Raw genomic sequence first — 144,179 nt, forward strand, 5'->3', positions numbered from 1 at the left:
GAGACTCTATAAATATATGTATACGTGTATGTATGTATGTGTGTGCGCGCGCGCGCATGCACGTATACGTATGTGTGATTATTTTTCTTCAATAGGAATTTCATAGAAAAATTCTATCAACGTTAGCACAATTTCCACGAAAAGATTTCTCTCCCTCTTTCTCGTAACGTTTTATGGAAGAGAATGAGGGAGAGGTAGAGGGGAAGAGAGAGGAGAGAGAGAGAGAGAGGGAAAAAGAGAAAAAGAGAAAGAAAGAAGGAGAGAGGTATTACAAAGAGGAAAAGAGGAGAGCAAAGCAGAACGAGGCGACGAGCGAGGTCTCCAGGTATTGATCGAGTACGAGCTCAAACGCTGCTGTGCCTGCCTTGATTTTACTCCGCTCGGAGGAGGACCAATACTAGATGTTATAGTAGTGGTAAACCTAGCTATATCGATGTATATACAGATTTCACACATTTCAATAATACACACATAACCATGCACAACGAATACACAAACATACATACACGTAATAAAGGATCTAAGTTGTGTGAACTAGACTCCCGACCGGAGGATACGATGTAAGTATAGTTTTCGTAGCTTAGCAACCTGGATTAGTTCCAGCTGTAACCACACCCTCGATTGACCAATTTATTATTCATCTAACAGCGGTTTCTACTCGTTGGACTACTCACTCCCTCTTGCTACTGCAAATAACTATCACTCTTACTTACGAGAATTCTAGCTTCGATGAGAGGCCAAATTATTTTAGATGTTATTTTCCTAGAAAGCGACCTATATTCAAACGCGAATAACATTGTTGCTGTTAAAGTATCATAGAATATTCCGTCATTAAGTCAAATTCAATTTTTATTGAATCATCATTCGATTATCTCAATTGTAATAATTTCATAAGATTCAACTATGATTAATAAACAAATATATATATATAAAGAAAGAAAGAGATAAAGATGAATGTATGTATTAAAATAAGATAGATCTCGTGATATCTAAGAGAGGAAGTAGAAAGGCGAGAAGTCGCGAGGAAGCCTTAATGATCGAACGCTTCTTCCCCGAACACGGGGAATCTGATTCACGGGGTGGCGGTGGCAGAGAGGGTCGGGGCCGAACGGTAGCGGGGGTTGGTCTGTAGGCTAAAGTCAGATCTCCAAGGTTTCATAGGTGTGTTGGCTACAAACGGTTACCAAGTAACGGCTAGGGAAGCAACCGGTCAATACCTCGCTTCTGCTGCTGGCTTACCTCCGCATGAGCTAAAACGTCACCGGTGGAGAGTTGCTCTCCACCTGTCCCTCCCTTCCTCTACTTCAAACCACTCTCTCTCTCTCTCTCTCTCTCTCTCTATCTAATCTTCCCTCTTTCACCCTCACCATCTCTCCCTCTCTCACCCTCCTTAGCTTTCAACGACACACCAGCAGCAGCAGCCCACCGACATCAACCATCCTCTTTCCTATCATCGACCACCGAAGTCCAACGCAACGACGACTCCTACTCGCCAGCGTCCCTAACATGTCCCTGATTCTATCTACGATGAGAACGTATGTTCACCTAATATCAAACTCTATCCACGTGATAATATTATATCTATATACGTCTATATATATATATATATTGATGTTATATCTTCGATTCTAACCCAAAGTTACAATACCTAAACACATATTCCATCAATCCTACAAATGGTACGTACGTACATTAGATATGACAAATTTTCATCGGGAGATGTGGCTAATGTGAAAGCTTATCTCTGATCGGTGACCTACTTAATAAAGAGAGATAGAGAGAGAAAGAAGAAAAGAAAGAAAAAGAAGAAAACAAGAATAAAGAAACATTAACGCGTTGAACGTTCACCGTATATCGCGTTTGTTTCCTGCGAGGCCCAAATTATCAAGACCCAATTCAAAGTCCGTTGAACTTCTCAAAATACTTAACATTCGTTTAATGTAACTATTAAAAATATCATACCCGTTTTAATTAATATAAATCAAGAGAAAAAAAGCAAGTGCAAAAGAAAAGAAAAGAAAAAATAAGGAAGGAACAAAAATTTAATGCAAAGTTTTCATTTAGAAACCCCGCACGTGTACAAAGATTATATACGTACGTCCTCTCATAAGCAAAAAAAAGAAAAAAAAAACACAAAAAGGGGGAAAATACTGAAATAAAAAGAGGAAAAAAAGGAAAAGAGCATTATCGTTCTAAAATTTATCTTACTCGACGGCGGGAGTACACACCCAATATATCCACCCGTCCATCTTCCTGTGCGCTCCACCTACGTACATCGACACATATACGTAAGCATGAACTTGTCATGTGTTAGTGTTCCTATCGGTGGCGACAGTCCAGCCACCGAGCTCGTTTCCCGGAACCGCAGCAGTCACGGGACACCCCGTAAAGAGGGGAAGCCCTTGGGACAAGCAAAAGGGGTTGCTCTTCTCTCTCTCTTTCTCTTTCTCTCTCTCTCTCTTCCTCTCTGGTTATTCGTCGCTTCTCCCACCACCATCACCATCCCTTCTGTCTTTCTCCAGGCTCTCCCTCCTCTACTCTTGCTTTCACAGCACCACCCACGCTCACACTGCCACGCGAGAGTACCGCCGTCTATCCGGAGCCATCCTCCCCCTCCGTCCCTCCACCACCACCTCCCACCCACTGCTGAACGCAATTCATGCCCCCTCCCTCAAAACCCCTCCCTCACCCTCACCCTAACCAACCTCTTCCTCCTACTCCTCTCATCCTCCTATCCACGTCTTTCGTTAGGGAGACGAACGTTCGCTAACGTGCACGCTTACACCGCTGTCTACGGCAGCTACCGCGTTTTCCTTCCTTCTCTTTCTTTCTTTCTTTCTTTCTTTCTTGTTTTTTTTCTCTACTTTTTGACTCACGATGACTCTGCAGACTCGCTATCTTTCTTTCTCTCTTTCTCTCATTCTCTCTTTTAACGGCACAGGAAACACCGACGTTAAAACGCCAAAGCTATTATCAGCCGACCTGGAGCCGACCCTAAACGTATTTTACGAAAGAAAATACAAGTCCTTAAACTTTCCTAAAATCTGATTCTATAATTTTGTCGACGATTAGAGATCCCGACCGTATAATTTAATTCTTTATTTATTTATTTATTTATTTATTTATTTGTTTGTTTGTTTGCTTGTTTGGAAAAAATTGATTGAAATATTAAATTAACTTTGATTATAATTGATAAGAGACAAAACGTTTCGTGTAATTATGTATTTATGTATTTATGATATGTACACTTTCATCTTATTCATCGATGATATTCATCTTCTCAAACTTTAGTATAATATAAACGCGTGAAACGGATTAAGTGACTGAGAAAATTCAGTGTCTAGGGAAGACTGCGTGCTAATTCGAAAGAGTTTTCTATCAAATGGAAAACGTATCTCACGCGAATCCCTCGTCAACGGTCGCAGGTTATCCACCACAACAAGAGAAACAGAAGGAGAAGTAGAAGAAGAAAAAGAAAAGGCCAGGTTGTTCGGTGTTCTCTCGTTCCAGTATACTCTCTACTTGCACTACATCCTTCGTTCTTCACCTGCGTTCACCTGTCTTCCGTTCACTCTCTTCACCCCACTGGCTTTTCAATGCTACCAACGACGATCTGACGCTTGGTCCACTTTTATCTCTTTTTTCTTTTTTGTACATTTTTTTTTATTCGTTTCTTTTACAATCTGTTTTTGTGATATTTAAAAGAAAAAAAAATATATACATATCGTGTATTTTTTTTTTCGAACGACTAAATATCGTTGAACTTGGGAAAAATTGTGCATTATCAGACATTTTGTTCCAGATTAATAAGAGAATTCGATTATTTTCTTTCCCGTTTACGACAACGAGACATCACCTGTCTCGTTAACCTCTAATATTTTATCCCTTCCATCTTTTTCCGTTTCCTTTTTCTTCTTCTTCTTCTTCTTCTTCTTCTTCTTCACCTTGGTATAGTATATGCGTACACCTACATACTAAACACGTGTGCCCGCACAAAAAGACAACGTACGCACATATTTTCCCTCATCTTCGAATTCCTGCTTAGCTACGCGAAATGAGTCTATTTTCGAAATGAACGATTCGAATTCATCTGTGTTAATTTAAAAAAAAAAAAAAAAAAAAAGAACAGAAAGATAAAAAGAAAGAAAAAATAAACAAGTCTTTAATTTTTTTCGATTAAATATTATACAATATTATAGTTTCGCGGTCACTATAACGTGTTAGATTACAAAATAATAATAATAATAATAATAATAATAATGAAATATAAATAACTGTTGTTTCTTGTTCATAATATGAAACGTTATTAATACCCACATAATTTGTACAATAATAATAAGCATTACAATAATTAGGGAAAAATGAACAAAAAGAAGAAGTAGAAAAAATATCATGCGAAAGAAAGGCCGAACAACAATTGGATCGTTTATTATTTTTTACTATGATAAACGAGTTGATAAAGAAAGGAAAAAAAAATGGATGCTGCTGATCCGCCAACGATATTCTCTCATTGTCAATGATTCATACGAGAGCCTGATGACCTACATTTACGTCAGCAAAGAGTCTACACATAGAACACGACTAATTATCGTCGTAGAAGGAGAAAGGAATATTCTTGACTATGCATACGAGGGCGTAAGCGTACGAGTTCGCTCGCGATCCGGTAAAAACATGCGCAGTGAAAATGCAAAGAGAAAAGAAAATTATTCTTCCTCGTAGGCACACGATATTTCCCGCTAGAAAAGAAAACAAAAATAAATGAAGAATTCTCTATCAAATGACGCCAGTTGGAACATTAATATGCGATCAGTATAATAAACAATGCATCGTCTGGCAGTGTTTTATTTTTAATAGCAACTCGTAGTGAAATAATCGAGCAAGCTCATTAACTTATTATTAGATGCAAGTGCTAGTCACTTTATTTTATTAACTCTATTTAATCTTATAATTATAAATATTTATATTGAATAAAATGTAGGAATACAATGTTCAAATAATTATGAATTAAATGAACAATTATTTTTTTACACAAATTTCAAATGTTAACGTGAAAACGTTGAAGTAAACATTTTTATAATAATAATAATCATTGAAATATTTATTGGTTTTTACTTATTAATAAATCTAACGTTAATATACTTTCTCTCCGAGAATGTCCTTCAATAATTCTAAATTATTGATATAATGTCTTGCGTACTTCAAACAGACTAATTCTTCTTTCTAGAAAGTTGTCTACAAACTTCAATCTAGAAGACGAGCCATCGTCTCAGAAGATATATTCGTTCGTTGAGGTCCAAGCACATCGATCGATCCCAAGAACCAAAATTGGCTTCTTCTTCTCTCTTTTTCTCTCTTTCTCGCGAAAGACACGCGAAGTTACATCGATCGTAGTATTCTATATAGTAACGTTTTATAAATTAACCAAATTTTTTCATGACATCTTTATACAAACAAATATAAATATATAATTATCTGATATATATATATTTTTTTAAATAAAAAAAAGTGTTTCTTTTGTATTTTCCTACAAAATTGGCACAAACTTCCGGGGAAAAACCCGATATCAACAATTAAATGACATGTAGAAGAAAAAAAGATAAAATGCTAAAATATTTATTATTGCTTCCGATTGTAGCGAGTGAAAAATTTGTTGGGTTAACAAGAGAGAAAGAGATAGTGTTCAATACAGAAACATTTTGTATATTTTTCCTAAATTTCGCAAAATCTTCCAACATATCTGCATCGATGAAATAAAATTTAAAAAAAAAAAGAGAAAAGAAAGATCGATTGGAGATATTTATTTTTTCTTCCAAATGTAACACAAGTATGTAAAAACTTGTCGATTGAGAAAAAAGAGAAAGGGTCAAAGAAAGGAAGAAATAATTTTCAGTATAAATTCTTAACGAACACTTCTTACATATCTGCGACACAGTCGTTAAATGAGATTTAATAAAAATAAAGAAGATAAGGAGATACATATATATATAGTGCAGATGTTTATTTTTGCTTCCGAATGTAGCAAGTGAAAAAATGTTTGGTGAAAAAGAGAGGGATAAGAAGGGAAAGAGAGAATAAGAGAGAAAGAGATAGGAACGCATTAACGTGCATATAACACGACTCGCAGCCGTGTGTGGGTCCACCTGAGCGAGCAGACGAGTGAGTGAGCACGCCGGAGAAGGTGTCTCACATGGGTGCCTCTGTTCCCTGCAACACGAGTCCCACAGATGGGGGAGACATCCGGGCAGCTGACGTTCAAATGAAACTGACTGACTGACTTCGGCTTAACCGACTCCACATCCTCCTTCGATTAAGGAGAACTACGTCCGGAGAAGTCGTACCAGAGAAATAGAGAAAGAGAGAGAATACTAAAGATCGGACTGGGAGGAAGAGGGAGGGGGAGGGGAGGGGGAAGGGAGATTTTTATATGTCCTTCCGATCATTCTTTTAATTCTTCTCATCTTATATCTTTTCTAATCTCGTTCGATGTTTCGTTACGTTCTATATCTGATCCTTCTAAAATATAACTTCGAATTTTTATATGAACTTCGATGTTATTATTATACTTTCCTTATCATTTTACTTTATGCTCTACTTAACGATGATAGTTCATTACTTTTATTGTTTTTATTTTATCTCATATCGTATCTTAATTTCAATTGAATTTTTAACTGTGTACTCGGATATGCTTTTTGATTCATAATTTACATTTTTTATTTTTTATCTATATTCTATATCTACATTTTAACAAAATTTTAAATTTATATTGCTCGAGTATATGTTATAATTAACCTTTTTTTTTCTTTTTTTAGGTTTTTTATTATTAGAAATATATTTCACGTATCGTGGCACTGATTATAGTCGAACTCACTTTATTCTTAACATATATCAAACAATTCTTATTGATCACATCCGGTACAAGTGAATTCTATGTATATTTTTTGTTGGCCCGTTTGTTTTCGTCCTTTAATAAGATTTCTAAGTTTTCGAGAGCGAGAGTTAGCTTATGTGATCGAAGTGAAGTATTATAGATATGATCGTCGAAAGAAAACTTTCTTCGAGTCCTGCTGAATTTAAAAGGATCATCTTGCGGCTCGTATATTACTTTACACTGACGTTTGAAATACCAACGAAAATCTTCGTAATAGGACCGTTGTTGCATCGTCTTACGATCATACTAATGTAAAACGAATATATATATCGATTTCTCATGAAGAAGAAGAAGAAGACAAAAATTACAAAAAAAATTTCGATATATTTCCTCGAATCGACCAATCTCGATGGAGAATTAAATTCCGCTAGAACAATTGCAATTAATTTTCGTAATCATGTGATAAAAAGTAAACGTTTCTTACCAAAGCAACATTGCAAATACTTCTTCTATTTATTTTTTTCTCTCTTTAAAAGGCTATTGTTTGATTAGCCCACGCAAAAGAAACCCGATAGAAACCGACTAATCGGTACGAGTGGGTCATCTCAATTGCTACATGTATGGTTCGTGAGATTTCTAATTCTCTAATCTCAGCATCGAGAATTTATCAAATAAGCGGCTGAATCTAAAAAAAGACAAAATACAATAAAAATAATTCAAACACCGAGATTAAGAAAATGAAATAAAAATAAATGTATCCTTGATAAACTATCTTAATTCGTAATCCAAATAAAAGACGTTGACATTTTAAAAAGAAACAGGAAAAGAAAGAAAGAAAGAAAGAAAAAAAGAAAGAGAGAGAGAGAAAGAGAGAGAGATAGAGAACCACTTAACCGATTAAAATGTACAATTTCACGGTTTCGCGATTATTCCAAAGGCGTATACCAGGTTGAAAAGAGGAAGAAATAAAGATAGAAGGATGGAAAGAAAGAAAAAGAGAAAGATAGAGAGAGATAGAGAGAGAGAGAGAGAGAGAGATAGGAGGAGTAAGGAACGACGGTTTCAGGAGAACATTTTGCTACGGGCGCAGGATACCGAAGTGGTGTGTGAGAGATGGAGTGCGCCATTTGCGAGAGGGGAGAAAAGAGAGGAAGGTGCGCGCGTGCACGCTCCAACACGACAGAGAAAGAAAAAGAGAAAGAGAGAACGGGAAGGGAAAGGGGGAAGATAGAAAGAAAGAAAGAAAGAGAAAGAGAGAGAGAGAGAGAGAGAGAAAGATGATAGGTAAAGAACAAAAGTAGTGGGGGAGTGATCCGAGAAGGATCAGAGACTGAGTGAGAGGGCCGAGGAACGGCAGGAGATGCGTACTAAAAGAGTAAAAGAGAGAGAGAGAGAGAGAAGGAGAGAGAGAGAAAGAAAGAAAGAGATAGAGATAGAGATAGGTGGAGAGAGGAAAAAGAGGGTCAGAAGGGGAGGGAACGGATAAGAGGAAACGTGGGCACTCAGGTGTGACTCTCCCGCGGGTTCTCCTGCCTCTCCTTGCCAGCAGCAACAGATACGCGGACCTTGGTCTCCCCGTGCTCGCCCGGAAGTGCTCTTTATCTCTGTCGGTCTTTCTGTCTCCACAACCGCCCGCACGTAGTACTCGCACGAGAACCCTTCTTTCTCTCTTACTAACTCGTTCACTAACTCGTTCACCAACTCTTTCGCACTGCATCACATATAGGTATACGTAGCTACTACATATCTCTTTCTTTCTCATTCTCTTTCTATCTCTTTCTATTTGTCTCTTGTCATGTCAACGCATAATATCCTAACGTACCAACTCATGAAAGCTGCTTACTTACCTCCCTCTTTTCCTTTCTTTTTTTTACCTGCTTTCTCGTTATTTTTATCAAAAATATATAAATATTTACGTAAAACTCATTTACACTTTACTCTATTTCTATATATTTTCTTTTAGATTCTACGCACATACTTCTCTCTCTCTCTCTCTCTCTCTCTTACTTATTTTTTTAAATCACAAATAAATATACGTATATAATTTCTTAATTTGTTTCTCTATTTTACTTTTCCATTAATATTGAACATTCTCACACACACACACATATATATATACATGCATAAGACTTCTTATTTTTCTCTATCTCTCTCTCTCTCTTTCCTTTTCATTCTTTCTTTTAGATCACAAAGATATAAAAGTAAAACTCTTTGCTTCTATTTCTCTTCATCAATTCGATAGATCTATACATCTATTTTTTACGCTTCAATTATATCTCTATCTATCTCTTATCTCTTTTACTTCATTTTCCAACGTTTCTCTTTCTCTCTCTATCTCTCTCTCTCTCTCTCTCTCTTTCTCAGTATTACTCTATATTGGCAACCCTTATGGCCTGCACCTTTATCATAACTACACGCAATAATTGCAATATACATACACACATATACGACGTATCTATATCGCACGCATCCTCTCGTCTTTAATGCACACACGTAAATATATACATACATAGAAAAACGTATACGCGTCTACACCACCTGCTATAAGCGTCTAATCGTTCTCGATCATACATACTACACGTATATATACCTATACATATATAATACGTTCAGGTATACGCGGGAAAACGGTCGTTATCTCGCGTGCGCTCCTTTCTAAAGAATAATTTATTGTAACGATACAAACTTTAAAAAAAAAAAAAAAAGAAAAAATAAAATAAAAGAAAGAAAGGAACGAAGGAAACTAGAAAAATAAAAGTAAGATAGATACGGTGAAAGAGAAAAAGATAGATAAAGATTAGAAGAAGAAAAAAAAGAAATATATATAATTATTATAAATATATTATTATATATAGTGTATACGAATAATATGTCGGAATATATGTAGTCATAATAGTTAAGATCCGTCGATGGTCTCGCAAGATTCAAAGATTCCCTCGCGATTCTTTCTTTCTTTCTTTCTCTCTGGTGCCAAGGGCACGAGGAGAACTCCCTCTTGTGCTTGGCACACACGCGTGTGAGACCCAACGAGAAAAGTTATTCAAGAAGAAGGCGTAGGTAAGAGAAAGAAACGGTGGATGAGGTGAAGGTGGAGAAGAAGAAGGACAAGGGAGAGAAGGAGGAGGAGGAGAAGGAGGAAAACAGGAGAAGAAGAAGAGAAAGAAGAAGAAGAAGAAGAAGAAGAAGGGAAGTGAAGGGCGAATTGAGAGACAAGGAGTACACGTACCTATCGCGTAATTACGAGAAACTGAGTTTTAGTGAAAAGAACATAAGGAGGAAAGGAAGCGAAAAATAAGAAGAGAGAAAGGGAGAAGAGAGAATGGAGTAAGATGGTAGAACGGAGAGAGGAAGGGAGTAAGAGAGAGAAAGAAAGAAATACAGAGAAAGGAAAGAGAGGGGCAGAGGGGAAGAGACAAGAGAAAAGAGATGCCGGAGAAGCAATGCTAATTCCTAACTCCGAGTTGGGAGACTCAGAGAGGTTTCCCACCTTCTACGGTTTCCCTCCTCCTCCTCCTCTTCCTCCTCCACCTCCTCCTCCTCCTACTGTAGTTGAAACGACGACGACGACGACGGTCACTCGTCCGTCGTCGACTGTACTTAACTATCTCAGGATATGATGGATTTGTTGTTCCGTATAAACTGTCTGAAGAGTTCATTTTGATGTTTTTCTTTTTATTATTTTATTTGTAGATTTTGTTCTCTAAATGTTTCTTTTTTTTTTATTTTCTATCATTCATAATTTTGTGCGTACTAATATTTAATATGAATTTTAATCAAAAAGAGAAAGAGGTAATCTCTTGTAATAAAAGTTCAATCGATTCGTCAATTAATTTATGGACTTTTGTAATCCTCGATAAAGAAAATATTTCTGCCAAGCAGCATCCAAAATGAACTATTGCATTATATAATCTAAATGACATATTTATCTTACGATTACTTACTTAAATGTGTTTTGAAACATTTAAACGACTATAATTACTTAATGTAGCATCCAAGATAAAAGTTAAATTGCGATCGTTAAAAGTTTCATTGCATGATCGGAAAATTTTATATTGTTGAATTGTTGAATTCTAAAATATTATATAATGAATAATTAATATCGAAATATCTTAGCATGTTTAGAACATCTATACAACTGTAATTATTTAAATTTCATCTTACGATCGCGCGTAACGCGATATATGTTAAATTCTTTGATTATAAAATATAATTAATGAACTGGTGTATAAAATATTTAATAATAAGCATATTTCTTCAGGTATCACAATTATAATTTCTTAAAGCTTAAAAGCATTTAAATTGAAACGCGTTTATAGGTACATATCTGTAGATAAGAGAAGCAAGATCGATAATATCTCGAACCAGGAATCAGAATATGTTTTTATACCTACATACATATGTATATATGTATATGTACATCGACGAGCCACGCTCCACTACGGATAACGCAATTGATAATTTTCTCCGTTCTTCTTTCTCGATGAGAAATCTATAATTTTGTTGGATACTCTGATCGACGTTACGCCCATTACTACTTACTCATACGTTGCGAGCTATCTCCGTTCATTCCTGGATTGTCTCTGCGTGTTTCGTACAGAGGTTCTCCATACAAAAAAAAATTCGTTTAAATATTTTTTTAATATTACATTAAAATCAATTTTTCGACCAAAACAAAAAATTATTTAAAAAGAAAAAAAAATATATATATATATATATAATTACAAATAAATGAATAAATTTAAAACTGAACGAATAATAAAATAATTAATTAGATTCAGTTATGCAGAAAATTATCAACTCCCAACGATCTAAAATTTAAACTGAATTAAGTTTGAAAATTTTAATTGTAAAAAAAAGAAATAGCTTTCTTTTTATTTCTATTAAATAAATATTTAATTATATTTTATATCTAATGTTACAATATTACAATGCTAATAATAATTGTACTTTTAATAATGAGTACTATATTCAATCTTTTTTTAAAATAATCCTAAAACTATAACTCGATAATTTGAATAATCGTATAATCTAGAGTTTAATGAGTCACTAATTTTTTTATAAATAAAAATCACAAAATTATATGTGATCCATAATATATATAATTTATTTCTTTTTCTCATTATAAGAGTTAATAGATTTCTTTATAACATGACCCAATTGATATACCTATAATAACGAGAGAAAGTATGATTGTTGTTCAAAGTATAAACTTCTAGTTCATTATTCGAAACTTTGGAGAACCCCTGTGGTACTCTTATAGTGATTATCGTTTAGCGGATAGTCGCGAGTTACGATGGCAATACGGGAAATGCTACACTCATCCACCCTGGCCAGGCAGAACGACCGTTACATACATACATCGTAAGTTCTCGCTAGTTATTCTCTCTCCATTCTGCATCAATAGCCGATATCGAAAAATAGAGAACGGGAAAAAGCTTTAAACATGATCAACACATCCTTCTTATTAATAATCAAACTTATTAGCAATCACTTGACACATGAACTTTAAATTCATTCATATTCTCTACTTTCACGTTCCATAATAATCTTCGTATTATCTTTGATTGAGAGATTACTCGAATGATTTCTAATTTAAAAAAAAAAAGGAACAACATGTATTGACCGGAAGTAAATGATACCGTAATGTTCAAGTTTTGAGGAAGTGGAGGTAAATTCAAACGCGTACTTACGCGTGCAATTGGGTTGTTACGTGTAAAAAGGAATGGGATAAAGATAGAAAGAGAGAAGTAAGGGAGAGCACCTTGTACTTTCTTAACAAGCAATTTAATAAATCGATCACGTAAAAGAAACGGTGCCGCGAGGATTTTGCATATTCAGCGATTACTTATTAACCCAGGAATATATTCCTTAAAAAATGTTCATTTCGTAAGGCAATTGTCGTATCATCGATGCCGACCGGATAACTATGATTGCATGCTACCAACAAGAATCTTAGAAAGTCATTTAAATCTCGAATATTGCAAATCACGATAATGATGATGATGATAAGTTAACTCGAATAAATCTTATAAACAATTGTCTAATTTTTGACTATGTTACAGTACACAAAATAAAGAAGTATCTAAAAGTTAAATAAATAACTATTGGATCTTCTCGATGACCGTATCGATCGTTAGCTTTCTCGATCATTTCACCTTTCCCAAATAAGAAAGCTCCGGTAAAGCTCTCGAAGGGGGCGCCGATCACGATCTCACCGCATCGAAAATCACTCGGCGGTCCTGGTGATTGTATTAATTCACTTGACAGAATACAGAATACGGGACGCAGAGTGTATACAGATGCCTGGACTCTCCAGTGTGTAGATGTGTAGTATTGTCTTCTCGGCTCCTTTCTCGCATTAGCATAAGAATTCAGCGTGTACCTGATGCGCCTATCAATCGGCTCACGATGAATCAAGAACTTAAATCTTGCACCATGATCAAGCCGACGCTCGAATGTTGAAATATCGTCATGATCGATCGAAATTTTACCCACGTTGATGCGTAAAAAATAAATATAAAATGTACAAAAAACAAACAAAGCGTACACACCTTTACACCTACGCGAAAGAAAAAAGAACAACTTACTTTCTAACAATATAAGGAAAGATGATTACGGTTTGGGTTAGTCCTACCTTTTTCTTTATCTCCCAAGCTACCTAGTTTAGAATGTAAGATATCGAAATAGCGAGATATGATATCGATTCTAATCGTATCTAATATAATTTAATAAGAATTTTAGCTTAAATAAGTAATAAATATATATACTTTTAAGTGTCGCAGCATCCAAAAGAGAAATTTTCAAAAAGAGAATATATAAATGAATAATACTTTTCGGAAAAAGAATTGAATAAGTAATTTTTGAAAAAAAAAAAGTACGATTGAGATTATTACGATTTTGTTTTATCATAATGATATAACGACCAACAATTTATATAATACTTCACTCTAAAGCAAAAGATTGATCTATTGATTTAACTAACATAATAAGTAATGTTCAAATTTGTATTTTATCAAGAAATAAGAAAACCCGCTAATTAATCGATCAATTAAAATCCAAAATAATACAAATTCCAACAAAATACTTATTGACCAATCTATCATAAGATATCTTGACCGACATCCTTTCACATCTTTTCGGCTTTAGTTAAGAAGAGCTTAATAACTAAAACACGCACAGGATAGGAGAACCAGAAGAAGAAGAAGAAGAAGAAGACGAAGAAGAAAAGGTAAAAGGAGGAGCAGGAGGAGGAGGAGGAGAAAGAACGTGTACGGGGACATGGCTTGGTACGTGTTCTGTGTGAGTGAGAGAGGTTAACCGGAGAGGATAGATGCTCTTCCGCGTGCGGATAACTACTACCACTACTACTACTACTACAACTACAAAAACGATGAAGAAGAAGAAGAAGAAGAAGAGAAGAAGACGAATACTTGGGACAATCGCCTTTAACGTTAGCGTCCTCCTCTCGTGTCAACCACCGAAGAAAGCTCTCTCTCTGCGCTTGAGCAACGCCACGGAACTCCCTCCCTCCCACCCTCCTCCCACCTCCTCCTCCTTCTTCTTCTCTTCCTCCTCCTTCTCATCGTTCTCTCTGCTTATGTTAGTACTGCTGCTGTTCAATCTCCTCTTCAACTGACTGGATGACCGCTCGCGATCGCTCGCGATCGCATGAACATTCAAATCACGAGGGCCTTGCGAGCACGTAACAATTTCTGTTCTCGGGACTGGAGCCACTGGATCGTCCCTCAGCCTCATCCCCCTTCCTCACTCTCTCTCTCTCTCTTTCTCTTTTTATTCTTATTATTTCTTATTCTTTCCTATCGCGACTTTCTTGATATTGTCAACCTCTGTAATCTTGCCTATCTTATTTCCTACCATTGATTTTTTACAATATAAATATCTACTTGTTATTATTAACCACTGTTGATTAATTGTTGGAATGTATTAAAGACATTTATATAATGTTTGCGTGTCAAATATTTAAATGATATTTAAATTGATAAGTTTCTCTTGTAAATTTGTTACTACTTTAGAAATTTGTTTAAAGATTCTCTCGCACCGATGTGTTGGAATATTTTATGAGAAATTATATAATGTTTATGATTATCCTTACACTGTAGCTACTTTTATGAACATTCAACCGATGCTTTTACTTTTTTTTAGAATATCTTACAAGTAGACAAATTTGTACAACTTCTGTATTTCTAATATATCAAAGATATTAAATTAATCAATAAAATTAATTGACAATAGAGTAAGTTTCTTCAAATTTGCAAGTGCAATATTATTAGCCTATGATATCCAGAAGATATTTAAGCAATCCAAACCCTCTAAACTATATTATATAAATAACTAAAGAACCTTGAAGGAGCATAAAGAACTACGTTTAATTGCGTAAAAGACGATCTCGTCATCCGAAATGAACATTGAAAGTTTCATCGATAGAATAGTCGACAAAAGATAAGTACCCAATGTTGGTAGTACGCATATTGGTCTTTAATTCGATTTGATCACCAAACAGGTAGAGGTTAGCTTTTACGAATGCGACTGGCATTGTCTCTTGGATAGGTGGGAGGGCCGAATATGGTGCTCAGTTTCAAAGATGAGTACGAGCGATGAGACGACTGTTTAACGAATAAGGACGTGACGTGGCCATATATCCTTGCATATAAGGGAAACATATTTTGCTGTTAATAGTCAATATGCATTATAGAGAGAAAGACAATGAGCGGATCTTCGATGCCCGCACACGACGATGACGACCGAAGATGACGTCTGCTTTGTCTCCAGATGATGATCATGAGACACGATCATTGATCTTTAAAATACTTTTAAAACATCGTCAAGTATTTATATTCGTACCAAAAGAAAATAATTACAATAAAATTGATAATAATATAAAATAAAAAATGATTATTAATCTTCATATCTTTTCAAAAATATCGTTGAAAGAAAAAGTAATGGTAAATGTATATAATGCAACAATTTTGAAAATAATATATTTGTTAATTAAAAAAATAAAAATATATATAAGTGTATGTGTATATCTACATAGTAGAGAGAGAGAGAGAGAGAGAGAGAGAGAAAGAGAGAAAAATTAATGCGAGACTCGTCTGCGTTAAAGGAATGCTATAAAAGATTTAACGACGTGTTGAGATAGTGGGTCAACGAATTCGATCGAGAGATTCGAAAACGCGTCCGAATAGAAGCCGAAGCCACCTCGATTGGCACCGGTGTCGTGCGTGTGCACGCGCTACTGTAAGAGGAAGAGAGAGAGAGAGACAGACAGACAGACAGACATAGAGAGAGAGAGAGACAGACAGAAAAAAAAGATAGAGTAAGAGAAAGAGAGGAGTCGAGGAAGAATGGTACGATGAAACAGGAGAAAGAGAGGAAAAAAGAGAGAGAGAGAGAGACGGAAAGAAAACTTTGGATGCGTTGCACGATTCGCTACGAAATCTCGGATTCTATTAGCGGAGAAATTATAACGGATTGACGGACGCAGGAATGGATGCACGATTGGACGGATGAACGTAGCCGACGACGAGGAGACAACGACGACGAAGACGAAGACCAAGACGATAAACGCAACAGTTCGTCGGGAAAAGGATTTCTCCTGAATTGTAAATACCGATCAGACGGCAGCACGATACCCGTCTCCGTTCCTCCTTTTCCTCAAACTTTTCTTTCCTTCTTTCTCTATTCTCTCTCTCTCTCTTTCTTTCACTCCATATGCAGCATCGCATGTTAAAGTACTTCCCGGTGCACTTGTGAATCGTTGCAACAAGAAAATCTGTAATCTCTTGATTCGACCCAATCCATTTCGATTACGCTACCGTATTTAAATTTGATTTTATAAGCCAGTGCATTGGAAATATGTTTTTGTTATATTTCGAATTTTGAAAAATAATATTGCACGTTGCAACGAGAAAATTTGTTAACTCTTTTTTTCTTCCAGTATATCTCGATTACGTGCCAATTCGTAATTGAATTTATATATCAAGTTGCACTTTTTGTTGAAAACATTTGACAACATTTTTCGAATTTTTCGAAATTATTTTGTTATTGATGTGGTATATTTAATAATTTAAAAAAAAAATTAATTGAGTAAAATATTTTCTTTTTTTAATAATTTGAATTTTTGAATATTATATTAAGTATTATAATTGACAATTGACATGATTAATTATGCATTTTATAAGATAATAATAATTAAAAATGTTTACACACGATGTATGGTATCTTAAGAGTATGAGATTGTTGTGACATCTATTAATGCTCATTCATACTACTTTACCTTTTCACAACCCAACTACACTTATTTTCTTTTCCTTCTATCGATAACATTTTTTACTGCAAAAATGCACAATCGATTTATATGTATGTTGATGATTTTATATAATATTCTTACTTTTATTTCTCATATATTCTCTCTATTCGATAGTAAAATTAAAAAAACGAAATCATGCATATATACTTTCTATACTTTTCAATACAAAAAAATAAAAAAATAAAATAAAAAAAGAAGAATATAATTTAAATCATATAATTAATAAAAATAATTCACTCTAACAGAAACCAAAAAATTAAATTGACATTAAAAATTACTTGAAAGAACTGATGTAAGAAATTAGTTATTGACATTTCTTATTTTTTATATTTGAATTGCAAAAAAATTAAAAAATAATAATCTTTTAATGAAAACGAACAAAATAGAAAAAACTTTTATACCCGCTACTAATTTTAATATAAAGATTTAATTTTGTTAATTTAAAAATTTACTAACAAATATTTTTTGGTATATTTCACAAATATATTTCAAGAGAGTTATATTATAGAATTTTAAATAATTATATTTTATATTTAGTGTTTATATATGTATGTGTGTGTGTGCCTTCAGAAATGAATTTATAAATATATATTTTAAAAAGCAGCCATTTAAGGCGCTCAAGTAGGAGTAAAGCAAAAAGGTTTGATGTTAAATCCAACGATGATCACCTGTAACAAAAAGAAAACTATATTAATCATACAATTAAGTGATACAATGGCCTGAAATATAAATCGTCCAATTCGCAGATGCACTTTTCTCAATTAAATTCTCTATTTACTTTTATCAAATCTCTATTTCACGATGCATAAAATAAAATTTAAACGCGTGATTTTACATTTACATAAAATATATAAAAAAAAAAGGGAAAGGTACAAATATTAAAAGTTACTACAAAAAATAATATCTATTAATTATTATGAAATACTTTTAAACTGCATTATATAAAAAAGAAAAATTGCAAATTTAATAAAATACGATCACAAAGAAAAATATTAAAAACGAAATAAGAAAAGAGAAATAACTGTAATATTTACCGAACGTTATTTAAGCTTCAAAATTTAATAATACGAAAATTTTCAAATTTTTGACTCGAACTAACTAACCACATATGCATCTTTCTGACGATTTAGACACGAAATTGGTGTCCCAAGGAGATGGAATGGTTCATCATCTCCACTTACAACTACAAATTAATGACGAGCAAGAAAGTAATATAATAAAATATAAAATATGACTAAAGAGCTTATTCTCGAAAAGTTCGAACTAGCTGTTGAACCTTTGAAAATAACTCAATAGTCTGTATAGTTGCCCTCTTCAGCCACATTTAAGTGGGGGCCTCTTCGGCATTAGCCTCTTCTTTCTTCATTCCCTGAAAACTGCATTGGACATTTTCTACGTGCAAGAAAGATAAGATCTTTCATACTACTTTAAGCAAATTACCTCATATTTTTTTATGATTTAAATCATTAATTATTAAAAAATTAATTGACGTTCACTGTTCATTAGTAAAGCTCGTGGACCATCAATGAACTTAGAGTTCATTGACATATACACGAGCACAATTAAACGAATGTCCAAGCAGTCAATAATCGATGACCTAATAACACAACGCACTTTTAATATCAAAAAATAAAATAGAATTGAAATAAATAAAGCAATAAATGTTATGCATTTTCTTGTAATATTTTCATTTCATTCATTCGTTATATTGAATTATATTAAATATTTCTAATTGAGAAAATCGCGACTGTGCGAAGTGCTAATATCATAATACTTAAAATTAAGTATCAAATGGATCAAAGTATTTGCTAATTTGTTCGACTCTATCTCGTTCGAGATAGAATCGAAATAGAACTAAATCTTTCAAATCGTTGCAAATTCCTTTGAATCTCATGATACATAATAAAAATTACAGAAGAGTTACAAAATAAATTTACAAAGGAAGCATAATGGAATGAATAAAAAAAATAAATTTTTGTAACAATTCTGTATAAACCAGGCGGCGAAATTTCCACTCCGGAGTGGAAGCGAACCTCGTGCCTTTCCTGGATCCTACCTACTTAAAATTAAAGTTTTCACATTCGCTCAAAGAAGTATGCTACCTGCCTGCCAATTACCCGTATTTAAAAAGAACAAATACACATACGTACCCACCCACCCACTCCACGATTCTCTCACATACCACCAGGGTGCAAAAGCCTAAACTAGAGAGCATGCCCCGGGGCACCTCCGACACCCTAGTTCAAACGCGTTTTCTAAACTTATGGGAGTACGTACCAATGCTGTAATCGTCTGCCAAGGCTAGTGATTATTGCATAAAAAACTACAGCAAAAATACAAGTATACACTAGTATATATGCATACTAGTAATATACGAGTATATCAAAGTTTCCACAAATAAATGCGGTAACTCTACTATGCAAAACGATTGTTAAAAAAAAAAAGTTCGTATCGTACGCGTGACTCTACAAGTTATTTTTATTCAATAACTTTAAAAAATAATAAGCGCGGTATTACGTGTCGCGAAACGATGTACAATGCACACACCTAAACGCACACACAGGTGCAACGTACACCGTGCAATCACTAGCACAATGACAGCCGCCAATAGGGGGAAAAACTTAAAACTAAACCTATACTAATTGTTTCTCACCTATACGAGTAGCACTGGGCACAGGTATAGATGAGAACGCAGAAAGTATAGGGGGGAGAAACGGGAGATTAGTATATTAGAAGCTGAAAATCCTGATCTAAAAAATATGATTAAAGACACATAAATACATTTTTATAGAAATTTATCTAAGCGGCTAAGGACTCTACAATTTATTTGATAAAAAATAGCTTTTAATATCTTTTAATATATTTTAAAACCTCGGACGACTCCTTTCATTAAGTTGGCTGTTCTAATAAAAGAACTGAGCTTTGAGCCACCACTTAACTGCTAGAATCTATCCGTCGCGAATGAGTTTGTCTTCTTGCTCATTTATTTAATAATATCGACGTATCGATATATCAAATTAATCGCGATTAGATAAACTAAGTCGAAGCAATGCATGTAAGACATTTATTACATGCTTTTCTGGACGAAATCGAGTAAATTAATGCTCGGTTTCACCACTACTAACCACGAACAAAACACGTAATAAAAAAGAAAGTGCATTAATAATTGCACTTCTAATTAAATGAATTTAACCGGTGAGACAAGAAAACCTATCCTGAACTAATATAAAATATACAATACAATATACAATACAATATGCAATTTTATGAGTAATTCCAAAAGAAGAATTACTCATGTGCTCGTCACTAATTTATTGAATAATTACAACCAGTAACTCGTACCGATTAGGACCTTTCATCCTCGGCATGATTGAGCACGGAGGGACTTTAAATTTTTGACTCACTGCGTAAGAAGTTCTACGATGGCTCCAAAACACTCCTACTTCGCAGCAAGTATTGTAGAATGCAAGTATCAAAGATCCACCAAATATCCATCGAAGATCCATCGAAGATCCATCGAAGATCCATCGAAGATCCACCGAAGATCCACCGAAGATCCATCGATGATCCATCGAAGAATTCATCCCACATCTTTGATGAGGTAGAAAGTCCGTCGTTATATCTGTAAAATAAAATAGAACAAGATGATAAGTTATCTGTAATATAATCCAAAATCATATTAAAATAAAGTCGAATAAAATAAATAAAAATAGATACTTACAATGCATCCAATGGGATGAAATTCAATTGCACCTTGGCGATGCACCTCGCGTGAATCTAAAAACGCGGTATAAACGAAAATAAGAAACTATAGATGAGTTTCTTATCGCGAAACCGAAATTAATTATACGGCGAACAACACTGACTTTAATTCGCGTTTGATTTTAATTTGTTTTACGCCCGTTCACTGATTCTACAACTAATTCAAAGACTGCTTTGCACACAGTCAATGCAAGTAGAAAAATCTTCATTGATGCACTGACTTTAATACGCGAACAGTCTGTGCGACTGTTTAAAGTTAAAAATACAACTTTACTCGAACAAACTCTAATGCAATTACTGCCTTGGTCGCAGTTAATTTAATATATAAATTGCAAAAATAGTTCACGAACGCGACGGAATTGAAATTAACGAACGAACGTGCTTCTAATCCGTGATTTTAATTTTATTTAACGATACAACACTCCCGTATATTGCTTCGCGCACGATTGCAATGTACGAACACTTGCAACACTTCACAACACAATTCACAAACTCTTCCAACACTACAATATTCCCATGATGATCTGAAACAGAAATAAAAACAAAATTATAAATATCATTGTTGTAAGTAAAAAAATTATTATAATTATTGAGAAAGTGTTTAAAATAAAAATTGACTTACGTTTATTCTTCATTGATGAATGCACGATGGGTATCCTACCCTTAGGATGACGATGAGTACACGTTTAAACCGAATAAAAGAAACTTACGGAGTTTCTTACCGAGCAAACGAAACTTTAACATGCGACGATCAACACTGACTTTATTTCCGATTCTTTTGTATTTTATTTTTACGATGCAACACACGAGTACCTCATTGCCTACGCGCTCGATTGCAATGATGTTCTGAAACAGAAAAGAAAAAGAACAATTAATATCATCGTTATAATAAAAAACCATTAAAGTTACATAGAAACGTTTAACAGGAAAATATACTTACTATTAGTCTTCATTGATGACTGCAGGATGGGTATCCTACCCTTAGGATGACGATGAATAAAATAAAATTAAATAAAACTCTGAAAAGCTGAAACATACTAAAAAGATTATAGAACAATATATCCTGTGAATCATTCCTGAAGGCATTGCACACTTTTAAAGATATTTTATCATAAAGAATCAATATAAATTCAAGCAATATTAATTGCCTTTATCTCACTACTTGTATAAAATTACATATAAAGTATTTAATATCAGTAAAAATTGTTAATAAAAATCGATAACGTTATATATATATATAGTTTAATACGTCACGTTCGTTAGATCTTAGCTCGTTGAAGGACTGATCAGGAATGAATACGTAATCGCGTCCTTCATGTCGAACATTCGGCTGTCTTCGTTTTTTTCGGCTGTCTTCGTTTCTTCTGTTCTCACTTCGAGAAATTCCTGGAATATACGTACACATTCGTTATTGCCTGTAGATAGAATATTTTGTTTTCTTATTTTCTCTCTCTCTCTCTCTCTCACTTTCGTTCTCACTCTTTGTATACATTTCTGTATGGTTTAAAAAAAAAATAACGCTTACCTCGATGAAGAGAAGATAAAAAAGAGTAAACACAATTGTTAGACTGAGTATATGTATTCCTGCTGGCTCTCCTAATGCTCGGTACCTAAAAAAGGAAAAAAAAAAGATTACATTAGTATAATATTAAGAAAATCAAATACATGAGTGTATGTGTACGAGCTACCTATACTTATGTATATATGCCTGTATGTGTGTGTATGTGACAGGAATCGAATTTAATACGTAATACGATCTTTGAATACATAATTATGAAAAATAATTAATTAGAGCATCATTAGAGATGGTAGTAAGTATCTATACCATGAAAAAAGCTGGAAATTAGAAGAAATATTGTTAAGTAACATTGGTGAGATTTGGCGGGATATCGAGATATATCGATGTTATATTCTCACAGATTTCTTACGAACTTTTTAATATTTCGTTTTGAAAACATTCACGTATGAAAATCTTATGTGTAGCTATCGTTTGATATATAATAGAAAGGTGTAAAATACTTTTTAATTACCTGAATTAAACGAGATGACGCAGTACGCTGGAACATATACAGCTGACAGAAAATGGCGTTTCCTCTACCTTTCCCCTGCGGCCCCTTCCGTTGCCACTGCGTTGCCTCTGCTGCGCATCTGCTGCGCGCGGTAGTATGCGCGGTAGTCCACTTTCAAAAAAAGTAGCGAAATCCGTTGACCAATGGCTACTTGAGATTTTGCATTTTTTCCATCTATTATAGAAAAATATCGAATAGTTAAAAATAGGATGTAGGAACATAACAATTGTCGAAATATATACTTTATTAATCCAAACAATCAAAATTAATCATTATAAGTCGATATCTATAGAAATGATGCCGTAAAACAAGATATATATGATTGCGTAGAAAAATGCATACCAATGTACATGGAATTTTTTTCTACGTAAATATTCTTTATCCTCGACATTATCGTAATCTTTCGATTATATCATTTGAAAGTCATTTGCTAGAAGAATCGATTAGTATATAGGAAAATTATTTACATTAGAAAATATTTTTTAATTACCTGAGATTAACGGGACGACGTAGCATCCGTCCGATCTCCAGCACCGACGCCGCGGAAAAGAAAGAAGAATGATCAGCAAAGAGCCCTGATTAGCTGATAATTATTGCAGAGATAAGTGACCAATCAAAAATTCCCAATTACCATATAGAAATTTCACGCACACAAGCTTGCCCCGTCACGTACGTAACTCGGTTTTCTTCATGACGACGCTAGTCAAGCTTGATATGATAATTTATTTTTAAATAAATAAAAAATTTATTCTATTTTTCTATTTAAGGTACACTTATCTTGTTAATATTTAAAAAATAACGAAAAGAATAAAGACAATATGCACTATAAACCTTATCACATTGCACAGAAAAACACAATCGTATAGAAAAGAAACCTCGTTGCAGATATTTTTGAAACAAATGACAGAAATCACTATAGCCATCCTTAAAGAATTAAAGTAAATTGAAACAAAACAATTGATATTTCTAATGCCAACTATGAAAGTATAAATTCCCATATTCTGTATCAATATAAAAAATTCTTATTATCTTAATTCTGTAAAGATGGCTATAATGCCTAAAGTCATTTGTTTTAAAAATATCTGCAACGAGGTTTCTTTTCTATACGATTGTGTTTTTCTGTGCGGTTTTTAGTGTATAACCTCTTTATTTTATTCCTTATTTCTTAAATATTATAGAGGAACGTATACACCTAATAAGAAAATAAAATTATTTTTGATTTATTAAATAAATGAATTTTGTGTGTTTTTCTGTGCAGTGTGATAAAGTTTTTAGTGTATAATGTCTTTATTCTACACATAAGTTTTTAAATATTAACAACAAATTAACATAACTTGATACTTTACTAATACAATCTTATGATTTTCAGGTTTGCAAGTATTTGAAGATTTGGAAAAGCACAGCATCTATTAGGCTTTCTTATTGTTTTATGTATCAAGTACATACATAAAAAAAGAACTTACAAGATTGTAAAATGAAAATGGGAAATTTTTTTATAGTTTTTAAACGAACAAACACCTCAGCTTTCTTCTATTATAATGGTAAATTTCAAAAATTCACATTTTCCATTAGTATATTATTAATACATTGTTTCAATATATTGATTGTATAATTGTTTAGAGAAATGTACTTTCTTTTTTTATTTACATATACGTTAATAAATGCCAGAAAAAGTAATTTAATTTTTACATGTTACTGTATTAGTTAGAATTCATTCAATATTAACAATTGTATAACTATAATTTATGTATAATAATTACAGCTTTATAGTGTAGTCTTATTTAAACAATTGCATAAAAATTGCATAGATACTATCATCAAATGCATTAATACACTTTTCTTATGTTATAGCTAAATTTTATCCTCGAAGTCTTCACTGCGCAGGAACATTAAAATAATTACATAAAAAATAAAAGAATACTAAAATGAGAACATTATAATCTTAAATTTTATTGATTAGGTGGATTATTCAATTTATACACATGCGCAATGTTCAGAAAGTCATATAAACAACATTTAATAAAAGTAATTTCATAGAGGACAACGTCTCATTTCAACGGTGGATTTCGAAGGGGAAGGTACATAGATCATATATTCCGATCTTTTAGACAACAATAAACACTTGCAACGATTAATTAACAATTATTATAATGCATTAATGCACTCTCTTTATGTTACAGCAGAATTTTACCCTCGAAGTCCTCACTGCGCAGGAGCGTTAAAATAATTACATAGAATAGATAAAAATACGAAAATCATAACGTTTTAATCTTAAATTTTATTGATTAAATAGATTATTATTCTTTTTATACACATGCTCAACGTTCGGAAGGTCCTGTAAACAACTTTCACCAAAAGAACTTTAACAGAGGATAATTACTCAGATCAACGGTGAATTTCGAGGAGGAGGGATCACAGAACATATACTCCGAGTTTTTAAGCAACAATAGACACTTGCACCGATTAATTAACAATTATTTTAATATTTTAATGAATTCTTATTATAATTAAGATTGTTTAAACGCATATATATTTATTTAAATATTACCTAACTTTTGACGTACTTTGAATATTAATTAATTGCGATTTTATGTTTAATAGATGAAAATTTTACCCCTTCCTACCGAAGTCATCACTGCGCAAAAATATTACAACAAATGTACATTTGTTTAAACAATTACATAAAAAATAAAAGAATATTAAAATGAGAGCGTTATAATATTAAATTTTATTGATTAATTTTATTGATTTTCTTTTACACATGCGCAATTTTCGGAAAGTCACATAAACAACTTTCACCAAAAAAACTTTAACAGAGGATAATTACTCAGATCAACGGTGAATTTCGAGGAGGAGGGATCACAGAACAAATACTCCGAGCTTTTACACAACAATAGACGCTTGCATTGATTAATTAATAATTATTTTAATATTTTAATGAATTCTTATTATAATTAAGATTGTTTAAACGCGTATATATTAATTTAAATATTATTTAATTTTTGACGACAAGAACATTACAACAAATGTACATTTGTTTAAACAATTACATAAAAATTAAAAGAATATTAAAATGAGAGCGTTATAATATTAAATTTTATTGATTAATTTTATTGATTTTCTTTTATACACATGCGCAATTTTGGGAAAGTCACATAAACAACTTTCACCAAAAAAACTTTAACAGAGGATAATTACTCAGATCAACGGTGAATTTCGAGGAGGAGGGATCACAGAACAAATACTCCGAGCTTTTACACAACAATAGACACTTGCACCGATTAATTAACAATTATTTAATATGTATAGAACAAAGTATTGTTCACTGCTATTATATATAATTGCTTAAACATATACATACATTACTTTTAATGTTACATACTCTTCTATTAACGTATTTTGAATAAAAAATAAATTTAATATGAATTTGTTTTTATGATTTTAGATGACTGTTTCTTCAGCTTGGTTTCTTTCTTGGGTTGAAACATAATTATAAAATTCTCCGATTACTTAGATTGTTTGACAATCATTGTTACTGGCTAAATAAAATTTAATATTAAATGTTTATTAAAATTTTATTATTCTTTTAGAAGCAATTCAATGGGTAGCGGGTGAATTTCTTCTTCGCAAAGGGCGCCATTTGTTAAGAAGGAATTTACTTCAGGGATGCGACCCTGCCCACGCGAGCCTTGATTCTATCTTTCCCCCAAGGATAGAATCATGTCCTTCCCTTAGCTTTTTAAAGTGAAACGCCCTATCCTTTTTTTTTTATTCTTTTTTTATTTTACTTTGCTTTTTTTAACTCGCGATTTTGCAAGCATAGATGTGCACGTAGCATAGGAACTGAATCTGCATTAGAAGGGATGTCTACCACCGCTATTAGTAAGACGGGCCCAGGGATTAAGTTCTTCAAGCCTGCAGTAAATATAGTACCGGTGGACAAACTGTACGTGCAGCGTAAGTTCCTCGTAATATAGATTAGAGTCAGTGGATTAGTCCAACCAGTGGGATACCACTTAAAAAAAAAACTTAAGAAGTTTCACTTTAAAAAGCCTACTTTTCAACTTCTTCCCTATCCCTTTGCTTTTTTTGTTGCAGATTACATAGGAGGAGGACCATACCAGGACAGCACGAGGACCATACCAGGACAGCACGAGGACTTAGTTATAATAAAGGATAGTGTAAGATAATTATTTGTATAATTAAATGTATAATTAAATTTATAATTACATGTATAATTTTAATCTATTTATTCTTCTCCCCTTAGCACATTACACGCGTGTGACATTTATATTTAATGTATTTTATTTGTTCACAGGTTCCATGTTACTTCGATTCCATTCATGATTTACTCCTCTTTTATCATTTTGTTATTTGGTTTTCTACTTTTCTCTTTCTTCTCGTTAATAATTTCAAGGATTTTTTTCTTGGGACTTTCATTTCCTATGATTTCAATTCAATTCGGATGGGGACATCTTCAGGATGCACATCCCGGGTCTTCAGAAGCGGTTACCTCCTCGTGGTTAGACCTGGGCAATGGTATTTTACTTTCAGTATAATGTTTAACATATTTTATATGTTATACATTCCATTGCAAGTAAAATCCAGCTAAAGACCGCTTACCATTAACATTATAATGATAATTAGTTTCTTTCATTTTCCTAATTAATATCATATTACAATTCATTACATTGTTTTCCCTTTAATACTACCTTCATATTATATCCCATATTAAAATACTCGATTTATTTTCTAGGAACACTAATCTTGTGCATTCTTTCAGACGTTTTTGACGTGCAGTGCGGTCGGTAAAGCACGTCTCGGTCGCGTTCGCGTTCGCGTTCGCGTTCGCGTTCGCGATAAAAAACTTTTTATAGTTTTTTTTTTCGTTACCTCCTCCCATCGTCATCCTAAGGGTAGGAGACCCATCGGGCATTCATCACTGAAGATTAAAAGTAAGTATAATTTTTCTATGAAACATTTTCTATGATAAATTTTCAATAGTTTTCGATTACGACGAAGATATTAATCGTTCTTTTTCATTTTCTGTTTCAGAACATCATTGCAATCGAGCGCGTAGGCAATGAGGTACTCGAGTGTTTGCATCGTTAAACAAAAATCGGAAATTTTTCGGGTAAAGAAACTCCGAAAGTTTCTTTTATTCGGTTTATACGTGTGCCATCGTCATCCTAAGGGTAGGAGACCCATCGGGCATTCATCACTGAAGATAAAAGGTAAATTAATTTTTATTAAATATTTCTTTAATAATTACTTATAATTTTTAAACGATAACAATGATTCTAATCGTTTTTTTTTCTTTTTCTTTTTCCAGAAGGCTAAGTGTTTGTGTTAGTGTTTGAACTGCGTGCAATGCAGTTGTAAAAATTAGAATCAGTGTCGTGGTCGCGATAAGAAACACGTAAGTTTCTGATTTTCGTTGGAACCGTCTACGGCATCGTCATCTTAAGGGTAGGAGACCCATCGGGCATTCATCACAAGATAAAGTAAATAATTTTTCTATTAAACATTTCTTTAATAATTACTTGTAATTTTTAAATGGTAACAATGATACTAATAGTTTTCTTATTTTCTCTCTTTCAGAAAGGTAAGCAAGTGTTGGTGTTTGATTTTTGAACTGCACGCAATGCAGTTGTAAAAATTAGAGTCAGTGTTTGTACGAATAATTAAAAAATACAATTTTTATCGCGAAGTAGAGTCAGTGTTTGTACGAATAATTAAAATAAACTTTTTATCGCGAAGTAGAGTCATGTTTGTTCGAATAATTAAAATAAAATTTTTATCGCGAAGTAGAGTCATGTTTGTTCGAATAATTAAAATACAATTTTGATCGCGGAGTAGAGTCAGTGCATTCGGTCATCGTCACCCTAAGGGTAGGAGACCCATCGTGCATTCATCAATGAAGATTAGAAGTAAGTATATTTTTCTATGAAACATTTTTTATGATAAATTTTCAATAGTTTTTGATTACGATGATGATATTAATCGTTCTTTTTCATTTTCTGTTTCAGAACGTCATTGCAATTCGTGCGCGAAGCAATGTAACGGGAGTGTTTAATCGTTTTAATATAATTAAAATCACGGATTAGAAGCACGATCGTTCGTTAATAATAAATTCGGTCGCGTTTCGCGTTCGCGTTATTTTTGAGATTTATATATTCAATTAACTGCGAGCAATGCAGTTAATTGCATTAGAGTTTGTTCGTATAAAATTATAGTTTTTTAATTTTAAAACAGTCGTACAGACTGTTCGCGAAGTAGAGTCAGTGAAGTGCATCAGTGAAGTGACCGCCTATCGGGAGTGAAATTTTTGTCTTTGCATTGACTGCGTGCAATGCAGTCTTTGAATTAGATTATAGAATCAGTGTTTGTACGAATAATTAAAGTAACATTTTAATCGCGAAGTAGAGTCAGTGACCGGGCGTAAATTAAATTCAAATCGTATCGCGTATGTAGATTCAGTGTTGTTCGCCGTATAAGAAAAATTTCGGTTTCGCGATAAGAAACTTTTTTATAGTTTCTTATATTCGTTTACCGCGATATTAGAGTCACGGGAGTGCGAGGAAAAGTGCATCGAGGAATTCTCCCATGGGTCTGATGGACGAGGGATGCAGCTGGACCATTTGCTACGAAGTAGGAGTGTTTTGGAGCCACCGCAGAACTTCTAATGCTAATTGTTCATATTGCATACATGCGTCGTTTTATTTTAAAATGCCACATATATGTAATATAACATTTAGCAGGTCGTGAGTTAAAATTTAAAGTCCCTCCGGTGCTCAATCATGCCGAGGATGAAAGGTCCCAATCGGCACGAGTTACTGGTTGTAATTATTCCAAAAAATTATTGACGAGCACATGAGTGATTCCAAAAAAGGATTAGTCCTTTTTTGAAATTGCTCATGAAAATTGTATATTTTATTGTATGTTATATTATTAGTTCAGGATAGGTCTTCTTGTCTCATCGGTTAAATTCATTTAATTAACAGTGCAATTAATTAATGCACTTTTCTTTTTTATTACGTGTTTCGTTCGCGTTTAGTAGTGGTGAAATCGAGTATTAATTTACTCGATTTCGTCCAATAAAGCATGTAATAAATGTCTTACATGCATTGCTTCGTACTTAGTTTATTTAATCGCGATTTTATTTTTCGATATAATAAAAAATGAGCAAGAAGACAAACCCATTCGCGACGGATAGACTCTGGCTGTTAATGGTGGCTCAAAGCCCAGTTCTTTATTAGAACAGCCATTTAACGAAAGAGTCGTCCGAGATTTTTATTATTTTTTTTAAATTCTTAAAATCTTTTAAAAGTCATTATAAATGACTTGTAGAGTCATAGCCCGCTTAGATTAATGAGAAACATTTTTATATAATAATCAAATCTTAGATTAGGATTTTCAGCAATTAATACTAATCCCCGTTTCTCCCCCCTATACTTTCTGCGTTCTCATTTATGCGTGTGCCCAGGTGTTACACGTATGGGTGAGAAACGGTTAGTATGGGTTTAGTTTTAAGTTTTTCCCCCCATTTGGCGTCTGTCATTGTGCTAGTGATTGCACGGTGTACATTGCACATGTGTGTGCGGTTAGGAATGTGCATTGTACATCGTTTCGCGATACGTAATACCGCGCTTATTATTTTTTAAAGTTATTGAATAAAAATAACTTGTAGAGTCACGCGTACGATACGAAATTTTCTTTTTTAACAATCGTTTTGCATAGTAGAGTTACCGCATTTATTTGCGGAAACTATGATATACTCGTATAAACTAGTATGCAATATATACTAGTTTATACTTGTATTTTTGCATTAGTCATTTATGCAATAATCACTAGCCTTGACAGACGATTACAGCAATTGGTACGTACTCCCATAAATTTAGAAAACGCGTTTGAACTAGGGTGTCGGAGGTGCCCCGGGGCATGCTCTCTAGTTTAGGCTTTTGCACCCTGGTGGTATGTGTGAGAACCGTGGAGTGTGTGGGTGGGTATGCATGTGTATTTTTTGAGCGAATGTGAAACTTTAATTATAAGTAGGTAGGACCCCGGAATGGCACGTGGCATACTTGCACTTTTCAGTGCGAGTCCCCACCTCCGGGTTTTATACGGAATTGTCACAAAATTATATCTTTTTATTCTATCTTGCTTGACTTGTAAATCTTTTTTGTGACAATTCTGTAATATGCATTATGTATCATGATTCAAAGGGATTTGCAACCATTTAAGAAATTCATTTCTATTTCGATTGTATCTCGAACGAGATAGAGTCGAAATCAAATCCGCAAAACCTTTGATGAATTGATACTTAGTTTTAAGTATTATAACTAGCACTTCGCACTATCGCGATTTAATCTTTGAAATGTTTCATATAATTTAATATAAAGAATAATTAAATAAAAATATTGCAAAGAAATGCATTGCATTTTTAGTATTATTTTTATTTCAATTCGATTATATTACTCGATAGTAAAAGTGCGAAGTGTTATTAGGTCATCGATTAGCATAATTAACTGCTCGGACATTCGATTAAATGTGCTCGTGTAATATGTGCACAGTCGATGAACTTTTAAGTTCGTTGATTGTCCACGAGCTAGGATAGCTAACGGGAAACGCGAATGCATTTTGTAATAATTAATAAATAGAGTCACCCCCTAACGAACATCGGAATTATTTGCAAAGATGTATGATGAAAGAAAATAAATGGAATTATTTATATATATTGTAATGTGAAATGTATTTCATTTATATTAGTGTTATAAGCAGTTGAGAGTAATTGGGTGAAAATGTCTTGAAGTCGTTTCTAAATTGTACGACCATAATTTGGCATATTATAACGGTTTGGTATTAGAATAGAATCGATACTTTACATAGTTAATAATATTCCTTTCGGCGATGAGATATCTCTCGACCAAAAGGTAATAATTATTTTCATGTAAAAAGCTCAGGATGTTTTACTAATCACATTTTTTTTTCAGGGTTGTGTTAGGGTCGGTTAGGTTTTTTTTATTATATAGAATCAGGGACGATTCTAATTCTATATCATTAATCGTTGTAATATGCCAAATTATGCGAATACTTTTTGGAACGATTGACGTTTTTGGTCAAAGATTCTTTTCATGCTCGCACGTAGGGAATGTCCGACAGTAGGCTTGAAGAAAGAAGAGGCTAAAAGCCGAAGAGGCCCCCACTTAATTGTGGCTCAAGAGGGCAACTACAGACTTAATGAGTTATTTTCAAATTCAACAGCATGGTTGAATTTTTGAAAATAGCTCGTTGGTCATTTGATATTTTTATTGTTTTATTTTTTTTTTGCTCGTCAATAATTTATAATGGTTATTAAGAATGGTAATAATTAAAATAGTTTTCTTTTTGTTACAGGTGACCATCGTTGGATTTGCCATGCCACCCACCAAAGACCAAACATAATTTTTCCTTAAAATAAATCGAGTATTAAGAAAATTTGATTTTATAAATGATATTTCATTTAAAAGATAGAAAATACTTTAAAATCATGATAGAGTACAATACCATTCCCGAATTCCCGCTCCAATATCATATCATTTTCTAATTTCCTATTACACACAATTTCCCCACTTTTCATTCTTCATTTCATTCGTAGAAACTAATTATCTTATAATGTTTTTTAATGTCTCTTTTATTGTTTTAGGTATTAAGATTTATTCAATTATTATATTATATATTTAATTAATTTTCGTTTTATTTTGTTTCAGGATGTGATTAATTCCAATGCATTTGTAAGTATATTGGATTTTGATCTAGAAAAGGAATATGCTTTCGATGCATTCATTGGTTCTTCGCAAATCTAAACTAATCTTTCTGTTTCCTGTTTCAGGTTCGTTTCCAGTATTTTTTTCAATGGGTAGCGGGTAGATTCTTTCATTCCGAAGAAAGGTCTACTTCAGGGATGCGACCCTGCCCACGGGAGCCTTTATTCTATCTTTCTCCCAAGGATAGAATCATGTCCTTACCTAAAATTCTACCCACACCAAACGATCCTTTTTTAAATATTTTATTGGCAGGATTTCTTCGTCTTCCATACGTCGTTGTTTTTTTTGTTGCAGGACATAGGACGAGGACCAGCCAAAGACTAGCCGACGACCAGCCGACGACCAGCCGAGGACCAGCCGAGGACCAGCCGAGGACCACAGGAGGGCTTAGTTATAATAAAGTATAGTGTAAAGTTATTATTTGTATAATTAAATGTATAATTTTAATCTATTTATTCTTCTCCCCGTAGCATCGCACGCGTGTGATAATTATTTTTAGTATATTTTCTTTGTTCGCAGGTTTCATGAAACGACCCATAATTGCATACTTTTTGTATTTTTTACTTTATTTTATGTAGATTGAAAATGATTATTTATGAAATACACAAAAAATGTAATTTTGAAATTATATTGAAGTGTGTTAGTTTTTAATTAAAATTATCGATGTTACTTCAATTCTTTTCAGATGCATTTCTAGTTTTATATTGATGTGAGAAAAATCATTGTTAATGCACTTCTATGTTTCTACAGGTAGCATGGATCAGTCCAAATTTTCTATAGATACCATGGATCACTCATGGCATCTTTGCAAATGTAAAATAATCTTTTCTTTTTCTTTTTTAGGTTCGTTCGCTGGCCCGTTTTTCTTTTTCTTCCTTATGCCTTTGTTTTTTTTGTTGCAGATTCAATAGGAGGAGGACCAGCCGAGGACCAGCCGAGGACCAGCCGAGGACCAGCCGAGGACCAGCTGAGGACCAGCTGAGGACCAGCCGAGGACCAGCCGAGGACCACAGGAGGGCTTAGTCATAGTAAAGTATAGTGTAAGATAATTATTTGTAAAATTAATTGTATAATTAAATGTATAATTTTTATCTATTTATTCTTCTCGTTTTAGCATCGCACGCGTATGATAATTATTTTTAATGTATTTTCTTTGTTCGTAGGTTTCATATTATTTCGAATCTATTCATGTTTCACTCCTCTTTTATCATTTCTTTATTTGGTATTCCGGATTTCCCTTCTCGGAATTTTTATTTTCTATGGGTTTCGACTTAGGTCGTCGGATGGGGACATCTTCAGGATGCACATCCCGGGTCTTCAGAAGCGGTTACCTCCTCGTGGTTAGACCTGGGCAATGGTATTTTACTTTCAGTATAATGTTTAACATATTTTATATGTTAAACATTCCATTGCAAGTAAAATCTAGCCAAAGACCGCTTGCCATAAACTTATAATTGTAATTAGTTTCTTTTAAATCCCTAATTAAAATCATATCCTTATTCGCGTTTTTCTCCTTTGTTCCTTTTATCCATTTAATATACAGAAACTAATTACTTTATAATGTTTTTCAATAACTTTTATGTATTTACAGATACCAGGGAGTAGTCCAAAATTATAGAAATTAAAGTTGCAATGTATAAAGAGATTGTGCAATCGATTCATACAATTTATCTTTCATATTATTTATGTATTCTTGTCTTTTTTTTTAATCTAGTAAGACTTTTTTTCTGTACCTGTCCAAAGACAATGGTTTTAAAGGGGTAAACTCGAGTCGTGCGTCGGACCTGATACACACACTTTTTAAATTATTAGTCGTATATAAAGCACGTTCGTGTGATTTACGTAAAGATTCCTTAATGATTAAATTATAATTTTTCTTAAAAATATATTGTACATATATACTTAATCTTTAACATTTCACTAAAATATGAATCATTATGAAGACGATTATTTAATTAAACGGTGAACAAGTAAATTATTCGAGTGAGCCACTATAGTGGCGATGGACCTGGAAAAAATAATCGCAAAAGCCACTTTAGTGGCAGGCCGGCTAAGGGCTATATCGGTAATAGTAGTGCTCTACCTTTATCTTTTCGACCGTCGGTAACTTCCACTGTCGGTAACTGCCATCGTCGGTAACTTCCACCGTCGGTAACTGCCATCGTCGGTAACTGCTACCGTCGGTAACTGCCACCGTCGGTAATAGTAGACTTAAAAATTTTTTTACTCTACGTCAGTAATATTTTGTATTTAGGTTCCTGACGGTCAATATTATTAAAGTACAAACTCTCATTAAAAACGGTCGATATTTAAAAAATAGAAAACTGTAATTACCGACGGTGGATAAGATAAAAGTAGAGCACTACTATTACCGATATCGCCCTTAGCGAGCCTGCCACTAAAGTGGCTTTTGCGATTATTTTTTCCAGGTCCATCGCCACTATAGTGGCTCACTCGAATAATTTACTTGTTCACCGTTTAATTAAATAATCGTCTTCATAATGATTCATATTTTAGTGAAATGTTAAAGATTAAGTATATATATGTACAATATATTTTTAAGAAAAATTATAATTTAATCATTAAGGAATCTTTACGTAAAACATATGAACTTCCTTTATATACGGCTGATAATTTTAAAACATTTAGATAGTAAAGTATTGTTTTTATATACGGTAACTGCTTAATAACAGACTTCGCATTAACTTCTATTATATTACATTATTATTATATCGCGAGAGTTGCATAATCCTGCTGAAGAAGATATACATAAAAAATAAGGCGATTAAAAAATAATTTCCATGTGATATTCACTTCAATGAAAATTTCCCCCTCCGAAGTAACCACTGCACAGGAACATTAAAAAAAATATAAATTTGTTTAGACAATTACATAAAAATAAAAAATGCTAAAATCAGTGCGTTTTAATCTTAATTTCTCTTTATTAAAAATAAAATTTCCGTTACACACATGCGCAGCGTTAGGAAAGTCATATAACTAAAATTTATTAAAACAAATTTTATAGAGGATAATGACTCAGTCTAACGACAAATTTCGAAGAGGAAGGATAATAGATCGTATACTCCAAGTTTTTAAGCAACAATAGACACTTGCATCGATTAATTAACAATTATTTTAATATTTTAATGCACTCTCTTTATGTTTCAGATTATTTAGACACATATATGTACTAGCATATATAGGTATTACATACTTATTAACATATTTTAAATATTAAATAATTTCGATCCGATATTTTATTAGATGAAAATTTTACTCCACCTCTTCGATGTCATCACTGCGCAAGAACGTAACAACAAATGTACATTAGTTTAAACAATTATACAAAAAATAAAGAATATTAAAATGAGAGCGTTTTAATATTAAATTTTATTGATTAATTTTATTGATTTTCTTTTATACACATGCGCAATTTTCGGAAAGTCACATAAACAACTTTCACCAAAAGAACTTTAACAGAGGATAATTACTCAGATCAACGGTAGATTTCGAGGAGGAGGGATCACAGAACATATACTCCGAGCTTTTAGACAACAATAGACGCTTGCACCGATTAATTAACAATTATTTTAATATTTTAATGCACTCTCTTTATGTTTCAGAGTATTTAGACACATATATGTAGTAGTATATAAGCATTACATACTTATTAACATATTTTTGAATATTAAACAATTTTAATTTAATATTCTTTTCGATTAAAATCTCCCCCTCCAAAGTAACCACTGCACAGGATCGTTTAAAAAATGTACATTAGTTTAAACAATTACATAAAAATTAAAAGAATATTAAAATGAGAACATTATATAATTTTAATTGCTATTCATTACAATTAATTTTTATGTTACATACATAAGAAACTTTCGGAAAACTATGTAAACAACATTCAATAAAAAAAACTTTTTTATGTGACAATGTATCAGTCTAACAGAAAATTTTAAAAAGGAAGGTACAGAAGAAGGTACATCCCCCTTTAAGGATTACAATAGACATTTTTATCTATTAATTAACGATTATTTAAGATTTATAGAACAAAGTATTGTTCTCTTCTATTATATGTAATTGCTTAAACATATACATACATTATTTTAAATGTTGCATACTCTTCTAATAACATATTATGAATAGAAAATAAATTTAATATGAATTTATTTTTATGATTTTAGATGACTGTTTTTTCAACTTGGTTGCGTTCTTGGGTTGAAACATAATTATAAAATTCTCCGATTACTTAGATTGTTTGACAATCATTGTTACTGGCTAAATAAAATTTAATATTAAGTGTTTATTAAAATTTTATAATTTTTTTAGAAGCAATTGAATGGGTAGCGGGTGGATTCCTTCTTCGCAAAGGACGCCATTTGTTAAGAAGGAATTTACTTCAGGGATGCGACCCTGCCCACGCGAGCCTTGATTCTATCTTTCTCCCAAGGATAGAATCATGTCCTTACCTAAAATTCCACCCACACCAAACGATCCTATTTTTAATGTTTTGTTGGCAGGAAAAAAATTATATACATTTATTTTTATCTTACTATATTTTAGGTAGATTGCAAAATTAAAAGATTACACATTATGAATATTTTCAATTTAATATGTGTAATCTTCGTATGTATATATATATAGTGTATAGTAATTATTTGTATAATTTAATGTAAAATTAAATATATAATTAAATGTATAATTTTAATCTATTTATTCTTCTCCTCGTAGCATCGTACACGTGTGATAATTATTTTTAATATATTTTCTTTGTTCGTAGGTTCCATGAAACGACCCATAATTGCATACTTTTTTTATTATTTTATTTTATTTTATATAGATAGAAAATTATTATCTATAAAATACACAAAAAAATGTATAATTTTTGTATGTACATTTATTGAAATTAAATTGAAGTGTATTAATTTTCAATTAAAATCATCGATGTTACTTAAATTCTTTTCAGATGCATTCCTCGTTTTATATTGGTGCGAAAAAAATCATTGTTAATGCATTCCATGTTTTTACAGGTACCATGGATGATTCATTGAATCTTGCAAATCTAAAATAATCGTATCTTTTTCTTTTTCAGGTTCGTTTCAAGGCCCGCTTTTCTCCTTCTTCTATTCCTCTTTTTTTTTTTTGTTGCAGGTTCAATAGGTGGAGGACCAGAGGAGGAGCAGAGGACCAGGGGACCAGATGAGGATTTAGTTATAGTAATGTGGATTCTATAAAGAAGTTATTATTATAATTTAAATGTAAAATTTTGTTGATTTGTTTAAATTTTTCCCTGTAGAATCGTACACGTTTGATAATTATTTTTAATATATTTTCTTTGTTCGTAGGTTCCATGAAACGACCCATAATTGCATACTTTTTTTATTATTATTTTATTTTATGTAGATAGAAAATTATTATCTATAAAATACACAAAAAAATGTAATTTTTGTATGTACATTTATTGAAATTAAATTGAAGTGTATTAATTTTCAATTAAAATCATCGATGTTACTTAAATTCTTTTCAGATGCATTCCTCGTTTTATGTTGGTGCAACAAAAATCATTGCTAATGCATTTCTATGTTTTTACAGGTACCATGGATCATTCATTGAATTTTTGCAAATCTAAAATAATCGTATCTTTTTCTTTTTCAGGTTCGTTTCAAGGCCCGCTTTTCTCCTTCTTCCATTCCCTTTTGTTTTTTTTTGTAGCAGGTTCAATAGAAGAAGATGCACATGAGGACCAGCCGAGGACCAAAACAGGACCAAAAGAGGACCAATAGAGGACCAAAAGAGGACTAAGTTATAATAAAGTATAATATAAGATAATATTAAATGTATAAATTAATGTATAATTTTAATCTACTTATTCTTCTCTCCTTAGCATCGCAGGCATGTAATAATTATTTTTAATGTATTTTATTCGTTCACAGGTTCCATGTTATATCAATTCTATTCATGTTTCACTCCGTCTTTATCATTTGTTTTTGGTATTCCACTTTTCTCTTCATTCTTGATAATAATTACAAGGATTTTCTGAATAAAACTCTTAGGGTGGGGCATAAGAGTGGGGCTCATTGAAAAACGTTCTCAGGGTTTTCATTTCCTATGGTTTCGACTTAGGTCGTCGGATGGGGACATCTTCAGGATGCACATCCTGGGTCTTCAGAAGCGGTTACCTCCTCGTGGTTAGACCTGGGCAATGGTATTTTACTTTCAATATAATGTTTAACATATTTTATATGTTATGCATTCCATTGCAAGTAAAATCTAGCCAAAGACCGCTTACTTTAAACATTATAATTGTAATTAGTTTCTTTTAACTTCCCAATTAATACCATATTCTTTTACCCCTTTCCATAGTTCCTTCTATCCATTTAATATACAGAAACTAATAACCTTATAATGTTTTTTTAATTACTTTTATGTATCTATAAGTTCCAGGAAGTAGTCCAAAATTGTTGAACTTTTATTTTTCTTTTACTTTTTTTCAAGAAATGATTGATTACGGTGCACTTGCAATTTACCTTTTTAAATAATTTTTATACATCTACTGGTACCTGGAAATAATCAGAGTTAATAAGAAATCATCTTTCTGTTAGAATTTTGCAAATTAATTTAATTTAATTGATTTTAAAATAATAATATGATTAAAGTAATTGTAATTTGAATAGTAGAATCATCGTTATAGCTCGTGGATCTCCAGTAGCAGCAATCACGACGTGGTGAAGAAATATGATATTATTTTCGGTATAATGTATATTATATTTTCTATGCTATACATTTCATCGTAAAGAATATCGTTACCAATGGCCGCTTAAATTAATGTAATTTTAATTAGAAACAAGAAATATATAAAGTTAATACAATTTATGAACACTTTTCAACTAATCAATTTTCAGTAAAGTAAACTCATAGATATGGCTAGATTATTAACACTAATATGCCCTAACCTATGCTAACCCAATTGTGAAAGGGATAAAGGGGTAGAACCTATATAAGCTTATACATACTAAATACTATAGTCGCATAATAGGGATTCTACTCCCTGTTGCGTTTGCTTTGAATGAAAAGATAATTACCGACCTGAATTCTTTCTTCGTATTTTGAACGCATACTCCACCTAGCGTATGTTAATAAAATAAATTTATAATTTCAAAATGATATATCGATCGTGGATATAGCATAAATTGTATAAAAAAAAGAACATCGATAAACGCGTAAAAAATTGAAAAACATTTAATAACAACCGATCCAGAATTATGTTTTTCTTTCTTTTCATTTGGCATGTAAAATTATAATCAAGTAAGTTAGTGTCTCATATTTTCTTTAATAATAACATGGAAAATTGTATGTAGCACATGACATTATATACGCATTGTTTAAATTTTTCTTTACTTTGCAATTATTTATAACAAAATATCTCGGAGACTTTAATTGAATTTATATTTCTAAGGTTATTTATGGAAAATTTATATAATATATTTTAATTTTGTATTATATAATTCGTTATCGATTTATTTGTTTCTTTAGTAAATCATGTGATCGACTAATTCTAACAAACGATATGGATTATTATACCTGGATTTGAACAAGAAAAATGATTCGTCGCGTGTCTTAAATTAAGACCAAAATTTTATCATTTTTTATTTCATCAAATAAATCGCCGAGAAAATTAACAACGCGAAAATAAACGCATCAATTTAATTTTCAAATCAAATCACTATGATTTCAAGTGTACATCGTCGTATCGTCGTATAACGACATTCCGAATATACTGGAACCATCTTAATTACAGTTAAAATGAAAAGAGAGAATGAGATGGACGGTAATAATTATTTTCACATACATTTTATATATCAATTATCCTAATTTAATATTAGCATCATTATCAATCCTAATTAATTTATTTTGTTAATTATTATCAAGCTACATATTCGATTTACGATCATCCGGATGTTTGTAATGTTGTGGAATTTATAAAAAACAAGTTTTATTTTGCAACATTAAAAAATGGTCGAAAGGAAGCGAGAAAAATGGAAAATCTTGAATTTTTCAATATAGACAACGAGCTCATTTATAATAACTTTTACAACGACTTTGGACCTTTGAATCTCGCGTGTTTGTACAGGTAAAAATATTATATATATAAAAATTTTAAAGAAATAAAAATAAAAAATAAAAATTAGTGTGTTATAACAGGTATTGCTATAAGGTGAACAAGAAATTAAATAATTCAACAAATAAGCATAAACTATTCGTGCATTGCACTTCGAGAAATGAGGAGAAAAGAGCAAATGCTGCTTATTTGATAGCCTCCTACGCCATTTTGTATTTGAATAAAACTCCTAAAGAAGCTTACAAACCTTTCATCGTTGGTAACGAATTAATATCGTTCAGATTATTTCAAGATGCATCTTTGGGACCATCGATTTACACTATTCATTTATTCGGTAATATTTTTCTTTCATTATTTATTATTATATACTTAGAATTATAGCATGCCAACCTTAATTCTCGTTTAATTCCATTCCAATTCTAAATCTAGATTGTCTAAATGCCATTTACAAAGCTGCATTCTTTGGCATATTCAACTTCGATGACTTTGATTTAGCTGAATACGAAAAATACGAACAAACACAAAATGGTGATTTGAATTGGATAGTACCGCAAAAATTATTAGCTTTCCTTACTCCAAGTACGGAAAATGGAACGATCTATCATCCACCAAAATGTTACATTAATTATTTTTTAAACAATAACGTTGTTACGGTCGTTAGGTTAAATAAAAAAACATACGATTCTAACAGGTAATCAAATTAATTAGCGATTATTTTCTAAACTTGATCTCAATGTATGTAAACTAAATCACATAACGATTAATATTAATAATGTATTTTTAATTATTTTTTTTTAACAGTTTTACAAAAGCAGGAATATCACACTACGATATGTTTATGCCAGATGGTTCTGTTCCACCCAAAAAAATTCTTTATAAATTTCTTAAATTGGTGGAAACTACAAATGGAGCTATTGCTGTTCACTGTAAAGTAATTGTCATTCTAAAATATTCATCTACGATTTTGCGTTATCCTACTTATGTAATATATTATAATCTTATATATAAATAATAGAAATAGCACACTAAAAAATTATTCAAAAGGCACTCGTACCTCGAAAGAAAGCATTTTCTAGTTGATTTAATAATTTCTATTGATAAAAAAAAAAGAAAAATATAGATTTAATATATATGTTTATAATTTGGCATTATTAGGCAGGATTGGGCAGGACAGGTTCTCTAATAGCAGCATACTTAATAAAGCATTATACAATGACAGCCAGAGAAGCTATAGCTTGGACACGAATTTGTCGAACTGGCTCCGTTATTGGACATCAACAAGCTTGGCTAGAAAACATAGAACGCAGTCTCTTGAATGCAGGCCAACAATATAGGTACACACACATACATTTATACATATAAGATGGTGATTATTAAAGTTGATCTAACAAGGGAAGAACCCTTGACAGAGGACACCAATTTTTTTAAACTTTACATAATTATAAGATTCCATCAGGATCATACATTATGAAAGCAATAAGATCCAATACTTCAGTACTTCAAAGAAAACAATGAAAAAGTTACACGTGCATTCTTATATACCAGTTCATTTCAGATTGACAAATAAATGTTTTACAACTTTATCATTTTCCACACTTCGTGTTAGGCTTAAAACTTTTCAAACCTCCTTGTATTAGGCTCAGATCTTATCAACTTATCTTGTGTAATAAATTGTTTAAAATTTACTTTACTTATTGATCACACTTTTTCATAATCACCTGCTCGCATGTATAACTATAACTGCTATTAGAGTGAAATATAATATAGAATAATATATAAATAAAATAGCAAATATATGATAACATTATATTACAGACTTAAATATCATGGGGACAGCAATATGGTATTACAGCACAGATGGGGAATATACTCCATCGCTATTAAATTAGAGAACAACGAATGTCGTGGCCATTCTGAAACTGATTATCCTAATAGCAACCATCGAAATAATTATCCAGGCAAGTTTTTCATTTATTTTACGAGTTGTTTTATTTGATTCGATGAAAGAGCTCTCCTTCCGTCTTCCTTTTTGTTTTCTTTTTTCTTTCTTTCTTTATCTCTTTAACATGGGCCTAAGGAAAATGTGGAAGACACTGTAAAGTTGTAGTATACTAAAAACTTTAGCTTGTCAAGTTTCAAGCATTATTCTCTCATATATGTATCCTTACTGTAACTACTTATGAGTGACTTTAATTACAAAATAATATATTTAGAAAATTAAAAATAAAATAATGTTGTCCTAATTTAACGTGCTATATAAGAAGCTTTGTTTTTTTTTACTTTATTTGTATTTTTATTTAAACAAGAAATAGCGATGACTTACCTAAGAATAAGGTAGTCAAATCTAAATTATTGCGAACATTAGATAACTATGATATAAACGTTAAACGTTTGTAATTCGTTAATGAATGATAAGAAAGTGATTTTTTCTTTTTTAATCGATTGTTATAGATATTAATATATGTATTTTTGTGTGTATGTTTTTCTGTATATAGGTAAGTTACTAAATGTAAATGGTACGATGAAAACAAATATAGAATCTTCAAATCAAAAAAAGACACGTAACAAAAAGGATCTAATTAAATGTCGCTGGAAATTAAATCATTTGAAAGGTACTTCGACACAAGGTGACAAACTAAATGAAATTAAAATAAATAGAGAAATAAATGATCACAAATTACCTAATCGTTATTAAAAAATGAAAAAAAAAAAAACAAGAAAAAAATTTTCTCTTTTTCTCTGTTGAAACTGGCAATCTGTAAAAAAGTTAATAAAAAGAAAAAAGATAAATTATAATTTATAAGAATTATATATATATAATATGATAATAAATAATACCGTATAAAATATATATACGATAATAAATACCTATTTGTTTTGTGTTATTTGACATATTTAATAACGTTACGTATATATGTATTTAAATACTTTAAAAGCACATGTGCTTTGTAGGTATAAAAACAAGCTATCTCGGTTTTTTATCTCTTATCTCTTTTTGTTATAAATTTTATAACAAACAACGATAATCACGTAATCAAAACATAGTAAAATGTAATAATATTAAAAACGGAAAAGAAATGATTATAATTTCCTCTTTTTGTACTTTTTCATCAGGGTAATTATCACTTCTTTTTTTTTTTGTTTCTTTAGATTACAATAATTATATCGAAGACCGTTTTTTTTAACGTAGAGAGAATCTCATTCTCGTCAGAAAAAACTCATTTATGCACAACTGACATATTTAATACGCTATTTAAAAAAGATGTCGCGCATCTGAATGTGGGAATGTTTTTCTATTTTTTCTTTGTTTTGTTGGGGTTTGTTCGTTTTTTTTCTTTTGGTTTTTTTTTCTTCCTTTTTTCGTTTATAATGTCTACTTTTTGTTTAATAAATATCACGAACCTCGAGCAAGCTGCATGCTTTGCGATGCAAGCGAACGGTAAAATTGGTCTGAAGCATTTATCTATGTATGTACGAAAAAAAATTAGAAGAACAGAAAAACAACAAAAAGAAGAGTGATTTGTATAAAAAAAATTACTTTTTCGTGATTTTATAGACGATTGCATACAAAATGACTATTTTTACAAACTAAACTAAAATAGATAGAGAGATAGAGAGAGAGAGACTTCGTATAGAGAGATAAAGAAAAAAAAATAGATACAGAGATTAAAAAAGACGAAGAAAGAGTTATTGTGATATAATAATCATATATGAGCCGTTTATTTTGATACTGACCTAAATCTATTTTTTTATTTTTTCCGTGAAATGTTTTTTATGACAATTTTATGACAAATAATCCAGTTGTAGATGTTCTTACTGTCAACAATAACAAAATATTAAAATGGGGCTTAGGTCACTTTTAAAATGAACGGCTCATATGTATATGTATATATGTATATATATAGAGAGAGAAAAAAAGTATTTAATTTTGTAATAGAATGTAAATGCAATTAATCAATAATATAAATTCATATATATTTTCAATTATCATTTTATATATATCTCACGATATATATCTTTCTCTCTCTCTCTCTCTCTCTCTCTCTCTACATAATTATTATTGCATAATCAATGTTATAAGTTAACCTGAAAAAATTTAATTAAAATATAAAATTTAATACTAATCATCTTTCGAAGCGCATTAACAGAAATTGTTTTTTTTTTTTCAAAAAGAAAATTCTCATGCTTCTTATAATAGTCACACGAAAGAAAGAAAAAACAATTATCATGCAATTAAAATTATTTAAAATAATTTTCTCCGAGCATATTTTGGAGAGATATTTGGTCACAACAGAGTTTCTTATTACTTCATTTTCTTTTTTTTTTTTTTTTTTTTTTTTTGGGGTTTCTTTTTCTTTTTTCTATTTTTGCATTTTTTTTCTTTGGGAAATAAGGACAGACAAGTGCCCAAAATTGCAGTTCATATTTAAAAATTGCAATATATGCTTTCAATAAGGAACTCTCTGCATCGTAGTTACAATTCATTTTTTTTTGTTTTTTTTCATAGATTAACACGTTGCCTTTTTTTCTTTTTCGTTTTTCTCTCTCTCATCAAAAACATCCATGTTACGCGCATTATTTTGCTAAAATATACAAAATGTTTTATTACATTTGGAAAGACAGACTATTTCGTAGTAATATAACGTGTCGAGTTTTTGATTTATCTTTCAGAATTTCGGAAGTTCACAATTTCAGGTTCTTTTTTCTTTTATTATGTTTATATGTATATATATATATATATATTGTGTGTCTGTGTTTTATATATATATATATATGTATAAAATACGCGTTAAGAGAGGAAGTTTTTGTGTTGCACAGTATGTGTTAATCAAAACAGTTATCACTGACGGAACGTTTCACATAGCGCGAACCCGATTATTACACACTTTATGATATATTAAATAGAATTCTTACAATCACTTTAGTTTATCAGCTAATATAAATTTTATATGATACACAGAACTTATTAAATACCTTACATATGCTTAATGAGAAAAAGCTTAAATGGTGGTGGAACAGTAGTAATTGTGCAATTCAAAGACAAAGTGAATTAAGTGATGAACGAATCTTTTTTCCCGTTTCTTTCTTTCTTCTTTTTCATTTTTTTTTCTTTTACAAAGCTCTACTATTTTTTTGACCAAGATATATAATTATTATTTTTATTTTTTATAAACTTCCGTAAATTATGAATGATATAAAATGTTGTTGTTTTTTTTTCCATTATCATTATCATTATCATTATCATTACTATTATTATTATTATTATTATTATTATTTTATTATTATTATTTTATTATTATTATTAATAATATTAATATTAATATTATTATTATTATTGTATAAATAAAATGATCTATAATCTACCGGGTTGAAAAATTAACGAAACGTCTTTGAAATACTTTTACACCAAACTAGATGAACACATATGTATGTATATATATATAAGGCATGTAAATAATCTATGAGTACTTTACACAAAAATGTGCATCTTAATAAAAAATATGCCAATGTATATAATAATGTTTCTTAGGTCTTGTATCGAAATAATTTTTCACATTTTTTTTTCCTTTACTGTTCTACGAATAATTGAATCGTGGACATAAAAATTGATACATTTGTTATGAACATTCCCTTGTTTCGTTTGTTTAATTTTTTTAACCTTTTTTTCTTTAATAATAAATACAGACATAAGCAAAATGAATTCTCGAAACCTCATTTCGTGTATTATATACTGTTATATTAACCAAGAATATTTTGCATAAAAAATCAGAAATATGTTTTATTCTTACAACTTCCTTTATGAAGTTATTAATAAATCTCACTAACTGTAAAAGCATTATAGCTATCTAAACAGTATTGCACACTGTATTATTTGCATTTATGAATTTTAGACTTTTTGTTTGATATCTGATCCTAATCTCCAACACACGGTTTTATAAAATTTTTGTTTATGAAAGTTAAGTGTTTACTTCATCTAAGCATATGTTAATGTATACATATACTATATATATGTGTGTGTATGTATTGTGTATGTGTGTGTAAGTATATATATAGTATAATTATATTATTCATTATCGCAGTGTTAACACTGTACTTTATCAACTATCAAAATTCATATTAATTTATGATATTCTACTCGTATTTTTATTTTATTTTATTTTATTTTATTTTATTTTTATTATTTTTTTTTCAATATAATGAAGCTCACTTGTTACGTTTTATTTTATTTTATAGTTTTTTTTCTTTTTGCTATATAATAAACAATATGATTGTAAAGTAAAATATGTATTAAATGTGATATTTATCGGTGTTGGAAATTTTGCTTGTAATATTAAATATCCCGAAGAAAATAAGTATAAATTTTAAAGATACATACATAAATATTGTGAAAAATGATATTATTATATTTTTCTTTTTTTTTTTTTATTATTTTTTTTCCCCCTCCGTCCTACGCCCCAAACCTTATCTTCACGTTGTAATATCGATGCACAAATGAGTACTCAAACATTACCTCAATCACAACGCGTTTACATCCTAAAATCATATTATTATTAAAAATCTTATCAGTGGTGTAACGAATCATATCCATCTCACACACGCCTTTATATCATACAGTCTTTCTTCTATGAGAGATATTAACCAAAAAATCAACTGTGAATTTATCTGTTTTTTTATTCTTTCAAAGATGTGATTCTTGCTTTGCTTTGCTTTACTTTTTCTTTCTTTCATTCTATCTTTCCTTCTTTCTTTCTTTCTTTTTTGCCGACTTACTTTTTTTTTATTTTTTCTTTTTTTTAAAGGTCTTTTTCTAATGTTCACCATAATTGAAATATAATTATGGTCACGCTGCTTTATAGAGAGTCACGCTGGCAATGTGCTGATTAGCCATAACTTCAACAATTGCATCACGTATTCCATAACAAAAGGTGCATCCAAATGGATTCGTAGTATTTGTTGAGGATGCACGATTTAACACTACAGGACGTGCACTTGCCTTTAACTGTTCACTTATACCATCCCATTTTGTATAGGCAGTGATCTGGGGAATATTTATTTTTAATATTTACATGAAAATAATTTTAATAATAAAAATTAAAAAATAAAAAGCTTATTCGTGTATTAAAAAATTACCGTAACTGGAGAAGGAGAAACATCAATGAGTTTTCCCGATTCTGTGGATTTATTCTCCGGAGGTAAAATTAAAGTAAATTCACAACGATGGTACATATTAAAATTATAATGTCCTGGATAATTAGTATGTAAAACGAACTTCTTTACACACTGAGTTTTGGCATCAAATAGAACATCCTAAAAATAACACAGCAATAATATATTAAATAAATCATTATTTTATAAATATATATGTTTTTTCAATATCGACAAATACTCACCAATCCTAACGTAAAATAATTATAAAAATAATCAGACCTTCTAATCTTATCACGTTTATGTGCATGAGGACTGTGAATTCGCATTTTATCCTCTGCTTTATAAAATACTCTTGATGGTGCACCAAGAGCACTTAATACATCTTCGCAAGTATCACCAAATAAAATCTATAATTGAAATAATTTTACATTAAACATTAAATATATCGCATACAATTATAAGTAAATAGAAATAAGTACTTCTTTGGTGAGACCACTCTTTTTCGGTTCTAATAGCACCCTTGTAACAGAACTTCCTTCAGTGAAAAGGTGTAGTCTGAGTCCTCGTGTATGCGTTTTATCGCGTATTACTTCAGCCTTTTCCAAATATAAATTATTATGATAACACACCTGTAAACATTTTATTGTTTATTAATATTCACAAATAATCCAAATACATTGTGCCTTTTTAAAAAATTTTAATTAAAAAGAATTAATTACAAGTGGTAATGGCGGTGGTGGGGCTTTCATATTGTGTTCTTCGCTATTGGAACCAGTAGCCATATTACCAACATAAATAGCTGTCTTTGCAACAAGAGGGGAAGTTCCATTTGGAAATTGTAATGAACCTAAGCCATGTGCATATCCTGGCTGGAATTTGGAATCAATTGGAAAATAAAATGATAATCCTCTGAAGTTTAACACGAAAACCTAAATAGATAAGAAAGATTATTTTAATAAATTTCTTAAATATAAAAGATATCCTGTAACTGGTGATACAAGTGAAGAAGGGAAGATTCTACATAAAAAGATTAAATAGAAAATGTGGAAACTAAAAAGAAGCACAAAAATCCTCTCTAAAATATCTAATAATGAGATAGCGAAATCCATTAAACTGAAACTAGATTAAGTATACGCATAATACTTAATAAATTTTCAAACTTGTTTTTGGCTTAGTTTTCCATGTAGAATCACTACTTGCTCGCTTGTACCATAAATTACAGGATAACTTGCATATATAAATGATTTGGTTTGTTTTTAATATGTGTACGGAATACAATTATTATACCTGCTTTTCGCTGTCGTATACTCCAGGATGAGTAGCTCCAAATGAATGTTCGATCTGTTCGATCGAAGGTAACACCTCTGGTGAATTAAATGGCAAACCACAATATTTCAATTTAACTAATCTCATATTATAAATTTCAATTATTTTAAGCCTCTGCACCACTGGATCAAATATGAGTCTAACTCCATCATGAGGTAAGTTTATTACTAAATCTACTTCTAATGGATTCTATAGAAACGTAAAGAAGGAAGAAAATTATTTATTAATACAAGAAAAGATATCAATGGAAAATAATAATCGTTTACTTACACTATCGCTATAAAGTACTTGTACTCCTCTTATAATGCCCACTTGAGATTGTATTATTGATACAGACTGGGAAAAATGCATACCTAAAAAGAAATGTCTATTAAAAAATAGCTAAGTATTATAGAATTTCTTTTAATTATTTCCTACTATAAGTGTATAAATTATAATATAATAACGACATCTTTATATATATGTTTGGCCCTATTTTTGAATCAAGATAAAACAAATGAAAATAAAAAAAACAATAACAAGAAAAACTTAATAAATATGCAATAAGAGAAAAGCTTTTAAACAATATAGGATTACATGGTATAATTAATAATGGTTGTTGAATTTGCTGATAAATACTAAAAAACAACTAAGCTTCAATTATATAATCATTAACAAACATTGTCATTCGAATCCTATTTCTTTGTTTACACGCAATTGTCAAAGTGTTTACAAATAGAAGGATGAAGATAAAAGAGGTACACCGTAAATATAAGATCGTTGATCAAATTTCGCGAGTCTAAAATAATATTAAGATAATGGTTTTAAATAATTCATGTTATTTTCATAAAATCATCGGTTCGACGTAAGAAATAACGCGTAATAAGTAAGTAAGTGTAGCGATACGTTAAAAGTGTTTCGTCACTTGCCTAAAATAAATTCCCACAGCTCACAACCAAGGGATCTTTCGGGCACTACCTCGAGTTCCAACATTCCTAATTATTATATTTACTTCTTACTTAAGTCAACTACAATTTAACGTACAACGCGGCTCCAAATACCATGAGAACTGCGTTGTTTCTTTGTCTAGCGTATCGCACAATTACTAATCACCAGATAGCCATATTGCTTCCCAAACAATAAACTTCAACTCCCTGCTACAGCTGGCGAACTAGCAGCGAACAGCTGATATAGCCACAGGATAGAGAAAATTTCGATGAACGACTATCGACCGCGTTAAAGTATACCACATTTTTACAAACAGTTTCTTATTTGTTCTCATAGATGTCTCTGCATCGGCCTTAAGTAGATCTATCGCATCTAACGCCGCCATTTTTGTCGAGCGTAAATTTAAACATTTTCAATTATTAATCTTATTTATTCCCACAAAAGAATTTTGTATATATTTTCACAAACTAAAGTTTTATTGATATTAAGAATTTCTTCGATATCAAAAATAACATATTTTTCTTTATTAAACGAGTGACGTATTTGATTTTATTTACGTACGAAACTCGGCAATAAATATTTAAATTTGTTTCGCAAATTTGATTCAAAAAAAGTATTATTTCTTTGATAATCGTAAAATTTCGCAATGAACAATTGCCAATCAAAGATAGCAATAAATAAGTATGAAATTAAAACTTCACTCTTGTTACAAAGTATATCGAGCGGTTAAAGATCATTTGATAAATATTCTCAAACAGTTGATTAATGCATCGCAGGGGGTTCTCTGATATTAAATACATTAAGCAACTTTCTAAACTTTTGCAATTCGGAAGCAGTCTTGCAGAAGTGTGTTTACAATTAATAAGATTGATAAATGCTAACATTTTTTCCGCGATAAAAATTTCTTCAACAAAACATGTGCAGATATCGATAGAAACAGAGAAAATAAGAAATTAAACAGGAGTCAAAGTAGTTTTGTATTCACGTTGTTGTCTTGATATTAAATCTTATTCGATAAAAATAAAATTGTATGAAAAAATAAAAGAAAATAAATAAAAGAACAAATATCTAAATAAATGATACTATAAAGTATTTTTGTTTATTGAAAACTTTACATATTTTGTATTTAAATAAAAAAAGAAAATATACGTAAAAAAAAATAAATTGTATGTAAAAAGTAAAAATAAATGTTTAATATTTGGTATATATATAATTTATTTATTTCAAGGCAATAATAATGTAGAAAGATAAAAATGAAATATATCTCACGCAATCGAGAAGCAAAATAATTTATTTTGAAAAACGATGGCAATTGCGAAATCATTTGTATGTACTATATCATATAACATATGGGAGCCTACCGTTATGCAATAAATACCGATAAACGTATCGCAAAGCACACAGACGAGCCTCCAGATACGTCAGACTATCAACAACTTCATTAAACGTTTGTTTATACCATCCATATAATTTGTGAAATTGAAGCGAGACTGGAATATTTTATGCAAATGATTAAATATGTTTTAAATACTTATTTTGAAAATCTGTTGATCAGTTTAAAAACATTTCCAATCTTGTTTACTTCCTTATAGAATTTATATTTCTATTTTTAGATTATTTTGCAAAAACAGTAATTAATATTTAAAAGGAAAGATTTAAAAATACATCACAATAAAAAAATTACGTAAACTTTTTACTATCATAAAAATTATAATACAATTGCTATAAACAAAAATACACATATATAATATAAACGAATATTTAAGAATAATAAATTTAGCATACATTTGTCGTAATGTACAAAAAATAAAAATCAATTTAAAAATTATTAACGAATTATTTATAATTGATCGAACATTTAAATATACATATTACCCATATGTTATCGACTAAACATTTCTAACGTCAAACTAGGCCAATCTGGTTTACCGTCACCGGATTTATCCGCACATATGTTCCAATGTAAGCTCTTAACATAATCGCAAATATTATTCATTGAACGTGACTTTTGTCTTGGAAGATTTTTAACATCGATCGCGGAAATCATTCTTATACGTTTATAAAAATATACACAGATATATGGCATATTAAGAACAAAACGATAGCTAATAGAAAAAATAAAAAGACACGATCATTACGAAACCAAATGCTCACACAGTGGTTAATCAATCGATCTAAGGTTTCCACTGGTCCGATGTGGAAAATATTGACTCTTGTTTGTTATATTATCAAGTAGAACGTGTTTCAATCATGAATTAATAACAGTCACGTTATAATAAATCCGCACGTTTCGATTCTGTTGTTGTCATCGAGAAAATAAATTTGTTGACACGTATTGTATTTTAATAAGACACGCAAATGTTGCGGTGAATCGATTAAAATTTTACGTAAAATTTATATTCATTTGTATTGTAAGAAAAAAAATTACAAAAATCTTCTTCATATGTCGTTTGATAACATGGATAATTTGAAAAAAAATTGTATGAACTTTGGAATCGAAATGATTCGGATTTTACTCGAAATTAATAATCTTTTATTTATATTTCGATAAAAGAACGGAAATATTGCGTATACATCATTTGATAATTAAAAAAAAACCCCCAAAAAATAAAATACTATAATCAAAATAATTGAACTTTGGAATGGAATGAATTATAAAATTGTTATGACAGATTTCTTATCTTAATGAATATTATTTATAGTTAAATAAGTTAATAAGTTGAAATTCTTTGAAAACGGGTTAGTACCTTGACAGAATCCGCTCCTGGCTTAGTCCGTAGTCCAGGAATTGTCTGGGTTTGATAATTAATAAGACCGACATTTCTCTCGTGATAATCAAACGACAATGTCGTTCAAGCCTTTACCATTAAAAAGAACAAGCAAAATCTAATCTGTGCAAAAGAGAGAAACTCTTCTTACGAAGTTCAAAGATAAATAAATTTATTTCTTCGTCGTTAACGCGAAAGACAAGCATTCGATAATAATCGATTAATTAAACACGGAAAAAATATATTTGTATTTTGTTACATTACAATAAGCATTAATGTATTTTATTGGTTTTTTTTGTCATGATTCATCGTAAAACTTAAAAATTTATATTAACTTTTTCAATAGGTATTTGTTTATTTTATTTTTTATTTATTTTTTTCTTAATGTTTTGTTTTGAGATTAATATTTACTAAAATTTCTGGAAATATTTATAAAACAATACTCATACTGATAATCATAAATCATATAATTATTTTTTTTTTCTTTCGTAATATTTTGTTGTCGTTAATATTAAAAATGAAAATAAGTTTCTAGAAATATTCATAAAAAAATATTGAATAGTCGAAGTAAATGCATTGTAAATTATATATGAGTAATGTTACAAATAAAAAACTCGTTAATTATGATAAAAAAAAATATAACAAAAAAAATCGTTCCATACAGCGATCCAATCACGTAAGATATTATTTTCCTCGTACAATTGATCTATTTATCCTTCTCTCGCTTTTATCACGTATTTAATTGAAGTCACTAACACATGATTGTTTCTACAAACACCCACGCTGATGACAAGTAAAATATTCTCGCATTGATTTTCGAAGTTCTAGACATGTATCGATTTTTCTTCTAGGATATAAAAGAAAAATTTGAATAAGTTAGAACTAGGAATGAATTAGGAATGAATACGTGTAAGATCTGTCATCGGTATTCTGATTATTGCATACGTGTGTGAGTATTTATACCGACGATTATGCGAATCACATTGTCAGTGAATAAAAATACATTTTTATACGACAATTGGTTAATTAAAAAATAAAAAAATAAAAGATATTTCCGAAAGATTTATAAACTCACGAATATAAGTATAATAAATTATTTAAACATAAGTGAGATGTCTAACAAACAACATAAAAAATCTTTGATAACAAGATAATATCAGAAATTAAATAATAAGATCATTAAACTCTGAATGCTTATCATTCAACACGATGTCTTGTAAATAAAGTTTCGAGGAAAGTAGAAATTTCATATTTGTCAGTTCGCGTTCTCTTCTCATCGGAATACGAACGAAAATCTCGAATCTTAACGACGTTCGCAAATAAAGTTTTCCTAATTCTTTGAAAGTATAAATATAATTAAAAAAAAAAGGAATTAATTAATGAATAATATATAATACATATAATAAATACGTGACACGCACACGCACAACAAATTTTTCCAAATATAATATAAATAATTCTAACATAAAAAGAAACAAACAAAAATAAACATTTAATGTATCCCTTTTGATTTTATTCGATCACATTCAATAAACACAAATTCAAACCAATCAAATTTTATCAAATACAACAAATCCTTTTTTAATGGTCAAATAATTACGAGAAAATAGAAAATAAAAAAGGTAAGGGAAATAGAGACAAAGAGAGAGAGAGAGAGAGAGAGAGAGAGAATTTGTTTATGCATAAATAATTGTAAGATTCCGTTGGAATGACGCAAAACACGAATGAAACATATCAATAAAAGAATATTTACTTGTGTGTGTGTGTGCGTTGTGTGGGTCGATCGGAAATCGAACGAACCGGCTTTTACTTTCATTAAAAGGTGAATAGCATCTAGTTACGAATCAGACGCAAGTTCGACAGTCTTATCGAGATCGAGCTACTTATCTTGTCTAGTTTTGTCTATTTCTACTGTGGGTCATCCTTCTACTTTTTCGAACGTCTGTATCAACTTCTCTGAACAGTATCGTTCTTTTAACACTTTAATTTGATTGTCTAACCATAATTACTTTCGTTAGAAATGAAACGATACTATATTTTTATAAAGTAATATATTTATCCTAAACGAGCAAATAATTGTATCTCTTTGTTTTCTAACGATCTCCCCTCTCTCTCTTACTCTTGATATATATATTATATAAAGAAATATATAATTGTACATAAAAAATTTCTGATGCAATAGTTTTTCTTAGAAATGAATAAATAGAAGAAACATTAAAAGTATATATTTATTTTGTAATACATTTATTATATAACAATAGAATATTAATAAATATATATTAATACTATGATTATTAATATGTTTATTTTGTTATTTTATCTTTAGAACAATCTACCGAACTACTTTCTTTTCTAACAAGCAAATAAAAGTATCTCAAGTTAGTTGGGAGTAATATAATAGCGGTCAAAGACGTGGAACCGATCCAAAGGCGAGAAAGGCAAAGTATAGTCCATGGTATCATTCGTGAAAAACAAAATAGTTCACGTGCTGTCATATTTGCCGATCAATCGATCGATCTTTGCATCGATCTCTTACACTAATCCAAACGAATATTGATTTTTCATAAACATGTGCACGTGCATTTATATACTTCATACACACACACACACACACATAAAGAATTAGATTTTCCCCTCCATCAAAACGTTCATAGATCACCGGAAATTCAGAAACTTCTTTAAAAGCAAAAATATATTTGTCCTTAGGTCAATTTAAATTTCCACTTCTTCCCCGCATTCATCTTTCGGTGCAATATAAAAGACGACAATTTAAAGAATTTGCCAACATGCTTACTGGACTCGGACAAGTATCTGTCTACTGCGGTTTTGGGAGAATCACTAAAAGACACTTCAACGATTTACGCAATTTCTCGATAGTTTGTGGTAACACCAGTCCTGCTCGAGAAACAACTGGAAATCATCTTCGAACTATCCTTCAATGTCGTTCGCTTAATTATTCTGGATTCATTAAGGATTCCTCGAGAACAATAAAACGTACTTACTTTTCGATATCAACGCAAACTATTATTGACAAGAAACGAATTATATTAGAACGAAACATGCCTTACGCAGCTGACATTTACCATACACAGTGAGTAACACATTATTATCTTTACTTAATCATATCATTTCTTGCTATATATTAAATCTTTTGTTAGATCTTATAATTAGAATTAATCTTATCAATGTTAATTTCATTTTTTTGTGATGATTATTATTAATTATTATCGTAAAATCAATATTTTCTAAACTGATTTTATCTAAATGCACATTTATTGTCATCGTAAAATCTTTCAACAAGAGATGTACTTTAAATAGAATTTAAACAATTCTTTTTGTTTACATTATATTTATGGAAATAATATTATAACAATATTTCAAGAGATTTCAAGTACATTTCGTAAACATGAGTAAATCTTTGAAGTAAACAGATTATTTAAATTACTCTTTATTATACATATAAATATATTATTATGCCTAATGCGAATAGTACTATCTTCAAAATTGTTATATGAAAAACAGGTTTTGATACATTTAATGTTCATTTACATACAAGAAATAAGAAGAGATATGAAAGATGCGAAAGGTATTTTTTTTTAAATGCCAAGGATTTTGTGTATCATTGTTTGTTGGAAAAATACAACAAAAAAAGAATAATTAAAAATAACAATATCGAGAAAAAGTCGAAAGATTCGTTTCTAAAAACTTAAACTCGATTATTAATTAATTTGTTGTTTTAATAATTCTCAATAAATCATTAATTATCTCAATATATAATCATTACATTATTCTAATCGATATCATTCTGATAAATTAAATGATAATTTTATAGAGTTTCAAATTTGGTTACGCGTGTCGCAGAAGCGTTGAATAATGGATACGATACCATTGGTAAAATTCCATTATTGAATGTATCGAGTGTACCTCTTTCTCCAAAAATTCGTTCTTACATCGCGGAATGTGCTAGTCTATGCTTACCCAAGGACATTTACATATGCAATGGAAGTGAAACGGAATATGCTGAATTATTAAAACTTCTGGAAAAAAATAAAACGATCCAACCTTTACCAAAATACGAAAACTGGTTAGTTATGCAAACTTTTTGTTTATTATTTACGAAAGAGTAGTATTCTTATTTTAGATTCAAAAAACAAAACAAAAAAATAAGAAGTAAATAAAACTAAAAAAACAAAGAAATTATTTATATCATTACAGTTGGTTGGCCAGAACGAATCCAGCTGATGTAGCTCGCGTGGAACGTTGCACATTTATTAGTACGGAAAATAAAAATGATACAATACCGACACCTAAGGAAGGTGTTGTTGGTGAACTTGGAAATTGGATTTCACCTGACAACATGGACAAAGCTATTCTCGAACGATTTCCAGGTTGCATGAAAAGTTAGTTGAATTTATTGTAATATCCCACATATGATATACTCGCGCAAATCAATCTACAGACATTATTTGATCTTTTTCCGTGGGTTTACTGATATACAATATTGTTTCGGGAATTTGAAGAATATTCGACAAAAAAATATATATTGTGATTGGAAATAGATGGAATTATTGAATTACAAAAAAATAATTCATTTTAATTGTTTAGATCGAACGATGTATGTGATACCTTTTAACATGGGACCAATAGGAGCTCCACTTTCAAAAATAGGTATAGAAATAACGGATTCTCCTTACGTTGTTTGCTCGATGAAGATCATGACGAGAATGGGTACAAAGATATTGGAAATACTTGGCAATAATGATTTCGTTAAATGTTTACATTCGGTTGGTACTCCTAGAACGGATTCTAAGGTAACCGTGTATCCTTCTTGGCCGTGTGATCCAGAAAGAACAATTATTCTTCACAAACCTGCAAAAAACGAAATAATATCGTATGGTAGTGGTTATGGGGGTAACTCTTTGCTTGGTAAAAAATGTCTCGCGTTAAGAATTGGATCAACGATTGCTAGAGATGGTGGATGGCTTGCAGAACACATGCTGGTAAATCAATAATAATCATTCGATTGAATTATATCTTTTCTTCAAGTTTGAGAATTGCGAATATTTATTTTGTATTTATTGTTGTTTTGTTTGTTTTGTTCAGATATTAGGAATTACCAATCCGAATGGTAAAAAACGTTACATAGCTGCTGCGTTTCCAAGTGCCTGCGGTAAGACCAACTTGGCAATGATGAAACCAACACTTCCGGGTTATAAAATTGAATGTGTGGGTGATGACATCGCTTGGATGAAATTTGACAACGAAGGTAGGCTTCGTGCTATCAATCCAGAGTATGGATTCTTTGGGGTAGCTCCAGGAACAAGCATGGGGACCAATCCCAATGCCATGAAGACGATCTTTAAGAATACTCTTTTTACAAATGTTGCTTCTACGAGCGACGGTGGTGTATTTTGGGAAGGAATGGAAAAAGAAATTGACGGTAACGTTGAGGTAAGAACGAAAAAATAAAAATATAAATAATAAGAAGATAAAGGAAATGTTAAATTGAAACGTTACTTACAGATTACCGATTGGCGATTTAACAAATGGAACAGGAATTCAAAAACTCCGGCTGCTCATCCTAATTCAAGATTCTGTACACCTGCTCAACAATGTCCAATAATTGATCCAGCTTGGGAAGATCCAAATGGGGTACCAATCGATGCGATACTTTTCGGTAGTCGTAGACCAGAGGGTGTCCCATTAATATACCAATCTCGAAACTGGCAACATGGTGTTTTCATTGGAGCCTCGATGAGATCCGAAGCAACAGCTGCTGCAGAATATAAGGTAAATTTAAAATAAATCTTACATTTCAATCGTTTGATTGATTTGTTTCATTCTATACCAATATTTCAAATAACATGATTTCGTGATTTCTTCATCAGGGTAAAATAATCATGCACGATCCATTCGCAATGAGACCATTTTTCGGTTACAATTTCGGACATTATGTCAATCACTGGTTGAACATGGCTAATGTGAAAAATGCCAAGTTACCTATTATCTTTCACGTTAACTGGTTTAGAAAAAATATTCAAGGACAATATCTCTGGCCAGGATACGGTGATAATTCTCGTGTTTTGGATTGGATACTTCGTAGAATAGAGAATGAAAATATAGCCAGAGATTCTCCGATTGGTTTCATACCGAAAATCGACTCCCTTAATCTGAAAAATTTGAAGGAAGATATCGATCTAGAGGAATTATTTAGAATACCCAAATCCTTCTGGCAAAAAGAGGTGAAAGATTTGAAAAAGTATTTCGATGAACAAGTTGGTAATGATCTTCCACAAGCTATTTTATCTGAACTTGATAATCTAGAAAGAAATATTAATAATATTTAAGATCAATTTTATGATCTCTACTTGACTGAAAGTTTGAAAAATTCTATAACGAGATATTTCTTCTTCCTGATCAACGAAAGAAAGATCTATTTAAGAAAGATCTACTTAAGATATTAAATGTAGGTGTATAACATTTTCTGACAATGAGATAAATTTATAAATGAATAAATTTTTCTATTTGATTAGTATTAAATAATATTATTGTGAGATATATATACTTATTTGGAATTAATTATCTATACATGGTGAATCAAAAATAGATGGATAATAAATGATAAGATAAGATTTATTTTATTTTTATTTTATGGTATTTTCTTTTTGATAAAATTTTCGATACATTTGCATTATATTACTGTGTAAAATAAAATTTAATTGTATTAGTTAATATAATCGTATATGTAATTTCAAAATAAATCTTATCATTTACTTATCATTTACTTTTAGTTTACCTTGTATATTAATATTTTTATCGTTTCTATATTTAACATTTTTTTTTTAATTAAACTTACACATTCATCGTTTTACATTATATAATCACAAATGTGTGTGTGATCATATATAAATGGTTATTAAATAATTATTTTTAGTTTTATTTATACGGGAGGCGCGGTTTTTATTGTAAACTTTATATACATCATATTGTTATCTATTTATTCGAAATTTATACGAAACTTTCTTTTTATCTTGTTCTTTTTTTAAGTCTGATTGATTTTAAAATTTAGTTAATCAGATAAGAATATTGCGCGTAAGGTAACGCATTGAACGCGGATGAATGTTAAATGCACATTTTTAGTGGTATATTTAAAATATTTTATCTATATCTTTATATTCCGCTAATGTGATTTCGTATTTTATAGTTTAAGTTTATAGTTTATGTAATGATCAAATTAAATAATAAAAAAGAAATTAAATGTCTAACAATAATTCTGTTGTATATGGGAACGGAATGAATTCTTTTGTTTTTTCTTTTTTGTATTTTTTATAATAAAACACATTAATTCTATCTAATTGATTTTATTATATTTTATTATTCAATTAATTTGTTAATTGCTTCTTCAACGTATGTTTTTTTTTGTTTTACTTTTCTCACTATTTTCTCACTATTTATTATTATTAATGAAAGACTTTCTACATATTTATATATTCGCAACATTCATATTTATATAAATTAAAATTATATTACAAGATTTATTAACTATTTAAATGTATATTATATATTGTTCGAGGCAATTTATTAATTATTTTCCTTTCTTTTCTTTTTTTGAATCATATCGAACACACTCGGAGACGAACGTTTTAAAAAGACATCCTATATATATCTATAGATATAGATTTTTTTAATTGAATTAATACATCACTCCAAATATATTTATTATTCATTACAAAAGTCTAATCATAAAATTAATTTTTGATATATTTTGGTTGTCACATATATAGTATATGTTCGAACGTCATGGAAAAATTTAAATACAAAGAAAGAAAATAGAAGAGGAAAGAAAACCTCAAGCGAATTATTTATAACCAAATATAATGCAATTCGCATATAATAGAATTTACATATATATATACATAATAGCAAATAATAAAATTGATATCAAATTGCGTAAGTAGTATTGAATTATTAAAACAATATTATTAAATTATTTTAATAAAATAATGTTTCAAATTGAATAACAGATCTTTTTCCTATTATTTAAGTTAGGATTATAATTTGTTCATTGATTATAGATAAAGTATTACAATACGAAGATTAACAAATAATTTAAAAATACCAAGACTTCTTTTACATAGTTTTTTGTTCAGATTCATTAAAAGACAAAGATGAATTCTTAACTATATAAAAAAACAATATTTAATCTAGAATAATATGTGTAGTATAATATGCATATTATAGATCATTCAATACTATTAATGTATTTAAGTTGAAAAAAGAAAACTTGTATATATAATATACATTTAGTTTTGTTGCATTGAATAATATGCATACATTTATACAATCGTTGCACATATCATAATGACTAGAGAGTGATATATAAAGATTTGTGAGTTTCAGAAATCAGCCTTCAATTATTAATACTTTATATGTTATTATTCGTTTATATATTAAACTTAGATATAGTTATATCATTTCCCTCTTTGAATTTTTACCCCTGTGCGTTTTATATTTAATTAAAGGAATTATTTTTTCTTTTTTTTATCTTTGTCTTTCTTTTTTTTACTGTTCTGAATTTTAATATTTAAAAAATTGTGTATAGTACACGTAAATTATTATGATATTTTGTCCATTATAAATCCACGATTATAATGTATGACATGTTAGATGTATGTATTATTTTACTAATAAGGAATCCCTTAATTAAAGTTAAGATTGTTTATATAAAATGAACCCCTTTAAAATGTTAAAATTAATTTTTTTCAAAACTAATTAGCAAATATATATATATATATAAATAAAAAACTTGATGTGTTTATTCAATCTTAATAAAATTAAAAAATTATGAATTAATATACCAATTTCATTTATACTATATGATATACATTTTTTCAAATTAGTAATAATAAAATATTATTTTTTAATTATTTACTAACTTCTAAATTATTTGTAATAAAACCATGATATTATAGCATCAAAATAACACCATAAAATTAATAAAAGTTCATTCTGACAGATCTAAAATGATTAAAAATGTTTTTTTAAATTTTTACTTCTAAAATATACGAGAGATATCTATGTATACTAATTTATTTAACAAAATTTCATTCAGACTATTACGATGAACATTGTTCGTTCAAAACTACAAATTTATCGTTAGAATAACATTTCCAAATGTTTTCCATTTAAAAAGATATAGTCGTATATCTTTTTTCTTTTTTTATTTTTAGTAGAATTGATTCAAATTCATAAATTATTTCATTTCAAGTCTTATTAATGTGCGTATTTAATGCATTTTCATAAGACTGTGCAAATTTAATTTAATTATTCTAAGTTTGAAGTAATTTATAGTTATATATATCTGAAGATAATATAAAAAGCGAAAAAAAATGATAATTATGAAATGTAAAACTTTACCATTTCATTCTAACATGTGATTAATATGGCACTGATAGATTCAAATATTATTGTGCAATACTTAAATTATGACGTTATACATATGCATTTCTAATTTTTTCTTTTTTATATTTCTTTTCTTTCTTTTATATATATATATACGTGAAAAATGTACATTTTTAATATATTTAATTGAAATCTCAGGTACATACGTATTATTTATTATCTTTTTTCACTAGTGCTCTTAATGCTTGTGGAATACATAAAGGGCATAGAATATCTGGGTTTAACGTCTGAGATAACATTTTTCCTAAATATTGTGCTGTACATGGAAGAAGTAATGATTCTGACGTTAGTAGTTCAGTTTCCATTGCTGGAATAATGTTTGTTTGGTATAAAGAAAGTGGATAATGGTGCCCACAAGTAAATACCATTGAATCTTCCTCCACTGCAAGGAAACTACACACTGCATCTGAATCCTGATTATAATCTTGTATTAGCAAAGTTCATCCAAAATTATAAGTAATATAAGAAAGATATATATAAAATGTATCTAGTAATTGTGCCGGATTCAGATAAAAAAATAATTGTAGAAGAAAAGGTTGGATCATTTAACAATCTCTATCATCAAGTAGTGCGATTTTTTACAGGAGTTCATTGGTGAAATTATACAACTGTAGTTTTGTTACTAGATACATAATATACACCATTATTTACGATATAACAAAAGTTATCTTACTTTAATGTGCACAAATGGTCTAGGCGTATCATTTTCTGTAGACACTGTGCTAATAATTCCATCTATCATCTCTGCCGAAGTATTATTTCTACTTGAACCAGGATATCCAGTAAGTGGTACTCCATAGTGATCAGCCATTAAAGATGACAAAAGTTTAATATATTCAGGAGTAGGTTGGCCTAAAATATATGTGTTACTTTATTGTGCATAACTATATCTGCAACAATATAGCTTTCAATAGATCACTTATTGTTTTGTAGAATTTATATATAAAATGTAATAATTTGCTTACGATTTATTTATTAATATTCACAAAATTTATATATTATAAGTAAAACACATTATCTCTCCAACTTACCTTCATTTATATGTTGTAATAACATAGAACAAATTTGTAGACAAAATTTAGATGAAAACAGATCTGTCATGTTCATACTCGTAGACTTTTCATCGTTTTTATTCTCATCAGAATACATTTCCATTGTTTCCTGACTGTGAACAAAAATATATTAAAAATTTAAAAATCTATGAAATGACAAATAGAAAAAATACATAACACATTACAATTGTATTGGATATATACACTTACCAAAATAGCAATAATCCTAGAGGATAAAAAATTGTATGTATATTTTCAAAAAAAATATTTTCCAAACTTTGAAATGATAAATCATGTTGTATCCAAAATTCAAGCGTATTTTGCAATATGTTGCATTTAACAACATCCGCTTCGTTTTCAACTTCGTGTAAGTAAAATTTAAGTACTTTTATAGCTTCATTTACAAGATTATTTTTTTGGAAATGTCTACTTTCTTTAACATTTATAGATTTTTTATAATTTTTGTCTATCTTATCTTCGTTCATTGTCATTTTATTGTCATTATTTGTTATTACACCTATCGGTTTTGAAGATATATCTACAATATTAGCTTTCCCATATTCTATTGATAAATTATTCTCAAAAATATCATGCTCTATCCATTTTTCAGGATCAGGTGTAACAGTATCAGAATCGAAGACATGTTCCGTAATGTCAAGAGGTATATCTTCACATTTTGGTTCTTTGCATAATTCTTCTGAGCCTCCTTGACAATCAAAAGCATACAAACCTTCTTCAAGAGTTTGTAAACTATTCAAAGATTTACTCGATGGTATTTTCATTTTATTTTTCGCTGCATAATCTTCTACAGATTCGATCAAATTTTTCTCAACTTGTTTGTTAAAAAGTTCAGTATTTCTTTTCAAATTACAATTAATAGGGTGTAATTTTTCCGTTAAAGAAGAAATATCAGATGTATTTTGTTTATCCAACATTATTGCTTCATCAGGATTTTCTACCATTACAGATTTCAATTGGAAATTCATTGCGCTTAATGCCTTCAATTGGTATGAAAAAGCATCAGAAAAGTTATGTTGTAAAGCAGCCACGTTTGAACATGCTTGATAATTTTCTAATTCAATGCACTGAAAAACAATGCATATATGTAAAAATATAAGAATAGACAAATATTAATAAAAGATTAAATTTAATATTTATGACTCGTAACTGTATATGAAATAAAATAAAATAAATAACCGATATATATTAACCTTTTCCATAATTTTGGTCGAGTCGTATAATCCATTAAAATGTTCAAGTACATAATGAAGCGTCAATTCTGCTGGTGATTTTTCAATAACGCTCAAAGGAGAAATAAAACCAGCAAGTGAAGGAATATCGTAACTCTGATAAGAAATAATAGGTGCGGGAATATTAGGGACATCTAAAATTATATTAGAAGATTTAAGTACTACGAGCTTTTCATCGGTATCTCGTGTATCTTTGATAGATATTCGGCCTAATTGAGCTCTATTGTTATTACCCCATGCTAAAATGGTACCACCTAGATAAGGAAAATTTAACAAAGATATAATATAATCAAATAAATCTTTTATCAAAATTACACACTTGAGATTGAAGCAACATCTTTACCTGGTTGCATAGCAACGGTATAGTCATATCCACAATAAACTCCAATAGATTTAATCGTAGAATTAACTTTTTCCTTGTTGTCAGAATTTTCCATTTGAGTTGATTTTCCTTCTTTTGGATTAGTTATATTTCCATTTTTATCATCTGCTATTGAATCTACTTGAGCAAAAAGTGCTGCGTGATTGTAACTCAAAGGTGTGGGAATAGAAACTTCATATTTTGTGCCATTGCCTATTTGTCCATCTATATTACAACCCCAAGTATATAGTGAACCATCTTTTGTTAAGAGAGCATTATGATGGCACCCAGTTGTTATCTATAAAACATCAAAAATATTATATAATACTTTTATTTAATATAATATTATACTAATATATAAGAAAATATCTAAAAGCTGATTTACAAACCTGTACAATACGTCCTTTGACTAAACTCGTATCTATTACAGAAGGTCTTAAATGTGCCTGAGATTCTTCAAGTAAGCCAACATTAATATTCCTTATGCTTGTACCGTCAAATTGCTTTCTTCGTAATAGACTAGATGAAATCTTTGTTGATAAAACTGGTTTACTACTTTCTTTAGCAGTTTCCTGTATATTTTTATTCGTTGCAGTATCATTTCCTTCTTTTTCAATATTTTTCTCTTGATTATTACTTTGTTTCTCATTAGCTTCTTGCTGTTCCAATATGCGAGTCTTTTTTAATGCTTGTGCTTGTAATTTTAAAACTTTAGGACTTGCGCCCCATATATACAACTTATTTGTGGTACTAAGTGCCAACTGAAAGAAATAAATAAGTTTCAACAAATAATTTCAAAAAATGAATTCCAAATTATAATTATTTGATTACTTACATTATGAAAAAAGCTAGTAGCTATCAAAGAAATTTTTTCAGACAATAACACTTTCATAGGTACACAACTTTTAATATTGTTACTAATTCCTAATTGTCCAAATACGTTGCATCCAAAAGAATAAACAATACCTTCATCTGATAGAGCTAATGAATGTGCATGGCCAGCACTAATGTGCTTTATAAATATACCTAATAAAGAGTTAACCAGTGTGGGTATATTACGCTTATCAGTATTTCCATGACCTAATTGGCCATGAACTCCCCAACCCCAAGTAAAAACTCGTCCATCCGCAGTTAATGCCATTGAATGGTATTGCCCAGCTACAGCATCAATAATCATTTCTTGAGCCAAACTAGTAATTAGTTCAGGACTAGAACATTGTAGCACTTTACCGAGTCCTAATTGGCCATATTTACTTGATCCCCAAGCATAAATACCATTATTAGTTACCGCTAAGGTATGACAATGTCCACACGACACACTAAAAACTTCCATTTCCATGTTGCGAAAAAAATTTATTTTATTCGGTAAAGCATATCTTAACACAGAGGACCCAGTACCTACAAATTATATATACATATATCAGAAAGATTTTAATATTTTAAAATTTGTATAAATCTTTGATTAAAAAATGTATACTACTTTTCTTTTACCTAAACATCCTTGTATAGAACTACCCCATGTGTAAACATCACCATTTCTAATAAGCGCAACATGAGAAAAACCTGCGCTTAAAGATCTTCTTTTGAAATCAATGCTTGAAACACGATTGATGTGTTCTTGCTTTAATAGAAAAAAAGAGAAAATTTGATAATATAATTACGATTCAACAATGGCATGTTGTAATCAAATATAACATACCTTTCTTGTTCCCATTAATTGGATATTATATCCTAAATTAGAGTTTTGATTTAACAAGACCTTTTTATGAATCAAAGTAAGTAGTATTAACAAAAATGTTTCTATTATTTCTTCCACTAATGTATCAGCTTCTGTCTATGTATAAAAATATTAAATTAATTAGATATTAAACTCCTGATATAATAAAAAAAAAAAAAAATTATAATATTTTTCTATGATTATATTTACATTATTCTCTGCAAGATCTATAGAATCACATTGACTAGATTGAGAACTATAAGAAGTTGTCCTGTGCCGTGCTTTACATTTAACCAATCTGGGTCTTAAGACTGGATTTGTTGGATCATATAAAGTTATTAATCTCTAAACAAGAATATCATAATAAAATATTATGATGTATATAACATAAATGTGAATATAAAGAATAAAATTAAATCAATATTCTTACTTGTAACACAAAAATTTGTAACTCTGAAATACTATTAATAATAAATGAAATATGTTTTCTAGCTAAATTGGGATTTATCAGCATTCCTTGCATCAAGTTTGGTTCACTTAAACATATTAACAAACCATCTGAAATGTGAATATTATTTTTACATGTTATTTGTGAATTTTTCAATTCATTCCATTAGATATAAACATATACCTACATGGCATAGATTTGCTCACATCAAATAAATGTATAGTTCTCATAAGAACATCCAACATTTGTCCATAAAGACATCTTTGCGTAGCCAAATGGTGTAAAACTTCCCAAAGACAGGTCTGACCTGCTATATTAATAGCTAGAAGTTCATCATAAAATAAATTTGTAGATAAAAAGTATCTGAAAATAATATTTTCATTATATGAATCAATTAAATTGAATCTGATAATATTTTACATTATATATTCTATTTCATGATTTTCATGCTCACAAGAAATCCTTATAAATAGTTTTGGATTGATGTGGTGCAGCTCTTAATGTCATTTCTATGAAAGCAAGAATGCATAAATTTGATAAATGTATTCTTGTTGCAGCTGACAATTCACTAATACCAGGAGAAATCAAACAATGTGTTAAACTGCTTAAAAGCTCTGAGGTGTGACCAGCTGATGCAAATTTTAGAATGCTTTTTAATAATCCGCACTGTAAGTAATAACAAAATTTATTTGAATTTAGAACAAAATTTAATTACAAACATATTAATATTAAATAGTTAATAATAATTTGCTATACCTTGGATAATTTGTAAGAAGCTACGGCACGAGGGAATTCTCTATTTGTAAGTAATATGTCTCCAACATATTCAAATAATTGTTGTGAATTCATACCGAATACCAAAGCCAATTTTCCTGCTTTATCAAGTTCATTTCTTTTTAAGACTAATTCCATAAAAACAGATAATAATGGTTTCCTAAAAATAAAGAAAATATATATTAACATTTAATAGAATATTTGATGATTTATTACAATTTTTTAATGAAAGTACATAGATTAACCTTAGCACAACTCCATATACTCCACAATTTGTTACAATTATACAAGTTTCTACATAAGGTGTCTCAATTTGTATATCTTTCATTTTTGGTGATAATGTATATGAATTTTCAACGTCATAAGATAATTTTTCAGACGTCATATTTGTAAAGTTAATAAATTTATATACAGCATGAATAATTTCTTTGCTATTCTCAAAAGAAAACTGATCAATGATACACCCTGGATTAAACTTATAATCTCTGTGCGGATTGACCTCAGACATTTGGTCAGATAGTACATATAAAGTATATTGTGTAACATCAGTAACAAAGAATAATCGATGAGTTAATAAAATATTCTCACAAGTTTCAGGTACTTTATGAATAGATAAAGGTTTGGCATCAAAATCTGACCCGTGTACCTAGAAACAAAACATATAAAAATCATTATAATTTTATCCTTTTTCTTCTATATACTATGTATATAGTATATAATTATTCTTACGGTTACATGACTGCTTTCAAAATTATAACATGTATATATTTGTTGGCCTTTTTTGTCATATTGTGGCGTAAGAAACTTATCTTTCGACATTTGTTCTGGATTCATTGTACAAATGTAATCTTCAGAGCATGAATCAATATTGAGAATTGGTGAATTATTACCTTTATTAGTTCCAGTATCTGTAGAAGTAATAAAAGCATATTTTACTAAACTGAACCGAGTTTTTATAATTATATATTAAATAAAACAATCACCATGATATCGTGTGTTTTCTCCTAAGTTTTGATTTTTAGTTTCAACTAATTTTTGTCTAAGAATAGCAAGCTTTTCTACAGATAACTGTTTAAGTCCTTGTAATCTAGATCTTGTAGAAGCAAAAGACTTTGTATTTTCATAAATCATTTCATTTGTCGGAGAGTGTGTAAACATTTCTTCATTTTCAAATTGACGCGAACAACTATATGCACGATGTTCCAATAGTAAACGCCATTGCTGTTTTGTTTTATTTGTTATTAAAAGTGAGATACTATCATTACTTTTTTCTTTACAAATATTTAGACTAATAATATGTCCATTAACATGAGCCGTGCCTACTTGCAGACCATTTTCAAGATTTATTAACATTACTTCTCCATATTCGTTTCCAACAATACCTATATTTGTGGATGACTTCGTATCTTGCCACCAAATTAGTGCTGTTGGTCTATAAATATACAAGTATAACAAAAATCTTACATAAATGGATGATAATAAAATTAAGTTTACATTATCTATATAATTAACATCAAAAAATAATATATTTATATAAAATCATTTTCTTACTTGGAATGTGAAGATTGTGTACCAACATATGTAACCATTGTTATATCATCAGTGCGCCATTGTTCGCTGACAGTACAATTTTCATCGACTAATTTTAAAACAGGAATTATGTATAAACAACTATCACTCGTAGTTGCAAGGAGCCAAGACCCGTATGGGTCGAAACAAAAAGCTGTTATTTGTTTATGAGCTCCTTTGAACCAAGGAATTCTTTTTATAATTGGTATGGAAGATATGTCTTTTTTGTAATAAAGTATAATATCAGCATTTCCAGTTGATAGCGCTAAAAATAATCTCTTTTCATATTCACATTGAGCGCTATGCTGTATATCTGATACTTTAATAAAACATTGCAATTTAAATAATCTATGTTCATGGAAATTTACAGTTGCTTGATAGCCTCCGCTAGCTTTATTTTCAGTCATCATCATATAACCCCAACTAACGTTTAATATATTTTATGATAAAACCTATATAAAAAGAAATAAAACAAAGTTAGAATTTATGTTTTAAATTATTTCAACTACTCAGTTTAATCTCTTAATCTTCGAAATAATTAATATAAATTAAAAATAATTAAAAAATCACTGTAGAGATAAAAACAAAATGTATAAATTTTAAAGATAATTAAAACGTTACGTTTTTAATATACTTTACGAAGGAGCATTTTCAATGCAAATCACATATAAACCTATAGTTCTATTGATATATCTTGATACATAGACAATAAAATTCAACTAACCAAATTCTTAGGAGACACTTTTATACTTTAACGTTATATAATACGATTTAAAACAAGAACAACTAAGATCACAATCATTTTTATCGTATCTTGCTATTTCATGGGGGTAACTTTCTATTAATTTACCAAACGTCAAAGCTTCAAGGTTATGTTACACTATCTTTGAAAATGAAGAGTTGTAGGGAATAGCGTAGCGTCTCCTACAGTTTTAGCTTTAGTCTCTCTCCACTGCGTTGGAGTGGCGCTACCAAAATATAGTGAATCTAATTTTTTTTGCAATTATTTTATCAATCTTCTTATAGTATAGACACTTATTGCTAGTTTGAATTAAAGGTTTTTCCACATCCATCGCGTGTTAAACACATGGTTAAGCATTCCTTATTATATCCTGGAGACCAGGTTTAGAATATTCAAGAGTAATCAAGATCCCTGCTTTTAAAGAAGTACCAACAGGTCGTCGGTATTACATCAAAGCGCTTGACATGCCCTCTGATGACACATGTCAAGAATCAATGTGGTCAGTATGATCCAATCAAGTTGGGATCATTATACTTTAAAAAGTAATTAAAAAATATAGAATAAAATACTTTCATGAATTTGTTTTACAAAAAAAGAGAATTTGAAAAACTGCCTAGTACGCATTTTATTAATAAGTTTTATAAATAAATAGTAATTACTTGATATAATCAATTAATTTATTTCCTTAATAGCTATACACAATTACAAAATTATTATTTATAATTTTGTTTCCAATTTGGTTTTATACATTCTCTGATCTGGCTGTAATTTTCTGATTGGAATATGATTAAATAAAGTAGTCATCCAATCTTTAGTATATTTTATATCTAATAATATGGCTAAGACCTGATTGATGGTAAGACTTTTGTTACCTCCAGCGCCCCAATTTAAGTATCTATCTAATGGCAGTTTCTCCATGCGTATCTTTTCTTTTTTAGCTTTAGCTAAAGAATAAGGTTGAGGAATTGACTAAAAAATATAAAAAGGAAAAGAAAAATTAAATATTATGAATAAACTTATATTATAATATATCTTACCTTATCGACCATTGCACCAATAATATAAACTTTGTCAGGATCATAATATGTCATATCTGTTTTACAATGAGGTGTTAGGTAAACTAATTGTTCTTTATCGAATATATCAAGATAAGACTGAGAAGTAACATTTAATGGAAAAGTATCTTCGTAAAGACTTGGTATCAACTGATTAAGTGCCACAATAATTTCATTGTCCGGTGTTGCATTACAGAAAACAAGTTCAGCTGGAGTGTTATGAAGACGATTGAAGACAAAAGATAATACTAATTGTCTAGCACAATTCTTTATTTCAAAATTTCTCATGACACTATCGTATCCACAATCGAATACTATTTTTGGTTCAAACATCGAATGTATCATTGTAGAATAATTTAAATAATAATCTAAGGATTTGTCATATAGACGCAGAAATAGAGAATTGTGTCCAAGACCATATAATAAACCGCTAGGACATTCTTTTCTGTATTGTTCTAATTTTGAAATTATCTCTTCTACTTGTTGTTTCTTTTTATCTTTATTGTTACGTCTTCTAATTTCATTTTTAAAGAGAAAGTCGATATGTTTCCTGTAAATATAAACAATGCTAAATTAGAAATTTCAAATAAAATAACTGTTAAGAATTAAAAATTAGTTCCATTATACAGGGTATCCTGTAACTCGTGATACAAGTAAGCAGGCGGTGATTCTGCATGAAACACTTTTCGAGAAAAATAATTGATCGAATACACGTGCTCTCCCTGCTTGCTTGTACTACTAGTTACACGAGATCCTCTATATATATTTACAATAATACAATTTAATATTAAACATTGTTAATAAAGTACTAAAATTTAATAAATATTTGAAATACTGAATTAGACATGATGATTGTTCATCACAGTGGAATATTATTTTTTCTTTTATCTTATTGGGAAATTTAAATAGAATTTTAAAAATTACCTTTGGTGAGTTTTCGAAGTTGTATTTAATAAATATATCCAATCTCTTGGTCGAAAGACTTGGGGAATATTTTCGTTCATTTCTCGCAGATATTCTACTTCATATTGTAACAATTTATACGCTTTATTTATTTCAGGATTTTCTAAAAGTTCTTCTAATTTTCTTTGATCATCCTCATCTATTTTTCTTTTCGATTTTGGTTTTACAGTTTGGCATAAGTCACGTTTTATAAAATCACTTATTTCAATTCCATTAAGGTTAGAACATGTTTTATTTATCGTATTAAATAAAGGCGATAAAGTAGGTTGAAATTTTTTAAATAAAAATATACTACGCCTAAGACCGTAATTAAACATTTTGTATTTAATTATTTTAACTTATTTTTAATTGTTTATTTCTTAACATTGAAATAAAATCCACGCTATTTACGACATCCGATGTGTACATTAAACTGCGTAAGCATAGAATAAATATATAAAACTATAGTGGTTCACACAACGCTCAGTTCAAAGCTTGTCCACCATAAGCAGATACTGTAGAAATCTTCATTACCGATGTTATTTAATTTAATACCTTATTGATGACAAATATTCATAAATGTTTTTTGACTTAAAAATTAGAATATGTGGATGCATATAAATTTATAATACTTATATATTTATGAATTATAATGAAATGAAAAATACAATAATTGTTCTTCCCAGTTGTTACTATCCGTCGGAATGAAAGCATTATTATCGTATAAGATTTAAGAATGAACTGAAGCCTTAGTTTGAAGGCTGTTTACGTCGACACTTGTATATACTGTCATAATATTTAAATGAGCTTTTTTAGTAAATCGTGTGGTAGATCGTGAATAACATGATGTCTGATGATGAAGCTGAATTTGAAGTTGTATCAATAAATAACAAAAAATCTTCTGAAAAAAAAGAATCTGTCATTTTTGTTGAACAATTTGTTAAAAATGTATGCGATTTTAGTTCTCAGTATGGGAGTAATATCAGTATTTCCTACACAGCATACAATCTTGCTGGAAGCCCGAGTAAATTTCCTGATTATGGAGATTTTCCACAAGCCTTTGTCATGGTATGTTTAATTAAAGGAAGATCTTTATCGTATTTTAATGTCATTGAAAATCTGTGAACTTTATAGTTATTCTAATGATTATGTTTCTTATCAGTGATGCTACATTTACTTTGATTTGATCAAAGGTATAATTAATAATAATTTTAGAGAACATATGGACCATGGTGGAATAAAGCACCTTCAAGGTTAGAGGATTACATGATACAAAATAATGACAGTGTAATTAGCCAAGATTACATTGGTATGTAATGTATGACAGAAGAAAGACTAGATATTTGTATATGTGATGCTTAGATTATAAAGTAATATAATTTTTCTTATATGAAGATGTTGAATATTATCAAGAGGTATATCCTATCCGAATATCAATATATGAAACCTATAATCCAGGCAGCGTGGTCGGTATATGGGTACAAAATCCTTGCGGAAAATGGTTTCAATTATGGAATGGACCCCCACAGTTTGTACCTGAGAGACCACGCATATTTTCACCACCTTTAAAAACGTGTCATTTTAAAACAAAAATGGTTAGATTAGAATTTAATCATGATTTATTAGATTACTATACGGAATTGGATGCTGTATTGCTCATTGGAACATTTGAATTGATAATGCCTCGCAATCATATGTATCATCAAAATTTAAGTAATTTGTTACAAGAATTAGGCTGTAATGGATATAATAACGAAGACATATATAATTTAACTCCTGATTATATGAAAGCTAAACAAGATTTGTCTATCCTTAAAAGAATGTTTTGTAAATACTGCATTCTTTATAACAGGTAAAATATATTTATTTTATATATGATAATATTATTTTTTCTTAAGAACTGAGAAACATACTTTCATATTTATATATTTATATACATTTACAGCAAAATAATGAATAATATATCTAAAGGCAAGTTAGTTACTACATTAGGACAGCACTGCCATTCTGTTCCACCTATAGAAGAAGCATTTAACAGTTTACAAGAATTTTTACAGGAAGAGTTTCCTAAACTTATACGAGAGATGCATCTTTCTTCATCCTCTCCAATATGTAGGATATCTTTACAAAATGACAAGAATATATTTTCAACTTTGAACAACATTGATAGTCGACCATGCGGTAGTTTTTCTGCACTTCCAGTAAAGTATTTGATCTCTATAATATATTTTTTATATCTTTGCTTATATATTTATTATACTGATTTACAGGATGAAACGGTTTTAAAAATTTTAAAAAATCTAGATTTAAAGACACTCTGTCGTCTATGCAGAGTAAATCGACACTTCAGTAATATAGCAAGAGATGCTCTTTTGTATACAAGTCTGAATTTAAAACCATATTGGTATTGCTTGAATGATCATGCATTAAAATATTTAATTCCAAGATGTCAATATTTACAACGTTTAGATTTATCATGGTGTGGTAATTATAACATGATTAGTGACAGAAATTTTGTCGATTTTATTCATTCTTGCGGTAAGCTTTTAACACATCTACGTTTAAATTGCTGTCGCTGTATTAATGATAAAGTAATTCTTGAAGTTTCAAGAGTTTGTAAAAATTTAAAAGGTATGTTTCCAAATCCTTCAATGCATACATTACTTGTATATTATAAATTTTATTTAAATTCTTTTTTAGAATTATGTTTACGTAATTGTATGGGTATTACAAATGATGGATTTTCAAAGTTAGAGAAACTACAGTGCCTTGAACGTCTAGAATTGTATGGAACCACTATTGAAACTTCTATTTTGTGCTCAATTTTAAGGAAAAATCCTCAAATGAAACATTTAAATTTAGCAGGAATGCACGATCGTTTAAATGTCGATGAAATAGCTATTGAGTTAGGAAACTCTTGTCTAAAATTAGAAAGCGTAGACTTTTGGAAAGCACAAACTCTTACGCCACATGGTGTAAGAGCTCTTGCTCGATGTGTTAATCTTCGAGAAGTAGATTTTGGTTGGTGGTATGTGTTATTGCATTAAACGTTATTTAACTATTAAGAAAAACTAATAACGATATGATTATATGTTATGTTTATAGTAGCGGAATGGGTGCTCCAGGTGATTCATTAAGGGGATTATTATCTTCCTGTCGTTATTTAGAAAAAGTATTTTTGGCAGCATTAAGAGGATTAACGGATAGAGATTTAGAACCATTATTACTTTGCCAACGTTTACAGCAATTAGATTTGTTAGGAGCACGCTCTCTTACTCCTGACATGTGTTATGGATTTTTATTATGGTGTCCTAAATTAGAAATGATTGATCTCAGTTTTTGTGAAGGTATTGGTGATTCAAAAATTCAAGAATGGCGACGAAAGTATCCACATATATCTTTTAAAAGAAGTTTTCAAGTACATGTAACTGATTTACTATAAAAAGTATTTTTATACTTTCAAAGTCTTATTTCTACAAAGTTATAAACCAATTCATAAAATTAAATATTTCTGAGTATAAGACTGGAATTCATTAAAAAAATAAAATTATAACTATTATGCAAATAAATTGATACTTTATGCAGGAATTGAAAACAGATATTGTATAATAGATTTGTATATTTAACATTTGTATAAAATAATATACAAAACGATGGTTTTTTTTTATTAACACACATATAAAAACTTTCTTTTATATATAATAATAAATAAGATATCTAATAATTTAATTACTTATTACGAATTTATAGTAAATTATGTGAAAACTATTGTTTACTATTTATCCGGAGGTTCAATGTCCTTGGGTTCAGGAACTCCGGCATACGCATGAACTTAAGTTGGCTACAACTAAAGGCCAGATCGAAAGGCCGAAACTTGACTATATTACGAATCCAAAAGTCAACATGTTCATCAACTCCAAAATTGGCGTACAAAATGCCAAGAGCTTAAGTAGCAACACCATCCCAACATGTGTCAGAGCGTTCAGGATAGATAAGAGATGCAACGACCTTGGCACGGGGCTAGGTGGGAAAGCCACCATTAATCTCGTAACCAAGGAACGTCAAATCGGACAGGTACCGAGACGAACTGCATTTATTTATGTTATTTTTTTAAATATTTATTATGTTATTATTTTGATCATTTATTAATTATCTAGTAATATATAAAGACGTCTTTCCCTTATATCTTTATAATGATTGGTTGTTCATATATTCAAAGAATTATCGTATAGTTACTAATCGATTAGTTTGAAACGATTCTATTGTCGAGTTCGATAAGTTACTATAATATATGTCAAATATAAACAACATGAAACGTATAGGTTAAACGTGAATTTATTTAAATATTTTGAAATGTACACACTTTTACACGGCTTGTATAAGTACTTAGTACAAAAGGATGAATATTTTATATTAATACTCGGACTTGATAATGCAGGAAAAACTGTACGTGTAGAACGAAAGATTTTTTAAGGTTATACGTCACATACACACACAACACTTCGTCTTTTAAATTATACATTATGTTTATTTTCTTTTATTTTTTTATTTTTTAGACATATTTAGAAGCGGCTAAAACTAAATTTACAAAAAATTATAAAGGTATGAATCCAAGTAAAATCACGACAACTGTTGGATTGAATATTGGAAAAATTGATATCGCTGGAATACGTTTTAATTTTTGGGATCTTGGAGGACAAGAAGAACTTCAATCCTTGTGGGATAAAGTATATAATCAGTAATTTCATCTTGTAAGTTATAAACATAATGTTTATTTATAGCATGATTATTTAATTATACAGTATTATGCTGAATCCCATGCAGTCATTTATATCGTTGATTCATCAGACCGTGATAGGATACCGGATTCTAAAGAAACTTTTGGTAATTTTTTTATGTATATAATATCTTACACACAGATATATCATATATATTATTATAGTAGAATAATATTTTGATTATTGTACTAAAATATTTGATGGGAATGATTGCTCTATTATTTGATATTATAGATAGGGTAATATCATCTGAACATTTGAGAGGAGTACCCCTCTTAGTTTTAGCCAATAAACAGGATATTCCAGACTGCATGGGGGTTAGAGAAGTCAAACCAATATTTAATCAAAATGCACATCTAATTGGACGAAGAGATTGTATGGTAATGCCTGTATCAGCTATTAACGGGTATGCTCAAGTTATTTTCTATTAGATTTTGTTGTTTTTTCTATATTATTCTGTTATCTCTTATTTTCTATGAAAAAGATATTAGCTATAGAATTGTATAAAAAAATAATAAAATTCATAAATTCTTTCTATTCATATAATTCTCTTAATGGTATAAAATAATTAAAAAATTTAATGACAAAGTGATGGCGTAGATGAAGGAATTCATTGGCTTGTGGACTGTGTAAAAAGAAATAGTGACGTTCGACCTCCCAGAAATCAAGACGACAGTTGTTTATCATAATAATATAAAACATTTGTATTTAATTATTAACTATATATCGTTAACAATATTATAGAAACTTTTGTTCCATGTATGTTATGTTTATATAAATAAAATACAGTCTTTATATTAAGATATAGAATTCTTTCTTGTATAATTAATCTTTTAACTATAACAACAATGTCTTAGTCAATAATAAAAAAACTTATCAATTTTGTTTAGTTAGTTCCAATTCATTCATAACTAGTAATATATTGAAATTTATAGTCGTTTCTTAAGAATATCCAAATGACTAATATGGTTGTTACTGATATAGAGATAATAATGGAGATAAGAGATAATGCTAACACTTCTTTCGATGTTGTATTATAATGGCGATAAAAGTGTTCAAAAGTGGTTGTGCAGCTGTACCTTGTATGATATATAAGTAATATTTTAGTGTCTCATCAATTAAAAAAGTTTATATTTTTTACTTTTATCATGTGGCCTTATTACGAGACTGAAGACTGGAGTGTTTTACCTCCTGAATTCAATCGAAGGTATGTCTGTTTATATTATCGTGTTGTTGATCTATATAAATTTGATTCTTAAAATTCACGTTATATATTGCGTTCTAAATTTTTTATACATATATGTATACCTAAGTATACACGATAAATATTAAAAGTATTATTAAAAAATATTACATTTTATTTTACATTCAATTCCAAGCAAATTTTAATATAATATATTCTAATAAAATATATTTATGTACGTTTAAGTATAAGTATACACGGTTAAATAAACAAATGTAAAAATATAAAAAATATTACATTTTATTACACATCAAGGTTTAATGAAATTTTAATAAAAAGTAGTTTATATTAAAAACACATTATAATTAATTTTTTATTAAGAAAATGTATATTTAATGTTAATAAAATAACAATTATGTGAATATTTATCGATTAAACTACACAATAGTGTATATAGTATATAGTTATCTCTTCTTTAAATAAAATACACGTTCGTATAAGATATTTTTAAAAAAAGAACAAATATATATATATATATATATAAATAATGTATATTCACGTACGATTGTGCAATGACACTTATACAATCGTAGAATACAATCGATAGTAAATTATTTGAAAATTCTGTTCGATACATGAAAAATAAGATAATTATAAAAGCTAATTATCTTATCACAAAAGAGAATGAATCAACCGAGCATAGGACATTAAAATATATCAATTTTTGATGGATTAATTATTTTCGGATCATGCTGCTGAACCCATATAGTATCGTAATATCGGTTACATGTATAAGTAAAACAAAACAATCATGATGAAGATTTAAAAGTGATAATTTAAAAAATTAACACACGTAAAAAAAGAAAACAAATAATAGAAAAGAAAAGAATTAGTTGAGATAACAGTATCGTTGATTCAAGACAATTGTCTGTAAAAATAACGTCAACGAATATTGTCAGATGACGTTGCGTTTGACACGCAATCAAAAGAGACAAATATAGAGTCTATATTAAAGGGGGAGAGATGAACGTATGTGGTATGGTATATAGATGACGAGTGATCCGCCATTTTGATTCTCCTCATACGATAGAGCGCGCGTAGTGCGGGCGATTTTTCGTCGTGTGCTCTACAGGCTGCTCGCTTGTAGAGACGTTCATGTAATTACGATTATGAACGATTATTTACGGACCTGTATTATAAACTAAATAAAAGAGATTCGTTTATCGTAAAGGAAAATTTGTGTTAGAATTTACGATATAACTGTTAAGTGAGAATAATCGTGTACGGTGGTGATTACAAATAAGAGAGAAAAAGATAGAAAGAGAGAGAGAGAGAGAGAGAGAAAGAAAGAAAGAAAGAGAGTGAGAAAGCAAGAAGATAGAGGTAGAAGTAGCATAGAAAGAAAAAGAAAGAGAGAGAGAGAAAGAGAGAGAAAAAGAAAGAGAAAGAAAATCAGGCGCGGCGCACTGTGTGCGAAGTGTATGCGAGGGCGCCCGATTCGTGATACATACCCTACCTGGGAGGCGAGGCATTTCTCTCGCCGTTTTCTCATATACGGAGTTTGCTGCGTGTCGAAAAAAGTGGCCGACACGATAGAAAATTCGAGGACGCGCGGTTCCGTGTCATTTCGTTATCGTACGACTCTCGATCGTTCCCGTGAGAGAACTTCTTTCCACAGTTCAACGTCGATCGGGTATCGTTTATGACAGTTTCTTTTAGGGGGGGGGGGCAAGAAAGATTTTTTGTGTGATGTGTGCGTGATGTGTCTGTTGTGTGTTTGTGAGAGAGAAAGAGAGAGCTTGGATAGATAGATAACTACATATAAAGAAAGAGTGAGAAAGAGAGTTTGAGCAAGTTAACCCTTTACCTTCGATGCAGCCCTTAATAAACGCGAAGAGTAGGCTTTTTATGTAACCGGTTTCTAAGCACACGTTTTGCAATATGCTGCCAAGTTTTACGTCGAGCATGCTTTCGTGGTCAATAGACACGTGAAATTGCGATCGAATAACGTTCAAGGACTCACGGTAGATTCCAATGAGTAGCGCGTTTCATTCTTTATTTTATTAGATTATTTTTCTTCTCGTTTGCTTACGTTAAACCAGTTTATCTTTTGTTTACGATACACTTGTCACTGTAAATTCTACTATGTAATATTGGATTTTAAAATCGACTTTTTTCTTCTTATCTATTTATTTATATATCTTTTTACAATGTGACAGTGTTATGAGAGGTCTGTTTGAAGATGATCATTTCGACTTTTTAAGATTTAAAAAATATTTTTAAATTAGGATCTTATAAATTGTCTATTTTAATAATTAAACAAATTCTTTTTATGTATTATTTTTTTGTATCGTATGATTATATCACAATGTCACATGGAAAGATGTTAATGGAAAGAAATATTGATTCTTTATTGATAGATTTTCTATGCACTACTTATCGAATAACTTTTATATATTATAATCTTAGTTGTATATGATTTAAAATTGTTATTTTTATGGTTTTAAATGAATGGATCATATGTATATGATTGTGAGAGTTTTAACGCTAATGATTTGATGATGTTTTGTATGCGTAAACTAATAGTTTTTTTTTTATATCATCTATATTTATCTTATAATTTGAATGGGTTGCTGTTAGGCAGTTTGATTTTGGTTGTGCTTGTGATTTTATATTTATTAATATTTCTTTTTAATTAAAAACATTTAATGGTTGTCATGATCCATAATATAACTATCGTGTGTCTAATAGGAGGAGAGCAACGTGTTCCCTAATCATCACCAATTCATTTTTACTAGTGACGTCTATTGATTAAATTTCAAAACCAGCCTGTGAAACCATGAATGCCTCAGAACATGGGTAACGTTCTATTCCTAAATTTTTGATAAACAATAAATGATATATACTTTTAAGAGTTCGTTAAGTATTTCGCTTTATAATTTAATATACATAATTGGCAATATCTTCTGTTGTACTTGATTCATTTTAAATATCGAAAGTTATTTTTAAAAAACATTAAGAGATGGGCTTGTTCTTGAAATTAAATATATGAGTACAAGTGTCATTGCATAAACAGAAGGTGAACAGTTACATTTGTGTGCATATAGTAGGTTGGGTGTGTATTCTTTCAGGTTTAACCCAGCCTTTAACATGGCTTCCATAAAACAAGCATTCAATGAGGCAGTAGAAAGAGGTAAGTATTATGTTTATATTTACAATGCCTAAGTATATGCATTCTATTTAAAATATTAACTTTATACTTTGCTTATAAGAGCAAGCTTCTTTAAGTCATACATTTTTTAATAAGCTATAATTGCTTTGCAAATGAAAATATATGATTTTTCAAATTATTTTTGTTATTATGTTTGTATATATTTTTTACATTTATAATGTTATGATTTACATATACATATATATACATAACACAGAATATCTTAGATTATTTTCTTATCCTTATGGGTATACATTCTTTTCTACATTTATTTAATATATTATAAATGCTTTTTATATGCAATATATGCTTATTCATTGTGGTATCTCATGAGAATGACTATCATCATTGCACTTTAACTCATCATAGAGCTGCTAACACAATGCACTGATGTCACATCTATAATTTAAAAGTCTCAACAGTTAGAATGCCGGCACCAACAAGATTGAGAGATTTGATCAGACAAATAAGAGCAGCTCGGACAGCGGCAGAAGAAAGAACAGTAGTAAACAAGGAATGTGCTTATATTCGTTCAACGTTTAGAGAAGAGGACAGTGTTTGGAGATGCCGTAACATCGCTAAACTTTTGTACATTCACATGCTTGGGTCAGTAATAAACATTTGTCTTTTAACTTTTTTCTGACAATATTTATTTATAATTTCAATAACATTATCAATTATATTTTTAGATATCCAGCACATTTTGGACAATTAGAGTGTTTGAAACTTATTGCTTCATCCAGGTTTACAGATAAACGTATAGGCTATTTGGGAGCAATGTTACTATTAGATGAACGACAAGATGTTCATTTATTAATAACAAATTGTTTAAAAACGTGAGAATATTCAAACTGAAATAAGACGTATTATAATTATACATGAAATAATGATAAATGTTACTAATTATTAATTGTTCAATATATAGCGACTTAAATAGTCCTACACAATTCGTAATTGGTTTGGCCCTTTGTACCTTGGGTGCTATTGCATCGCCAGAAATGGCAAGGGACCTTGCTTCTGAAGTTGAAAGACTGATGAAATCACCGAATGCATATATTAGAAAAAAAGCTGCGTTATGCGCTTTTAGAATTATTAGACGTGTACCAGAATTAATGGAAATGTTCTTACCCGCTACTCGAAGTTTAATTACAGAAAAGAACCATGGAGTGTTAATAACTGGTGTTACTCTTATTACTGAAATGTGTGAGAATAGCATTGATACATTGAATCATTTCAAGAAGGTATGTTTATATTTCTAAATACAAATATATTTTAGATAACATAGAAATATAATGTAGTATAAATGAAGAAACAAAGAAGTAACAATAAGTCAATTGTTTAGATACACTTTAGAAAATTAAATGTTTTTTATATATCAACCATTAATAAATGTTGTGAGTAAAATACACATACAATTTTTTATGAAAATGTTTTAAAAATGGAAAAGAATGCAGTCTCATGATAACAAAAATTATATCAATAACTTCATTATATTTAAAAAAAAAAAAGAAGTTTAATTATTTTGTTATTTTATATATGTGTATATATATGTACGAATGAAATTTTCCAAATTGCTTTTGTATATTATAATCTCATAATATAAATATGGTTTTATTTTCTTCAGGAATGCGGCCATCGAGAGGTAAAAGCCATATAAGTGTTTAATGTATATTTGCATGTTATGCTTCATACACAGACTTCATTCTTTTCTTTTACTTTACATGGGATTACAATTATGAATTAAATGGTTAAGGTTCTCTGTTATGCTGCTTGCAATTATACTATTAATAATTGTAAATCTATCTATAGTTGACAAATCTAAATATGTTTCCTTACTATTCCAAATATTTGTTCTTCATTATTTTCTGGATGAAGCTTTAGGTACACATGTATCTTATCTGCTTTCTAAATATACATTTAATCTTTAGCTGGTTAAGGTGGTGCAGAACAATTAGAGCTGTATCATTCTGAATGTATAATCTATTCCAATACCAAAAATGCAACTCAAATTTTTTTTTTGTCCTGATATTTAGTTTAAGAATTTGTTTCAGTATTCTGGTTGAAAGTTAAACATAAGGATTTATATATCCATATGTTTTTAAATATAATAAAAGCATGTTACAAAATATTGTTAAAATAATTTCTTTTATATATAATATTATACTATATATATTTATTATCGTTCTATTTTATTCTTTATAAGCATTAACAATTACAAACAAGTATTTATACTATATTCTTCTACTTACACCTTTTCTTTAATGTGCTTTATTGTTTTGTTTTATCAAGGATAAGTTCCGATGTTTAAAAAATTATGCTATTATTTCAGATTGTGCCAAATCTAGTGAGAATTCTAAAAAATTTAGTACTAGCTGGATATTCTCCTGAGCATGACGTAGCCGGAGTATCTGATCCATTTTTGCAAGTGAAGATCTTACGTCTCCTTAGAATTTTGGGACGTAACGACGTAGATGCATCTGAGGCAATGAATGATATTCTTGCACAAGTTGCTACAAATACAGAAACAAGTAAAAATGTTGGTAATACAATATTATACGAAACTGTTCTCTCAATAATGGATATTAAATCCGAAAGTGGACTTAGAGTATTGGCAGTTAATATCTTAGGTCGATTTTTATTAAATAATGACAAAAATATTCGTTACGTTGCGTTAAATACATTATTGAAAACAGTTTATGTGGATACGAGTGCAGTTCAGAGGCATCGCTCAACAATATTGGTAAGATCTTTAAACGATTAATAGAATTAGGAAGAGAAAAGAAACAATTTTTTTTTTGAAATATTTTTCTCACGTTTCTTTTTTTTCTTTTTTTATTACAGGAGTGTTTAAAAGATCCAGATGTATCAATACGAAGGAGAGCAATGGAACTAAGTTTTGCGCTTGTTAATTCAAGTAATATTAGAAATATGATGAAGGAATTATTACTCTTTTTAGAACGAGCAGATCCTGAATTTAAAGCCCAATGTAGTAGCAACATAGTCATGTCTGCAGAAAGATTTGCACCAAATAAACGTTGGCATCTGGAAACATTATTTAAAGTCCTTGTTGCTGTGCGTACACTGTAATAATAATGACTTTATTAATAGATTATAGAAAATAACGTAATTGAATAGTTATTAATCTTATCCTTATTTATCAGGCTGGCAATTATGTACGAGATGACGTAGTAGCTTGCACAATTCAATTAATCTCAGAAACCCAATCGCAACAAGGTTATGCAGTTAGTGCGCTATGGCGTGCATTAGAAAAGGATACATCTGATAAACAACCATTGGCTCAAGTAGCAACGTGGTGTATCGGAGAGTATGGTGATCTTTTACTTTACGGTCCACCATTGGAAGATGCGGATGCACCAATAAATGTTAGTTGGATATCATCTGTATTTTTGATACATTCAAAATTGTTTCATGCTGATTGATTTTTCTATGTTTTAGTTAACAGAAGATGAAGTTATTGATGTTTATCAAAGATTATTATGGAGTCCACAAAACACAGTTGTTACAAAACAATATACTTTGTTATCCCTTACAAAATTAAGTACAAGATTTCAAAAAGGAAATGAGTAAGTACCATCATTGCATTTGAAAAAATGATAACTTTTTTATTCTATTTATATAATTCAGATAAATTTTATATAAGACTATTTTATATATCTTGTTATATATTTCTTTTTTTATTTTACAGAAAAATTCGACAAATTATAGATACGTTTGGTAGTAATTTGCATATTGAATTGCAACAACGGGGCATTGAATTTTCACAATTGTTTAGAAAATACGATCATTTACGACCTGCTTTACTTGAAAGAATGCCTCCTATGGAGACTGCAAGACCACAAGCAAATGGTATTATTGGTATGGTGAATGGTGAACCAGAACAAGAAGATGAAAAATCAACAGTATTAGAACCATCTGTTACCTCGTCTGATTCAGTATGTACCAAATTAATACTATATAAATATAAATAAAATGTATTAATTGATTGTTGGTAAAAATATATTTATTTATCTTTGACAGAGTGCACTTTTGGATTTGCTTGGAAGTACCGATGTTGGGATGACAATGTCAACAGTTACAACTAAAAATCCACCTCCTCCCACAAGTATAAATAACAACGATCTTTTAGATTTACTTGGTAGTTTGGATATGAATACAGGAGCACCACCATTAGTACTTCCTCAACAATCACAATCAACAACACAAATGTTTAATCCTACGAGTACAACCAACTTCTTGGTAGATGGCCTACTTAATAATTCTTCAATTCAAACTGGTTTGTATTTGTGTTATACAAAGAAATATTATCATCTATGATTATAATGTTAATGATTATTTAAATTAAATTTTTAATTTATAATTGTAGAAATTCCAAGCATGATTGTTTTGGATAAATCTGGACTTAAAATAACTTTTAAAATGGAGAGACCGCCAGATATTACAGATTTATTAATTATAAATATGACGGCACATAATTCTACGAATAATGCATTAAGTGAATTTTTATTTCAAGCTGCAGTTCCTAGGGTATAAAATTTAATATACATATATTTTTATTTATATACATATATGTATAATAATTAATGAATAAATATTCTACACGTTTTAGACATTCCAATTACAAATGCTGCCACCATCAAGTACAGTTATTCCTCCATCAGGTGAAGTGACTCAAGTAATAAGAGTTACAAATATCAATAACGTGAGTTTTATTTTTTTATATTTACAAATATCAGTTATTTCATAAACATTTGAACTGCCTAGAACCATATTAAATTGCCTATTATCATAAAGAAAAATATACATTAACTTTTTCGAAATTATTAAATATGCTTATGAAGTTTTTAAAGTATCTATAAAATTATATCCATTAGTTATATATATTTGACAATAATTTTGTTAAAATTTATTTTGTGTAATTAGGTACCACTAAGAATGAGACTACGAATTTCTTATACTGGATCAGCAGGGCCAATTTTAGAACAAACAGAAGTAAATAATTTTCCCTCATTGGTATCACAGTGACATCCTACTATACAAAAAACAATTGTACATATGCCTGCCTAATAACTAATTAAGTCTGATTATAGACCATATACAACCTCACTTTCTTTTTGAGATAAAGTGAAAATGTGTTGACAAAAAAAAATGTACCAAACATTTTTGTTTTTTTATTCATTGAATGATTGATAAACATCATCAGCACGTGTAGTGCGAATAGTGTTTATTTTATGGCATGTGCATATCGATATTAGTATTTCTTATTGAAAAAGGACATCCCCACCTGCTCACAGGCACAAACCTGTGTTCAATACTAAGCAATATCATAATTATTTTACTTATGTACAGATTACTTATGTATATTACACATTATTAGATATTGTTCGAAATTGTATGTAATATTCTTAAGTTTTCTTTTCATTGAGTATTTTAAAGTATATCATTGGTAGAAAGTTGTTTTGAATCGAGATGACATATTGAATATTTGTTTTCGTTCTATTGTTGATATGCATGCATCATATACTTGTAGATAATCAAAGTAAAAAGAAAACAAAGAAAAGAAAAAAAATAATGCTTGTTTGAGCAGGTGATAACAATATTAATTTCAACATTTTACAAAGAAATATCAAGCATAATTGGTAATTAAATGAATAAAGCAGTAAACATGATGAAAAATAATGTAAAATATCATTCATATTATGGTGCATGTCTATAAAGAAAAAAAAAGGAAAAAAAAGAAGTAATTATAACAATAAATATATCATTGTAAATATTTTCTCTACCAGGACATTATAAGGTAGGAAAATAATATTGGATACAACACTACTCCGTTGATTTGTCAAATTAATGATATTATTGTCTCTTCATTTAATTTCCATATATTAAAGTATTGGATAAACATATTAGAATCTCTCCAATCTATCTCTTTAATAGTATGGATGAATTATGATGATTGTTCTTAAAAGTGTTGTTGTCCTGTTATTATATAATGAACAATTAATCCTTGCTGTAATAATTGATCTTTTCTACTATATTTGTAACAAATGAGAAAAAATTCGATTGCCTTGTAAATAATAGATAGGTGCAGTCATATAGAAGTGATGAGGGTTCATATACAGATGGGATACAAAATGGAATTCTTACAAAATTGGATATAATACAGTTATTAGGATTGTATTATATAGTATTCATTTTTTGTTTTATTTTTTGGATATTCTATTTAAAAGCAAAAACTTTTGTTGCGATTATTTACATACACGTGGTTAAATATGTGCATTATAATATCCCTCATTTGCTATAATAACGTCAAGGGTACAGTGTTTATACAAATTCACAAATGTATTTAGAATATATAGTAACATTGGAGGGCTGAATTCTGGATGTTATATCAAATTGACTTTGATTACAAATATTTCATTATTCTGTGTCGGGAGGAAGGGGGAATAAGTTTCATTAAAATAACACGATCATAATTTACCAGAACTTCAAAAAATTCTTAATCGTTGACAATTAAACTAATAAAGTTATATCAAAAGTTGGATTCATTATTACACAAAAAAACTGTAATTAATACTTAAACAATGATTAGTAGAATGTGAGGAATTGATGACAGTATATAAGAAGTTTTTTATATGTTTTAAATATGTAATATAACTTTTAAAAATATAATTCAAAATTAATTATGCTCCTCGTGTATGATAGAACAATTAGATCGCACTATTGAAATTTGTCAAATAATTCATTTTAAGTCTGCTTTTTAAAATTATAATGTAATTTAAGAATTCGTTTGTCAATATTTCACAAAATTAGATGACAACTGAAAAATAATGAAAAATTTGTTTATACATTTGCACAAAACAAACATTACATTCCTTATCTAATTTATTCAAATTGTGTAAAGTTTTAAGAATTTGTAATTTTAACAAAACTGGGTATTTATCAATGTCTTCAGAGAACGTGTGAAGAAAATTAATCTATTCAAGTAATTTTAAAAGGGGTCTAATTTTTATTTTTTTATCTGTATAAAACTATGCTTGCTATAAAAATAAAAAGTGCAAGGTCTATAAAAATGTATAATACCTACTTAGGAAAATGGCAGTGTGACAGACAAAAATAATTTCATACGTTGGAAAGATTACTTTTCAGTCTTTTATACAATGTAAACTAACAGAAGAATAATGTACTTAATTTTATTAAATTAAATCTAATATTAGTATGTTACAATTTATAGTTTTGTAAGTTTAATAGGCTTAATATATATGGTTAACAAAAATTTAGCACATCCTTAGTTGATTTTTAGTAGAATTAGGCTTCTTTGATCATGCCAGATTTTCATTAATATTATGAAATATTGTTAGATATGTTATTAGTATAATTGTACGCGCATTTTAGCTCCGTCCCTTTATATGTTGTGCGATATGAATGTTTGGAGTGCGAAAGCAGAACAGGTGGGTGTGTTTCTGAGTGGCCTTGTCCTAAAGTCTGTGACACAGTATCAGCCCTTCAGTGGGGTGTGCTCTGCCTACTTGTTCTCTATGCTATATTAGTTTTATAAATATGATTATAAATAAATATAAATATGAATATAAATATATAAATATAAATATAAATATAAATATAAATAAATAAATAAATAAATAAATATATATATATATACACACATATATATATATATATAAATCAATTGTGAAGATATTGAATAATGATAAAGATGCTGTATATATACTTTCTAGCAAATCAAGGTGTGAAAATAAAATGTATTTTTATTCCATTAAGTCTTTAAAATATACGTCTCGTACGTTTGTTTTGAAAACTATCTAAATAGAAAGATTATCTAAAAAAAACAAATAATAACACTTCCTTTATATTTTCTGTATGTTACATATTTGTTTTATAAAAAGATATAAAAAATGATACTTTAAAGACAGAAAAATTGTGTATCTTACAAGTGTTAATTATAACACACATTATTTTTATTACAAATACATTGTTTATCTTAATTAAATTAATTTATTAAAAATTAATATAATAGTGAATGATCAACGAGAATCTGTCATATTAGTTCCAACTTGATTAAATAATTTGTCTTTAATAACTTGAGCCATTAAACCGTGTATAACTTCAATGGTAGTTTTCGAACTGTCGCGTGTTGCTTTAATAAGTTTTTCCACGGTACTACGATCGTGTGGATCTGTTCCACCTAAAACAAATCCTCTTCCAAGCGCAACTTCCGATTGCTCCAATTTATCAGACAAATCAAATATTTGTCCTGTCGTATAATCCGCATTAGTCAATAAACTAGAAGAGCTAAGAGTATTCACCCAATACTTGTTCCATAAGGAGTCCAATAAACGCTTATCTAATAACGATTTAAAATATGATACTTCTAAAGAATAATATTGTTTACAATGTACCCCGAAATCTTCAATTTTATTTAGAGGTATTGTTTGATATTCTGATGGTTCCTCGTTAGCTGGTTTATATCCCTATAGATAAAAAATAATCATAATATAAAATACATTATAGTTTATGACTTCATATAAATTATGTTACATACCTTTGGATAAGTTCTAAATGCTCCTAAGCAAACTTTACCAGCAGAAATAGTTCGCACAGGATCAATTACGATAGCAACAAATGGTTCTTGAAAATTTTGATTAAGCATTTGAGTAGAGACATCGATACCTGATAACCAGCAACCATACCCTGGATGACTATGATACCAGCCAATAGCATTCTCTTGTCTGCCAACCTAAGAAGATATTTTAACATGTCAGGCAAGATCTAATCCAAATGATGACAAAAATATTCTGTTGATTTCACCTGTTTTGCAGCTTCTATATATGCAGTCATATATTCATATGCTTGAGCTTGAGCATTAACCCTTGTTTCTGTTCCTTCAACGGGTAACGCAAAAGAATCCATAACAATCATTGTATTCGCTGCTACTTTTCCAAGTAAAAGACCCATTACCTCTAATGTTCCACCAGAACGCGCATGCATTACCATTTTTAACAACGCCAATGCTGAGATTTTAATGTCTTTGAAAAAATGGGGACTATATTGAGAAAATTCAATATATTAGTACAATTATAAATATAACTTTTTACTCATTATATATTTCTAAAGAATAATATATACTCTAAATTTATAAAAACGATAACATATATTTATATTAAACGTACTCTTTGTCCCATGGCTTAGCTGCCAATATATCTTGTTGTTCTTTTCTATCATATCTGTAGATTTCATCGACTGTACTAATTGTTTCAACGTTATTTGACATTTCCCAAGTTTTTTGGGCGATTGTAGTTTGGTCACTAGACGTACTAGCCATTTTTATTTATTTTCAACAAGCAATAAACTATAACAAATTAAAACAATTAGTTATTTCTCACAATTCATTACAAAATCTTTATAGATTTTATATTCAATTAAATCAATCATGTATATTACATTAACTATTAGATTTTTGTAATAACTTGATTATATAATTAAAACTACAAGATTAATACATATGTAAATGTTATTACAATATGTAAGATATATGAGTTTATCAATCAAATAATAATAAATAATTATTAGAGAATGTAACTTAATCTAAACCAAATTTACAGAAGTATTTAACATGAATGAACATATGACATAAATTTTCAATTAAAAAATATGATTTTTGTATTTCATTAAAAGCTTTTCTTAAAGTTGCTAATAACAATATATTTTATATATTAATTAGAATATTATTAAATCAAAAATCGCGATTATTTTATTATAAAAGCTACTATCGATATTTATCTATTGTCTTTGTTTAGAAGCATATTTGAATTCCTTGTTTTAGCAATGATAAAGGTTATTGTTAATTTAATAATTATCTTATCAACATTAATCTTACAAATCATCTATGAATCATTAGATAGCAATATTATCTAATTATACGTAACTCTTGAAATATAAATAAGATTCATTCAGAGTACTAAAGATAAATCTAAAAGTTAGTTATTGTAATAGTTACTGATAACTTAGGTTAAAGGTACGAAAAATCATAAAATAACATGCCACTAACATCAATGATAATTCTAAAGTAGCAGTAGAGATAATATGTCACGTATTCCCTCATGAGGGATCTCTCCCGGCAATGTTGTTGCGAATAATGACAGCAATCGTGCTACAACAATACGCCCAAATACTGAATGCTAATTGGCCAATCTTATCTCCCACCAATAAACATTCTCAAGCGCCATCTTGTTTATCTTTTTCCCATATATATATTTATCATATATTCTATGTGTTGTATATTTAATAATAATATTAATAGATTTTTATGTATATATATATAATTGTATATGGTTTCATATATTAAAATAAAAAAATATATAAACCGTAATATAAATGATATATATTATATATATATATGTATATAAAACAATAGAGTATATATATATGTATATGAATGAAGACAGTTTCAAAATTGACTACTAGATGGTTCTTTGACCAGCATAAATTTAGACTGAAATGTATTGTTTCTCTTTTAATGTACTTCAATGCCGTCTTTATATAATCTATGAACAAAACTGAACCGTACTTTAGTGATAGTTTTATAAACATTTTTCACGCGAGTATAGTTATATAAATTATTAAATTATATTTATATTATATTTATGAAAGAATTCTTAAGAGTTATTGAAAACAGAATCGATATCACACGACGTGAGAGGTTGTTCAAGCCAAATATAGATATGGCATTAATTAGAAGAGCAACTCATGCTGGTAGTTGGTACTCAGATTCTGGTAAGTGACATTTAAAATTATTCCTTTTATAATATAAATAATATTTGTATTGATGACAAAATAAGAAAAATATTCATTGCTTTCTATTTTTATGTCATGTCAATTTTATTATTCTGCGAAGAGTAATGCTATATTCAATTTTGAAAATAATACTTTATTAAAAATATGTTATTAAAATATGTTGAAATTTTTATAGCACAGGAATATATGAATCATGAATTATAAATACTAAAACAGAATTGTTAGTGAATAGTAGTAGTTTTGTCAATAGAATGGACATTTTTATAAGATAGATATTCTAGGCAATATTCAGTTTACCTCAATGTTCCAAAAAAATTGCAATATTCTTTTTTGAAATATTTCTTATCGTATAACATGTAATTGTTTGATATATTCTTAAGAGAAAAAAAATTTGAATTAAATGTTAAGTTAACCGATGAATGATTGATCAAAGTTGTATCCTAAGCTCGATCATATATAAAATATATATCATAAATATAAAGTTAAGTAAATATAAACATTGTTTTTTTATAGAGTTTAGATTTATTTGATAAATGAAAGAATTATTAAATAGTGATATAATCATTTTGATGCACTAATGCAGGTTCAAGGATTATAATCAATCGTTTGAAACGTTACGAAACTCTAACATCCAGGAGAAAAAAGATAAAATGCTACACAATCTATATAATTATAAAATTATATGGAAAGAATATTATGCATACACAAACATTTATATATTTCTGAAAAAGAAAAAGTCCTAAAAGATAATCCCAAAATCTGAATTAGCGATATATGCTGTAGGTTCAGAATTGAATAAGCAACTAGAAGGTTGGCTGGGTGCAGCAGACCTATCTCATGGACCTGCTAGGGCAATCATTGCCCCGTTAGTAACTATAGAATATTATATCATTAGTATTTTCATTCGTTTATCTTTAACATCAAATGGATTTTTTCAGACATGCAGGCTATAGCTATTGCGGAGGATGTGCTGGTTTTGCATATCGTCAAATTAGTCCTGTAGTTGTGTAAGTTTAATCTATTGACTATAAATATAATTATTAATAAAAGTCATCAAATTACAAGATACGTATATAAAATGAGTAATATATTTTTATGCAGCCGCAAGATATTTATTATAGGCCCTTCTCATTATGTGAGATTGCCAGGATGTGCCCTGTCTACTGCTTCCATATATCGAACACCGTTATATGATTTACATATTGATCAACAAGGTATACATAATTTTAAAAATGTATTACAACTGCTAACTATTAACCCTTTTGCTATGGTTTATAACAAAATATGATCACTGTGGATGGAGTACGTTACTGACTAGTTGGCACATACAGGATGCTATAGCATACCATTGCGTTTTTTGTTCCTTAAATTTTACAATAAAATTTGTTATAATGTAACTGAATTTTATTAAAAAATGTTATTAAATAAAAAGAAAATACTCAATTAATAATAATAATAATATCTTATATACAAAGTATAACATAGTATATGCTATATATATACATTTTTTGTATGTAAGCATCCACCTTCCAAGGGCATATATATATATGCTTTCATAGTGAAAGGGTTAACTATTAGAAGATGTTTATAAAATTAAAACGTTCTTACCGATTTTTATTCTTTACATTATGCTTATAACAGTGCGGAGAGAACTTGAAGAGACAGGACATTTCGAATGGATGGATTTGAACACAGATGAAGAGGAACACAGTATTGAAATGCAATTACCATTTTTAGCTAAAGTTATGGAAGGGTATGTATAATTAAAGATGGTCTATTTTATAATATTTTTTATATTATTATATATATTTTAAAATATAATTTTTTATTGTTACAGATTTAAAGATTCATTTACTATAATCCCCATTTTAGTGGGATCTTTAACACCAGAAAGAGAAGCTCTTTATGGAAGATTATTAGCACCTTACTTAGCTGATCCTCAAACATTGTTCGTTGTTTCCTCAGACTTTTGTCATTGGGGACAAAGATTTCGATATACATACTATGATAGATCATGTGGTCCGATTCATAGATCTATCCAAAATCTTGATAAGATGGTAGGTATTAATGTTGCGTATAAAAACTAAATATTATTAAACATCTTCTAATCTTAAATAATATTTTTTCATTCTCTGCATATTATTAGGGCATGGATATAATAGAAACATTGAACCCTACAGTGTTTACGGATTATCTTAAAAAATATGGCAATACTATATGCGGCCGTCACCCAATTGGTGTTTTGCTACAGGTAATATTAAATCTAATTTTTATTTTTAAGAACGTTTAATTCTTTCTTATCATTTTGTAAACATTCAATTATTTTTAATAATAGTTATTAACATAATATCTCAATTTCAGGCAATACACAGTTTAAAAGGAAATACTAATGGTCAAAAAATGAATTTAAAATTTTTGAAATATGCTCAAAGTAGTCAGTGCAATAACATGAATGATAGCTCAGTTAGTTATGCAAGTGCTTCCTTAGTTCTTGAGTGATGTTATAGATTATTCTCTTATGATCAATAACATCTGAGAATAAAGACATTTGATGAATGTGGTAACTAAATTTAATAATGCTATCAGTCATATTGTAAAAAGTCCGACTATATGAACTATAAAATAAGATACTACCAAAAAAAAACAGAAAAAAAGAAAAGAAAAGAAAAAAAAAAGAAACAAAAAAAAATTACTATGGCTGATACTATTAATCACAAATATGAAAGAGTTACCCTGTGTGCAAAAGAAAATATTTGATTGTTACAACGCAAATGAATGTATACTATTAACAATGTCAAAATGTTTTTTGTATAAGTGCATTTTCTTTTAATACTTACAAATCGTATTCAGTACTTCCATAATTATTGCAATAAAGGAAGGAGCTTAAGTATTTCTTTGCTTTGGTTGGAAATACAGCCACGTGTAGTTAATTATATAATTATATATAACACATAATTTATATATGTATATATACATGGAGAGTAAGTATAACTACTGACAATGAAGAGAGAACAAAAAATCTTTCACTTCATGCCTTCAATATTTAACTATTTCAAACCAGATGTCCAAATATTATATACGGGTAAAATATTTTTTTAGTGTGCTTCTATAAAATAACTAGAAAATATCTTTCTTTTTTATCTAGCAAAATAAAATAAAAAAGAAAGAAACTGAAATACAAATCTATAATTACGTAGATATCGAATAAAAATTTTGATAAGAGATAAAATAAACCTTAAAGAATAAATATCTAGTCATTTTCAGTGTCTTAAAAATAACTGAATAACAAAAATGTTCAGGCTAGTCAAAATTGTATTTATTTATTGATGATGGAAAAAAAAAAACAGAAGAAAAGTAGAAAAATATATCTCTTCTATGTCATTAGTAAAACTGCATATTCTGTGTTAATTCATATATTATTATATGAAAAGAACTGGTATTAATGAACTCCCACAAAACTTAATACATGTTATATAGTTTTTTCAAAACAAAGCAATGGAATGATCTCATATCCTTCCTATCCCATATTTTATTATTTAAGCTAATATGATTACACAAATGGAATAATTCTTATACTTTATTATTCGTTATATAATATATATTATTAAGAAGGAAACGAGGTCGACATAAAAGCAGTGTTTTGTAACATATATAGTTTTTAAATATTCATTTATATAGGTTTATTTTTTATACTCTTACAAATTTCTTTGTATAATTATAAAAATGAAAAATGTTATGTTTTTTTTTCTTTTTTAATATTGCTATTTAGTACGTTAACTCACAAAACTCTGCTTAAAATAATAAAATAGAACATAATAACGAATAAAAAACAACAAACAAACAAATAACTCGTTATCTGTAAGACTTCCATAGGGATATATCTATGGAATTGTAAAAGTGATCCTGTACATGTTGCTTTTTCTATCTTTATATACTAAGAATAATAATGTTTATATTTGTATGAAGAATCTGGAATAATCCACACATCTTGTTTCATAGCTGTCTAATAAAATTAAGTAAAGAAAAATATATTTTTTGTGTTCATAGATACCTAATATGTTACATCGCTGTACAATATATACACAAAATATTATATGAAATAAATTTACCATCTTTTAATAAATCTAATACTTTCTCTACACACATACATATTAAAATTTTATTTTTAAGGTATTATATTTACTTGTATATCATACTGTTGGTCCAAGCCAATATAACAATCAGAAATTAAATAAAATGTTAATTTCATTGACCCTAAAACATTAATATTAAAGTAATTATTAAATAATTATGTCAGGATAAACACATATTAATGAATCAGATAATAAAATGAAAATTTACCTATATTACGAGGTGCTGTGAATTGTAATTGATAAATTCTATGATGATCATTAATACCATTGACTCTTCTCAAGGCCCATAATTCTCGTTTTGAAATATCACCTAACACTAAAAACCATCCTTCATCTTTCCCTTTTTGAAACATAGGACAATGTGCTTTTAATGTATTAGAGTGATTTTTTCTTTTCATTTTAATGACTAATGTATATTCTTCATTTTCACGAAGATCAATAACTTGATTATAATTCGTCTGTAGTGGTATCTTTTTCTCATTACAGTCTTCCCAATTCCCATGTAACGTTAGATCAATACACAACATTGGCATTTGTTTAATAACTTGATGTATCTAACAAAACAAATATTTTAAGTAAGATAAATGCTTGTAAATAGAACAGGAGAAAAAAATATATAATATAATACATAAATAATAATATAAATTTATATACCTGATGTATCTGTTCCTCGTGAAATTCTTTATTTAAAGCTTTAGCAAGTCGATTATAATTATTAATAGTAGTAGCACATAATACTGGAAGAGGTGCTGGCAAAGAAGAAAATAAAGGTAAATGTTCCTTATTTATATGAGGTAAGGTAATAACTGCAGGTTCATCGATCCATCTTGCTTGTATAACCATTTGTAATAATTGCATTATTCTAAGCGTGCTTGCTAACCAGCCCTTCTCTGCCACAATATCTATCATTGCCTGAAAATTCCAATGTGTAATATAAATAATTAACAAATATTGTTTATGTATATAAGAATTTTGTTTTATTTGTTCCAATACGTACTTGAATTATCCTAATAGCTTGATCAAGGACTGATTTTAAATCAGTATTATAATCTGTACATGGAAGTGGAAGCCTTGAAAAGTGTGCTTGCAGTAGAAGATAAGCTTTTGTATTTGGTGAATCGTATGTATATTGATCAACTTGATAGCGACACATTTTTGCCAAATCTCTGTTAAATAAATTTGATTAGTTGTATCATGTGAAAAAAAATATATATGATATTACATTTATACTTACTCATTCATTAAATCTTCATTGTGCCTAACAGGAAGTTCATTATATTCACATGAATTACATAAGATTTTCAAATATTCATATAATGGAAGATCTTCTACTAATGTTTGCTCGAACATTAACATAGTAAGATGAGATAAATAATAAAAGGATGCTATTTTGCCAGTTGAAAGAGGAAACAGTATGTTATCTGCCTATAATCAAATAATAATCAAATATTGAAATAATGTGAAAATGTGATGTAAGATAATATAAACATGAACACTTACTTCGCTGTAATCTATGCAACGTGAATTCAATAATACTTTCAATGTGGTGTCCACTAAAGATGACAAGTATTGATTGATTGAAAGAGGTTCTAAAGTATCCAAATTATAATATTTTGGATTTTTCATTAATCTTCTAAAGAAATATGTCCACGTTAAATAATCTAAGAATTCTTGCTTATTTTTTATCGTACCAGCTACAATTTCAGCATTTATATGATCTGGCAATACCGCTAACAAACTTGACTCAACGGGGAATGGTTCATATAAAAATTTTTTATAAAAATTTTTCTTTAAGTCGTGTACAAGAACAACAGCTACACCCGAATCATCAAATTGTGGTCTTCCAGCTCTTCCCATCATTTGTAATACATCCGTTATTGGCATATCCACGTAACGTTTCGTTTTACCATCATAATATTCTGTTCCCTTTATCACAACCAAATGTGCAGGAAAGTTTACACCCCAAGCCAATGTCGCTGTCGTAATTAATACTTGTATTTTATTATTAACAAATAATTCTTCAACCGTTTGTTTATCCTTATCGTGTAATCCAGCATGATGAAGACCAATTCCAAAAGCAAGAGTAAGCTTTAAATTCGAATCTTTAATATTTTCTAAAATATTATCCATCTCTTCCTCGGGCATATGCAACCATTGTTTAGGATTATCTTCTGCTGCAAGATAAGCAATCAAATCTAATGCAGTCAAACGTGTTTGTCTGCGCGAAGATACAAAAACAAGTGACGGACTAGTAGGTGCATGTTGTCTTATTGCTTGAAAAGTTGGTCTATTCATTGTTGCCATACGTGGACAATAATGTTTGCCTGGAAATCCACTGATGTGAACCTCTAATGGTACAGGCCTAACAGACGAACGAAAATTATAAAGACCCATTTCTTTTATCCCTAGCCAATTAGCCAAATCAATTGCATTGGCCAATGCTGTGGAAAGACCAACGATTCTTAATTTTCTTGAAGTATGAGAGGAAATAAAATTTGTTCTAGAAACAATTACTTCTAGTACTGGTCCACGATCTTCTCCTAGTAAATGAATTTCATCTATAACTATCAGTCCTACTTTTTGAACATAATTTCTTGTTTGCCAACTTCTACTAATTCCATCCCATTTTTCGGGAGTAGTAATTATGATGCTAGCATTAGCAATAATTTTGATATCAGGTGTTACATCTCCTGTTAATTCAACTACTTTTTTCCCCAATTTTTCTTCAAGTCTTACTTTCCAATCATGCATTCTCTCTCGAACCAAAGCTTTCAATGGTGCAATATATACAACTTTTTGATCGGGATATTGTTTAAATACTCTAAACATAGCTATTTCTGCAGCTATTGTTTTACCAGAACCTGTTGGAGCTCCTAGAAGAACATTGTTATCCGTATGATAAAGACAATGAAAGATTTGTGTTTGAATTGGATTGAAGTGAGAGAATCTATATAATCTTTCAAATGATGAGTCTTTTAGTGCTGTCACAGGTAATGGTTGTAATTCTAATAACACAGTATGCGGCGGATGAATATCTGGTAAAATTAAATCACGGAATGTTACAGATAACATATTCTCCACTCCGAGCCAATGATCACTTATTGCTTTTACTAAATATTGATTAGGCAATGGTTCACATAATGGTATAGTCATTACAATTTCTTGTTCAAGATTTTTATAAACCATTTTTTTGGTTAAAATAAAATATTCGTGATGATATATAAGATTATTGTCAGGGTCTTCAATCCATATCCAAAATGCTTCAGAATTTTTACCATGAACTGCATCATTCCACCGAAATTGTGGAGTGATTTGTAAGCGTATTCTTAAAACAGTACGTGTAATAGGTTGTAAGATAGATTCCATTTTTAAAGAGGGCAATTCACTGCAGCATTTCTTTACCAATGCAGCTGTTTTCTGATTATGCAAAATGATTCCAATTTCTTTAACATCCATTTCTATTAATTTATCTACTGTGATACCGCGATCTTCTATTTTTTTAATAATTTCTGCCGATAGACAAGAAAATTGACGTAGAGGACTCATATAATCCCATTGTTGCAGTTCAAGCATTTTTGCCATCAACAATAAACGAGTTGCCATTATTGCATTATTTTGTCTTAACATAATTTCAAACAATGCTCTGCATATGCGTACAGCGTTTTGTGTGATATATGCTAAATCTGATGTCAAAGAGAATGAATCAACCCATCCTCTTGACAAATAAGTTTGTATTAAAATATTTACTTTGCCATAAATATTTTCTGGTCCACCTTTCGGTACAACCTCACAGTTTTCTTGACACAAACGTTCTAATTCTTCAATTTCATCATCCCTTACTTTAAGTTGTTCAAATTCTTGTGAACGTGATATCATTGCAAGTATATCTGCTTCGCTCATGAAATTCTCTGACAATTCATTAAAAATCTCAACTGTATCATATTTAAGATAATAATGACTAGCAATACGCCCTAAGTCTGTAGTGTTAACATCACCAGTACGTATATTATATCGAATCATTTTAGCTTTATCCAGTGCTTTTGCTGCCGCATCAATTAATGTTTTTCGTTTTTGTTCCAAATTTGGATCGTCTGCAATAGTTGCATATGGTATACCATATTGTAAATAATTTAACTTCATTCGTACAAAAAGATACGTGTAACTTAACCATTCGACTGCTTCCTCTACATTTGATATTGTACCTAATGCAATTTCTGCATTTAAATTATCTGCTAGGTAAGTTATGAAACTACTTTCAATAGGTATCTGATTAGTTAGAAGTGACAAATAATGTGACAATTTATTATGAGTTGTAATTATGATTGCGTGACCAGATGTATCGAATTGTGGTCTACCAGCACGACCGAAAATTTGCAAAACATCAAGTATACTTAAATCAATATATGTACCATGTTTAGAATCATATATTTCTGTTCCTCTAATAATGACAGCATGTGCAGGTAAATTTACACCCCAAGCAAGAGTAGATGTACAAACCAATACTTTTATCAAACCTTCAGAAAAATATTTTTCAACAAGATTTCTATCCGAACGTAACATACCCGCATGATGAACTGACAAGCCACAGCTAAACAAATCAGGAAGATATTTATTTCGTGATTTACTGAATGCTCTACCAGCAATTTTTTCTTGTGCATCTGATAAAAATAATTTTTGCGTTTCGTTTTTTATTGCTAAGTCTCTAATCACATTGGCCGTTCTAACTGTTGCATTGCGAGCATGTACAAAGACCATAACTTGATGTCCTTCGCGGACCATTTCGATAACTTTATTATAACATACTTCATCCATGTGTCCTATTTGTACCATTGGTTTCTGTGCTTTAACTCCAATGAATGTTTGACTTAATGGAACAGGACGAAATCGATAGTCAAAATAAAACAAACCTTTGTAAGGATTTACTCTTAAAAATCTTGCAACATCTACATAATTTGGTAATGTTGCTGAAAGCCCAACTATACGGATCATACTTTGTGATGTCTCTACTTGTCTCAACGTTCTAGCAACTATTGCTTCAACAACAGGACCTCTATCACCGTGCAGTAAATGTACCTCATCTATAATTAGTAGTTTCACAATACTTGTAAGAGCAATATCTCCTGTACCTTTTCTTGTTACAATATCCCATTTTTCAGGAGTTGTCACTATCATATGAGTTTGTTGAATTTCTAGTTTTGTTAATTGCATATCACCAGTTAATTCACGTACAGATATACCAAGACGATTTAATCTTTTGCTAAAATTAGCAGTCATTTCTGCTGCTAATGCTTTCATTGGTGCTATATAAATAATCTTAAATTGATTTGTCGTAGTATCTTGTGTCATATGTTGCTTTATTTCATGAATTATAGTTAGCATGGCAACATTAGTTTTACCTGCTCCAGTGGGAGCACAAATCAATAAATTTTCATTAGTATTGTATGCAGAATTAAATACTATACTTTGTATTCGATTTAATGATGTTATACCGTTAAAGGCAATTTGTCCAATTTCGTCCAAAGAAGATACCATAACAGGTTCATTTGGAACATTAATGTCTTGTAAATCTGGAATAGGTATATGAACTTCTTCCCATAAATTAGTATTATTTATCTTAACATTTTCTGGTAACATAACTTTATGTCCTGAAATTAAGCCTGGGCAATTTTCAGTAGTCGCTTTGGAATCAAAGACGAATGGAAATTTCTCTCTATATCTTTCAGAAACTAAATTTCTTTTTGGGAAAATTGGAGTACACATTGCTGTTAATGCTTCTTTTCTTTTTAAACGTAATTCAAGTGGATCAATTATTTCTTCATCTTCAGTTTTTCCATCTCTTTTACTCGTAATTTTATTAAATTTCTTTTCTTCTTTACGGACTTGCTTCAATAATTGTTTCTCTTCTTCAGATTGTACCGTCACTTGTCCACTAATCACTGGTCCTTGCGGAGTTGGTAGTTTTGGTACTTTTTGAGAACCATAAGCGTTTATGATAGCTTTTTTATGCGCAATAATATATTGTATAAATTCAATGTGTTCATAGCCTAATAAGTCAAACAATTCATTTTCAATATTTTCAGAATTGATCAATTTTGATACTATTACGGTTCCAAAATTGTCAAAAGACATTTCCGTTGAATACTTTTCATAAGAATTTCTTAAGCCTTTTACAAATACTGACTTGTTGAACTGTAATGAATACTGGAACAATAATTAAAAATATAAATGTTTCAAATTTAATTTCATATTTAATTTGCACATACACACACACACATAAGATATTAAAAGTACCTCATCTTTGATCGATGGAGGAACTTTAGTTTCATAAGCCATAGTAAATGAATTAGTATGTTGTCCTAAATTTGCCATATTGCGAAGCATACCGGTATCGGGCCAAAGTACTTTAGCTGAATTGTAACAAAATTTTGACCCAAAAAAATTAGTTTCAGAATTATTAGAATTCGAAGTTGTCTCAGATAATTTAATTAAACGTTCAATTGCATCTGTGTCCAATTTATCACGGATATCTTCAATTATCTAATGATAAATAAATAAATTATTTATATTGTCATATGTTATTCAATAATATGAAATATATAAAAATAAAAGTTAACATAAAACCAATAATATATATGTATATATATATATATATATACACTTATAAAGAATAATACCTGCATAATTTTATTCATATCTTGTTTCGATAAATTACCAGCCATGTGACGTAAAAGTTCCAATTGTTTTTGAGATATACTTTCTGAATCTATTAATAAACGCAGAGTAAACATGGAAAATTCATTAATAACTTCAGCCGAATGACCATCTACAAAAAGAGGAAACGATTAGAAGAATGTATTTAAGTTTAATTTATTATTTACCTTATTACATTTTATTACTTACGGAAAATCTTGGTAGCAATATCATGTAATTTATTAAGCGAAGGTAAAATTTCTTCTGGTGCAGTTTTACATAATTCAAACCAACTTGAACCGCTATAATCATAGAAGCATAAAAAATATGTATACTAATCATAGCGAAGAAATTAAAAATAATGTAATTTACCTTTTCAATTTGTTCGTTTGCTCCTCTCGTTTTTTGATTAAATCATTAGGAGCAAGTTCTAATAATTTTTTTGTACGATCTAAATTAGTGTACATTCGCAATGTACGAGTAATGCGTGGTAATTCAGGCATCTTGATTTCTTTGATACTGAAGATTAAAAATTGTAAATTATAAAAAAGAATCAATTAATCAAATATAAAAATAACTTGTTTTTCAACTATCAAATAAGAAAAGAAATAAACAATAAACTATAAAAAATGAAATTACTCTCAAAATCTGTGTGAAATTATATTAAATAAATTACTTAAGATATGTATTCTATATAAATATCAAAATTTTAATAAAACAATCTTGGTATATTTTATACACATAAGGAATTTGAATTTTTTACCTGAAAATTGTTCGTCGATATTCTTCAAAATATTGCAAATAATAATGTCAGATACGTTCACGACAGAAATGAAACGCTTATAACAATTGAAATATGATGTCAATCGATTTAAAAGGAAATAATATAATTCTATGGAATAAATATATCATTTTTAAAGAAATTAAACTTTATCAACGTCATTAAAAATATGGTTAAATCTTACAAATACGAAACGTTGTACAATATGTTGTAGGCTCAATTCATTCGTCATCCATTAAAATCGCCGGGACTCCCACTTCTCGGTTGATAAAGATTTTTGAATAAAAATATAATATTTATGGCACTGAATTATATGTACATTTTTAGAGAAAAAAAAACACATAAATAAATTTTATTTATTTATATAATAATATTTATTTAACAGTTTTATACTCAAAGAAAATTAATTATTTCGTTGACACTAAGGCAAGTTTTTATAAAAGTTTGATCAATCAGAGACATCTATACTTAACCTAACAAATTGTGCACAATTCAGAGACACCAACAGTAAATTTATAAAAATCTGTCATCTAAATGTCCAAAATTTGTTATTAAACATAAATTAAAATGATTTCATAATTCATGATTAATATAATAATTGATATTTTTCCTAATGGATTCTTATGTTTTGAGTGTTTATCTATTTATTTGTTTTTTATGACAAATTTTTAAAAGGAATATAAATACATATATATGCACAAAATGATATTTAATTTACGTATAGTTTTTATTATATTTTTAATAACTAATATTGTTTGCTTTGCATATGATTGTTTCTTAGAAGATGATAATTATAAGTGTAGGTTAGGAACAAAAACACCTTATAGATTTATAGCTTCTCACAACGATAAACCTATCGAATACCCAGGTATGTACTTATATTTGGATTAAATAATAATTATTAATAATATGTTTGTTATGTTTTAATTTGTCTTCTATTTATTTCAGGATGTGTACCAAAAAAGATTTGGCTGATCTTAAGACACGGTACACGGTATCCTGGAAAGAAACATGTATCTCACATGACAAAGGATTTACTAAAATTAAAGGAAATTATTTTAAATAATTATAAAATGAATGAAACTAATTTATCTCATGATATTATAATTAACTTAGCTAATTGGAAAATGAGATTCACAGAAAACGATACGATGAATCTTGCAGAGGAAGGAGAAAATGAAATGATCGATCTTGGAGAAAGATATCAATCTAGATTTCCTACTATTATGCCAGAAACATATGATAATAAAACTTATAAGGTATTCATATTGTATAATTTAAATGTTTGTAATTTTTATAAGCTACATTTAATATTCTTTCAATTATTTTATTTGTAGTTCAAATATACTGCAACACAAAGAACTGAAGAAAGTGCTAAATACTTTGCTGCTGGTTTATTTGGCTGGTTCAACAGTCAGAATGTTTGGTATCCTAAAGCAGAACATAAAGACCCTGTTTTAAGGGTAATTTTAATTATAAAATGATGATATAGATGTTTATATGTATATATATCTATTTATTGAATATATATATATATATAAACATTTCACTTCATTTTTTAGTTCTATAAACTTTGTACTCGCTGGCGTAGTGAAGTTGATAAAAATACATCTGCAATCATTGAGAAAGAAAAATTCTTGAGAAGTGAAGTGTTCATGAATACATTGAAAAGTATTTCAAAAAGAATTGGCCATCCAGTTAATCATGGTTTGCATTTAATCGATATTGTGTGATGAAATATTGTTAGGTATCGGCTTAATTGCACTTTTCTGAAATGCTTGCATATGTTTGCGCACTAAAAATTTTTTTATTGTTTATTTATATTTACTGTGAATAGTTTGATAATTTATATAAAAAATATATTATAAATTTGATGTTTCAGAAATTGTACATTTGATTTACACCATGTGTGGCTTTGAGACTGCATGGTATAAGGATACAGATTCTCCTTGGTGCAAATTATTGTCTTTGGATGAATTCAAGGTAAAAATAAAAGAGTAAACAAAATAAAACACATATATTAATATAAATTTAAATATTTTAAGGTTATTGAATACTTAGAGGATTTAGAATATTATTGGATCGATGGATATGGATACAAGATCACCTATGAACAAGCATGTGTAGTTTTGAAAGATATCTTTAAATTTTTTTCGTAAGAATTATATATAAAATATTATATTAGTACTATTGTCTTATTATATTTTCTAATTGAAAAAATTAATATTTTTAGAGAAGACGATGGGATATTAGCATCAATTTATTTTACACATTCTGGAACTATCCTTAAATTATTAGCACGATTAGGAGCAGTACAAAATACAGTTCCGTTAACGCATGATTCATTTTGGTTACATGTAGATAACAGAACTTGGAAAACTACGTATATTGATGCTTTTGCAAGTAATATAGCTTTTGTTTTATATAAGTAAGTATAATTCATTATCCTCTTATATATTTATAAATATATATGCTATTAAAAATTTTTATTTATTTTAGTTGCGAATCACAAGGACCCAGCATTCTTTTTATGCATCAGGAACGCATTAAATATTTACCAAATTGTCCTAACAATATGCCATGTCCATTGTCAAAGATGAAAGATTTATATCTAAATCGTGAAGAAGAATGTTCATTTGATGCAATATGTAATTTACCTAAAAACGATGAATCATCATAGACTTCATGAAAGATTATCAAATTTATTCACAACGACATCATAGTTAAAAACATATCAAAATTTGAAAGATAACTTTATTCTTATATACACTTTCATACAAAATCAAGAAAGTGAAATTCGGATAATATGAATAAAATGAAATTTGAATCGATATCTCGTTCGAAATTCTCAACCTTGGTTGACCTTCGAGTCGGTTACACGCTTTTACGATGAATAGTAGGAGGAAAATAAACAATAAAAAAATAATAATAATAAAAAAGAAACCCTAGGAAGCAGGGAAGCGTTTGATAAGGGTATAGGAAGTATACACAGGGAGCAGTGATTTGCGGGTGATCCCATGGGTCCGAGACGTAGTGGCCGATAAAATAAATCGTTTTTCTCTCTCTTCCTCTTTTTCTCTCTCTCTTTCTCTCTCGAGAATGAAAGGCAAGAGGACAAGGCCTGGTCTGGCGCCTCGTGGATGCCTCAAACCATATCGTTAGTATATTCCTGTTGTACTGCGCTGCGCTGTTCTGTTCTCTTCTCTTCTGCTCTGTTTTACTCTGGTTGGACCATAGGCGTGCGCTTCGTTCTTGGACGAGCGGAATTTATGATACGCTGCACATTTATATTCCCACACCTACCATAAATTTTACTTTACGCGCGTGTAAGTGGCTCCACTTTTGTTCATAGATTCCTACGACTGTCAGATTTATGTCCTTGTACGTGCTAGGATTCGACGCTTGCTCGAAGGAACGCCTATGTGTTTCTCAGGGTGGTAAGCATTTCAAACCCTAGTCATCGTATAACTATAGACTCGGAAAAGTAGGAAGAGCAAGGGGAAGGAAGTTAACGTTCCGAGTGATAATAAGACGGTTTACGTGATCCTTTCATTTTCTTCTGGCGAGAATTTCGGCACCTTAGCGAAGATAAAACGAATTAGGTATTTTATTATTTTTATATATATTTTATTTATTTACTTTTTATATTATATATATGTCAGAAAAGAATAAGATTATAGATAGATCTTGAAAATGTTTAGAAAAGATATTATAAAATTTGTAAGATTATCAAACAAATCGAAGGGGTCATCTAATGAGAAGAATTTCTTTGAGAAGTGAACAGTTTCAAACGATAAAGAAAAGAAGGAATTATTTTAATACTTCCACACATTATACGTGCACGACCTAATTTTGCAAAATTAAATTCCCTTGGTAGTTCGTAGTAGGTGAAGCCACGTTGGTAACCGCATTCACGGAATGCTTTGACGTAAATGATGGAGCATTTAAAGTGCCAAGGGGAAACATCTAATTAATAATGCAGATGTTTAACTCGAAAGAAAATATTTCTAATCCAGCTAATTAGTCTTTAGTTTCATTGATAATAATAATAATAATAATAATAATAATAATAATAATAATAATAATAGCAACAAACATTTCGAGTTTGCAAGATCCTAAGATTTGTTTAAAGATGATCTTACGAAAAAAGAAAGAAAAGATAAGAAACGATAATATTTCTATTTTTTTGTCCCTTTTAATCCTTAAATAAATATCAGAGGAACAATTTGAAAAATTTCTACGCAAGAAGAAGAAACGACATTGGCTTATATCATGGAAGGAAATTCACTTGGATGCATCTGAGGGCAACCATAAATGCCTTCGACTCGAACGAGCAGTCGTTTATCTCGCGTGACGGAGTTCAAAATGCATATTACATAGGTGTTAATGCACCGAACAGACTGAGACTAATCAATATGGAACTCAGGAACATTCTCGTTGATCTTGTTGTTTCACGAAAATCGCTTAGAATGAGTCAAACGAACTAAACATGAGAAATGAGCCATTGTTCTCTTTGACTTTCTCTTTCTCTCTCTTCCTAGTCCTACCCATGTTCATTCTATCGTTCGTTTATTCATTCATTTATTCGTTCGTCATCGAAGAACGTTCACGAGGGCGTTTCCTGGTTTCCTAATAAATCGATGACGATTCGAATTCGATGCCTGGCTTAGTTATCAGCATGCACAAAGCGTGCGATTCTAGAATGCTTGATTAACCATAGTTTAGCATCGAATTGGCGCGTACTACAACAGCATAGGGCACGTAAAGTAAACGCCTCTACCCAGCCGATGTTCACCAGAGGCTCCTGCCACTACGCTCTCACCATCGTCCTTGCGATGTTTGTCATAGGAAACCACACAATGCTCCGTCACACCGTTGGCTGACCATACTTGACGTATACCACTATTCCTTTATACTATAGCTATGCTATATATACCAGGGTTGTCCAATTCGCGAACTGTGGGCTGCGTGCAGTCCAATTTCAAGTCATAAATTTTCTTAAAACGTAATTGTACATTATTTCATAACTTTTGAGATTAACAACTATCGTTAGAATTAGTATATTTTTAGAGACAATTTTTTCCCTTCAAATATGGCCCAAGGATGTTAAAAGATTGAACATTCATGCAATAGACGACAGATATACTGTGCATTTTAATACGTTCGATATTTTTATCTTTATTCGAAATATTAATCGTAATCCCATATTTCTACAATTTCGTTTGAATATAAAATTATAAATATATCTTAGGATTGTATTTCTCAATTATTTTGTTGCGTGATTCAATGCGTTTTTGTTGTTGTTGTAATGTTTATGATTAACAATTTGTAGGAACCTGATAGATTTAAATAATTCTTTTTAAAATATGGCTCAATTAGTTCTTTCGTTTTGGTGTAAGGTAGCTATTATCATTTTAATCTTGGACTGCGGTCTGTGTAGGTTGAAAAATGCTGCTTTAAAAATCTGAGAATTTTAAACGAGTACAAAGAATATGATGTCTGTTTTTAATCCTTCGAATAAGAATAATCTTGTAGATTTGATTTCGAAGGGAACTTTGTTATTATTTTTCTTTCAACTCCCTTCAATGCAATGTTTCTTGTAATTAAAAGATTTAATTAATATGTTAAAGAAGAAGACACAGTAGACGATTAATTCCCGATTTTCATTGTCCATGAAGTCGACAAATGTAAAGCCTGGTCATAGTTTGCTTTCTCTCTCTTTCTTTATCAGTATTTCTCTTTCATTTTCTCTAAAAAGGGATGATAGAACTCTCTCAATAATTATTGTCATGAAGAACGTGGTCAGAGTCCAGTAGTATGGTCTTCGTGTGTTAATTAGCACGAGTCGACGTTTCTCATTTGCGAGGAAATTGGCGAGGCAGATAGAGAACTTTGGAATCCTTTTGATGCTAACTGAAATACAAAAAGGGATGCTTAACTTGCCAACTGAAGCACCAAGAAATATCTCCGACAAAGAAAGAGAGAAAGATAGAAAGAGCAAATCAACAATGAAAAGAGAACAAATTTAATGCACGAGAAAAAAAATAAATTTTTTATATGCTACAATTAAAATGTTTTTAATGAAATTTGATGTCAAGTATACAAAAAAAAAGAAGATATTTTTCGATTTAATATTAATATCTGCCTATACTGCACTGTAAATCCGGAAGCAATGAATAAGTGATATTTTGTTTTATTGACTTCCAAGTGAACGTTATCTAATCTTGAGAGAGAAAGTTTCTTCATTGATTTAAGGGTTTAAATTAAGTTTCCTTCGAAAACTATGAAAATCAAAATGAAATAAACGCGAACTTCGATTTTGTTTCAATATCTGCCTGTACTTACGTTGACCATTTCTACTGTACTATATTTTAATGCGTACCGTATAATTATTTAAAAAGAAATCGTATTGTATTTTATTTTTTGTACGGTATTGTAAATGTAATGAAAATAGGGCAAATTGATCTCTTAACAAACTAACAAAAAATACGGAATATTGAAAAGTATTATCAGGTTTTTGACAGGGTTTTACAAAATTTTAATGATTTTATAAAATTAATTTATCTAAATAATAAATATACATTTTTCTTTTTTAAAAAAATCAAAAGATAAGATAAAATTCTGACGATCTTTAAGAAAAAAAATGTATTTATCATGAAATTTAATCACGTTTACATATATTCAGAATAAAAAGTAAATATTTTTAGATTCTCTTTGTACTATAGGATTTTTTGTTATAGCTTCTTTGCAATGTATGTATCTGCATGCACACCGTGCTTTTGCACGGTATGATGATGTAGAAATGGGTCGAGTGAGCCTTGACCCTATGCTTTGATGCAGAGGACTGAGGGCTTTTGCCACGAGTCCGTGCTACGAACTTGAACACCCTTACGATACCTCGTAAGGTTCTTTACCGGTTTTCTTCGTAATTCTCCAGAAAAATATCTGGATTTGCGGATTCTTTCTTTCTTTCTTTTCTTCTTCTTCTTTTTTTTCGAGTTTATCCAACGTCTTATTGTTAGTCCTTTTCTTTTCTTTTTTTTCTCAATGTGGCGCTCAACGACGCGTTCTACTTTTTTGCATCAATGCATTTTGTATATCTGACATTTTACTTACTGTTCTTATGATGGATAAGCTATTCAATTTGTATCTTATATTTTGTGTTACCGTTTATATATATATATGAGTTTATAGATACAAGATGTAATGAAAATACGTGGCAAAATTTCACGAATGGATTTCTCATTTGTAAAGAAAAAAAAAAAAGAAAATGAGCCATATCAATATGAACTCGGAAATGTTTAATTCATCAATTATATCTAATTGTAAAACTTTCAAATATGTAACTATGTTGAAATGATTAACTTCTTCTTTCGTTTCCTTGGAAACAGTTGAGTATTATTGAGTCTTACTACTTGCATAGCGTATGGTTCTAATGAAACTTTACAACCGTGTAGAATTAAAAAAAATTCAATGTTCCGTCAACTCGGCTTTCCTCTTGTACGTATATAAAGAATATATTTCTAAATAATCGACGTGTATTTTCGTTACATTCTATTTATATATAATTTTCATTTCGATGTAATATTTCTCACCATATTGACGACTATAATGTAAGTTTATTTATTTGAAAGATTTTTATCATAATATTGGATATTCGAATGGACAGTAAGCACCATTCTAGTAGATTTATTATCTATTTCTTCACATTATCGATAAGTATGATATTACAGAATGATAGGATGTACGTATTGTACGTATAAACGTCTATATTATTCTGCTATTCCAATTCAAAGAATATATTTCTCATCGATTATCGAACCTATCAACTTACTCCCTTTATTCTTTTTCTTTATTTCTGCGATTCTCTTTGCTTTTTGTAAAATATATAGACGGAATTATTACTCCGAGCGATCGTTTCTGAAACTCTCCTTTACTTGCTTCGTACTCTCCACACCCCATCATCTTTATACCTATACCCATTTCATACACTGTTCACGATATAGTATATAATACTTAGGTTTGCGCGAAGAGATCAAGCGGATATACTGTTTGTGTGTGCGTGTGTGTGTGTGAGAGCCGGATTTTATTCAGACGGCCTGCTACCTTCCAAGCATTCGCGGCGAGCATCCAGCAATTTATTTTCAATGGAAAGCTTCAACGATCTAAACTCCGGCTATAAAACAGAAGTGGAAAAGTGCCGATGGTTCCAGTCTGGAAATCGAATAGTGTTTTCTTTTTTTTATACTTTTTTTTTCCTCTTTATTGCATGTTCCACAGTAGGTGTAGGTGTATATACACACATTTATCTATATATATATATAAATTAAATTATATGAACAATTTAAGTATTAATAATTATTTATTTTATTTTTATTATAGTAGATCATATCTGTGAATTTTTTTTTATTATTATTTTACCTTTATTGAGACTACTTCATAAGTTATTACTAAACATATTTTGAAACGTCCTGTATATATATATAATGTATAATGATATAAACTTTTTTGTTTCGATTTAAATGATAATACTACAAAAGGCATTTAATATGACGTATGTACGATATATATATATATATATATATATCCTCGAATTATTAGAAATTACAACAGATTAATTTATTCACGTAAAGTACCCTCGAGTTACTTTTTAGTATCTCATATCTCGGTAAGATACTTCCACATCAAAGAAGCTCGGATTTAATTTTTCAATATTTTCTTTTCCCCTCCTTGATAGAGATGAAGGAAGGATACCTATCTTTTTCTCTCTACTTTTTTGCTTCCTTTTTTTTTTTTATTTTTTAAACGAGATAGAATCGTTAAGTAAGTCGAGAAATCTAACTTTATAATCAAGTTTTCTAATTACTTCAGGGGTGTGTGTCTATGCAAGAGAAACAGAAAACGAGAAAGAGAGAGAGAGAGAGAGAGGGAGAGAATCAAAAAAGCAAGTCTCGTGCTTAAATCCATTCTTTCTTTCTTTCTTTCTTTCTTCCTTTCTTTCTCTTTCACATTTCTTCTTTTTAAATTATTTTCTTTGCTCGCTTTCTCGTTATTCCCTCTCTTTCTCTGTCTTTCTCTGTCTTTCTCTTTCCTTTTTTCTTTCTCTTCGTATTTCTTTCCTTCTTATTTTTTTCCTTTTACCGTTTCGCTCGCCTCCTTGACTAGCGAGGACTAATCTCAGGCGGCAATCTCGACGAATTAAGGCCGAAGTAGCGGTATGCGTAGCATTTCCTCCGAGGGGTAAGGAAAAGGGAAAGAATTTTTTCCAACCCTCAGACCTTTTGCGATTTTTGTCCAAGGAAAAAGGTCAGTGTCGATTTCTAGAAGTATACTACTAACCCTTGTCTTGCCTGAGGAAACCTAACTCCTATCTACCAGAGTTCCTACGAGAACGGTAAGAAAGAAATAGAAAGAAAAGAAAGAGAGAGAGAGAGAGAGAAATTAAATAAAACAAGAAAGAGAAAGAATACTTTTTAGGAGGAACAATTGAGCTAAGCAAATCTTTTCTATTACGACTTTTATTAATTTACGTTTTTTATTTTTCTTATTCCCCCTCCTCTCCTCTCCCGCTGCCCCTTTATTTTTTTTCCCTTTTTTCGTGTTATCTTTAAAATTTTCACGTTTTGATAGTTACATTTTCTTCCAATCGCAAAAAAATCGTCGCTTCTATTTTTCACGAATCTTTTTCCTTTTTTCTTTTTTTTTTACCACTCCCAGTTATTCCAAGATTAAATTAAGGGCTGCATATACGTATTTTTCTTTCTATGGAACATATTTATATTCAGAATTGTAAAAGATCGAGTTGGTCATTTGAAAAATATTTTTTCCCTATCTGACTTCAGTCCTCTTTTTACTAACCCCGTTAAGAAATACATATGCATAATATCTCTTCATCCCCTATGGATATATATTCGGTATATCGGACGACATCCAATACACTTAAGTTACCCTTACCGGAGGGAGGAAGATCGCACATCAACAATTTTTCCTAGATTAATCGTACCGAAACGATATACGTACATACACTTCGAGATATCGCTGACTCGCGAGAGTTCAGCAAGGTAGAAAAGCTTAAAAGAAGAAAAAAGAAAAAAAAGGAAAGTAATAAAAAAAAGAAGAAGAAGAAGAAGAGAATAAGGAGGAATAAAAGAAAGATAGGAAGAAAGAAAAAAAAACCAAACCGTCATCGGAACAGAGTGGCGAAGTAATATGAAGGATCACGAGGTTTCTTTTACCTTGGGGTGAGTTGTGTATACATATTTATATATATATATATGTGTGTGTGTGTACGTATGTATGTAGCATAGGAAAGTAAGTAGGAATAAAAAAAGTAGGGTAGGGTAGATAGATAGATATACGTTCGTAATTTCACTTCCTAGATGGTTGTTTTCTAACGAAGAAAAGCTCGATAAGGTCAGGAAGGAAGTGAATTCGTCTATTTCAACGTACCTCAGGGATGGAGCTTGAGAAGTAAGTACAGCATTTACTTCATCCCTTCTCTTACCCTTCTATCCTTCAATCCTCCACCCACCTCCACCTCCTCCTCCTCCTCCTCCTCTTCCTCTTCCTTTTTCCTTATCCGCTTTCTCTCTTCCGTTCTGTTTTAACCAATCCTCTCTCTCTCTCTCTCTCTTCCTCCGTCTATTTCTTTATCTCGTTTTCTCTTTCTCTTACTGTTCATTCATTTCCTTTTTCTTGTTCAACAAGACTTTTTCTTTACCTTTGGAAACTAGTCGATGTGCCCAAGTAATATCGTTGAATTAGCTGCGTCCTACTAGTTGAAAGACAAAAAAGAAAAGGACGACGATGTTGTAGAAGGGGAAGAGGAAATAGAACGGGGTGGGGGGGCGGCGGAACGTTATACTCGGTTCCTCGAGTTTTTCATTTAACTCGCGGATTTCGTCAAAGTCCACGCGAATTCGTTCAATTTTGACGCGATCGACTAAAATAAGTTGGTAATCGTTCGACAACTAGTACTCGAGACTCCGAGACTATAAAGCTTATTTCTCTCTCTCTCTCTCTCGTCGTTCTCGATCAGTTTCCTTACGAGAATTCGTTCGATTGGAAAATTTCTTTTTCCTTTCTTTTTCTGGCCGTTTTTTTTTCTTTTCCTTTTTTACTTTTTCTCTTCTATCTTATAAGAAAATTTTCACATACGAGAATTTCTAAAATCTCGTGGAAAATAGAAAGAGAGTGAGAGAGAGAGAGAGAGAGAGAGAGAAATGATTAAATCGATATCGAAAGAAAAACAGGGAAAATTCATGATTTCGTGGAATCAAATTCTATTTACGGGAGACTCGACAAAAAAATGTGAGGAAAGAGAGAAAACATTCTCGGAAAATTATTTACGATATCAAACTCTCTACCGTCAAGCTCCGCTGCGTTTGCTTGTTTGTTTGTTGGCAGTTTAAAGTGACGGTAGAATTTAATTAGAAATTCGAAAGCTCATCTTGACGTCGCTAAAACTGAACGGGCAACGATTTGGCGGTTGAAAAAACGAACTAAACGAAATAAAACAAAAATAATATGACAGAGGGAAAGAGAGAGAGAAACAGAGAGAGAGAGAGAGAGAGAGAGAGAAAAAGAAACAAAAAAAAAAGGAAAAAAATTGGAAAAATAATAGTAGGTGCCGCGAAGGAAGTCGGAATAACGATGTCAGCTCGTACGAAACTAGTTGGAAACTAGTTCGACCGGATTGGCAATTGGTCGTTAGCTGTGCTGGAAAAGTCTCAAAGGACGGGTTTACCGAGAGGCAGCTCTGCTTCTCTATCTTTACCTATTTGTCTCTATATCTATATATAATATGTGATATACAGGGTGGGGCATTTTAATCGGTATACCTAAATGTAAAATATTCGGTCAATATTTTAAAACAATCCTTTACAGTATTTTATTAAATAAATAGTTACATATATATATACATTATTTTATATACATATGCTTATGTATTTATGTTTTCTGAGAGAGAGAGAGAGAATATTACACGACGCTTAGCGAAGTGTAAAATCGGTGCAATTTAAAGAGTTCGTTGGAATGAAAGAAGAAAGAAAAGAGTGGAAGAGGGGTGGAAGTAGGAGGTAGGTGGTTGAGGGGGGGTCTAGATAGAATCGATGAGAAAGGGTATAATTACGAAATTCCTCTGAATTAACAGAGTGCGTTGTCGCGGAAGAAAATTCGCGCGAGTAGACGCGCATTGCGTTCCTATATTTTTCCTCCATACATTTCTTTTTATATTATTAATTTTATCTCTTTGGTTTTATTTTCTTTCACCTCGTATATAGAGAAATTTTCGAATGCGTTCTCTTCATCGCGCTTTCGTACTGTAAAAGGTGACAATAGAAAGGGAATACAGGAGGGTGGGTGGGGTTGAAGCGGAGAAAAGGGAAAGAGGAGTTGCTTCGAGCAATTCCAGAAAATCCAACGACTTCGAGAATCGTTCTATCGAATTACTTTAATCGTTATTTTATTTTATTGTTGTTCTGTTTCACGGAACAAATCTCTTCAGTTAACTATCTTTCGTTTTAATTTCGAGAAAAAGATTTTCTTCCTCCGATGTGGTAGAAATAATGAAGTTTAAATATACACTTCGTTGAAATATCAAATGAATTATTTTTATCGATTATTATTATTATTATTATTATTCAATTATTTCGATAGAGAGAATATAAGAGAAAATGAGAGAAAGAAATAATGGAAGTGAAAGTGATTAGTAGAACAACAATTCATTTATTTGTAATTCAATTTTATCGAAACAGATGATACCTAAGGGTTTGCAAAATCGATTTTCTATAATGCACCGTCCAATGCTTGAAAGTTAATTAAACGATAATTAAGGAGCATTTGGTAACGTTCGAAATACGTATTACGTACATATATACCGACATGCCGAACGTTTAACGATATCGCAAAGACGATAGATAGTTTGCTTCTCTCTCTCTCCTCTCTCTCTCCTTTTTCTTTCAATCTTTCACTTACCCTTTAAGAGGATGTTTACTCCTAGTAGACGAAGGAACCACGAATTAATGAAAAGGACGAGCTTCGTAAATCTTCCTCCTTACGATCTACTTCTCTCTCACTTTCTCTCTCTCTCTCTCTCATCCTCAGCATAACCACAGCAATTTCCGCAGGCTGTTAGCGAGGTGGTAAGGTGGTAAGGGATGCACACGAGGAGGAGTATCTCTCTCTCTCTCTATATATATATATATATATACCTATCTCTCCCACTTTTTCTCTCTCTCTCTCTCTATCTCTCCTACTTTTTCTCTCTCTATTCCTCTTTCATTCTCTCCTGTCGACGTTAATTAAGAGGCATTAAGAGACTCCAGGAGACGGCAGTCGTCGAGACCTTTAATATCTGTCGGTAGCCTCCTCTCTCTCTCTCTCTCTCTTTCTCACTGTGTCTACCAACCGATTTTCCTACCAAAAATTGACCTAGATTCCAGCCGGTTTTGCTATTCATAACGTTGTGCCACGTTGCTAGGTCCTACCCAACAACCTTCTCATCGTTGTCGTTCCTGCTGCTGCTGCTGTTGCTGTTGCTGTTGCTGCTGCTGCTGCTGCTGCTCATACACCATCCCTCTTTCGAGTGTTTACTACTGGTATAGTGGTTTCAAGTAGAGAGAGAGAGAGAGAGTCAGAGAAAGAGAGAGGACTGAACGACGGGGGGCCACTTTTACAGAAATTGAAAAGCCGTCAAATGGAAAAAGAGGGTCGAGTGGTGTTCGTAAAAAAGTTTTCCTGAATATCTACGGCGACGACGCGTCGATGATACGTGAATATGTCTCTCTTACTTTTTCTCTCTTTCTCTCTCTCTATGTATATATATATGTATGTATGTATATGTATGCAATAGATCTAAAAGTCAATTGGATTCTAAAGGTACTGCGATATAAAAAAAAGAAAGAGAGAGAAAGGGGGGGAGAGGAATCATGAAAATAAACGATCTACCTTTACGTGAATTTTCTTATTACTTATAAGGAACTACGAAAGTGTATATGTATAGCCACGTTTTTATACAAGTTGAAATAAAAATCGTTTATCCGATCTCATATCGTTAGATAAAGGATAAATATTGTGAAAGAAAGTATATATTATTATTATTATTATTATTATTATTATAACAATATAATGTACTTATCTGTTATTCCTTATCTTTTCTGTTTGAATAATACTTGTCTCTTTGTGCTTAGTATACTATACATAATCGTATCGAAACAGTCGATGATGCGGAACAAGACAGATAATTTCATAGCAATAAGAAAAGTTGGTAGAAAAAAGAGAGGAAGAGAGAGTGAGAGATAGAAAAGCGACGAAAGATTAATCTGCTTGAAAACGGTGACGCGATTACGAGTAAATTGGATCTCGCTTTTCCTTTTCTTTTCTTTCTTCTTTTCTTACCGGGTTGGTCTCTCAGAACTAGAGAACCCGCAAACTCGATTGAAGTGGCCATTAAAGCTCTCGAAGTAACGGCCCGGGCTCCATTGTTTCAAAGTTTTCTACTGTCTCTACAAGCGCTTACGTATTGTTCAAAGAACGAGCTTTATTAAAGATCGATTCGAACGGGATAGAAACTTTATTTCTTTACCGGTAGGTGTATGAATTTGTGTAAATGAATTTTCTCACATTTTCTCTTTCTTTTATTCAAGTATTTCTTCTATATTCGTGTTTTATTTATTTGTTCTTTAATTTTGAAATTTTTTTTTTGGTTTAAATTATTTTGTTTAATAAACGATCAGCTTAAATAATCATACTTATTAATCATCCAAATGCTAGCAACATAAATTAACAATATATAAAATTTAAGAAATTTCACTTCAATCGTATGTAGGTTTCACGCGTTTTTCTTTTTATCCAATTGAGTTATTACATGTTTGACACAAATTCGTTTTAGATTCGTGTGAAATAAAATGACAAGAGAGAGTGAGAGAAAGAGAAAGAGAGAGAGGAAACAAAAATTCGTTCTCGTCAAAAGAATTATTCGAAATGACCTTTTCGTTGTCATATCGAGAAAAGAGCATATGTCAGTCAGCCAATTCTGGTTACCATTGGAAAAAGTGCTCGATGATACCGCGAGCTTTAACGTGTAATGCAAGCGCATTGTTCCTGACAGCTAAAGCACCGTAGTAATTCCACGAAACACTCGTATTTATTGCACCACCGTATAAGCCGACTACTGTGAAAATTCGTAGGTATAAACGTACCTACGTAGGAGAGGAGACCTACGATGATACACATTACCTACTTCAACGAGAAGTATACTTACTAACATTTTTCCTACGACCTTACTAATAATACGGTAAATTGAATTAAACGACAGTAACATTATCTCTAGAATTCTATATTTCTTTGATGATTTGTCGACGATCTTTTATTTATATTTCCTAAATTTATTTCGTAATATTTTTTATCAAAAAGTTAAATCGGTTTTTAAAATTGTTATAAAATGTTACCCATAATAAGTCAGACGATACACGAGTAGTTATTCATCTCTTTGCTAAATTATCATAATGGTTATTAATTAAAGTACTGCCTATAGAAATTTGTGACAAAATTTTACAAATATTACTTTTTTTTTTAGTTAATCTTATATTATTTAAATTAAAACATTTTTGATTGATATTTTAAACAGATGGTAGATACTCATAATAAAAACAGAATTGTGTCGATGTTAAATATTGATACTGCTTTATATACTTATATTTTACTATTGTTATATTAATAATAATTATATATTTAAAGTACTGAAATTGTTCGCATCAATATGCGTAATACTGATCATATAATTAAAATACCGATCCTAAATGTTTAAAGATATTAATCGTATAAAACATTCAATAAAGAAACCAAAGTATTCTAATGTTTTCCTTATAAGATCGACACGTTTAATTATATCTACAAGAATGAGTTAAGAAGTTTTAATTCTCAATCAACAAATATATTTATTTCTTTTTATAAATAAAAAACGAATTAGACTTAATTAAAAAATTATTTCTATACTAGGCTCAGAACTTTTCGATCCACTCAAGTAATCGTGTTAATCTTTGTATTAATTTTTTGAACAAGAATGACTATTAATAAATAATAAATAATAATAAATACAACAAATACAAACAATGTATTTCCAAAATGATCAAATCCCCATTAATGATAGTAAGAGAGACATTATAATTAAATATCCAAAAACATAGGAAAAGCGATATGAGTGTAGTAAGGATAGAAGGGAATGTTGTTTTAACACTATTTATGTATGTGTTACGAATGTTTCGGCGAGTCCGTGGATAAACAAGCCGAATTCCTTTTTCTTTCGATCTGTAAACATCTCTACGAGAACTACCTAGAATCCTTTTATCTTTTTCTCTCTTTTCTGTGCTATTGGGGTTCAGAGAACTCGCTTCACAGATCTTTCTCTATCTTCTTGTTCGTTCGACTTCCTTCCGATTACTTTTTTCTTCTTACTGTTTTTACCATCGGAAGACACTATAACTTCTACTGTTTCAAGACTTGAAACAAAGAACAACAAATTGTGAAATGGTCAAAGTTGAAGATTTAATCTTTGGTAAGAAACGAAATGTGTGAATTCAAACACATTATAATTCGAATAAGTTTACCCCGTTAGCTTTATACATTTACGTTTATGCGAATTAATAATTTATGTTATACGAGGGTGAGTTGAAAAGTTTCGAGCTTAAACAAAAAAAAATTTTTATTTAAAAAAAAGAATAAAACTGTGTTTTGACAGAGAAAAAATGGTTTCTATGCTGGGGACAAAACTTTTCAACTCATTCACGTTTCTAAAATAAAATCAAATAAATAATATAAATTGTATACTATAATATTTAATATGTAATAATAATAATTTATATATTATATATAGAATATCATTTATTTTATTTTATTTTATATTTTATATTTTATATTTTATAATTTATATATTCAAGTATTTTTATTATATTTTCAGAACGCGTAATAACAAAATTACAAATGCTTATTGTACTTATTTTTATACAATTCCGTGTTTTCTACTTTAATATAAGAAGAAAAGAAAAAAAAGGTAGGATTAGAGAAAAGAAGGAAAAGATACTATTATGGATCAAAATGATATTCTTTTAATAGCATCGGATTAGACGTGATTATAGCGTAATAAGTTTTAAGAGTTAGTTGATGCTTTCATTCGATCCATTTAGAACGTATAAAAAATATTTCTTTATAACATTAAAAAAAAAAAAAAAAAAAAGGAAACTCTTTCAAACGATTTTTCAAATATAAAATATTTTATCCTTTCTCATTTATTATATTTTAAAAGCATTTTATTAAAGTTACAAGATTCGAACAAAAAAGTTCGACACTTGGCCTCGATATTCGTCGTGTGGAAGTCAACCATCACCATTTTGTGTAATAAAGAAAGGTTTCCTAAAAAGGAGAAAACAGAAAGAGAGAAAAAGAGAGAGAGAGAGAAAGAATAAAGAAAGGAGAAAAGAATAAAAAGAAAGAATGAGAATGAGAAAGAGAAAGAGAAAGAGAATGAGTGAGCCAGAAATTCTACGTTGAAATCGATTAGGACACTCGACGATACGGTTTGGTAAGCTTCTGGCAAGTACTTGCGATTATCACGAGCCAGCTTTGAAAACGAACTGGAAACGAATAGGTGGAGTGAAGTGGAGAGGCAAAAGGGGTAAACTGGAAGTGATCAACGTGTCGGTATAGTATGTACGTGTGTATGTATATGTATATATATGTGTATATGAAAGAGAAAGAGAAAGAGAGAGAGAGAGAGAGAGAGAGAGAGAGACGTAGGACAACGTGAACGTTTTTGGAGAGTACAATAGGCAGTGACAATAGGATCACGGCTAAAGGAACTTCTCTTTCGAGTTTGCCGACCAATCACGGCAGAGTTTTCCCTCTTTTCAGTTTCACCTCCAACCCTCACGAGAGAGCTCCTTTATTTTCCTGCTAACTGCCCTGTACTACGATGAAAAGGAAAACAATAAGACGATTGATTACGTGGGATATGTATGTATGTATTCATATACATACACATGTGTGTTTGTTGTGTCTATACACAAATGTAATGTAACGTGAACCGGATAAAACATTAAAAAAGTTCCTCTAAAGCTTATGACTAAAGTTATCGTTTATTTTGTCGGGATATAAAAAGTAATATATATATGTGTGTGTATGCGCTTTTATATAGTATATCGTTAGAATAAATATTTTCTTTTTAAACTTATGTCCCCCTACCATTTTTGTTTTTTACGAGTTATTGGAAAACACTTAAAAAATATTTAAATTTAATTAAATTAAAAAAGAAGAAAAAGAAAAGGGTTTTCTTGTATGTCGTATTTTGTTTTGAATGATCACAGACACATGTACTTTTTAAATCTATTTTCTTTCTTCATTTGTATACTTTCGTCTATGAATCATCGAATATCTAACAAAAATATTAAATTATTATACATTAAAATACAAATTAATTTTTTTTATACTTTTCGCATAAAGATTTCTTTTTTTTCTTCTTTTTCTTTTTCTTTTTCTTTTATATTTATACAGACACACGCGCTTTTTGAGCGTATGTATCGTATCTACTAAAACAGCACCTCGAGTGATCTCGAAGCTTTGAACAATTTTGCACGAGTTTAGATTCTCTTCTGAGAAGGTTCGTACACTCAAACGTGTTTCCTTCTCTCTTTCTCTCCCTCTCTCTCTTTTTCTCTTACAAGCTCTCTAGCTCATGGTATTTTTCAATCTTCTACTATACCTTATATATCGCACATTGTTGGTATGTGGCAACAAGTTCTCTCTTATCCATAAAGGAGAGTGAAAGAGAATAAAATAAAAGAGAGAAAGAGAGAAAGAGATAGATAGATAGATAGATAGATAAAATAGAGAGAGATAGATAGATAGAGAGAGAGAGAGAGAGAGAGAGAGAGGGATAGATAGAGAGCTAGAAGGTCTATTGGATGCGTGAATTCCGTCAACGCGATTTTTCCTGGTATAGTAAAACAGCATGCATATTTTTGTCGAATTTTTCAAAAATTTCCATATGTGACCCGCGGGTTAGACAAAAGAAACGAACTTTTTTATTCACCAAACCGTTGACTTTGCTACCGTGAATAAAACAATAACGAAAAATACTCTTTATCTTACTTTATTTCCCTTTTATACGTGGTACAATTTTATGAACCTTATCACTTGTTATTTCATGTAAAAGAAAATAAATAAAAAATAAATACAAAATAAATACAAAATAAAATTAAACAAATAATATGTATATATATATATATATAGTATACATAGAGATATTAGTTGAAAATTTCTGTTCAATTTCATTCAATATCTCTATTAAAACTTTGAAAACTTTTTCTCATAAAACAAAACGAGTACTCATCTAGCCGAATTGATTGCTGCTACTCTGGTATCACTATTTCCCTCCCTCCCTACCTACCTCCCTCTTTCCATCGATAGGATATTCTCTACTTCCACCCAATTTTTTTTTTTTCACTAGGCAAATTTCGAATAGAGTTACTATAGAGGTTCGACTCTTACACCGAATAGACAGACGAGCACATCGGTTGAAACAAATTGAACTCGTTCGATGCTTTTCGAGTGCATACTTTTTTCACTCCCCATACCCTTCTCCTCTCTCTCTCTCTCTTTCTGTCTCTCTCTGTCTAATACTATCTCTTTTACTATCTCTCTTCAGTTTCCAGAGTAGTATAGTGTTCTCTTCTCTTGCTCCTCTTTTCGAACAGGCCAGCCACTCTTTTCGTATTACAAACTAATCCACGCATCGTCGATGCCGAACCATAGTAACGTGGAAATCGAGCGGGCAAACGAACCGATTGAAAGGCTCCGCGCTCGAAATACCGAAATACTGTTTTATTCAACCGATGGTGAAGAACCCTGCGGGTTTGTGAATTAAAAAGAAAAAGAAAAAAATTAATACGAAATAAGAGAGAAGAAATGAAGAAAAAAAGAAAAAGAAGAAGAAGATTAAAGAATGGAAGAAAAAATATACCACTAACAACAAAAATAAAGAAAAAGCTCCTACCTTCTCCTCCCCCTCCCGCACTCAACACACACATACACGCACCAAAGAATGACAAGGAAGGGAAGGGAATAGTGGGGTAGGTGGAATGATTGAAATCAATCCGCTTATATGCGAAAACATTTTTCGTGCTACGCCACGTTGGCTTATAGACAAACAGACTCGCGTTATCCGATTTTGTTTCTTTGCTTATATATATATGTGTGTGTGTGTGTGTGTATTCGTTTTTTATCAGTGCCTTTACGTTTATATTTTTTTTGGTTTGTTATTTAAATTGCTACTCTTTCTTTCCCTCTTTCTCTTATACTCATGTACCAATAGCGATTGCAACGATATCGAGTCAACCAATAGAATATCAAATGAAATAAATAAAAGAATATCATCATCGTTACATTTTGTTAATAAATATTCGTGTAATAGAATATTTTGATTCTCGTTACACGCGTTCATCCCTATAAATTAGGAAAAATAAAATAAAATGAAATAAAATAAAATAAAATAAAATAAAACAACAGTATCAAGCACGCGATATTATTCCTTCAAAGATTCCGTGTTTTTGTTGTTGTTTCGCGGACACATTTTGACGAAATGAAAGTTAATGAAAATAAATAAAGGGTGTTTTTCCGTGTAATAATAGTAGTTATAATAATGGTGGTAATAATAATAATTATAATTATTTGGTGGTAGTATAACTCTGGCATTGTCTCTAATCACGTTGTTTCAAGTGTGCAACTACTAACGAAAACCTTATTTTCAGTCAAGTTTCTGACTCATTCGCTTGATATATGTACATTCTACTCATACATATATAAATACACACGCACATACATACATATATATATATATATATAAAGATACGCAGTAGCGCGTCAAGGGATTCTTTGCAATTTTTAAATTAGCTTCGTTTCTCGTGGCGGAGCAAGCAAGAGACAAATGGAAAGATGTAGTATTATATATATATATAAATACGTATATATAAACATATACATGTAAAAAGCATATATATATACATATTCGACGAAAGAGAAAACAAGTTTTTATTATCTTCCTGGACAATGTCCCTTGCGTGCGTCGTGTAAAATAGAATCACAAAAGAGGCTACTGTGGTAAAATAATGAGTGGTTGTACACCACTGGTATAAACAAAAATAGCTACATTCAAAATATTCGTGTATAATAAAACGCACTCAAGGAAACATTGAGAAACGCGTGAAACGCGGACAGAACTGTGTTCACTCATACGTTTGTTTAAAAAACAAAAAAAAAGATAAAAAAATCCGTATTACCATATACGATAGGAGAAAACGACAAAATCTTAAAACAAAAAACAACATTACATAAATATATATATATATATATATTATACCGTTAAAACATGAAATCCGTTAAAATATAAAAGAAAACAGAATTTCTTACTTTAACTAAATAATAAAAGAATAATTATTTGTGTTTAATTTTCAACATTTTAACATATACAATTTATATATCAAAAGTAATAATATCTCTAAACTCTTGTGTGGTAACGTTAAATTTTCTTCCTTGACGAGGAAACGAACCCGTTTTGGATAGGAACAGGAAGGGCTGTTGACGGAATTCGGTCGTACGCTCTCGAGATGAAATCGTGCTAGCGAGAGAAAGAGAGAGAGAGAGAGAAAGAGATAGAAGTAGGTGATAAGGAGGACACACACACGCACGCGCGCGTACACATACATACACGCAGAGCGTGAGAAAGAGAGAGAAAGGTAGAGAGAATGAGATGACGAAAGAGAGGAACGATTACACAGGTGGATGAAAGCTGGTGCTGACCTGCTCGCATCCCAATGCGATGCGATGCGATGCGATGCGGCCCGGTAGCTCCAGGTTAGTCACATATTTGCCAACGTACCAAGGACTAAAAGCTTTTCACTTGCCCGCCTCTATTTTCGACCCGTAAATCACGTTCCGTTACCGCTCTTATGCGAAACAACTACCCCTTTCCTTCATCCCCTTTACTGCCATCCATCCAACGAACCTTCAGTTTCCACCCTTTACTTCAACCCGACGTAACATTCGCTCAAATAAAAAAAAAAGGAACCTACAAGAAGCGGAAAGAAGATAGCACCCGCCGTGGACATCGGCCGAGAAAATACATTACCTGTAAAAGCGTATAATATATGTGTCTACGTGTGTGTGCATGTATTATGTGGTATAAGTATGGATGTGTGCTTTACGACACGAAAAGGGAAGAATTTACCTACCAAGATTTACGTTCCTTAATCTGTTTTTTATCCTTTTCTCTTTCTTTCTTTCTTTTTTTTTCCTTTCTACGGGTTTTTCGACTTTGCGTTTGTAAGATGTGAGGAAAAAGTAAAGTTACATTTTTCTAGGATCGATACCTTCGATAGATATGTTAGCGCGTGAAACGTTTAGATAAAGGATAACTTATGGTATGAAAGTTCTTTTTATCTCTGTTGCCTATTATTTTCTCTTCTCTCTCTATCTCTCTCTTTTATTCTATCTAACAAGTTCTCAATATATATTAATTTTAGTACCTAAATAAATTTTCGACAAAACAAAAAATAGATTTTGTCGACTTTATTTTGATAAAAAAAAAAATAATAATAAACAATTATTGAATAATTATATTGTATATTTTTATGCAGTAAATGTATCCAAACTTTTGGTCAATAATGTAAAATTCTTTTAATATGTAAATTTCATATTTTTTGAACAAAATAAAATGTTCAAATTTTATTATTGAAATTTACTTGGTCTTTTCAATATAGAAAAATATCTTATTATATTACTACAAAATGGAAGAACCCAAAATAAAAGAAAAAGAAAAAACAGTGTGTGTGTGTGTGTGCGTGTAACTATTATGTAGAAAAAAACATAGTTTTCTAACAAAAAGCAATGAGCAATGAATAATGAGTAAAAAACGCTTGCATTCACCTCAAAGCGTTCTACTGTAATTAATGTAAGTAACGAAGTTACACTTTAAAAACTAGAAAATAAAACAAAACTAATAAAGGAAGCTTGGAAGGCAATGCACTTAATATGAATCATTTTTAATTAAAAATTGCACTTCGTCTGTATTATAACTATTTCTATTGGAGTTGTCTTTCATGAGAAAATTAAATTTCAATAGATTCAATGTTCTCAAACGTTGTAGACATCTCGTTGGTGAAACATGATTGAAATCTATGAAATCTATATCGTGATCTGAAAAATCATAGCCAACGGTAAAGCAAGCCGAAGCAAATTACGCTTGAATTTACGGTCCGGGCAATTATTTCGTCGAAAGAGACGGCTCGCGTTATTAATCGCCCAATCTCTCATCTCCTCGCTCAAGCTCGAGTGTTCTCAACTGACCTGGTATAAAAGAGAGTAAAAAAAAAAAAAAAAGGAGAGGGAAAGAGAGACGAGAAATTAACTTTTCATTCTCGATCGGTGAGATTTTTATGAAAATCTGGCCAACTATTTTACCCAAGCCAATTTTAAAATCCGCATATATATATACATTAAATATATATACAACGTTGGACAAAAGTATTGACATAGATTAAATTTTTCTACATGATCAACTGTAACTTTGTAAAAATATATTTAATTTTTGTTTCTTTAATAAGTATCCTATGTAAAATTTGACAACTCGTAGTAAACAACCGTGATTAAATAAATGAGTAATGCAAACGAAAAAATATATATAATCTTTAATAGTTACAAATAATTTTTAGTCTAAAATGATATTTTTTTCGTTTTTCATCTTTTATTTTTATTACTCTACACCAATTTAGTTTCCATGCAACACAAGATATTCCTAATTAAAATTTTTAATTGGAGGTATATGTATATTTATCAAAAGCATTAAATAAAGAGTAATAATTTTATACGTAATAGAAAAATGAAAACTGTGCTAATACTTTTGTTCGGTACTGTACATAGATCGCGTTTACATTTCTTTGCCATCTTTCATCGTCTTCGTATTACTTAAATGGAGGAAGACCGAACGAAAATTAGCGTTTTTAAAGAAAAGAAATAAAAAGAAAAAGAAAAAAAATAAACTAGGAAAAGAGAGGTTATTAACGAAATCAGTTTATTCGATCGTAATTCATTTCAAAAAAGATGAGAGACTAATCTTCAGGATTTATTTAATAGCTTACTAAGGGATAAAACGCGATTGGTTTAAGCTTTGTTAAAATCTAACTTATAAATTATCAAATCCATTTTAAATACCCGAATGAACGATAATTTTTGACGAACGAGCAAGAAATCGATTAAGCGAAAGAACGAGAGAACAGAATCGTTGATTAATTTAGAATTTGTTTTGGAGGGATTAAACGATAATAATAATAATAATAATAATAATAATGTTAGTAGGAAACGAGGACGAGTATATACTATTCCGTTAGTTCTCCAATTATTTGCTATTTCTAACTACACAGTCTTGATTCATTTCCTCTCTATTCGTCCAGCCTCTTGGTAGCTTGGAAAGCTCTAGATGCGTGTAGCTGGTCATACGCAAATACGCCAGGTGTTCTATCTTGTATCTATCCTGTAGAGAGAATAGTATATACATATAAGGATAGGAGAGTGGGAGGAGGGAATATGTGCGGGGGGGGGGGTTGGTGTACTATTGCAGCATCGAATAAACGTCCTTGCTTCCTATGATGATAGGGATGCTGGTGGTAGTGATAATGATGGTAGTAGAGGTAGTAGTAGTAGTAGTAGTAATAGCAGTAATAGTAGCAGTAGTAGTAAAAGTAGTGGTAGGTAGTGGTGGTAGTAGTACCGCAAAGCCGAGAAAGCGAGATTTCCGTCGTGAGAGTTCTTCGCGGCTGTTTACACGAGATAGGAAGGAATATCAGCGGACGTTAAGTGGAGAGCGCGATGCGTAGCGAGGAGTACCTACCACGTGATATTAATTTTCGAGAGCACGTCTAATCTCGCATTATGTGCATACGATTAAACAGTGGTATACCCCCCTCTTTCTCTTACACATACGTACATGAATACGCACCCATTAACATACGCAGACACCACGTAATAGTACTACAATTTTATCTTAATTATATTTTTATTTAAGTAAGAAATAGATCAATTTCTTTTTTATCGATACTCTATTTATGTAATTTCATGATAAGATATATTTTGTTTGTTACTTTGTTATTACAATAGCTACTAATTTTAATTATTTTATTATCATTATTATAATATTCTACTCGGATTTCTCAAAATATATATTTCGGAATACACAAGTACGGTAAGTATTTGGCTGGTGGTGGTAAGTGGTAGTTTATGTGACTTATTGTTAGGTGTTTACCACTTTTCTGACTATTTTGCAAGTTTTAATCATCATAATGTTTAACATTTAAATAAATAGACCTTCCTCTAGTTGTACAGTTTTAAAGCTCTTTCATATTATTATTATTATTATTATTTTTATTATTATTATTATTATTATCATCATCGTTATTATCGTAACTACAATACACATCGTTGTTAAGACTGTTGAACTTAGACCATATTCACATCATCACAAAAGCTCTCTTATCTCCGCTTACGCTTTTTAATGCAAGTTCTCCAATTCCTGCAGACCCTTTTCCAAACCCCTATCAACTTTCTAAAACAAACCCCCACCCTTTCGTAAGTTTTCCTTTCGTAAAAATCTGCTCTACACAGCACTCCAAAATCTACTCTCTTGACTTTAATAAACCTTAGCTTCAATTACCATTTACTTACTTACAATAAAGCACTTGATTTCAACACAAGTTCCAGAATTTTTGTTCTATTCGGAGACGAATTCATTAAAACCATTATACAATAGTTACATCAGAATTCTTGGTATACGTAACCTCCTTCGTTAAGAGATTCTTCTACACTGTGGAAACGATAACAAGTAAAATGAATAGACAGAAATTAGAAAGAGTAAGTAAAAGAGTTTGGTAGTCTTTGTCGTCATAGTTGTAATCGAAGTCGTCGTACTGATCGTCGTAGCCGTCCTCGTTGTTGTTGTCTGAAGGGTTTCACGGAAACGAAAGGAACTTCTCGTAATTTAACGTGTTCGCGAATATCGACAGGCACTTCCACTCGAAGCTTTCGATGCTCTCGTAAAGTTTTCCACTCTCTCTCTCCCTCTCCCATTCTCTCTTTCTCTCCCCCTTTCTCTTTCTCTTTCTCGGTGCTGGCTGCCGGCTCGCGTCGCGGTTGACACAAATCCGAGCGGACGACAAGGCGGAAAGCTTTTTCAAATGTGCGTCGAATCGAGGCCGGGTTCGATGCCTCTGGCTTGCCATTAACGAGATCGCCTCGATTTCTCCTCGATCGCGATTCCTTTTCTTCTTTCTCTTATTCTCTTTTTCTCTCTTTATTCTTTGAAAAACGTCATCCTAGTCCTACCGTGACGGATAATACAAACATAAAGCTTTTCATTCGTACGAAAAACTTTTCTCATTTCTTTCTATCGTTCATCTCTCTCTCTCTCTCTCTCTTTCTTTCTCTTCCTCTTTCTCTTTCACTCTCCTCATATTTTTTCTCCGTTTATATTCATTTTTCATCGATAGAAATTTTAAACAAAAATTATACGTATATATGTATATGTAAAGGTTGGTACAAAACAACTGAAAGTAACTTTAGAACTTGTGATTGCATATTATAATTTTCTTTTTTTATAAGTTATAAATAACTAATTTTTTATAAGTTATAATAATAAGTTATAAATAATAATATAAGTTATGAATAGAAAACTATATTATTTACCTAGACAATTTACTTACGATTCCTTTATACTTATAATATAATATATTTATATAATTAAAGAGAGTACTACGTATTTTTGATATTTTTGAATTTTTATACTCGCACAAGCTCATGTAGTTCTACATAAATAAGAAAATTTATATAAGAATATTACTCTATAGTTTATTATACGCATATATTACACATACACACACGTACACATATATATATATATATATATATATAAAATATGACATATCTACGTTTATAAATCATCGGAACAAATCGATGTTATATTTATTTCCATTACTTTTTGTTTCTCTTTTTCACTTTGCAATAACATTTATATAAAAACTAAAACTGCTGACTTGTGAATACTAGTATAAAGTATAGCATATAATATATATACTATAATCTATATAATATATACTATAACAAAAGTATCTAATATTATTCTATACCTCTCTCAAATGTTATTATAAAAATCAAACCACACCTAGACTCATTAAGTTAGACCTAAAACAGATAAGTTCATCGATTAAAAATTTTATTAACAAACATATTCAAAATTTTTTGTACATCTTCATAAATGTCTGAAGTTATATTTATTATAGAATTTTAAATAATTATATTTCATATTTAGTATTTATATGTGTGTGCCTTCAGAAATGCATTTATAAATATATATTTTTGAAAGCAGCCATTTAAGGCGCTCAAATAAGAAAAAAGCAAATCCATGATGGTAAATCTAACGATGATCACCTGTAACAAAAAGAAAACTATATTAGTCATACGGTCAAGTGATACAATAGCCTGACATATAAATCGTCCAATTCGCAGATGCATTTTTCAATTGAATCCTCTATTTATTTTAATCAAATCTTTATTGACCGTTGCAATAAAATTACATTTACACGCGTGATTTTACATTTACATAAAATAAATAAATATATATATAAAGAAATAGGAAAAGTAAAACTACGAAGTTACTAAAAAAGATAATATCTACTTATTATTATTAACTACTTTTAAACTGCATTATAGAGAAAAGAAAAATTACAACTTTAAGAAAATACGATAGAAGTGAAAAATCTTGAAGACGAAACAAGAAAAGAGAAATTACAAATATTTACCAAACGTTAATTTAACTTCAACATTTAATAATAGGACAATTTTAATATTTTTGACTCTAACTAACTAAAAACTTATGCACCTTTTGGACGATATGGCACACAGATTTGATGTGCCAAGGAGATGGAATGATCCATCATCTCCAATTATAATTACAAATTAATGACGAGCAAATAAATAATGCAATAGAATACAAAATATGACTAAAGAGCTATTTTCGAAAAGTTCGAACTTATTGTTGAACTTTTGAAAATAACTCAATAGCTCAATAGTAGTTGCCCTCTTCAGCCACAGTTAAGTGGGGGCCTCTTCGGTATTAGCCTCTTCTTTCTTCATTCCCTGAAAACTGCATTGGACATTTTCTACGTGCAAGCAAATTAAAATATTTCATACTACTTTTGCAAATAAGTTTGTATTCTTTTATATGATTTTAACTGTTAATTATTAAACAATTAATTTGCATTCTCTATTCATTATTAAAGCTCGTGAACTATCAATGAAATTAGAATTTATTGACATATACACGAGCACAATTAAAAGAATGTCCAAGCAGATAATTATCGATGACCTAATAACACGTCGCACTTTTAATATCAAAAATTAAAATAGAATTGAAATAAATAATGCAATAAATTTTATGCATTTTCTTGCAATATATTCATTTAATTCATTCGTTTTTTGAATTATATCAAATATTTTTAATTAAGAAAATTGCGATTGTGCGAAGTGCTAATATTATAATACTTAAAATTAAGTATCAAATGGATCAAAGTATTTGCGAATTTGTTCGACTCTATCTCGTTTGACATAGAATCGAAATAGAAATAAATCTTTCAAATCGTTGCAAATTCCTTTGAATCTCATGATACATATTAAAGATTACAGAAAAGTCACAAAATAAATTTACAAAGCAAGCATAATAGAATGAATAAAAAACAAAATTTTTGTAACTATTCTATATAAACCCGGAGGCCGAATTTCCACTCCGGAGTGGAAACAAACCTAATGCCTTTTCCGGGCCCTACCTACTTAAAATTAAAATTTTCACATTCGCTCAGAGAAGTATACTACCTGCCTGCTAATGACCCATATTTAAAAAGAACAAACAAACATACATACCCACCCACTCACTCCACGATTCTCTCACATACCACCAGGGTGCAACAGCCTAAACTAGAGAGCATGCCCCGGGGCACCTCCGACACCCTAGTTCAAACGCGTTTTCTAAATTTATGGGAGTACGTACCAATTACTGTAATCGTCTGTCAAGGCTAGTGATTATTGCAAAAATGACTAGATTAAAAATACAAGTATACACTAGTATATATGCATACTAGTAATATACAAGTATATCAAAGTTTCCACAAATAAATGCAGTAACTCTACTAAGCAAACGATTATCAAAACAAAATTACAAATATTTAATATAAATATGAAAATATAGATACGCGTATTTTTCATATCACAGGTGATATATAAGTAGTGTTCTGAGTATTAAATGATGTATTAATTAAAAACTATCGCGTAACGATGTACAATGCACACTACCTATACGCACACACTGGTGCAATGTACACCGTGCAATCACTAACACAATAACAGCCGCCAATATGGGAATAAATTACAACTAAACCTATACTAACCGTTTCTCACCCATACGAGTAGCATCTGGGCACACGCATAGATGAGAACGCAGAAAGTATAGGGGGGGAGAAACGGGACATTAGTATATTAGAAGCTGAAAATCCTGATCTAAAAAATATGATTAAAGACACATAAATACATTTTTATAGAAATTTATCTAAGCGGCTAAGGACTCTACAATTTATTTGATAAAAAATAGCTTTTAATATCTTTTAATATATTTTAAAACCTCGGACGACTCCTTTCATTAAGTTGGCTGTTCTAATAAAAGAACTGAGCTTTGAGCCACCACTTAACTGCTAGAATCTATCCGTCGCGAATGAGTTTGTCTTCTTGCTCATTTATTTAATAATATCGACGTATCGATATATCAAATTTAATCGCGATTAGATAAACTAAGTCAGAAGCAATGCATGTAAGACATTTATTACATGCTTTTCTGGACGAAATCGAGTAAATTAATGCTCGGTTTCACCACTACTAACCACGAACAAAACACGTAATAAAAAAGAAAGTGCATTAAATAATTGCACTTCTAATTAAATGAATTTAACCGGTGAGACAAGAAAACCTATCCTGAACTAATATAAAATATACAATACAATATACAATACAATGCAATTTTTATGAGTAATTCCAAAAGAAGAATTACTCATGTGCTCGTCACTAATTTATTGGAATAATTACAACCAGTAACTCGTACCGATTAGGACCTTTCATCCTCGGCATGATTGAGCACTGGAGGGACTTTAAATTTTTTGACTCACTGCGTAAGAAGTTCTACGATGGCTCCAAAACACTCCTACTTCGCAGCAAGTATTGTAGAATGCAAGTATCAAAGATCCACCAAATATCCATCGAAGATCCATCGAAGATCCATCGAAGATCCATCGAAGATCCACCGAAGATCCACCGAAGATCCATCGATGATCCATCGAAGAATTCATCCCACATCTTTGATGAGGTAGAAAGTCCGTCGTTATATCTGTAAAATAAAATAGAACAAGATGATAAGTTATCTGTAATATAATCCAAAATCATATTAAAATAAAGTCGAATAAAATATAAATAAAAATAGATACTTACAATGCAATCCAATGGGATGAAATTCAATTGCACCTTGGCGATGCACCTCGCGTGAATCTAAAAACGCGGTATAAACGAAAATAAGAAACTATAGATGAGTTTCTTATCGCGAAACCGAAATTAAATTATACGGCGAACAACACTGACTTTAATTCGCGTTTGATTTTAATTTGTTTTACGCCCGTTCACTGATTCTACAACTAATTCAAAGACTGCTTTGCACACAGTCAATGCAAGTAGAAAAATCTTCATTGATGCACTGACTTTAATACGCGAACAGTCTGTGCGACTGTTTAAAGTTAAAAATACAACTTTACTCGAACAAACTCTAATGCAATTACTGCCTTGGTCGCAGTTAATTTAATATATAAATTGCAAAAATAGTTCACGAACGCGACGGAATTGAAATTAACGAACGAACGTGCTTCTAATCCGTGATTTTAATTTTATTTAAACGATACAACACTCCCGTATATTGCTTCGCGCACGATTGCAATGTACGAACACTTGCAACACTTTCACTAACACAATTCACAAACTCTTCCAACACTACAATATTCCCATGATGATCTGAAACAGAAATAAAAACAAAATTATAAATATCATTGTTGTAAGTAAAAAAATTATTACAATTATTGAGAAAGTGTTTAAAATAAAAATTGACTTACGTTTATTCTTCAGTGATGAATGCACGATGGGTATCCTACCCTTAGGATGACGATGAGCACACGTTTAAACCGAATAAAAGAAACTTACGGAGTTTCTTAACCGAGCAAACGAAACTTTAACATGCGACGATCAACACTGACTTTACTTTCCGATTCTTTTGTATTTTATTTTTACGATGCAACACACGAGTACTTCATTGCTTACGCGCTCGATTGCAATGATGTTCTGAAACAGAAAAAGAAAAAGAACAATTAATGTCATCGTCGTAATAAAAAACCATTAATGTTATTATAGTTATTTTTGATAGAAAAATGTACTTACTTTTAGTCTTCATTGATGACTGCAGGATGGGTATCCTACCCTTAGGATGACGATGAATAAAATAAAATAAAAGAAAAATCTGAGAAGCTGAAACATACTAAAGATTATAGTATAATATCCCCTGTAAATCATTCCTGAAGGCATGGCACACTTTAAAGAATATTCTATCATTAAGAATCATTGTTAGATATAAAAAGTTGTCTAATCAGCAGTTGTCGAATGTTTTGATTAGATAATGTTAGAAATAAATTATTAAATAGTTTAATACGTCACATTCGATAGATCTTAACTCGTTGGAGGACGGAAGGGGAATGAGATAGGTTACTGCTTATCCTTGAGAGTGCGAACGCGTTAGAACAAGTTAGAAACGTTCGCATATTTTTTTGTATCGGTTGTTTACGTTTCGTTTTCGGCGGTTATCCTTCTCTCTTCAGCTCGAGAAATTCCTGGAAATATACACACACATTCATAACTGCCTGTAGGCCGAGTGTTTTGTTTTGTTGCTTATTCTCTTCTCTCTCTCTCTCTCTCTCTCCCTCCTCTCGATCACACTCTTTCTATACATTTCTATATGGGTTAAAAAAAGAAGAACGCTTACCTCGATGAATATGTAGATAAAAAAGAGTAAACACAATTGTTTGACTGAGTATACGTATTTCTGCTGGACTCTCTCCTAATGCTCGGTACCTAAAAAAGGAAAAGAAAATAAAATTACATTAGTACAATATAAAGAAAATCAAATATATGAGTGTATGTGTACGAGCTACCTATACTAATGCATATATGCCTGTATGTGTGTCTATATGACAGGAATCGAATTTAATACGAAATACGATCTTTGAAGACATAATTATGAAAAATAATTAATTAGAGCATCATTAGAGATGGTAGTAAGTATCGATACCATGAAAAAAGCTGGAAATTAGAAGAAATATTGTTAAGTAACATTGATGAGATTGGCGGCACGTCGAGATATATCGATGTTACATTCTCACAGATATCTATCGAACTTTTCAATATTTCGTTTTGAAAACACTCACGTATGAAAATCTTATGTGTAGCTATCGTTTGATATATAATAGAAAGGTGTAAAATACTTTTCAATTACCTGGATTAAACGAGATGACGCAGTACGCTGGAACATATACACTTGACAGATTCTCAATATGGTGGTAATGCTGCCGTAGCGACATCTGCTGCGAGTAGTGGTTACTTGATGATTTAACATTTTTTTCATCTATTATAGAAAAATATCAAATAGTTAAGAATAATATATAGGAACATAACAATTGTCGAAATATATACTTTATTAACCCAGACAATAAAAATTGATCATTATAAGTCGATATCTATAAAAATTATGCCGTTAAACAGAATAAATATATATTTAATTGCGTAGAAAAATGCATACCAAATGTACATGGAATTTTTTTCTACGCAAATAGTTTTTATCCTCGACATTATCGTATATAGGCAAATTATTTACGTTAGAAAATATCGTTTAATTACCTGAGATTAATGGGACGACGAAGTATCCGTACGATCTCCACGACGGCCAAAACGAAAAGAACGCTGATTCACTAATCATCTTTGATCTTACATTCGGACGTCAATTGACCAATCAAAAATTCCCAATTACCATATAGAAATGTATTCCACGCACACAAGCTTGCCCCGTCACACGTACGTAACTCGTCTTTCTTCATGACCACGCTAGTCAAGCTAGATTTGATAATTTATTTATTAAATAAATAAAAAATTAATTCTATTTTACTATTTAATGTACACGCATCTTGTTAATATTTAAAATATAACGAAAATAATAAAGACAATATGCACTATAAACCTTATCACACCGCACAGAAAAACATACATAATCTATTTATTAAAAATAAATAAAATCTATTTATTATTAATTATAATTATCCAATTTATAATTTATATGTATCCAATTAATAATTATTATTATCCAATTTATTTTTCTATTAGGTTTATACGTTCCTTGTTAATATTTAAAAAACAAAGTGTAGAATACAGATAATAAAGACTAAAAATTTTATTATACTAACAAGATACGTATACCTTAAGTAGAAATCAAGATTGTAACGTTCTGATTTCAGACCTTTTTTCATTTTTATTTAATTATTTTAATGCTCCTGTTCAATGATGACTTCGAGGATAAAATTCAGCTGTAACATAAGAAAAGTGCATTAGTGCATTCGATGCTAGAGTGTCTATGTACTTTTATACAATTTCTTAAATAAAACTACAGAATAAAGATGTAATTATTATATATATAAATTACAGTTATATTATTGTAAATATTGAATTAATACTAACTAATAAAGTAACATGTAAGAATTAAATTCCTTTTTGTCAGATTTAATAACGTATAAATATGAAAAAAGAAAGTACATTTCTCTAAACAATTATACAACCAATATATTCAAACAATTAATAAATAATATACTAATGGAAAATGTGAATTATTGAAGTTTACCATTATGATAGAAGAAAGCTGAGGTGTTTGCTCGTTTAAGTACAATAAAAAAATTGCCTGGATTCATTTTAAAATCTTGTAAACTCTTCTTTTATGTATGTACTAGATATACAAACAATAAGAAAGCCTAATAGATGCTGTGCTTATCCAAATCTTCAAATACTTGCAAACCTGAAATCATAAGATTGTATTAGTAAAGTATTAAGCCAACTGAAAGAGTTTATATGTGTATATGTATGATATTTGTATAAGATGTCACTCTCTCCTCTCTCTCTCTCTCTCTCTCTCTCTCTCTCTATTCCTTCTTATACTTTTATATTACTCCTCTTTATGTTATAAAAGAAAGAGATACACTTATCACAACTGATATCAATATAAAAAAGTAAACACAATTAGATTGACAATGAGTATATGTATTCATGCTGTATTCTTCCAAATGATTGGAAACCTAAAAAATGTATAAAATAACTTTGCATTGGTATAATATAAAGAAAATTAAATATAAGTATGTAGCAAATAACAAAGAGAATAAATGAAGACCACATACACAAAAGCTACATCACCCACAGAGAAAAACACAATCTTAGATAAGAACCACGTTATAGAAATCTTAAAAACAAATGACATAAAGCACTATAGCCATCCTTAAAGAATTAAAATAAATTGAAAAAAACAATTGACATCTCTCATGCCAACCATGAAAGTATAAATTCCCATACTCTGTATTGATATGGAAAAACTCTTGTTATTTTAATTCTTGAAGGATGGCTAAATGCTTTATGTCAATTGTTTTTAAAATATCTGCAAGGAGGTTCTTCTCTACACGATTGTTTTTCTGTGCGGTTTTTAGTGTATAACCTCTTATTTTATTCCTTATTTTTTAAATAGTAAAGGAACGTATACACCTAATAGGAGAATAAGATTATTTTTGATTTATTAAATAAATAAATTTTGTGTGTTTTTCTGTGCATGTGATAAAGTTTTTAGTGTATATTGTCCTTATTCTACACACTATTTTGTGAATATCAACAAGGAACGTGTTACACATATAATAAACACTTGTATATTTAATTTTCTTTATATTATACCAATGCTATTTTATTTTATACTTTTTTTAGGTTTCCAAACATTGGTAGAATACAGCATGAATACATACACTCATCGTCAGTCTAATTGTGATTACTTTTCTATTTACATAATAATTGTGTTTACTTTCTTATATTGATATCAGTTGTGGTAATTATATCTCTTTTCTTTTATAACATAAAGAAGATTAATATAAAAAGTATAAGAAAGAAAAAAGAGAGAGAGAGAGAGAGTGACATCTTACAAATATGATACATATTATACATATATAGACTCGTTCAGTTTGCTTGATACTTTACTAATACAATATTCTGATTTTCAGGTTTGCAAGTATTTGAAGATTTGGAAAAGCACAGCATCTATTAGGCTTTCTTATTGTTTTATGTATCAAGTACATACATAAAAGAAGAACTTACAAGATTTTAAAATGAAAATGGGCAATTTTTTTATAGTTTTTAAACGAACAAACCCTCAGCTTTCCTATCATAATGGTAAACTTTAATAATTCACATTTTCCATTAGTATATTGTTTATTAATTGTTTTAATATATTGGTTGCATAATTGTTTAGAGAAATGTACTTTATTTTTCATTTACATATACGTGTACATTACGTATTAATTAACAATTATTTTAATGCACTAATGCACTTTTCTTATATTGCAGCTAAATTTTACCCTCGAAGTCCTCAGTGCGCAGGAGCATTAAAATAATTACATGAAATAGATAAAAATACGAAAATCATAACGTTTTAATCTTAAATTTTATTGATTATCGATTATTCACATTATACACATGCGCATCGTTTGGAAGGTCTTATAAACAACATTTAATAAAAGTACTTTCATAGAGGACAACGTCTCCTTTCAACGGTGGATTTCGAAGGGGACGGTACATAGATCATATATTCCGATCTTTTAGACAACAATAGACATTCCTATCGATTATTTAACAATTATTTTAATATTCTAATGCAATCTCTTTATATTTCAGATTGTTTAAACACATATGTACTGGTTTAAACATTACACACTTATTAACATACTTTGAATATAAAATAATTTTAATGTGATATTTTTTGGATAAAAATTTTATTATCCAAAGTCATCATTGCACAGGGACGTTAAAACAAATGTATATTAGTTTAAACAATTACATAAAAATTGAAGGAATGTTTAAATCAGAACGTTGCAATGTGATTTAGTTTTTAGTGTATATTGTCTTTATTTTACTCGTTATTTTTTAAATATTAACAAGGAACGTATACACCTAATAGAAAATAAATTAGATAAGAATAATTATTAATTGGATTAATAATTAGATAATTATAATTGATAATAAAATTGATATTTAATTTATGTAATAAATAAATTGTATGTTCTTCTGTGCGGTGTGATAAGGTTTATAGTGCATATTGTCTTTATTCTTTTCGTTATTTTTTAAATATTAACAAGATACTTGTACCTTAAATAGAAAATAGAATAAATTTTGTATTTGTTTAATAAATAAATTATCATATCTAGCTTGACTAGCGTGGTTATGAAGAAAGCCGAGTTACGTACGTGACGGGGCAAGCTTGTGTGCGTGAAATTTCTATATGGTAATTGGGAATTTTTGATTGGTCACTTATCTCTGCAATAATTATCAGCCAATCAGGGCTCTTTGCTGATCATTCCTCTTTCTTTTCGCGGCGTCGGTGCTGGAGATCGGACGGATGCTACGTCGTCCCGTTAATCTCAGGTAATTAAAAAATATTTTCTAACGTAAATAATCTTCCTATATACTAATAGATTCTTCTAGCAAATGACTTCCAAATGATATAATCGAAAGATTACGATAATGTCGAGGATAAAGAATATTTGCGTAGAAAAAAATTCCATGTACATTGGTATGCATTTTTCTACGCAATGATATATATATCTTGTTTTACGGCATCATTTCTATGGATATCGACTTATAACGTTCAATTTTCATTGTTTGGATTAATAAAGTATATATTTCGACAATTTTTATGTTCCTATATCCTATTTTTAACTATTCGATATTTTTCTATAATAGATGGAAAAAATGTAACATTCTGAAGCAGCCATGATGTCGTCTCAGATGTCGCTTCGTTTCTTTGCGGCTACGTCACAGCGACGACCACCATTTTGTATACCTGTCATCTCGTTTAACTCAGGTAATTGAAAAGTATTTTATACCTTCCTATTATATATCAAACGATAGCTACACACAAGATTTTCATACGTGAGTGTTTTCAAAACGAAATATTGAAAAGTTCGATAGATATCTGTGAGAATGTAACATCGATATATCTCGACGTGCCGCCAATCTCACCAATGTTACTTAACAATATTTCTTCTAATTTCCAGCTTTTTTCATGGTATCGATAATTACTACCATCTCTAATGATGCTCTAATTAATTATTTTTCATAATTGTGTATTCAAAAATCGTATTTCGTATTAAATTCGATTCCTGTCACATACACACACATACAGGCATATATGCATTAGTATAGGTAGCTCTACACATACACTCATATATTTGATTTTCTTTATATTATACTAATGTAATTTTTTTTTCTTTTTTTAGGTTACAGAGCATTTGCAGAGCCCAGCATGAATACACATACTCAGTCTAACAATTGTGTTTACTCTTTTTTTATCTTCATATTCATTGAGGTAAGCGTTATTCTTTTTTTAATCCATATAGAAATGTATAGAAAGAGAGAGAACGAGAGAGAGAGAAAGAGAGAGAGAGAGAGAGAGAGAGAGAGAGAGAGAGAAAGAAAACAAAACATTCATCTACAAGCAACTATGAATGTGTATGTATATTTGTAGGAAAACTCGAGGTGAAAACAAAAGAAAGACAGCCGAAAAGAAAATGCAAACAGTCGAGCACCGAGCATTCGATACCTCTACGAGATATTCGCAGAGAGATCTCCATTCCCCTTCCGTTCTTCAACGAGTAAAGATCTAACGAACGTGACGTATTAAACTATTTATTGATTTTATTTCTAACGTTATCTAACGTTTAACACTTCTACATTCTAACATAAAATACTTTAATAAGTTTCTCATTAGATAGAATAGTATAAAAAGTTTTATTTTTTAGATTACTCTTTATTGAGTTATATATTATAACTTAAAAAATTTTTAGCTAATATTTTCAACAACATTACATACTTTGTATGTAATATTATACAAGTAGTGAAATTAAGACAGTTAATATTGCTTAAATTTATATTGATTCTTTATAATAAAATATCTTTGAAGGTGTGGAATGCCTTCAGGAATGATTTCAGGAAATATTGTAATATTTAATTGTATGTAATTATAATTTTTAGTATGTTTCAGCTTTTCAGAGATTTATTTAATTTTATTTTATTCATCGTCATCCTAAGGGTAGGATACCCATCCTGCAGTCATCACTGAAGACTAAAAGTAAGTATATTTTCCTATCAAACATTTCTATGATAATTTCAATGGTTTTTTATTGAGAAGATGATATTAATTGCTCTTTTTCTTTTTCTGTTTCAGAACATCATTGCAATCGAGCGCGTAGGCAATGAGGTACTCGTGTGTTGCATCGCTAAAATAAAATATAAAAGAATCGGAAAGAGTAAAGTCAGTGTTGTTCGCCGTATGTATAAGTTTCGTTTGCTCGGTTAAGAAACTCCGTAAGTTTCTTTTATTCGGTTTAAACGTGTGCTCATCGTCATCCTAAGGGTAGGATACCCATCGTGCATTCATCACTGAAGAATAAACGTAAGTCAATTTTTATATTAAACATTTTCTCAATAATTATAATAATGTTTTTATATCAATGGTCTATATAATCTTGTTTTTATTTTTATTTCAGATCATCGTTGGAATAGTGTTACAATTTATTAATTAAATTCATTTAGAAATTCGTTTAACACTAGATTTTTTCATTATTGTTTCATTTACTATTTTTAAAAACTTACAAAAATTGTTTGCATGAAGAAATGGGTAGAGGGGAGGAATTAATATTTACATATATTTCATTATGGTATTAAAAATCAACGTATATTTAAAAAAATAATATTAAAATTTTATATATATGTAGCATATGTAGCAAAGAAATTTAATATGAGTCAAATTGGTTTATTGTTAGTTCATTAATCTAGTGTTAATTGCATTAATTGCATGTAATGCAGTTGTAGAATCAGTGTTGGTGCATTGTCATCGTCATCGTCATCCTAAGGGTAGGAGACCCATCGTGCATTCATCGATGTAGATACAAAGTGAGTATATTTTTGTATTTAATAATTCAACAAACATTTTAATTGTTTTCAGTAATAGTAATGATATTAATAGTATTGTTTTTTATTTCTGTTTCAGATTGCAATCGTGCGCGAAGCAATATACGGGAGTGTTGTATCGATTGAATATAATTAAAATCACGGATTAGAAGCACGTTCGTTCGCTCATTTCAATTCGTTCGTGTTACGCGATTGTATTAGAAATTTTTCATATTAAATTAACTGCGACCAAAGCAGTAATTGCATTAGATTTTGTTCGACAAAAGTTGTATTTTTATTTTAAAACAGTCGCACAGACTGTTCGCGTATTAGAGTCAGTGCATAAATGAAGATTTTTTTACTTGCATTGACTGTGTGCAAAGCAGTCTTTGGAAGCAGTTGTAGAATCAGTGAACGGGCGTAAAACAAATTAAAATCAAACGCGAATTAAAGTCAGTGTTGTTCGCCGTATAATTTAATTTCGGTTTCGCAATAAGAAACTCATCTATAGTTTCTTATTTTCGTTTATACCGCGTTTTTAGATTCACGCGAGGTGCATCGCCAAGGTGCAATTGAATTTCATCCCATTGAATTGCATTGTAAGTATCTATTTTT

General features: G+C 30.1%; 12 protein-coding genes across 25 annotated transcripts; 7 read left to right on the forward strand and 5 right to left on the reverse strand.

The window, feature by feature from the left end:
- The first annotated feature begins 40,178 nt into the window (after positions 1-40,178).
- Positions 40,179-43,652, forward strand: LOC122520926 (dual specificity protein phosphatase CDC14AB-like). The gene is made up of 8 exons (XM_043641248.1): positions 40,179-40,188; positions 40,768-40,969; positions 41,041-41,291; positions 41,387-41,648; positions 41,759-41,888; positions 42,113-42,291; positions 42,773-42,915; positions 43,453-43,652. Exons 1-8 carry the CDS (start codon positions 40,179-40,181, stop codon positions 43,650-43,652), a joined length of 1,377 nt encoding a protein of 458 aa, XP_043497183.1.
- Positions 43,653-47,760: 4,108 nt separating this feature from the next.
- On the reverse strand, positions 47,761-50,596 carry LOC122520560 (PHAF1 protein CG7083). The gene is made up of 8 exons (XM_043640652.1): positions 50,341-50,596; positions 49,703-49,785; positions 49,394-49,621; positions 48,826-49,035; positions 48,586-48,735; positions 48,349-48,513; positions 48,089-48,265; positions 47,761-47,996 (listed from the first exon to the last, which is right to left on the reverse strand). Exons 1-8 carry the CDS (start codon positions 50,402-50,404, stop codon positions 47,799-47,801), a joined length of 1,275 nt encoding a protein of 424 aa, XP_043496587.1. The 5' UTR covers positions 50,405-50,596; the 3' UTR covers positions 47,761-47,798.
- Positions 50,597-55,505: 4,909 nt separating this feature from the next.
- Positions 55,506-59,667, forward strand: LOC122521033 (phosphoenolpyruvate carboxykinase [GTP]). The gene is made up of 8 exons (XM_043641413.1): positions 55,506-55,570; positions 55,834-56,218; positions 56,960-57,211; positions 57,343-57,527; positions 57,733-58,127; positions 58,231-58,578; positions 58,651-58,917; positions 59,016-59,667. The coding sequence occupies exons 2-8, from the start codon at positions 55,914-55,916 to the stop codon at positions 59,472-59,474; spliced, it is 2,211 nt and encodes a 736-aa protein (XP_043497348.1). The 5' UTR covers positions 55,506-55,570; positions 55,834-55,913; the 3' UTR covers positions 59,475-59,667.
- A 3,054-nt stretch (positions 59,668-62,721) lies between these two features.
- Positions 62,722-70,961, reverse strand: LOC122521394. 2 transcript variants are annotated; one of them, XM_043642090.1, is made up of 20 exons: positions 70,485-70,961; positions 69,743-70,212; positions 69,175-69,623; positions 68,921-69,099; positions 68,437-68,837; positions 68,174-68,351; positions 67,872-68,083; positions 67,605-67,780; positions 67,400-67,527; positions 67,180-67,314; positions 66,952-67,086; positions 66,744-66,873; positions 66,088-66,650; positions 65,642-66,013; positions 65,235-65,550; positions 64,853-65,145; positions 63,852-64,726; positions 63,621-63,754; positions 63,263-63,441; positions 62,722-63,002 (listed from the first exon to the last, which is right to left on the reverse strand). In XM_043642090.1, exons 2-20 carry the CDS (start codon positions 70,171-70,173, stop codon positions 62,739-62,741), a joined length of 5,550 nt encoding a protein of 1,849 aa, XP_043498025.1. In that variant the 5' UTR covers positions 70,174-70,212; positions 70,485-70,961; the 3' UTR covers positions 62,722-62,738. The 2 variants fall into 2 exon arrangements, with proteins under 2 accessions (XP_043498025.1, XP_043498026.1); XM_043642091.1 differs by lacking the exon at positions 62,722-63,002 and having other exon boundaries at positions 63,294-63,479.
- Positions 70,962-71,161: 200 nt separating this feature from the next.
- On the reverse strand, positions 71,162-72,988 carry LOC122521398 (mitochondrial ribonuclease P protein 1 homolog). Its single transcript, XM_043642104.1, has 3 exons — positions 72,482-72,988; positions 71,540-72,107; positions 71,162-71,471 (listed from the first exon to the last, which is right to left on the reverse strand). The coding sequence occupies exons 1-3, from the start codon at positions 72,835-72,837 to the stop codon at positions 71,220-71,222; spliced, it is 1,176 nt and encodes a 391-aa protein (XP_043498039.1). The 5' UTR covers positions 72,838-72,988; the 3' UTR covers positions 71,162-71,219.
- A 106-nt stretch (positions 72,989-73,094) lies between these two features.
- LOC122521397 (F-box/LRR-repeat protein 4) lies at positions 73,095-76,150 on the forward strand. Of its 4 annotated transcripts, none has more exons than XM_043642101.1 (7): positions 73,095-73,567; positions 73,715-73,808; positions 73,895-74,351; positions 74,445-74,700; positions 74,770-75,130; positions 75,200-75,527; positions 75,605-76,150. In XM_043642101.1, exons 1-7 carry the CDS (start codon positions 73,343-73,345, stop codon positions 75,939-75,941), a joined length of 2,058 nt encoding a protein of 685 aa, XP_043498036.1. In that variant the 5' UTR covers positions 73,095-73,342; the 3' UTR covers positions 75,942-76,150. The 4 variants fall into 4 exon arrangements, with proteins under 4 accessions (XP_043498036.1, XP_043498037.1, XP_043498038.1 ...); XM_043642102.1 differs by having other exon boundaries at positions 74,770-75,037; positions 75,362-75,527; XM_043642103.1 differs by having other exon boundaries at positions 74,770-75,037; positions 75,365-75,527.
- A 57-nt stretch (positions 76,151-76,207) lies between these two features.
- LOC122521402 (ADP-ribosylation factor-related protein 1) lies at positions 76,208-78,166 on the forward strand. 3 transcript variants are annotated; one of them, XM_043642109.1, is made up of 5 exons: positions 76,208-76,573; positions 77,056-77,226; positions 77,302-77,383; positions 77,512-77,683; positions 77,878-77,913. In XM_043642109.1, the coding sequence occupies exons 1-5, from the start codon at positions 76,403-76,405 to the stop codon at positions 77,879-77,881; spliced, it is 600 nt and encodes a 199-aa protein (XP_043498044.1). In that variant the 5' UTR covers positions 76,208-76,402; the 3' UTR covers positions 77,882-77,913. The 3 variants fall into 3 exon arrangements, with proteins under 3 accessions (XP_043498044.1, XP_043498042.1, XP_043498043.1); XM_043642107.1 differs by having other exon boundaries at positions 76,215-76,573; positions 77,867-78,166; XM_043642108.1 differs by lacking the exon at positions 76,208-76,573 and adding an exon at positions 76,751-76,945 and having other exon boundaries at positions 77,867-78,166.
- Positions 78,167-79,474: 1,308 nt separating this feature from the next.
- LOC122521396 (AP-1 complex subunit gamma-1) lies at positions 79,475-87,249 on the forward strand. Of its 7 annotated transcripts, none has more exons than XM_043642098.1 (16): positions 79,475-80,153; positions 81,212-81,319; positions 81,592-81,653; positions 82,094-82,277; positions 82,361-82,507; positions 82,597-82,912; positions 83,296-83,313; positions 84,001-84,411; positions 84,513-84,743; positions 84,833-85,054; positions 85,128-85,255; positions 85,378-85,624; positions 85,710-85,965; positions 86,056-86,216; positions 86,299-86,391; positions 86,613-87,249. In XM_043642098.1, exons 2-16 carry the CDS (start codon positions 81,300-81,302, stop codon positions 86,712-86,714), a joined length of 2,598 nt encoding a protein of 865 aa, XP_043498033.1. In that variant the 5' UTR covers positions 79,475-80,153; positions 81,212-81,299; the 3' UTR covers positions 86,715-87,249. The 7 variants fall into 7 exon arrangements, with proteins under 7 accessions (XP_043498033.1, XP_043498028.1, XP_043498034.1 ...); XM_043642096.1 differs by having other exon boundaries at positions 79,477-80,153; positions 82,085-82,277; XM_043642093.1 differs by lacking the exon at positions 81,212-81,319.
- A 2,373-nt stretch (positions 87,250-89,622) lies between these two features.
- Positions 89,623-91,908, reverse strand: LOC122521399 (COP9 signalosome complex subunit 5). Its single transcript, XM_043642105.1, has 5 exons — positions 91,753-91,908; positions 90,875-91,053; positions 90,513-90,747; positions 90,247-90,441; positions 89,623-90,175 (listed from the first exon to the last, which is right to left on the reverse strand). Exons 2-5 carry the CDS (start codon positions 91,024-91,026, stop codon positions 89,729-89,731), a joined length of 1,029 nt encoding a protein of 342 aa, XP_043498040.1. The 5' UTR covers positions 91,027-91,053; positions 91,753-91,908; the 3' UTR covers positions 89,623-89,728.
- A 285-nt stretch (positions 91,909-92,193) lies between these two features.
- Positions 92,194-96,525, forward strand: LOC122521401 (protein MEMO1). The gene is made up of 8 exons (XM_043642106.1): positions 92,194-92,477; positions 93,282-93,363; positions 93,437-93,505; positions 93,600-93,712; positions 94,140-94,251; positions 94,336-94,555; positions 94,645-94,749; positions 94,860-96,525. The coding sequence occupies exons 1-8, from the start codon at positions 92,348-92,350 to the stop codon at positions 94,995-94,997; spliced, it is 969 nt and encodes a 322-aa protein (XP_043498041.1). The 5' UTR covers positions 92,194-92,347; the 3' UTR covers positions 94,998-96,525.
- Positions 96,490-104,448, reverse strand: LOC122521393 (activating signal cointegrator 1 complex subunit 3). Of its 2 annotated transcripts, XM_043642088.1 has the most exons (12): positions 104,287-104,448; positions 104,085-104,213; positions 103,694-103,840; positions 103,532-103,623; positions 103,306-103,454; positions 102,923-103,168; positions 98,132-102,832; positions 97,866-98,056; positions 97,629-97,797; positions 97,286-97,543; positions 96,840-97,185; positions 96,490-96,752 (listed from the first exon to the last, which is right to left on the reverse strand). In XM_043642088.1, exons 3-12 carry the CDS (start codon positions 103,822-103,824, stop codon positions 96,664-96,666), a joined length of 6,372 nt encoding a protein of 2,123 aa, XP_043498023.1. In that variant the 5' UTR covers positions 103,825-103,840; positions 104,085-104,213; positions 104,287-104,448; the 3' UTR covers positions 96,490-96,663. The 2 variants fall into 2 exon arrangements, with proteins under 2 accessions (XP_043498023.1, XP_043498024.1); XM_043642089.1 differs by lacking the exon at positions 104,085-104,213.
- A 118-nt stretch (positions 104,449-104,566) lies between these two features.
- On the forward strand, positions 104,567-107,167 carry LOC122520664 (multiple inositol polyphosphate phosphatase 1-like). Its single transcript, XM_043640856.1, has 8 exons — positions 104,567-104,970; positions 105,051-105,361; positions 105,440-105,565; positions 105,665-105,809; positions 105,985-106,085; positions 106,148-106,257; positions 106,336-106,530; positions 106,602-107,167. Exons 1-8 carry the CDS (start codon positions 104,796-104,798, stop codon positions 106,780-106,782), a joined length of 1,344 nt encoding a protein of 447 aa, XP_043496791.1. The 5' UTR covers positions 104,567-104,795; the 3' UTR covers positions 106,783-107,167.
- The last annotated feature ends 37,012 nt before the right edge of the window (positions 107,168-144,179 follow it).

This window comes from Polistes fuscatus, unplaced genomic scaffold (genome assembly GCF_010416935.1).
Source record: "Polistes fuscatus isolate 324 unplaced genomic scaffold, CU_Pfus_HIC Scaffold4, whole genome shotgun sequence".
NCBI classification, from domain to species: domain Eukaryota; kingdom Metazoa; phylum Arthropoda; class Insecta; order Hymenoptera; family Vespidae; genus Polistes; species Polistes fuscatus.

Coding starts and splice junctions, on each gene's coding strand:
- LOC122521401 (XM_043642106.1), top strand. CDS start 92,348: ATGAAAGAATTCTTAAGAGTTATTGAAAACAGAATCGATATCACACGA. Junction 93,713..94,139: donor TTTACATATTGATCAACAAG/GTATACATAATT, acceptor TGCTTATAACAG/TGCGGAGAGAACTTGAAGAG. Junction 94,252..94,335: donor TTAGCTAAAGTTATGGAAGG/GTATGTATAATT, acceptor TTATTGTTACAG/ATTTAAAGATTCATTTACTA.
- LOC122521398 (XM_043642104.1), bottom strand. CDS start 72,837: ATGTTTAATTACGGTCTTAGGCGTAGTATATTTTTATTTAAAAAATTT. Junction 72,108..72,481: donor ACTTCGAAAACTCACCAAAG/GTAATTTTTAAA, acceptor TTATATTTACAG/GAAACATATCGACTTTCTCT. Junction 71,472..71,539: donor TTGGTGCAATGGTCGATAAG/GTAAGATATATT, acceptor TATATTTTTTAG/TCAATTCCTCAACCTTATTC.
- LOC122520560 (XM_043640652.1), bottom strand. CDS start 50,404: ATGTTGGAACTCGAGGTAGTGCCCGAAAGATCCCTTGGTTGTGAGCTG. Junction 49,622..49,702: donor AAGTACTTTATAGCGATAGT/GTAAGTAAACGA, acceptor ACGTTTCTATAG/AATCCATTAGAAGTAGATTT. Junction 48,266..48,348: donor ATTATTTTACGTTAGGATTG/GTGAGTATTTGT, acceptor TGTTATTTTTAG/GATGTTCTATTTGATGCCAA.
- LOC122521399 (XM_043642105.1), bottom strand. CDS start 91,026: ATGGCTAGTACGTCTAGTGACCAAACTACAATCGCCCAAAAAACTTGG. Junction 90,442..90,512: donor ATATAGAAGCTGCAAAACAG/GTGAAATCAACA, acceptor ATATCTTCTTAG/GTTGGCAGACAAGAGAATGC. Junction 90,176..90,246: donor CATTTAGAACTTATCCAAAG/GTATGTAACATA, acceptor TTTTATCTATAG/GGATATAAACCAGCTAACGA.
- LOC122520664 (XM_043640856.1), top strand. CDS start 104,796: ATGCACAAAATGATATTTAATTTACGTATAGTTTTTATTATATTTTTA. Junction 106,258..106,335: donor GATATCTTTAAATTTTTTTC/GTAAGAATTATA, acceptor TAATATTTTTAG/AGAAGACGATGGGATATTAG. Junction 106,531..106,601: donor ATAGCTTTTGTTTTATATAA/GTAAGTATAATT, acceptor TATTTATTTTAG/TTGCGAATCACAAGGACCCA.
- LOC122521402 (XM_043642107.1), top strand. CDS start 76,403: ATGTTCATCAACTCCAAAATTGGCGTACAAAATGCCAAGAGCTTAAGT. Junction 76,574..77,055: donor AGGAACGTCAAATCGGACAG/GTACCGAGACGA, acceptor TTTATTTTTTAG/ACATATTTAGAAGCGGCTAA. Junction 77,384..77,511: donor GGATTCTAAAGAAACTTTTG/GTAATTTTTTTA, acceptor TTGATATTATAG/ATAGGGTAATATCATCTGAA.
- LOC122520926 (XM_043641248.1), top strand. Junction 41,649..41,758: donor AAAACATACGATTCTAACAG/GTAATCAAATTA, acceptor TTTTTTTAACAG/TTTTACAAAAGCAGGAATAT. Junction 41,889..42,112: donor CTATTGCTGTTCACTGTAAA/GTAATTGTCATT, acceptor TGGCATTATTAG/GCAGGATTGGGCAGGACAGG.
- LOC122521033 (XM_043641413.1), top strand. CDS start 55,914: ATGCTTACTGGACTCGGACAAGTATCTGTCTACTGCGGTTTTGGGAGA. Junction 57,212..57,342: donor TTACCAAAATACGAAAACTG/GTTAGTTATGCA, acceptor ATATCATTACAG/TTGGTTGGCCAGAACGAATC. Junction 58,128..58,230: donor GGCTTGCAGAACACATGCTG/GTAAATCAATAA, acceptor TGTTTTGTTCAG/ATATTAGGAATTACCAATCC.
- LOC122521394 (XM_043642090.1), bottom strand. CDS start 70,173: ATGATGATGACTGAAAATAAAGCTAGCGGAGGCTATCAAGCAACTGTA. Junction 68,352..68,436: donor GTATATGGAGTTGTGCTAAG/GTTAATCTATGT, acceptor CTTTATTTTTAG/GAAACCATTATTATCTGTTT. Junction 67,781..67,871: donor ACTATTTATAAGGATTTCTT/GTGAGCATGAAA, acceptor TATTATTTTCAG/ATACTTTTTATCTACAAATT.
- LOC122521396 (XM_043642092.1), top strand. CDS start 79,942: ATGCGAGGGCGCCCGATTCGTGATACATACCCTACCTGGGAGGCGAGG. Junction 82,508..82,596: donor ATAACAAATTGTTTAAAAAC/GTGAGAATATTC, acceptor TTCAATATATAG/CGACTTAAATAGTCCTACAC. Junction 86,392..86,612: donor GAGTTACAAATATCAATAAC/GTGAGTTTTATT, acceptor TTGTGTAATTAG/GTACCACTAAGAATGAGACT.
- LOC122521397 (XM_043642100.1), top strand. CDS start 73,343: ATGATGTCTGATGATGAAGCTGAATTTGAAGTTGTATCAATAAATAAC. Junction 73,568..73,714: donor TTCCACAAGCCTTTGTCATG/GTATGTTTAATT, acceptor TAATAATTTTAG/AGAACATATGGACCATGGTG. Junction 74,352..74,444: donor TACTGCATTCTTTATAACAG/GTAAAATATATT, acceptor ATACATTTACAG/CAAAATAATGAATAATATAT.
- LOC122521393 (XM_043642089.1), bottom strand. CDS start 103,824: ATGCCTGAATTACCACGCATTACTCGTACATTGCGAATGTACACTAAT. Junction 103,455..103,531: donor TATTGCTACCAAGATTTTCC/GTAAGTAATAAA, acceptor CTCTTTTTGTAG/ATGGTCATTCGGCTGAAGTT. Junction 97,186..97,285: donor ACGAGGAACAGATACATCAG/GTATATAAATTT, acceptor TTGTTTTGTTAG/ATACATCAAGTTATTAAACA.